The 142779-nt window shown below is 45.0% G+C and overlaps 3 protein-coding genes across 13 annotated transcripts; 2 read left to right on the top strand and 1 right to left on the bottom strand.

The window, feature by feature from the left end:
* The first annotated feature begins 35543 nt into the window (after positions 1 to 35543).
* Positions 35544 to 71290, top strand: SUSD3 (sushi domain containing 3). Its single transcript, XM_055710205.1, has 7 exons — positions 35544 to 35548; positions 37179 to 37445; positions 40328 to 40428; positions 54861 to 55049; positions 56535 to 56682; positions 60109 to 60276; positions 70627 to 71290. The coding sequence occupies exons 1-7, from the start codon at positions 35544 to 35546 to the stop codon at positions 70838 to 70840; spliced, it is 1092 nt and encodes a 363-aa protein (XP_055566180.1). The 3' UTR covers positions 70841 to 71290.
* Positions 71291 to 78884: 7594 nt separating this feature from the next.
* On the top strand, positions 78885 to 104254 carry CARD19 (caspase recruitment domain family member 19). Of its 10 annotated transcripts, XM_055710283.1 has the most exons (7): positions 82984 to 83265; positions 85280 to 85414; positions 89856 to 89998; positions 91912 to 92065; positions 95822 to 95881; positions 97752 to 97823; positions 99503 to 100041. In XM_055710283.1, exons 3-7 carry the CDS (start codon positions 89888 to 89890, stop codon positions 99613 to 99615), a joined length of 510 nt encoding a protein of 169 aa, XP_055566258.1. In that variant the 5' UTR covers positions 82984 to 83265; positions 85280 to 85414; positions 89856 to 89887; the 3' UTR covers positions 99616 to 100041. The 10 variants fall into 10 exon arrangements, 8 of the variants coding, with proteins under 8 accessions (XP_027668420.1, XP_027668426.1, XP_027668421.1 ...); XM_027812619.2 differs by lacking the exons at positions 82984 to 83265; positions 85280 to 85414 and adding an exon at positions 78885 to 79050; XM_027812620.2 differs by lacking the exons at positions 82984 to 83265; positions 85280 to 85414; positions 99503 to 100041 and adding exons at positions 78890 to 79050; positions 104004 to 104254.
* A 7885-nt stretch (positions 104255 to 112139) lies between these two features.
* Positions 112140 to 132835, bottom strand: NINJ1 (ninjurin 1). Of its 2 annotated transcripts, none has more exons than XM_055710285.1 (4): positions 132640 to 132835; positions 123090 to 123324; positions 118140 to 118301; positions 112140 to 115081 (listed from the first exon to the last, which is right to left on the bottom strand). In XM_055710285.1, the coding sequence occupies exons 1-3, from the start codon at positions 132709 to 132711 to the stop codon at positions 118147 to 118149; spliced, it is 462 nt and encodes a 153-aa protein (XP_055566260.1). In that variant the 5' UTR covers positions 132712 to 132835; the 3' UTR covers positions 112140 to 115081; positions 118140 to 118146. The 2 variants fall into 2 exon arrangements, with proteins under 2 accessions (XP_055566260.1, XP_055566259.1); XM_055710284.1 differs by having other exon boundaries at positions 118151 to 118301.
* Between the last annotated feature and the right edge of the window lie 9944 nt (positions 132836 to 142779).

Here is a 142779-nt window from a genome sequence, read left to right as displayed (position 1 = left end):
AATGGAAATCCCAGCAATTTAAAGAGGCTCCGTGTTCCTATGTCTAGACTGTGCTTGCTGCTTTGGAAAGCTTTAATTTGCAAGTCTCAAAATGTGTTTGTCCGGTGGACCTGTTTTCCTTGCAAATGTTGAGTAACTTCCTTATGTTTCAGGCAGACACTCTACAGACATGGGAGTATCTTAGTTGTCTAGTCAGATCAAGATCTCATACGATCTGTAGCTGGTGTATTTAAGTCTGAAAAGGAATAATCAGTTATTCCAGCATCTCCGAATGGGCAAGAATCCGTCAAGGCATTTACACTGTGTTACAAGAATTAGCCGTTTGCTCTATCAGGTATTGGTCTTGTGCCATAGTGCTCTATAACTTTCAAAAAGAGGTTAAATTGGAAAATACAGTGTTGTCCCACTTCTATTGGAGAAGGTGCTCTCAGATTCCAAGCTGAAGATAGCAGTGTTTGGTGTGAAACTGGTGATAGCAAGTACCAACTGACTTCTGAATTGGGTAAGAGTAATTAAACATTGCGTATTGGCCTTGTGCATGCATTGTTAATGTCACTCTCCACATTGGGCAGCACGTTTTTGCTTTGATAAAAGTCCTAGTATTGACTCAGATTATACTGGAGCTGTAAAGGGATCTCAGGAAGTTTTACTTTTCAACACTTTCAAGTTGCCTGTGGTGTTAAGTTATAGTTGTCTGGGTGCTTTGGGCAAGTCTGGAGTCATTGGGATGTTTCCACAGGCATCCGTAGATAGGAAGGTGTCTTAGGAACTCCAGTGCCATTGCATTGTTCACTTAATTTTTTTCCCCAAGGAAAACTGTACATTGAGGTTTTAGAAGTCTCTTTTAATGACAATAAATGCTGTTGAAACCACGTCATGGAAAAAGGGAATAACTCAGCAACAGAATTAAAACAGGAAAACTTTTGTACTGAAAACAACATGAAAGGGAAATAAACTCATTGCATCTGTTGTACAACTCAGAGCTAGGTGGGTAGTGTTTCAGCAGCTGGGGAGATGGAGCAATAAGTACTGGTTTGGATAGTCAAATTGTGTACTGCAGAAGAGAGAAAATCTGAAGCTTGTTCCTTAGGCTGTGCCAGAGATATGCCCATTGCTAAAAAAATTACTGTTCCTGCACACATCCAATTCACCTGGGAGGAGCTAGTCCTGTTTCTAGAATCTGAGTGCCCAGAGCGAGAGTACGGACTACGTGCTCATCAATTCATGTGAGGAAATCCCTTTTGGTAATTAAGCTCCAAATCCCTCTGTTAACCAGTGTCAAGATGCATCAGATTCTTGGAGTTGGGCGATAAAAGCTCTCCTTGAATTCATGTTGAGTGACAGGGTGAGATCGGATTGATTTAATCAGCCGTAAGAGGCATGTCTGCCTAGGTTTGTCGTGGCGTACGGCAGTGCTGTGTCCACGTGTGCTGTTGTGTACCGGTAGGAAGGGGACTTGCCGTATTGCTCTTGTGCGTAAAGGTAAGTGGATGGTGCTCTGCTCGCCTGAGAGCGAGTGAGGCGGTGGGACCTGTGCGTCCGTTTTGTACAGAAGCAACCGGTCTGCGTTGTTGCTGTTAATGGAAGAGTTTCTGGTGCAAGGCAGATAGGACACACCTGTAATCATCTTACGGTCGTACAAAATGAGAAAGTAGGGAGGAACTTCCATCAGTTACATGGATCTCATCCTCCCTGGAGCGGCTTCATCCTGTGCACTGAATATGTATCGCACCACTTGCAGGGAAGGAGATCAAATTAAACATCTACAGACAATGGGTATTCTGAACATGGCCCAATTCTTAAGTCTTTAGTTTTGCAGTGTAATATTTTTTGAGGTAGTTTCAGGAGAGTGGGAGAAGGTTGAATGGTTTTGGCTTGAAAAGGTAATTTCATTTTAAAACTAAAAAAAAAAAAAAAAGTATTGTCTTGCTCCCACTTTGGTTACCCAAAGAGTTTCAGCAGCAAAGAGTTCTGCTGTAAGCTAATAAATGGAGTTGTTATAGGATGTAATCAAATAAATTGCAGGTAGGGATTTGAGAGAGGGGAGTAGGCAAGTGGTTTTGCTGAATTACTGGTTGCGTACTTGTGCGTGACTCCAGAACTGAGGAGGGATCGGGACCTGGTAACACACGGCCCGCGGAGGAATTCCCAAATCCATGCCCATGCAGGACTGTGGCTGCAATTCACAGGGCACAAGCAGGAGCAGGCTCGCTGCGATAACTCTGCACTAGCAGCTGTCCTTCCCCTGTCCTTACTTTTGCCAATTGTCACACTGCGTCTGGAGCTGCTGCAGTAGTCGGTGCCTAAATAAACCAGAAGGAAAGAGTCTTCATGGAGCCGTTGTGCCCACAGTTGGGGCTTCAAGGCAGTCAGAGGAGGGAGGGTGCGCGAGCTGGTGCTAACGCACAGCCCGAGTCCCCAGGCACACGTTTGAGCGTAACGTTAGAGAATATAATGCAGGGTAAGAAACCACACCATGACTGTGTCCTTTCCTGTAGTCTGGTGATCATCTGCCATTACTAGAACCACGCGTGACTTTTAAAGCAGCAAGTCCCGGGGGATGTGAAAGAAGGGTCAATAAATAATACTCACGGAAAGAAAGAGCTACAGAAGAACTGAGTTAAGTTGAACAGGGAAGGAAAAGAAAAAAAAAAAAAAGAGAGTGCTCCTGAGGACAGATGCTTACTGAAAAATACAAAGAGTGTATTTGCCCATGAAGAAGCTTTTCCTCTTTGTTGAAAGGCGTTGGGAAGAGCTGCTTCAGCCCGGTGGTGCCCTGGGGAAAGGGGGGGCAAGTCTGGCCCCGAGCAAATTGTAAATCTCACCGCAATCTCCTAAGGTGTGTTTTACTAGCTGTTTTCATTGGGGGAGTGGGCATTAAGGTGGTAGGCACCAAGTAATGCAGTTGAAGGTTAATTAGACACACAAAACCATTTAGAGGAACATGGCAATTCCTGAAGAATTTCCATTTTCCTGCCACCTTTCCTGTCCCATCCTTTGGATGCACTTAATAGTTTTTGTGTTTTTCCAGCTCATCCTTTCTCCTACATCTTTGGATTGCCTTTCCTCCCTTAAAAATTCTACTTTAAAGGAAATAAGTTGTGTCACCTTATTTGCCTGTTGGGTTGAAGGGAAAAATACCGGCTGGAAGTGGGAGCAAGACATATTTACTCGGAGCTGGGGCTGAATTTAAGCCTTCAGAAGTGTACCCACATTAAAACACTCACTCACAAAGTAGCGTTTGACGTGCAGTGGGTGCACAAAGTCACATCAGAATGTGCCTGGACTCTGTGACTGCAGCGTTGTGCAGGGAGATGCAACCTGTCTTCTGGTGGAGCAGCACAATTTTAATCACCTCCTTAAATACACTGCCATCGGCTCAGGCACGTGTGGCAGCTGGTGCTGGGATCTGTTTGATTTCTGTGCCCAGGGGCTGGGATCTGTTGGATTTCTGTGCCCAGGGGCCAGCTTTCAGGGACTGGTGTTCACTGGGTTCCTCAAAAGCAGCCTCTGATCTTACTCCTCCTTCACCTTTCCCCATCTGCCCTTTCCTGTTTATCCTTTGCTGCCCTTTGCTATTGTTGCCTAAATAGGGGCCACATGTGGTGATGGTGACTGACTTTTAAGAAGATCTTTCTAAATATAAAGTGAAGGCAAACGAGGAAGATGGCGCCTTGCTGAGCTAAGAGCTGGAGCCCTCTCTGAAGGGCAAGATTGTCTGTGCAGAGACTGATAAAACTGGTGCTTCCCTAGGCAAAACTTGGTTCCTTTAAAAATAAGTCAGTCACAGCAATCTGAACAAATATAAAAAAATGTAAACTTGCTGATGAGACAAAAAAGGAAACAAAGATGATGACAAAGAGGTCCCTAAACCATGCCACATTCTTGCTAGGCTGCCAAGTGGAGAAGAAAACAGCATTCTAGCAACAAATCAGTGGAGAAGACGCAATAAACATCTTCAGGATAAGCAGGAGCACACAGAAAGAGAAGAATGCTTCTATCCCCTTCCGGCCACCCGCTTTTCCTCACTTTTATTTTCCATCTGCTTTGTCTCAGTTCTTTCCCCCATTGCTGCTAACTGCTTACCAAGCCTCCTTTCTTTTTGTCTACCCTCTCCCCATCAGCGAGTCGCTCGTTTACCGCTCCTGCACTTGCTGACAAGTGAATGTCCTCAGAGATCTTCCAGAGCTGCCCCCCATGGGGCAGTGACTGCTCCTCGGGGTGATAGATTCAAACGGTAAAGTGCTGCTTTAGCATCTTAAATAAGAAATGAACCCCTGTTCATTAAACGTGCTCTGTCACTGCTAATGAGGTCTCAAATCAACATCCTGGTGACAAATACATGATGCTGCTCCCTGCCTCATGCCAACACAAACGCTTAACCATGTTGTAAAACAGGAACTCTTCCCGTTGAAAAATACCTTTTTTCTCTTTTGACCTGTGTTACTTTGCGCCTGATGCTGCCACCAAGCATTCTTCTATTGACTCCTGCTCTCCCAGCAACGCTGCATAGGAAGGAGGAACATGTGGCTGAGCTCTGCAGGGTGTTAGTGTTTTATGGGCCATAGGCAGCTGAGCTGTTGTGGATCATAGCGCAACATCTGAAAGTTTTACTTGCCAGCAGGGAGCTATTAACCACCTTGCAGCCACAGTGATGCAAAAGCCAGCAGTTAGATAAAACCTGTGCCCATCCCTGGCACAGCTGAGCCAGCACACTTCAGACACAGGCTGAAAGGAGGGCAGAAAGCTTTGGGGTTTTGTACTTTGGGGCTTTTTTCTCTGCTACCTTGAATAGGCTGTGGAGATGGTAACCTTCCGCTGGGGTGGGCAGTGGCCGTAACTTCATCTGCTGCAACCACGTGCATCTTCCTGAGGTCTGTCTCCAGAGCCTTAAATGCCGTGCTGGTTCCCTTCCCACATCTTTTGTGTCTACACCCACAAAATAATCGCTTGCAAATTGATAAGAGATTGTTAATGAACTCGCCCTGGAAGACTGAGCTGCTTGGCAGCACCTGGCTGAAGGAAGAACCTTGACGGTGTACTTGACTTGGGTACCTGTGGCCAAAAGCAAGATGTGCTTGTGAAGCTGGCAGCTTTTAACTGGTGCTAAGTGGTACTCCCCATCTCAGTGCTGTGATATTCACACCCATAATTACAGTAACTCTGAAGAATTCCCACTGGATGCCTGTAAGTCATTTATTATTCAGCAGTGTCATCCTTGAAAATGAGTAGTTGCTGGGTTTGTGTTTTGACAGTGGATTTATTTTTTCGAACTTATGGATTTATCCTACTTTTATCTAGTGAGAACCAACAACACGTTGTTTGGATATTAATCACAACCAACCCACCATACAGACTGTGACAGGCTGTTTAAGCTCAACCTCTTTTATTGTTGTTTCAATCACCAATGCCTATGAAAATACATCATACGCGTGCCATTTCTACATAGTCAAGTTGAAAGCAACTGGCTGCAGTTCAGCCAGTTACTAAACCCTGGTGGGGGCCGAAGGGACAATGAATAAAGAGAAAACGAGAAATCCTGGCTGCAGCTGGGAGCGGTGTGGGAGACAGTGGGATGTGTAGGGGTGAGTGTGTGCATCTCCCTTCTGTCTGCCTGGAGCATTTCCTGGAGCATTTCCTGCAGCTCCTGCAAATTCACACGCCCGATTGGTGACACCGTTTATATAAGCTCACTCACTTGGCTTATGTCCTAAAATTGTATACGATTTGGTCCACTAATTAAACCAGCCTTGGATGCAGGCTATGATGCTCTTGGTGCGTACCGGGAGCGCCGCCGACAGGACTGGACCAAGCTGGGGAGCTGGCACTGCCATCCTTGCCGTGTCCCTCGGCCACCACCTCTGTCACCAGAGGGGCAGCGAGCACTTGGGCACCCTCTGCGCAGCTTGTTGTAGTGCTCATCTTTGGTGTGCTGTACTAGGGAGAGGAGAATCATCACAGAAGTGAATAATAAATGAACAAGTGTAAGATATCCAGCGTATTACTTATTTATGAGTCATAAAGTTGTTTCAGGTGCTGGTATTTTCTTCGTTTTCTACCAGGCTATGTTCTTGAATGTTGCCGTCTTACGAGCTCACCAATAATGATATCTCAGTACAGGAATTGCCAAGAATCTAAACGGTGATTTCTAGTAACTGTCAACAATCTTTAGGTTTAATTGCCAGCATTAGCACTTTCTGTAATGGCAGACTTAGTAGAGAGTTCTGCACAAGCATCAGATATATTTAAAAAAAAAAAAAAAGAAAGAAAGAAAGGAAAGAGCTAGCAATGGAAGGATAATAGCCATAATTGAGAAGCGTGAAGCTCTTCATTACATTCTTTTTCTAGAAGAGTTTGCTGTATACACTGTGCATAATGAAACACTAATTTAGAATGCAATTTAGGTTGAATTTATTTTCAGTAGCCTAGAAGAAATGAGTACCATATTTTCATGAACAGAGCTAGGATTCAGTCTGTAGTTTAGCCTCACCAGTTTTGTAGTGTTTTTGCATTTGTGCAAAGAACATGCTGATCTTGTCCACAGTAAGACCTTGAATTCAGTATTCCATGTCTCTGTTCAAGTTTCCTTTTGTGCATGAAGGTTGTTGCAGGGAGATTTGGGCTTGGGTGGATTAGGTCACAACTACAGTAAAGTTTGAATAAGATCTATACAGGCTGCTTTAATCACAAATAGTTGGTATTCTTCCGGAGAATGCTGCAAATAGTATGTTTAATAACATTTCCAGTAGACCCAATTGCCTATTATTAAGAAATGCATCAATGTAACGCTGCTTTTGGTTAATGCAGAATGCAGGGGGTTGTGCAGGCTGCTCACAGTGATAACAGACCGGCCTGGGAGAGGAAGCAGTCACTATGAACCCTGTGGTTCAGGTTAAAATAATGGCTTTGTTTTCTGAAATAGGGGGAAATAGAGGTATTTCCCTTACTTATGTTTTCACAGTTTGAAACCATACCCTGGCTGCTTAGAAATCTAGTGGTAAAATTCTCATTGACCTCCCTTTGGACCTATTTTTCTTTTGTCAAATACAATTTTTTTCTTCCCTAGTTTTATAGAGTTGGGTTTGGGTTTTTTTTTCTTTTTTTCATCGCGCCTTTTAAATTCTGCAGCCCAGCAAAGTGGATGCCTAACTGTAAGGGTAAATGTTCTCAGGCAGTAGAACTACTAACCTGCACAGGAATAAACATACAATTCAGAGTATCTGTGGAGTAGTCCGTGTGCCAGTTTTGCCCATGAGCAAGCCTTAAGAACAGCCCAAACTTCTCTCTCTACCCTTTTCAATCCCTCATACAACTTTAGAGTGAATCCCATGTTAATTTGTTCCCTTGCAAACCCAGTGAGCTGGCACGGGGAGAGCAGACGTGGGGTGCTGAGTCCCCCTGGCTGCTCCCACCACCTTCCCATCCCCAGGGAGATAGGTGAGAGTCTGCTTGGGGATGGTCAGAGCCAAGCAGGGGGGGTGAAGTGTGGGTTAAATAAATGCAGAAAACCGCATATAGCTTTCCCTCATCAATTCCAGATTTCTGTTCTGATGGGGTAAGCTGGGAACACTTTATTTTTTTTTTCCCCCTTCCCTTTTGCAAAGATAAAAAAACACCTCACTTTCCTCATTGGCAGGTTCTGGTGCTTTTTCCTCATACATAAAAGCATAAAATAAAAACTTGTAGATATTTTCCCAGGTGGTCTTTCAGAGCCAGAATTGAAACATAGAGCTAGCCATGTACTCAGCTGGTTGCCTGCAAATCTGGAAAATTCACAGTTGCAGTAAGAGCAGCCCAAATAATCCTGCATATTCTGTATGTGCCTGTAATAACCTGTGAGATGTATGAAATGCAGCGTGAGGCTGAAGCTGAGATCCTTGGACAATTTGCCTTTCATGTTTCTTTCACATACGAAGCACAAGCCCTGATCTGAGCGTTGTACATCCCACAGATTTACACCACCCTTTGGGACTGAATTTATTACCAGTTCAAACAAAAATATAGAAACAAAACCTCAGAGATACTCTCTCCAGTGGCTATCTAGCAGCCCCTCCAAAAGACCCCCAGCTGTCCCCTTCCCTCTTATCTCCACTAGAAATAAGAGGGTGCGTTCACAGGAGCAAGGCAGTTGGCACCGCGGGGTGGGAACGACACGATGGCAGACCCCGTGGTCACGCAGCAGGGTCGGACACGGTGTGCGTCCTCCCGTGCCTTCACACGGCACGGCTCTGGGCTGTGCGACCCGGCCTTGGGTCAGCAGCCTTCCTCAGCACGCAGCCTTCCAAGTGTGCTTTTGACTTGCCCAGTAAGGAAGAAAGTTCGGTTTTGTCCCATGGGGAACAGGAGTTTGTTCGACTGAACAAGCCCAAGGGGGAAGCATATGATCAAAAGGGGAAAAAAGTGCTGATGGGTAAATTAATAATACAATTCATTGTTTTACAAAGGTGCTTCTGTGCAACTCTGGAGTTAAAACTCTATGAAATGACCAACAGGAACTCATCTCCAGTGTTCTTCTGTAGCTGGGGAGGGGTTATGGATTTTAAGCTTCGTTTCTTCTCTGCAGCACTGAAATGGGCATTTTGTGACGTCCTCACCAGCACTTGCAGTAGACATCTGCTGCCCAGGTTTGTTCGAATGATAACTGGCTGCCCAGGGAGGCGGCGGGGTCACCATCCCTGGGGGTGTTTAAAGCCTGTGTAGATGCGGTGCTGAGGGACGTGGTTCAGTGGTGGCCTTGGCAGTGCTGGGTTAACGGTTGGACTCGATCTTCAAGGTCCTTTCCAACCCAAATGATTCTGATTCAACAATTCTATAATGCCAGTTTTTTTTCAGGAAGAAAACTGGGTCAGCTGGATCTAGAGAAATGCAGGGGAGTAAATCTTGTCAACTCTACCTCTTCGTGTCGTACACGACAGCCTTCTGCCGGCAGCCCCCCTCCCGCAGCGGCCCCCCAGCACCGAGGTGCAGGAAGGACGGTGAATTGCCCTCCAGAGGTTGCCCCTGGCTTGTGCCTTTGGGTTGAACCCGAGCAACCTTATTCTCAGGTACCTCTGGAGGTGTTTTGGAGGTGCCCCAGCCCAGCTCAGGTGGTGGGTTACAGAGCACCACACCATGATCTCTGCCTGAATTCACCCCCACTCTCTTGGGCACAGCCAAGCGATAGGAATGGTGCTTCCGCATCCAGTGTTCGTGGCCCCCCGGGCTTGAAGAACAAGTTGGTGAACGCAGCACTCATCTCAGACCTTCAGCAGCAGAGCAGACGTTGTAGTGGTGGGCACAACGAAACTTGGGTTCTTTTTCCTGTCATTTTTCTTTCCTTGACAGTGCAGCTGTACTCTGAAAAATTAAGGGGGGGGTAGGGGATGTATTGCCTCCTCTTTCTCGGCATGTCTGCTCCCCATGTATGAACCCAAACTTCTGGCTGTAGCAACTCAAGTGCAGTGTTACTGCATCTGCTCCTCATTCCCTCTCCTCAGCAGAGCCGGGGCTGCAGCACTAGCAGGAGGGGGCTGCGGCACAGCAGAGCTCCAGCGGGTCCAGCCCTCCCCACCACTGCATGCCTTTCTCTTTCTTTATAATATTTATCTGAACACCACCGCAAAAAGGAAGATCTTTCTGTGTCCTCTAATCAAGCAAAGAGCGGTTCCTCCTAACAGCATCTGCTACATTTAGACCTGCAGGAAAACCCAGTTCCATCTACCATTTGCACTGCGTGCCAGTGTGGAAGACTGTGAAGAAGTTACAGCGGGATAAATGTGATAGGAACAATATTGCTGAGGTTTTCTTCATATAAACCCAAGTCCTAAACTACAGAACTTTTACATCTGATTTTTATTTGTTTATTTTATGACTTTTATTTCTATAGCTGGCTCTAAGACATCTGCATTTGAAATTACAGGATTAAAGCAATTCTTTTCTTTGGGGTAAACTTGAACTGAAGCAACGCATACATATTTAAAATAAATACTAAATATTCAGGACATTGTGGCAAACTGTTAGACAAGAGATTTGGTTTCCCTTATGTTATTATCTTCACCGTTGTTAATAATGTCTCTTCTTATCTCAAAACCATGCTACTGAAATTGAACTCTATCACCAAATATATCTCATGTCAGTATGACTCCAGCTAAGAAGAACAGGCAGTGCCTTTTTCATTAAGCTTTCCTACAGCCTACTGCACTGTCAGGTATTTTTGTGAGGGTAGTTGTATCTTTTCAGAAAACTACTCCAAAGAAAGAAGATGAGTTTCACCAGTTTTCACAGGAGTTGACCAAGGTAGAGCATCATTTGTGCTGCTTTGCTGATGCAGAAACCCCATTCATTTTATAATTGCAAGCTCGAAGAAACAGCTTTTTTTAATATGTAGATTTTTCAGTTGGAATAAGTATTCAAAGCATTTTGGAAAGGGAAGTACTTGATTATGAGTTAACTTTGGTTTAGGCAACGTCTTTGGAAACAAATCACTCTGGTAACAGCACAAAGCCTTAAGGTGGGTCTAAGCAGGTGTTGCTCAACTGGAGAGTTGGCGTGGTGTAGTGGAGGAGGTTGGAGAAAGAGGCCAGAGAGTGCCAGTTTCTCTGCATGTTTCCAGCCTGCTCGGTGACTTATGACAACTCTTCTAGTCTTTACTTCTCTTTCACCTCTTTGTTTTTGAACACGGACCCTCTGGTTTGCCTCTGTCGCTGGGCTGTCTACCCTTATGTACGTGCCTCAACAGCACCAAGCATGCCTGGTCTAGACTCTTGGGTAGGGTCTTTTGGTGCTAGTGCATATAAATTCAAATCTAGCCGTAAATTCAGGTTAAGTCACTAATGTAGGGGATGTGTAATACACTGTATGTCCTACTAAGAGTGCTGGCAGTCCATTTAAAGGTGGGAGAGGAGCTTTGCTCTGTGTTTACAGAAAGAAGACAGGGAGTCGTCTGTTTATCTCACTGAAGAACTGTGGAAACCATGTCAATTGACTCTGAAAATACCCAAATGACAAACCCTACTTTACAAAAACTTTTAATGGTTTCCTTCAGTTTTCTTTTAGTCTTATAATGAACCACACCAGTCATTTTCTAGTAGGCAAAACTTATTTCCTATGAGGTTTCCTTGCTTAGCGTTGTTGTTCTTGCAACCAAGACACACCAAGAAATGCAGCAGCAGAACTGGATCTCATTTAGTTTCATTACTATAAATCCTTCAGGGAGGTGCATTCTAAACAAATCAAGGAAAATATACTTGATGAAAATGAACACATTAACAAAGAAACATACAAAAATGCAATAGCACAGCATCCTCAAAGAAAGGATGCACTACAAAATAGGTTTGTAGCAGGGTCTATCTCGGTCTGCATCGGTTTCCTGTACCAAAGAGACCAGCGCAAGGGGCCCCAAGCACCGTGCTGCATTCCTCTGAGGACATCGCTGCAGCTCTCTGGAGGCTTGTCAGAAACCTACAGCAGCATCTCATTTTGTCCGGATAAAAGGGTGTCGGGTCAGGACCTTAGTTTCATTCTCTTTCTTCATCTTCTGTCATTTGGAAGGAAGTGGGAGCTTCCAAAGCTGAAGAAATAGGAGTCCCTGGCAGTATTTGTTACAAAAGTTGTAAGCCTAAGACTTCCCTTTGTCCTAAAATCCGTCCTTCTGAGTATAGCTTGCTTCTGTGCAGAGGGGTAGCACAGGGATTAAGCGTCCCATAATGCTAATATGCTTTCGTATTACTGCATAAATAAGATTTAAGCTGCTAATAGCCCCTTTCTAGCTCTCTGCACAGAGCTGAATTTTATGTGCTGGCCATGATAAGACTAGAGAAAAAATACACGGTTGTGGCAGCAGCAGTCAGATTTAAATAGAGGACTGAATTTAAATGAAGTGGAAATTAGAAGTGTGATAGCCATAACTGAGATGTCCTGATACTAAGCGTGTTTCAGAAATAATGCCAAAACTAGGCAATAAGTCAACAACCCCCTCTGCGCATGAGGTACATGGGCTGTTGAGCTGCACCAACAAACTGATTCCACTTTGCTGGTTGCAACCATGAAGTAAAATACATCAGGTCTTGTGATACCAGCTGCCAGACCAAGGCCATCACTTCCTACCTGCCTCGGAGCCATAAAATACCTTTTCTGAGCATGGTGCGTGCAGAATGAAACCAAGCTGCGGCGTGCTGGCCTCTCAAACACTGCAGGATCCCAAAGCACTGCTGCACCTGGGAGCTGAGCCGCCCGCTGCGTGCCCCCGGCAGCAGTGAGGTCAGGCTCTCCTCAGGCCGGCTGCTCGTTCTGAGGTGCACATCATCCCTCCTCTGCACCCAACTGAACTGGTGGCTGTCATTGTGGTTTTTTTTTTTTTTTTTTTTTAATTGAGAATCACAGATTAAGGGGTTGGAACAAAACTGGTTTTGTTTCAGGAGACATTCATTAACAAATCAATTAGATGTACTCAATATCATCCCGGTGCGGTTTTCAGTCTGCATGCTTTTCTAATCATTTTCCTAATCTGCTAAAACGTAGCGTTAGGCCGGCAGAAAGACGACTTGGCAGAGGCAAACCCGTGAGCAAGGGAGCTGCCAGCGCCGGGGCGGAAGGACGCGCGGCACGAGCGCCGTGGCCGCTCTTCCAGTGTTCAGTCCCTTCCCCAGGCGTGGACGGACTTTGGCAGGTGTCTAATTTGCTGGGTGCTGGGAAGCACGGCGATGAGGGTGAGCACCAACATGCACCCGCGGCTGAGAGGTTGCTGGGAGCGAGCCACCTACAACTGGAAGCTCTCTCCTCTACCTGCACTTGGGCTTTGAGCGCTGCGTGAGTGAGAACCCGGCTCTTCATAGCCACGCTGTGACCTTTGCAGCTTGGGCAAGGCCCACCATCAGCGCCGAGACTGCAGAAAAGCACTGAAGAGGTGTTTTTTTTCCAAATCCTTGTTGCTACTTGTAGAGGAACAGAGGCAGTGGGTTGGTTAGCATTGATAACACGCAGCTGTGGCCTTGCTTCAAAGGCAGCGGGTTGATTGACATGGACGATGTGCAGCTGTAGCTCGTTCTGCAAAGTGGTTAAATAGCTCCGAGGGGGGGGAGGAGCAGTGTGGTCTGACCTCTGGAGGAGGGAGAAATGGCATGGATGGACGGTGGAATCTGACTGAAGGTAAAAGCCTTGTTGTGGCCTGCTAGTTTGTTTGTGCTGCAACAGCCACTTAAAGCGATGAATGAGAAATGGTCAGGGTAGGAGTTACGTTTTTGCAAAGTGATGTGTGACCTTTTAATGCCTCTGGCCCTGAATTACCTGAGGGTATCCACGTGATCTGACACTTTGTGTGTGGGGTCCTGTGGGGCTCAGGCAGGTACAAATCTAAATAGAAATAAGGAAATGATAAGATGGATGGTGTTTGTCTGCTGTGCCTGCTGGGGACCACCGGCACCGGCTAATCTGGATACACCTTAGTGTGACTGCCAGCCACCTGATGCTCAAAGACATCTCAAGCTAGAAGTTGTACTTGGCCTTTGATATAGTGCCTTAGAAGATTTTTGTCCTAGAACTTAGCTGATGGGAGGGGGTTCACTGTACAATTTTTTTATTATTATTATTATTTTTTATATCAACAATATCCTGTGTCAAAGAACCCTATAGCTAAACTCCACTTTTTATGGCTGCTGCACTGGCAGCTTCTAGGTCCTGCCTGGGGAGCAGCACAGCACCCACCCTAACTGCCCCCAGACCCTGAGGTCGTACAGAGCTCTCGGATCTTTCCAGGTGTTTCTTTTTGAGGCTGAAGAGTCTTGCACCTAGCTGGGAAGCTTTGATCATATTTGCATCCCTTCTTTGGATCTCCTTTCTTTGAAGCTGCCACAGTTCCATAATGCTCTTTTTGGCACCGTGTGGAGTAGGAGCAGGATCGAGGGCAAGGGCAGCAGCATGGTTTTTTAGGTGGCTCGCCACTGTGGCATAATACCTCGTTCTGGTTTGTTTTCCCCTCCTTTCTTGTACTCTGTTTATATATGTAACCTCCTCAACGTTTCTCAGCGTTTCCAGTCTGACCTCTGTTACACAATTCAGGGCGGGCACCTGTGTTTGTCAGGAGGGTGGAGGGGGAGATGCTCGCACCTCCATGACCGCTGCATGCAGCCTGCTGCCTGAGAGCCCAAGGGGTGCAGCAGTCTGGTTCCCTGCCAGCTGACTGCTGGGTGGCCTGGGTGACTTTTTATTCTTATGTCTCTGTCCCAGACTGCTTGTGTCTGGGGCAAAGAATATTTTCCCTCTTCAGCATCTCATGCTGTTTTGACTGTCTTGATCAATAGTGATGCGTCAGCACTTTGCTGGCTGGCATTATTTCCTTTGTTCTGTCCCTCTGACAAGATAGAAGGTATTAACCAGCATCAGCTTCAGGCCATTCTGAAGTTGATACTAGACTTGTACTTGTGTATCCTTCAAGCGCTGCCCATTGCTAAATGAACAAATTGATAATGTTGCCGAGCATCTGCATTATGTTTGAATACATCACTTAGAGACTGTGACAAATCCATTGCATGAAGTGAAAAGGGCAGAAGGGTAAAATAAAAATGGCTTAATAAAATTATTGCAATAATCAGTTTAAAACTGCGCAAGGGGAAATGCAGCACTGTGAAAAAGACTGAGCATTCACCATGTAAAAAATATTTATTTGTAAAAATGGACAGTGGGCAGCTCCTTGTCTGGTACAAACAGATGGATCGTTACAACTCTGTTAAATTAGCTGTGGATCTGACCATATAACTTTGATCTTTAAGCACGAGATATTTTCTGCCTCCTGCTAAGCCTTAGGCAATCGGGGATTTAAATCGTTCGTGGTCTCCACTGTCCCTCAGCGTACGGGAGACTTCTGCAGTTGTTCAGTTTCATGACACTGTTTCCCCTCATACAGCAAAGCCTATGACACTCCATACTTTCAGATTTCTTCCCTGCAAAAAACAAATGTGAAACTCCACCCCGTTCTAGCTGGGGTGAGCAGCCCCGAGCAGGGACCTCGGCTGGGGCCCATCAGTGCTGGAGTCAATATGGATGCATGGATTGAAGCAGCAGTTTCTCCCACCCTGTAGGAGCTCTGAGGTGGACAGTCGTGTTCTCACCAGTTTCAGTTAAAACACATGCTGCCGTAGTCGTGCTTTGGCTCGGTGGCCCCATGCACTGTGTGCTGAGGCTTCCAGAAGCACGGAGAGCTGGTGAGCTGGCTTGGCGGTGGGCAGGCAGATTGCAGCTGAGATCAGCCCTGGCATGGACTAAGAAGGTTGGGGGGTGGGATGCAATGTCTGGGTTAATCTTCTCAGCCACCACAACAAGCTTGCAGAAAAAACAAAAACGCCAAACCACCACGTCCATGTCGCCAAATGCAGCTACCACTTTTGAAGCCTTTCAAGCTGGGGCTCAAAAATTTGTCCTTGTTTTTTTTTTTGTTCACAAGTAGCTGTGGGGAGATTCTGTGGTGGCAGCAGTGCTGTCTGTGGGGTCCAAGTGAGCTGCGCTCAGGTGGCTGGCACGGTGGGCTGGTGTTCCCACAGCCCCCAATGGCCACAGGAGGATGGAAGGCTGAGCCAGGGTGTGAAAAAACAGAGATGGGAATCTTCTGAAAGAAAAAAAAAACCCAACAACCAACTCTATAATCTCACAGAAATTGCTAGCTGATGTGAGAGACTTTTGCATGTTTTTAATCTACATGGATGTTGGTTTTGTCTTGCTAAAGCTGACATCAGTCTGCCAAACTATCGTAAGGCGAGGGAGGATTGCATCACATAGCCTGGACAGTGAAATCGTGGCTATTGCACTTTGCTTCTCATGTTGAGTGTAATGGTGTGTTAAGTAAAGCTGTGGGGGAAAGGAATAGTACCTGGATACTAATAAAAAAAGTTTGTAAAAATTATTACTTCGTTAAACTTTTTTTTTTTCTCCAAAATGTTAGTGATTGATTTGTGGTATTTGTGGCATTCAGATCAGAAAGATGTAGTTAAAAAAAGAGATGATGTTCTGGTTGTCAGATCATCAGATGCTGGTAAAGGCTTGAGCTAGCTGCCTTGCTGTGGCTAGGGGTGAGCGTGAATTGGACTGTTCACAGCACACACAGTCCAGGAGGGTGGCAAAAAATGTTGCCAAGAAAAGAAGTATTTTAGTTCAAGTTGGCACCTGGGACAGGAAAAGTTGGTATTCAAGGTTAGGTTTGAGGACTCCCAGAATGAGAAACTGAGGCAGCTTCAGGGTCTTTCAGCAGTTCAGATGAAAGATTAGGGACATGGTTACCCCCAGGAGGATGGCACTCAACCAGCTGGCTGAGCCCTTGGAAAGGAAGCTTTTGGGACCAAACTGAGCCAAAGTCAAGCTGAGGTCAAACAGCACTGCAATATGCTTGTAGGGCTTAGCAAATTTTGTCTTAGCAGGGGGGGAAAAAAAAAAAAAATCAGCCAGCACCATGACTGAATTTCTCTTTCTCTTCTCAAAGAGAGCTTTAGTTTTAAGTTGGGAATAATAATCAAAGAAATTATGTACTTGTGGCCCATGGGGGTTTTATAGGGTGGAGGCAGGGGGGTCACTTCAGTTGTACCTTGCTCTCCAAAGGGGAGAAGGCAGGTGGGAGCTGGACATGGAGGTGCCTGCTGGGCAGGAGTAGGCGTCCCCCCGCTCCCCATCCTCCTTGGCATGGGGGGGCTGCTGGCAGCCACAGCTGCCCCTCAGCAAGGAGGATGCCCACTCCCCAAAGGGTCAGTCAGAGACCCAGTTTCATCAGATTTCCACCGGCCCTTGCCCACAAGTATCTCTTTAATTAATTTTCTCCCTCTTCAGTGAATTTTCCCAATTCCCATTAGCACAGAGGCAACCAGATGCTACGGTATTGTTGCAATAGCCACTACTTTTTTGTCTGTGAGATAATTTTTGTATAAGATTTGTGGCATATTAGCACATCTTCCCTGATATCCAAAGTAAGCACTAGGCTTAGGATAATAATGCATTACTGTAAGTCTGTAATGGAGCCAGCACTTAGGAACAGTAAACTAATGCTTTACTACATTTCTTACACATTACTTCCTGTGGCTGCTTTGAAAGGATGAAGCAATCCCAGTGCGCATCTTGCGAAAGTTTCTAAAGCAGTCACTGGTATCACATGGGGTCAAACCTCTTCTGAGCTACGCAGATCAATATCCCCAAGACTTGTTTGACCTAGGGACTTGGAGTTGCACGACTGCGACTTCATTACACAAACGTTACCCTGGTGCCATGGTTTGGCCCAGACTTGGCCAGAGATGAAGCAGGTTCCACTAAGTGAATGGTATTCCTTTGAAATCAGAGTAACTTACTTGCTATTGCAGCAAGTTGCTCATGTGTCACCTTTAGCTCTTCCAGACACCTCCCCAACACAGAGTAAAATTTGTAAAAAAAAAAAAAAAAAGATTCTTATATGAAAGACAGGATGTAAAAAAAAAAAAAAAATTATTTCTGTATCCTAACATTGGAACAATACTTTGGTTAAGACTTTGAGAAAACTAAACCTAGTTTTCACCTTGAGGAGAAACTTCATCTGGACTCTATAGCTGGACAAGTTTTAGGTAGGTAAAACCAGAATCTCATAACGGCAGGTGCTAGGGCCAGTAGCGGGAGCCAGGATGTTGACCCAGGTACTAAATGCTATGGGTCTTCCAAAGTAAGATGCTCTGAAGTTTTTTTTTCCAGAAATCTGAACAAGATATGGTGACCCTTGGAGTCTTTCACTGACCCAGGCCAAGAATGAGCTTAGTGGGAGCCAAGTGGAAATGTCAGCGTGGGGAGGCAATATGGCACTGTCATAAATTTAGCTTTTCTATTCCTTACGGACAATCCATCAAATTACTATTTGTAAACTCTCAGGCTGGATACAAAATTTTAAGTGTATTGGTTCAAGAGACCAGATAGCTAATCTGTTCTAAAAAAAAAAATAAAAATAATTTAAAAAATTGATATTTCTTGTCAGCCAATGTCAGAATGGCTTATAAAGTGATGGACCCACAGCTCTTGAGATGACAAGATGACAGCTTTCCTATATATTACCATTATAAAAGCACTCTTGTGACTGAACTTTGGTGGAAAACTGAGGCTGCTTGAGGTTATCTGCATTTGCTTTAGAAATGTAATACCATTTTAAAGGGTTCCTGCATTAATATGAAGAACTGCATTTATGGTGAAGAATATCATCAGCTTACTCTTAAGGGTTCAAGGTGTCCTCATGCCTTATTCAAGGCAACACAAAAAGCTGTTTTCAGTTTTAGTAGCAAACATGTATGAAAACTAACATTAATGCTTTTAAAGGGGTACTCAAAACCCATAGAAATTAGAGTCTAGGAAAGCAAACAAGGGATAATATGGTTTAGCAAGGTACAAGTGACCTATGCCATGGCACCCAGGACCACAGTAGCAGGCAGCTGTAAGTATCTGGGTCGGGGTTGTGAGCACCCCAGCTCAGTTAGCGCAGGGCAGGATCGATATTCCCAATCAAATGCTGCGCAAGAGAAAGCAGCAATTATTTCAGCTGTAAAACTGTAACATCTGGGTGACCATTTGCATAAGGATTTTCCTGGACTATGTTTAAAACTTGTCTCCAGCTCTTGCAGTGCCAACACCATCATCACAATGTCATTTATACAGAGTGTTTTAAACAAGGGGAAACAGAAGCATGGTCTCACAGTTTGCTAAGGCTGGAAGGGAATAGTACTGATACCTGCTTAGGCAGACACTAACATCGCTAGAGTTCCCTTAGTTACTTTCTTTCAGGAAAATATCCACTCCTGACATAAAGATTGCTGGGGGTTGCAAATTCACAGTCATGTTTGGTAAATCCTCGCTTGGTGGTCCCCACCACCAAGGACATATGTGCAGGTTTCTCACACCCCTCCATGTGAGCTCAGCTTGGGCCACGCTGTGATGTAGTTCATTAGACCAACGAGCCAAATAAATGTTTTGTCCCTGCCCTTAAGGACCGGGAAGTAATCCCCTTACTTTTCCCTCCATCAAATCTGTGAGATATTCCCCGCCCCCCCAGTATTTCTGCCACACTTCGAGTCCCTTCCAAAACAGCAGTCCCTCTCTCATGCTGAGGCCAGAGGTAGGCACCGTACCTCAGAAGCTGAGAAACTGGTACCAGTTACAGAAACGATGGGAATTTCCAGCTGTTTCTCAGTGTTTCTGTCTCTCCAGTCATAGGCAGTGTCCGTCTCCCGGGCCAGCACAGTGCTGGGACTACGAGATCAGGTGTTTCTCCATTTGGATGCCCCAGCTCCCTGAAGCCCCCATCCTGTGACGCTCTTTGGTCGCAGAGCTGATGCTCCATGTTTTGCTGTTTTAAAATGCATGTGTTAGCCTACAGCCAGCTTACCAAACGAGCAGGATTTCTCTCTGCCAATTACCCATTTTCTTCTAGCTTTGTGCCATGAGAAAATTTTAACCATGGTGATTTTATATTTTGTCATCAATAAAAATGATTCCAAGCCTGGCACAGTGGGAATGTACTGGGAATAGTGACGTAACACCGCTGATGCCCCAGTTGCAGTGGCTTTTTGAGGGCTGTCAGTCTGCCAGTTGTTAATCCGTGTTAATCCTCCTGCAAGGAGGATTGCGGTTCAGGAGTACAGCTCACTTTAAGAGAGGGGTCCAATGGGGAATTAAGCGCACTGACCTCATGGGTCTGTTGTTGTTTTCCCAGTGTCCCTACAGAGGTAGACTTCTCCATGAAATACCCTCTTTCTGGGATGGCTGTGAGAGACCAGGTTCAAGAGAGGCTAAACCCAGGGAGGGAATAAATGCAGCCAAACAGAAGGGTGTCTGGATAAATTTTGCTTTTCCCTTTGTTTCTCTTTAACTAGTAGAATGCTGGATTAACTATAAAGGAATCATTTTCCAAAAAAAATAAACATATTAAAAAATTAACTATACTTTCCAGAAGTACAGCTACCCCTGTTTCACAGATGGAGGGGTGTAAAGCTCATTATTCAGTCCCAGGTTTGTGGAGGTGTTTACATAGGTAGCTCCTATGTAATAAGTAGTAGATACTTAAACAGGTACTGGGTGTCCAAACACCTTTTTAGAGCTAAGCCAAGATTCTTGCCCTTGACTAGAGCAGGAAGGCTTTAGAATGATACAAAGTCAAACCTGCCTGTTCCCGTATCCTGAGCTGTTATCCCCATCATTTGACCTGTTCTATGGATGCTTCAGGGTCAGGCTATGAGACACTGAGTGACAACGAGCCCAAAGAACTTAAAACTATGTGTTTGTATCGCCTTCAGTGGTGTTTAGGAGCTTCTCAGCTCTCTGGCCTGGGGTACCAGCTGTAGCACAGCGCACTTCTTCGATTTCTGACGACTTCACTTGACCAGAAATCCAAGTTTTGTTTGAGGTAAAATGTAAAGCTAATATATGGACCATATGCCAATCTTTGAGTGCTTCTGTGGGACCTACCAGATGCATGTCAAATATTGTCCTGAAAGATCTCTGCCTTAGTGAAATTTTTAGGACATGTTATTGATGTTGTCCACTGCCTGCTTGTTTGCCCACATTAACTGAAATAATTGTTTCAGCCCACCCCAAAAGTATTGCTTTCTCACAAGGAAAAAAAAAAAAAGATACACATAAAAACATATATATATGTATGCATGTGGTGCTCTGTTTTAGTGCATATATATATAACATATAATATACATAAAACATATATAAAATGCATATATAATACATGCATATTATGTGTGCATATATTATATAGATAAAATGTAAAATATATATGCACAAACACACAGAGCACCAGATAGAACTGATGCACTAAAGCACTTTTGAAAGATTAGCAAGCTCCTGAGCATGGTGCTCTTAATGTCCAATATAAATCAATTCTGTGCCAAGCAGATGCAGCCATCTAGAAAAAAAAAAAAAAGCGTTAAATTGTTCAGCATCTGTTGGGAGGGAAGAGAACCTGAAAGGTTCTGGTTCTTATTGAACTCCCTTACATTTTCCAAGTGCAGGGAAGATGGGGCTTTGTAAAACAGAAAATGGCTTTAAAGTGCATTACGAGGTAGTTCTGCTCTTTCATGAGCCCTTTTCTGAATTCCTGTGTTAAAACACAAATGCAAAAGTCAACAACCCCCAAGATGACGTGCTGTATAATACAGATATATCAGAAACACCTGCAGGCAGGAGTTAGGCTCCCCTTGTATTACACACTGTGTGGGAATGAAGAGCCTGTGCCTGGCAGGGTTTGCATTCGACATAGAGAAGATAGTAAATCAGAAGCCAAATGGGGACAAAAGGAGGCACATTAGTGTTTGTCTCTGCCATTTCCCTGGAATTATCATGTTATTTGAGGTCTGGGATCCTAAGAAGCAATTGGAGCATCTGTATCTCCATTTGACTGGTACTTTACCAAGTGATCCTGCTTCTTGCAGCTCTGAGGGTCACACGCTTCTCTGTTTAGACAGGGGCTTCTGGCTGAATCAGAGATGTCTCGAGAAGAACATTTTCCTGCTATCTCAGCTAAAAAGCTGGAGTTTGAGGCACATGAAAATGTAAATCGCAACGGTACATTCATACACACTATGGTTACACAAGCACTGAATTTTTTTCTTTTTTAAGAAGTCGTTTTTTAAAATAAATTTTAATTAAAATAAAAAAGTCATTTTTTTCTTTTTTAAAACTCCCGAAATGAAGGTTTGTTTGAGGTGCATACAGGCTGGTCCTTAGCTGAATGACCTCTTTGCTCCGGATTTGCCTTATCACTTGTGTTCCGTGCAGAATGCACCCATGTCTGAAAGCATTGCACATCCTGTGCTCTATCAGAGAAGGCGAGATAAGCCACGCTCAAGCACTTCTTCTATATTAATATTCAGTCCATTAACAGAAGAGTGGACTTTGTCATTCCTGCTATTAAAAGCCACCCATCTGGGGCCCAAGGGAGATGCCCGGCTCCCAAGCCTCCACCGCAGAGACCTGGAGGTGCCTCTGGCAGGGGGAGAGGGACCCGGCGGGGGCACCTGCTGCCTGAGCATCCTGGTGCAGGCCCCCTGCAAGCTGCTGGGTTCTTGCTCTTCCATGAGGGATACAGGAAAGCCAGAGCCATCCCTGAGGAGAACAGAGGGGGTGGATGGGAGGAGATGATGACAGGACACTTTTATTTATAGTTTAACTAAAGCAGTGAGAAGGAGTTGTTTGTTGTGTGAAAGGGGAGAGAAATCACACTCCCCCTCCTCAGTCCCTTTCTGCAGACCCGTTGTAGCTTGGGTTCGGCTCTGCAGCGCTTACCTGTCACCTGAACTGCTCCTGATTGCCTCAGGAGACAGGACCTGCAATTCTTCCAAGGAAAACACCCAGCTGAGCTCCGTGCCTTGCTTTGAAAGTGCAATTTGCTCCCTCAGCCTGCTACTTGTACCATTTATTGGTTTTTATTCTCATCCTCTTCCTGCCTGCCGATTGTGGTTTATTGCAGTGATTTGGAAATGGACTCCTTAATCTTTCACATTGTTAAGAGAATGATGGTAACTTCACTTCCCACTTCATAGAGAGCAAGGAGAAAATGATTACTGCACTATAATGTGATACTTGCTAAATAAGGAGCAGATCAAACCACTGTCAGTTAGCATTTCTGCTTTTTAGATGAGGGGGCTGGGGAGACTGAGGCTTTCTTAGCTGCTTTGTTACTTTCTTATAAGATTGCTAATATCTAAAATGATCACTGGTAAAATGCTTGGAGTAAAAACCATAGATTATGATTGCTATTCGTACAGTGGCCCAGTATTCAGAACAACCAGTGTTTCGCTAAGCAGGGAGAAAACCTGTATCTGCTGGTGGACTATGCAGAGCTCCTGAAGAAATGCGCCATGAGATTTAAATAAATGGATGCACTGTAATTCAGATTTATCAGTTGCTGGAGCGATGGCATATCCAGTTGTAGGGAAAGGTAGTGATTTTGTAAGATACAAGAAAAACACCCCCGTTTACTTCTCTCCACCTCCAACTTAATCTACTGCCAACAGAGATTCCTGACTTGGAACTCTAGATGGGTTCCCAGGTAACTGTCTCTGGTAGTAGGGGAATAGAGATGCATCTCAAGCAACTAGGAAGGGTAAATAACATGTTTAGGAAGAAACTTTTGTCATTAGTGTCTTCATCCCATGTAACTGAGTGCATCTCAATGCTCTTGGGGGTATTATTCTCTTTGGGAGGGAGTCAAATGCCTGCCTTCATCATCAGTAATTTCTTGTATTGATTTCTCAGGGATCTGCTGGAGCACATGAGCACTTCCGTATTGTGTTTTCAGATCCATCAGCAGAATTAAACCAAGACAGCCTTTTAAGGTGGAGATGAGGTGCACGACTGTGTGAGACCAGGAAAAGCATTGGACTTTTTACACCAGTTGTAAGCCCTCTGGCTGTGGCATATATTGGTTAAATGATACGCTTTTTTTATTAGCTGTAGTACACGAGGTTTAAGGTTTGGATTGGTTACACTTTCCCGGCTACTGTATGTCCTTGCACTTAGCTTTCTGTAGCACTTCATCCAGGTTTGGATGAAGGGAGTATAAGGGAGATGCTGATGAACTGTAGCAAGGAGGACAATCAAGATGGTAAGGAAATTAGAAGAGGCAGCCAAGGGGACGGGGCTTGCTTAGAGAGGACCTGATACCCACTTCCTAGCACCCATGAGGAAGAGCCAGGCTCTTTACAGAGGTGCACAGCAGAAGAGTAACAGGTGTAAACTGAAGCAAAGGACCAGAGATAATGAAGAATATTTTTCATTTAGAGGATAATTAATCACAGGAACAGCAGCTCACAGCACACCAAAGATACTGCTGAACTTGGAGGTCTTCAGCTCCAAAGCGCTGAGGGACATGGTTGGAAATCAGTGCTCACCCTGCTCTGAAAGCAGGACAGGCTCCTTGCAAGCTGAAGCTGCTGCTGGTTCTACAATGGCTTATATTTAAGCTTGGCCCTGTTCAGCATCATGCCAGTTTAATTAGATCTGGGGTCAGAGAGCAGAAGGGAAGGCAGAATAGCAAATTCTGCTTCTTGCTGGGTCTCCTAGGGCTCGGACTGTTAGGTATAGGCTGGTTTTTTATGCCAGTATTATGTGTCTGCCAGAATAAGACAACTTAGGCCACTTTGCTTCAGAAACCTTGTGTGGGAGAGTGCCTAGGTGAGGTTCCCACATCAGAATTGATGATTTTGTTTTGCTAATGGGTGACTGAAATGGCAGGATGGAAATGTCATTACTGACTATGCGGGCAAAGTTGTCTTCTTTTTAGAATAAAAATACAAATGAAAAATAATATTTATAAAATTCAGAATGAAGGTAACACACTGTAGGAGGAGCAGGGTCAATCCAGCAAGTTGCCTTGGTAGAATTTATCTGAATCTCTCAATGGGAATAAAGAAGCTGGCAAAGTTTACCTGCAGCAGTTTGGACAGAAGACTTATTCCTGACCTTGCAACCATTTTTCTAGGAGACTTGGGTTATCCCTGCAAAGCCACACTGCCAGCATCAGAAACCACAACGTGCAGAAACCAGCTATAGTCTGGGACTTCATCTCTGATATGCTATAGTGTCAGTGGGTGAGAGTTGCTTTCCCAGGAACTCAGGGGAACAGACATGCAAGAGTCATCTTCAAAGAACAAGGCCACCGGCAAGTAAGTTTCCCTTCTTATTGATTTAGAGAAGAAAATAGAATCAGAAGGTCCTGTATATAACTAGAGCTCAGATCCCTTCTGTCACATGCGGTACTACATACCTCATTAATATTGCATATGTGAAGGTTTGATTGTAAAATATCAGATCTAGAAGAGATTTTTATGACCGTGAAAGGTGGAGGTGACTGTAGTCGACAGAGAAACTTACGTTTATGGTACCAAAATACCACTTGAAAATTCTCACACTTTGGGAAATGGCAGGGAATGTTTCCCGCAGGACTGAATCTGTATCTCTGTAGAATGCACTGCTGCGGTGCATTGCCCCAAGCAAGTTCTCTGCAAAAAAAGCACTTGAGCAATATCAAATGAAGTCCCCTTTAAATCTTATTTCTTTTAATTTTCCAAGTAAATACAGTAAACAAGCACTGCAGAGCTGCGTTGGTGTATGTAGAGGGCCTGCAGTGCTCTTCCCTCCCATGAGCAAGAAAAATGATTTTAAATACTCTGTTTTGTTCTCGCATCTTCCAGATGTGCTATCCTGACATTCCCAGGGCTCTGAAGAAACTCTGCCAGATACAAAAGGCTCCCACAGAACTTGCTTTAACATACCTCTCCTTTGTTTTACTGTAGTGGATTAGTTAAAATCAAGAGAGGTCTTCTGGGGAAAATACTAATTTCATATTCCATTTGGTTTTAAAATAAAATGTGAAAATATCTCCTAGTTCTCTCCAGTTTATTGTTTCTTACAGGTATAGAATAGCATCTTACAGAACGTTCATGCCAGAGTGAGAGGGAATTTGCTTTTATGCGATTTTAAAACCTATCAAGCACAAACTGCACCACACATGCACTTAATCTAGATGTGGGGTTTGTATATGATGGTGCTATGTGAGTATGTATTCGTATCCCTGTGTGTTCATCTATCTTTATAGAAAATTAATACTTATCCCTTTATCATTTTAGTATTTTAATCATATTGGAGTGAAACTGCTATAAAAGCTAAAATTACAAAAAGAAACTGCTTAGATTTAGGATATAGATCGAACCTCCCAGTCTAGAGAGACTTTGCTGATAAGGGCTCTGATTTTGCTGTTACAGAAGCAACATTGGAAGCATCAGCCTCTAACCTGGGGTGATGGTCTGGTACAGCAAGCAGAGTGAGTTTCCGTCTATAAGCAGAACACTAAGGTTTCTAATTTGGACATTTTTGCTGCACTAAATTTTATGCCAAATATTGAATGCAGAGATTAAAACTACTGCAGAGACTCCTAGCAACAGCATTATTGTCAGACTCGAGGAGACAGGCTGGCTGCAGGCTGGAGGCAGCCTGGTTCTCTTGAAATGCTTGTGAAGTCAATCTCTTGCTCGCACTCAGTACTCAAGCATTTGCAGACGGTGGTGAAGCTGTATCATTTTGAAAGTTAAATGCTTCACTAGCCAATAAAACATCAATATTTCCAGAGTCCACTTACAGCCATTGATTGTTTTTATCACCTCTAGACATTAAGATCCTCGGGTGGCAGCAATGGGTGACAAACACACTTGTACAGTGTTAGAAAATGGATATATTCTTGTGTTTTCTTGGCAACACAGCCAGTCCCTTTCATACCTTGTTTTAGCTACGATTAGCTACAAAGGCAGACCTCTCTGACTTCGGTTTTGCACTGGTCAGGACTCTTTTTCTCTCAGCTGTCTGTGGGCATTGTACTCCCAGCTCTGACCCTCCGGCGCTGAGGACTTTGCTGACGGCTCTGCACAAACCATGGCTGTTAAGGGCTGCGTGCATTGAAGTGGCTGAGGTTTCCCTGTTACAGCTGAAAGAGGCACCTGAGAGAAAGCAATGGCAACAAGAAAGATATATTTGCCCAAGGGATAAATGAATAAAGGTTCCTTCCATCATTTTTCAATACAAGGAGGAGAGATGCTCTGGAAATCCTCTGTGGACTTTCTCATTTGGTGAAATGTTCCCTTCCCTGATTTATTATTATTTTTTTTTAATTCATATGTACCTTTTCTACTTTTAGGTTGTTTTACTTTCATTATACTGCAGATTCTCATCTTTTCTTTTCCTAAATTTGAAGGCTAATTTAAAAGAATTTAACTCCATCATTAAACTCCGTTGCATCTGTAATCCTGGGTTTGTAGGAAAATCATGTTTTCCGCTTGAACTTTCTAAGTTCAATGGCAGCAACAAGTCATGTAATTCTCACAACTCTCTTCAGATTATGTTTATTCCCTTTTACGCAGTTATTTTAAAAATAAGCTAATTTAGGAGACAGGGATCTCCTGTCATCATAACCCATCCCAAGATGAAACCACTGTGCCAGTCAGTAGTTCTTTCCCTTCCAGTTTCTGTTAGGAGGAGATATTATATGGTAGCATTATGTATTGTCTATTTTGTTGGCTAAGGACTACACCGGGATTTTTTCCTATGTCCAGCAGCTAGAAGAGAATTTTCCTTCCAGCTATGCTGATCATACAATAGTCCATTGTGGTACTCGTGGTGATGGTGTTATGATGGGATACCACAGTGAAATAACTCCTACACAGATCAATGCACACAGGGGTAATTTTTAGCAGAACACAACCCATGGTACAATGCAACTTAGTAAACAGATGCAGAAATAAGAAAGTGGTCTTTCTCAAAGCTTCTCAAAGTTTTGTTGTCTTGGTGCCAGCAATTTTAGGCTGTAGGTTTTTGATTTGAGTTCTCATTATCTGCTAATTTGCAGTCAGGTTTCTGAATTCCAGCAACCTTGATTTTTCATAATTTTATTTCCAGCTTATTGCTTGCTAGATTCCTGATTTAGGAGAATCATTATTTATGGTTCACCTGTGTTTAGCCAAATGATTATTTTGTAGGAAGGTATGAACACATACGATGTTTCCACATATTCCACTGCCATGATGGCTCAGTCTAGAGACAAGTACCCAGTGACCAGAAGCTCCGGCTACGGTGGGAATTGTGCCGTTGCCTTTACTAAGTGCAGGATCTCAGCACATAAAACTTCAGCTTTGTCATTCATGTGACTGCAGAATGAGAGATGAACGTGCTACTTCAACAGTACATGGATGGTTTTTAAATGGAAAGTTTATCATTTTGACTGGATAGCCTGAAACGCATCCAGTTCATGGTATTTTTAGGACGTATTCACTTACCACTCAGCTGTGAACACAGTCTCCAAAGATGTGACACAGTTGTATTGCTTTTTCACTTAGTGTTGGATATGAAATACTAAAGCAAGGCAGACAACCAAGAAATTATGTATTCTAGTAACCAGATAGCTTACTGTCCTTAGAAAGCTCTCTGGCAATTTTACTATAACATAGAGTAAATGTAATTTGTAATTAATTTTAACTGATGTAAGTAATTTCCATTAACGATCACTAATTGTACATGGGAGCGTTTCTCCCCTCGCCTTTTTCTCCCTCATTTCAATAGTTACTAAAGCTAGCCTCAGTTGCTAATACGATACCTTTTTTGTCAGTTAAACTGCAGTGACTACTAAGGGCATACCCTGGATTACAATTTTCGCTGGAAAAGCTTTTGTACAACTTCAGGAGCACTGCGCATATTTACAGGTACCTTCAAACAGCTCTGCTGTCTGGGGAAACGCGTGCCAGCAGGAGTGGGAGCATTCTGCACGCTTTGGCCAGCTGAGCTCTGCTTTTCATATTCAGGAAAATATTTTCATGTTTGCTTGTGTACTTTGCTATTCAACCAGCTCCGGCTGGCACTGACCTCTATGGCAGAGTGTAGTTGGCCTGAACCCCAGTGTAGGAAATGAAATGGCAAACCATGCATAATTTCACGTCTCTATTTCTCTTTTTCTCTCTCTTTGTGGCCAGGTGACTGGGATCCTCTACTCTGTGTGGCTGCAGCCATTTCATGCATCTGCTCACTGAATATCTGTTGTCCTCAATTACTGTGGAGTGCTGTGCTGAGCAACTTGTGCATTGACACTCATTTTTTTTTCATTACTAGTATTGTTTGAAATGTAACTTTTCCTCTTTCCCTGATTCTGTCGTTTTGACAACAGCAGCGTTAGTTCTTAAACATTTTGGAGCCTTGAGAGATGTCCAGCAGAGTCGTTCCTTCTGGCTAACCATGGAAGGGCCTGGCTGCCTTTTGTGGGAAAAAAAGGTTCATTTCATTATTTTATTTTCTTAACTTAGTTTTTATGTGTCATCTAATTCTGCTCACTCTTTTCTCTCTTGTGCTGCTATCCTTCCAGCGTTTAGGTTGGAAGCATCTGAGAACCTGTGGACATCTGGCAGTCAAGAAGACCACCCTGAATAAAGGTGAGTCTTTTAATGCTGCTTCCCTTGAAACCTGAGAACAGTCTCCTGGATGCTATGGGCAAATATTTCCTGAGATCTTTTTTGCCTTTTTTAGCTTTTAATATTTCATTTGTGCCTGTGATATCACTTGCAGATCCGCTGGTTGTATTGCTCTGGTATTACCATGTTCCATTTGATTATTGGGGTAGCAGAGACTGGTTTCATCAGGGGCCATCAGAGGGCAAAAGAAACTGGCTGACCACACACAAGGGGTCTTGTAGCGCTGCTAGCAAGTGAATTGAGTTTTCTCCTGACAGACAGGTTAGATCTCCTGGAAGTTCCTCCGCACATTTCTTTGAGAATGGAGCTGTGGGAGGGCTGTAGCCAAAGCCCAGCAATTCTCAGTAAGCTCAAGTAAGCCACGTTATCACTTGCAGAATTAAATATTTTCTGTAACTGCACACCTGGCAGACTTGGGTCAGAAATACTGCTACTCTTGTCTTTTTTATTAGACTAAATTGTTTCTTGCTTGAATCAGATGGACTTGAAACCATCTCACTTAATAGCCCTTGTTAATATAATTCAATACACAGGTAATTCTAACAACAATGCACATCAGTAACCGCACAGGTTTTTGCTTCAGGCCAAATATTTAAGCTATAGTTCTTCTGTTTGTGCTATTACAGGGTAGGCTCTAACAAATGGTTATTACAGAAAACTGCCTGCATAAAGCTGCCTGCATAAAGTGTAACTGTATTTTACACAGAGTAATAAACAGCGAGCAAGTAGATCCACTTGACTTACTCTAGCCACCAGCAAATGTATAGCTTGCACTTTCAGAAGTTGCTGACATCTCTCTTCATAACTCCTGTCAGGAATATATTTTCTTCATTGCTGTACTCATTAAAAATAAGCACCTGAGGTTTCATGGAGGCTCAAGGTACAAAGACTGAGTGGATACAATGAAGTAAAAGGTACTAATTACGGGAGGGGAGTCAGCGGGGTTTGGAGTGCTGCCAGATCACACAATGCATTTTGGATGACTGTAGCTCCGGGGGTTAGTTTGTGGTGGGAAAATAAAATTAACATAAATATCCTAATAATGACTTTCCTTGTCTGTGAAATCAGATTGACAAGTCCTGTGGGGGGGAAATAACTCCTTTAACGAGCTTTTGCAAAGGTGATGACTACTGTGCTTGTTCTTGCTGGTGTAAATTTGAACTTTTAGGAGTACATTGCTTGTGCCCTGGCTAGTTTTTGTTTTCAAGAGAAAACCCAGGACATAGAAGTGTGCATTTATTTTCAGTTTAAGAAACAGAAGTACATTCAGGAACACATTTCATGCCTTTGCTCAGAATCCATATTAGTGCAAAATGTCACACGCTGTGAAGATGTACCAGCTCAAAATCAACTGCGGTTGGAACCCAAGCTCTTGCTGGCTTCAGTATTTTTTCACTAACATATAATAGGAATTAACTTTGCCCATCTTCTTGGGGCTAATTTAAAAATTATCTTTTGACCTTTGAGTTTATTTGTGAACCTGTCAATGTTCTCCTCTTCACACGCTTTAAAACAGGCCATCTCACTACTGCTGGTAACGTGGTGAACCGATACAAATCCTGTCTGTGGCATCAGGCTCAGCATCCTGTCAGTCTCGCATTTTGTGTCCCGCAACTTCATCTTAAATCCTCTATGTTTGCTCACGTTATCTCAGCCCTGAGGCTGGATTTGCACCCCTGAGGAAGGGGTGCCCTGGTGATAGGGGCTGCAATGCAGAAACCCAAGCTCAGTTCTGAATATTGAGTACAAGCTGTCGTTGGCCACGGTCTTTGTGATTTCTTCTGCCTCTTTTCTGGTGGTTCCCAAGGAGGGAGGGCATCCTCTTTCTGAGGAACTAAACCCCCCATGGTGAATTATGCTGCTTGATAATGCCTGGAGACATGCTTCTGCAGAAAGCTGCTTCTGTCTCAAATCAGCAGCGCCCTGATTTTCACAGCAGATCTGCTTTCCAAGAGCTCTAGGTCTTAAGTGGAGAGAAAAATCCCCCTGCTTACTCACATTTTTGTTCCACCATACAATCCCTGTACTTAATGCCTCACAGCATCTTTTCTTTGGAAGTGGCTCCTGATTTTTGAAACTGTTTTCACATTCAGATCTTAACTATAAAGACTTTATTAAAAAAAAGACAAAAATCTTATTTGTTAGAGCAAGTCGCAGTCTGAACAGTACCCTAATATCTGAATGCAGCAACTTTCGGGGTGTTCATATCTAGGACACCTAATGCAATTCTAGCTCAGTTCCAAATCCCGGGGGAATGCAGTTTTCTGCTTTGAAATGCCCATCTTTTAGGGGACGGGAGGGGGGGAACCTGAAATTTGATCTTTTCTTCTTCAGGTTGTCCCTGCTGGAACCCCCCAGGCCTTGGTGTCCATGTGAGCTCCTATCTGCTCTCCAGGTATCATGCTCCTCAGCTCTGCAGTGTAGCTTTTCCTTGGGTGCCAGCCATCAGCCCCCAACAGGCAGCACCCATGGGTGGCAAGCCTCCGTAGTTTTCTTACCCCTTGCTGAAACACCATCTCATTCCCTGCAACCCGCTGTCAGACACGTTTTTGTGGACTGTCCTCTGGCTTGTCTGCCCTGCTGGGAGCCTGGAAGCGTCACACACACACAGTTTTTACTTTATTTTTAATAACAAACCAGTTGCTTTCTGCCCCTCCTTCCCCAGTTCCTCCCATTGTTCTTTATTATTTATTTCCTGTTCCTTTATGCGTATTAATTCTGATACTGTGCCTCTTAAAAACGTCTCTACCAGCTCAAAGGCTATTTGAGCTTAAACAGGGATTGCAAAAGCTCAGCAAACCTGAGGCTGCTTTGCAGGACACTCTTGCATGTTTGTAGCAGGGCCCAGGGCTGTCAGACCCCACCCCTACGGTGCGATGCAGCATGCATGTTTGTAGTGTAGGGATTTGCATGTTTTTACCATTTATTTTGTTTTCTTATTCCCGTAATCAGCACAAACAATTTAAATAGGGAACTAGAATGATCATTATTTGCTTTCCATTATAATGCTAAGAAATTAAGCTGGAGAATAAAGTGTGACATATGCCAGATTACCACAGGCACCAAATCCCAAACCAAACATGAATTTGTAAGGCCGTGTCTGCTTAACTCTAACCATGCTGATTAGCTCTGAACAATGCTGGAGGAGATAGTCTGTGTGCGAGTATACACAGCAACACTTTATCTTGTATTGAAGACATAAATGGTTGTTCTCAGAATGTTTGTTTTTCCAAGCTACTGGCAAAATGATATGTATATTGATGCCACTTGGCCTGTCACACTGTATTTATTCATTTCTGTTACGGAGGGAACAAAAATGTTCCCTCTTCAAATGAGCTTAATGTTTTCAGACTCTGATGGGATAAACATAGCTGTGTGCTGCTGTATTTTTTCTATATTGTGGCACTGCACTATTCTAAATCGTAGAACAAGAAAATGGTTCCTGAGCTATGGCTCCATGCTGAATCCACCACCTCCTCTGCCTACGTCTTTTGGGGGAAAAAGTGTAGGGTCACTAGACAAAAGGAAACTACACTGGGTTTTTTGCAGCACGTGAGTGGGTCACTTCTTGTGATCAGCCATGAGCTGTCACTGCTACCACGGCTCCTCTGCACCACTGATAGCCCAAGTGAGCCAGCAGAGGAGCTGAAATGGAGTTTGACGTGGGCATAGGCAGCTTGCCCCTGGCAGAAATGACTCTCCAGGTCCCTGTGTGCAGTATTTCTCACTCCAAAATCAGATTAATTTCCCCTGCCCTGAGGAGTTCTCATCATTGCTCCTCTGTGCTGGGAAAAGCAGCCCTTTATTCCCACCTTTAATCACTTCTTTTGTTGGTGCAGGGTCCTTTCCTGTTGTGCCATAGCTGTTCGAAGCCCTTTCAGAAGAGATATTGCTGAGAGCCCTTTTATGAAAATCCATATAGAAAATATCAGCTAGATTTTCCCTATCTTCTGGCCTGTTGACTCCTTTAAACGTCTCCAGAGGATTTGTGAGATCTAACTTACTTCCGTTCATAAAACCCGTGTTGACTTTTCCCCAGTATATTAAATGTACTAATGTGTTCACTGATCTTATGTGCTGAAACATTTTCTATTATAGTGGCTGGTACAGATTTCAGGCTGACCAACCAGTAGTTTCTGAGGTCCCATCCAAAAGAATTCCTTGTAAAAAACAGGTGTCGCATTTCCTCTATTTCAGACCTTGGGTCACCAAGAAGATTTTAAGTGAGAGGTTATGCATCCTCGTTAAAAATTAATTTGATTCTTTCATCTGGAATTTCTTTTGCACTTCTGCTGAAATGCGTGTTCTTTGCCTACATGTTCCACAGCAACCTCTGCCTACACACAGACCATCTCGTGCATCCCCCTCGTAGAGGGGCTCTGGCTTTCCTCTCTATTTTCCTCCAGGGTAGGCAAAGAATTAATTTAGCCTTTGTGCTATGACCTTGTCTCCTCTGAGCGCTTCTTTCAGATCGTGATCAAGGACCCCACCGGTTCTGTGACAGACTTCCTGCCTGTAAGGCATCCAAAGACAAATGTATGATTTGTTTTGATGTCTTTTGCAAATTGTTCTTCCACTCTTGGTCTCTTTTTTGTGCCTTTCACGTTTAACCTGCCAGATTTTCTACTTTCCTCGCTTGGGCACATATTCAGGTTTTCAAAAGGATACCTCCTTGCTTCTAACACCCTGTTCTCTCTGGTGCTTGGTCCTGCCAGCTTCTACTCTCTGATCCTCCTCAAGCCCTTGCTGACAAGCAGGTGTGTCCTGTGCCTCCAGTCCAGTGGCCACCAACAGTCTCTGGTCTGTGTGGGAGGATTTGACCCTGCTGGCTCTTCCTCAGGGGCTGGTTTCTGATGAGGTCCTCTTACCCTGTTCCCCTTTCCGAGGTCAGTACCATGGGGGTGAACTGTCTGGCTCCTGTTGCTCTTGCAAAGAGGTTGGACATAGAGAATGCTGCTGTCTGTAAGCAGAGGCTCAAAGGTGGCAGTCAGGCAGACAGTGTGCTCTGGGCCATTTCTCCTCTGGAAGGGTCCTTATGCCATTGCTCCATGCAGGACTCTTTGATTGCATCTGAGACTGCAGTCTCCCAGGCAGACCTTGCACCAGGCAGGGCAGCTGAAGCCATCAGTAGCTGTTGTAGCTGAAAGACAAGGCAAGGGCTTCAGGTTCCAGTTTCACAAAGCCTGGGTGTGGATAACAGCCCCCGCGCTGAGGCAAGGGGGAAGAGGCTGCTTTCACCTTCTGGTTTTGCTGGGTTGGCAGGTTTTGCCAGCACACCTGGCTGTCAGAGACAGCAGAAGGGCCAGTGTGAAAGCCTGTAGCTGGGAGGAGGAGAAGCTGCGGAGCATTGTGAATCCGCCTCCCTGGGGCAGCGGCACACTGCTGTTCAGGGGTACCCTGGGGGCAGGGACAGTTCTTCCAACCCAGTGGATTATTTCATTGCCACTTCTCAGGGTCTCGTTCTTCCTTCAGTAACCTAACTGCAGAGCCTGAGGAGGCAATAACACCTATGCACGTGTTACCTGATTAAACAGAAACCTGTGGCTGAGAGCTGCTATCCTTTTCAAGAGTTACTAAGTAAGCAACACAGCCCGCTCAAGGCGTCTGAGCAATGTAGGCAAAACCAAGTTTCATTGCCTGGAGGTTGAGGGGCTGGTGTTCAGCTGCAGCAGGCGGGTCCTGCAGCTCAAAGGGAGGAGAGGGTAAGGAGGAGGTGGCAGCAGGGCTGGCTGCAGGGAGGCAGAGAGCTAGAGAGCGGGTTGCTGCTGCTGGAGGGCTGGGAAGTTGCCAGGGCCAGGCTGGGGAGCGCATCCCTGCCCTGCAGCCAGCTGGGCCAAGCAGGCAGCGCCATAAGGGAGGCTGTCGCTTCAGCAGCCTTGTGCCCTTGGCATGCCTTAAGCAGCCCTAATAACTGGGATTACAAGAAAGTCGGTGCCTTAGGGCAGCTTAGCAAAATCCAACAGCTAAACCAACCCTACACAAGGGCAACAAGTGTCTGGTTGGGGTTGCACAGCTTCCCCTGACACTGACAGTGAGATAAGCGGGCCAGCAGGGAAAAGCTGGGCTGCAGCATGGAAGCTTTCATCATTTCTAAGATGCGCTCTCTGTTCTCTTCCTTCTCTCTCATCTTTTTTTCTTGTGTTTGTTCCCACTATACTCATGAGATATTTCTTTTTTTGCTAAATTCAAAGCATATTTGCGTGGGAGGGGTGGCTTTAAAAGTGAAATCATGTCACCATTGTTGATGATGGCAGATGACAGCACCTAACTTGGGCAAAATTCCCCTTTATTACAGCTGGATTTTAAATAAGGATTGTAGACATCAGGTCAATGGAATTGGCCACCTTCTCCATTAAAATCATCAGCAAGACTTCCACTGCTGGCAAGTGCTAAGGCCCCACAGCTTCCCCACACAAGCGCTCGCCCTGAAGGTAGGGCAGGGGGTTTCCTCCTGGGAGGTTACAGCCAGGGCTGCCTGGCCGTCGGTGCTCCGGGGCATGCTTAAGCAAAACCAGCTCTGGCTGGGCGATGCTTTATGCTTTCTGTTACGAAGCACAACTAAGCGCTGGCATGAGGTGAGTGGGATTCAGATGCTGCTTCTGAACTTACTTCCCTAAGCGCCTGTAAGAAAATATTTGACTTGCAACACAGTTGAGTTCAACTTTAATTGTATAATAGCAGCTGCAAAAATGCCTTAAGGAAAAAACCACCTGGTTTTGGTATTCCTCTGGCTTCACAGACGCGAAGGGCTCGATGGCGGGAGTTATAGTTCCTTGTTGACTTAAATTAGATTTATGAGTATTTGGCATTACTGGAAATACAGCCCTAATTTGTAAGCTGAAGCCTTTTAAAAAATGTTGTTCTTTTGCTATAATGCAACCAAGTATTACTTTAAAAATGTGTTTTAGTTATAAAGATGGAAATAGCAGCCCTTTACGTCTGCAATATTTCTATGGACTCCCTGCCAAATAAGCTTACAGGAAAGAGTGCTATGTCCAGCAGCACAGAGAAGCTGTGTCACCACTCCCCATGGGTACAATTCCGCTCCATTGCATGTTGTCGGAAGAGCCTTAGGAGATTTTCTCTTTCTTTGGTGCATCTTGGAATTTCATCTCTCCAATCTGCTCCTGCAGACTTTTTTTCCTTCTAATTCCGTGTGAAAAAAATAATGAGAGGGTAAAACAAGCAGAGTGAGTGTTAATAGCCACAGTGCTTAGTGTGGGCCCCAGCCCATATGCTCAGCACCAACAAGCAGAGCGCCTTCAGAAGAGCCTGCTGTTCCTCCTCTTGCTTTTCCTGGACACGCGGTGCAAACCACTAAAGTACTTTTCTGAATCTACTGCCAGTGTCAGCAAAGCAATGATCTCACCAAACACTGCTGAGACCCAAGCTCACCCGCTTGAGGTAGTGCTGCTCGGGCGGTCAGTGGCTGTGGGTGCTCGGGCCTGGGTGTGATGGGCACCGAGACACATGAAGGGAGCGCAAGGTGCTTGGGTTTCACTGAGCAGCCGGCGCACGTCGGTGTGTGCTGTCCAGCCTCCAGGTGGGAAGAGGATGGATCTTGGCTCTACCCATTCAGTTCAGTTTTAGATATAAACACAACTTTGAAGATCGTCAGCAGCAAGTGTGTGAGAGATGCGTCTCCTGGCACATAATGGCACAATGAGCAGCAGGCAGCACGTTTGCAGTGAGAAGTCCAGACCCATGAGACCAGTCTGCCCCACCTGAGGCTCTCTGGGCTGTGTGCACTGCCTGGCCACACTGGGGACCGAGGGCAGGCAGCAGGCAGGCAGCAGGCAGGCCAGGCAGGGTGGACAGCGGGAGGGCAGGGTGGACAGCGGGAGGGCAGGGAGGGCAGACAGTGGGGGGCGAAGCAGACAGGGCAGGCAGAGGGGGCAGCAGGCAGGGCAGTGCAGCAGGCAGAGCAGGCAGGGGCAGGCTGGGCAGGCAGAGGGGGGAGCAGGCAGGGCAGGGCAGCAGGCAGAGCAGGCAGCGGGAGGGCGGGCAGCAGGCAGAGCAGGCAGCGGCAGAGCAGGCAGCAGGCAGAGCAGGCAGCGGACAGGGCAGGCAACCCACCCCCGCCCGGTGCCGCGCCCCCGCCAGGCCGCTGCGGGAGGCCGGGCCGAGCGGCGGGTGCCGGCGGGGCAGCCGGCGGGGGGTGACACAGCGCGGCGAGGACCGGTGACCGCGGCCGCTCGCCCCGAGCCGCCGCCGCCCTCCCGGCCCCGCTCCCCGCGGCTGCCGGCGGAGGGGCCGCGGGCGGGCGCCCGGCGGGGGCTGGCGGGACGGCGGCCCCCCCGCCCCGGCCCGGCCCCGGCGGAGGCGGGCGCGGGCTGCACCTGCCGGGCGGCGCGGCCGGGCGCGGCGCGGCGGGGCTCGGCGGAGCCATGCCGGCAGCCACGGCGCCGGGGCTGGACGTGCCGCGGAGCGCCGCGCCCGGTCGGGACGGCGGCGGCCCCCGCGGATACGCAGGTACGAGCGCGGCCCCGGCCCGCGGGGTCCCGCGGCGGCCCCCGCACAAGTTCCCTCCGGCGCCGCGCCGGGGGGCAGGGGGGGGATGCCGGGGGGCAGCGCCGGAGCCCGAGCAGGGCGCGGGAGCCACCCCGCGTAGGGCTGCGGGGTGCCCGGGCAGGGTGCGGGACCCCCGGCAGCGCTGTGTGTCCCCCGGGAAGGGGCGCGGGGCCCCCCGGCCAGGGCTGCGTTACTCCCCCGCGCTTCCCCTTCAGGTCGGGACCGCTTCTCCAGGCAGGGCCCCCCCCCCCCGCTCTGTGCCGGCCCCAGGCCCTGGGGGTAGCCTCGCCACCCCCCACCCCGAAGTTCTCAGGGACCGAACGCCTCGGGCCATCGTCCCAGCGCGGCGCCGGGCGCGGGAGGCGGCTGGGGGGTCCCGGCGGCCCTGAGGGCTGTGCCGGGGCTGCGTGCCGGCTGCCGGGGCGGGGGGCGACAGCTCCCGTGGGAAGGAGCTACGGTGCTGGCCCGGGCTGCGCGGTGGGGCCGTCCCGCGCCCCCCAGGGACGGGTGTCTGATCGCGGCTTGCCCAGCAGCCCCCTCCTCAGGGTCCCCCCGGCGGGTCACCCCCGGGGGTGGCTGCCGGAGCCCCGGTAGCGACGGGAGGGCAGAGCCCTGCGGTGTGGCGGGGGGGGAGGGGGGACGGGACACGACTGCCGGGTCTCCGCTGGGGTGTAATGAGAAGCCCCGGGGCTGGCGTAGGGGAGCCGCGGCCGGGTCCCGGCGGTGCGGAGCGATGCGCGGCCGCGCAGCCCGGAGCGCTGCGGGCGGGGAGGGCGCAGCGGCCGCCCACGGGCAGCCCCCGGGAGCTGCTGGGCTTCGGGGAGCATCCGCCGCCGGGGGGACGGGAGTCGGCTGGATGGAGGCAGCGGTGTGGTAGTGGAACAGGATAATGCACTGGGCTGTGGGGAGAGCAACCGCTCAAAGCGTTTTTGCTTCCTTTTTTCTCTCCCCCCCCCCCCCCCCCCCCCCCCCCCGCCCGCAGTGTTTTTATTCAATTTGATCGCCTAGATCATAACATCCCTTCAAAACCTCTTTGGCTCACGTGGGCCCGATTAACTTGACGGTAATGGCAGCTGATGGAGGGTCTGGCCCCGACACGGGTGGGACGTGCACACTGCGTGGGGGCTGTAGCCCCTGCGAGTTGCCGGGCCCGGGGGGAGGCAGAGCCGCGGCCCCCGGCATGCTGGCTCGGGCGGCGGGACCCCCGGCCACGGCCACGGTGGGCTGCGGGGCCTGGCAGCCAGGGTGGGCGGTGGGAGCTGCTGCCGGCACTGCGCTGCCTGCCCAGGCTTCTCCCAGCCATCGCAGGGCAGGCAGGGTTTTTTCCCCGTCTTCAGTGCAAGCAGGGCTGAGAGCTCCTGACAATTCAGGGACCTCCTTCTCCATCGCAGCCTGTCCCCACATATCACTGTGCTTTAATTTGCATGTGCAGTTCTAACAGTTTTTATCAATGACCTGATTTTGTTGTGCTGATAGAAATGAGCAAATGTGTTTGGGCTAAGAGCGCAGCAACGCTTTAAATTGCATCCCCTGAATGTGCTTAACTGTGCATTTAATTTGAATTTAATAGAGCCGTTCATCTGAAAAATGCAAAACAAGTTCTGGGAAATCTACTTAGAGATGTAACAACTCAAACACAGTGTAGACCCTGTTGCTCTCATTTGATGCTAATGTTACTGATTATTGACTTTTTTCTTTTGCAAAATCGTGTATATTTAGGTGCTTTTATTTGTTGTGTCAAATTGTCTTCTGGGCCTGGGTTTGCCCACAATTAAGGTGAGGTTTGGAAGTGGCACATCCCACATTACGCTCAGCCTTTCTGTTCTTGCCTGGGCTGATCTTGCCTTGTGAAGATCTGTGGCAAAACTCCCAGAAATGCAGGATCCACCAAAAAAAATACATAAAAAGTATTGGCAGTCAGACTAGAAATCCACCGTAAATTAATCCCTCAGGTATCTACAAACCTGGCTTCTCTCAGCCGTGTCTCCCATGAGAACAACAAACACCATTTTTTTTCCAAACCAGCTACACCAGAGCCATGGAGCAGGAATTTCTCAGTAAAGTGCTAAACTGAAATAAAAAGGGAGCACGCGGGGTCAGGGCACGGCTGTGCCTGCATGTAGCTGCTGCATCTGTTGCAGGACCAGCAGAGATGCTTGTGGCACATGGGGCTTTGCCAGACCTTTGCTGAGTGTCATGCTCCCTACTCCCTTCTCCTCTTATTGTCCTGCTACTTCATGGGGGTTTGTCGTGGCCTTCACCATCTGTACAGATTTCACCTTTGTTGAAGATCCATTTGTTACTACAAATGTATGGGGTTAGGCTGACGTGCTGCTGTTATAGCTGAGTGGCTTAGCTAAAATTATGACTACTTGGTTAATTTTAAATTAAAGTCTTGTTCAGGATGCTTAATTTAAATGTGACCATGTTATTTATACAGCAGTATTTGCTGGAGAAGTGACCTCTAGAGAAAGCTGATGACAAGTGTTACACGGTATCTTTCCTTGTATCGTGTTATTATTGGTGACCATTTTTCATGCTGCTTTGGTTGGACCCCTTGTAAAATTTCAGGCCATGAGCAACAGGGTGATAATAAAGATCTGCATGGACAACCTCCCTCACAGGTTCCTTTTGCAGAGGATAAAAAAACAAATGTGGCAAGATTTCCATTTGAATTAATGTGTGAATGAGAGAGAAGTTTAAATGAAGTTCCTTGTCACAGGCTGATGCCTGTAGCACTTAAAGGGCCTTACAGCTTCCTGAAACACAGCTGTGAAATTCAAACACCCTCTGCTTTTCCTGGTCTTGCCTACTTTTTGAGGACCGGTTTCTCCCTCTGACAGTCTCACCTTGAGCGAGGAGGATGATTCCACCCTGTGCTTGAGGAGGCTCAGCAGCGCACTTGCAAAAGGAGCCGTGGGAGCCTGCCGCACGCTTTGGCAAGGTCAGCGCGTTGCTCATATATCCTGCCTATCAGAAGGGCAAATGTGCAGAGTGGGAGCCTGGGGTGGAGGGAGGCAGTAAATGTCTTGAAGCTAAGAAGCCTTCTTCAGTTCAGCCTCTTACATTTTTAAATGAAACAGATGTTTTTATGTGTTCTGTATCGTCCTGTGGTTGTTTTGCTGTCACAGCAGCGTTACAGTATTACTACCTTTCTGCGGTAGTTTACTATGGACAGATACTCATCGACCATCTCTTGCCAGGCTCATTATATTATCTGGAAAAGCTTCTGAAATTCTGAAATGCTCATGTCGGTGGTGACCTGAGCACTTTTCTGCCCTGCAGAAATTGCCATGAAGCACGGGTGCTGTTGTCAGCCCAGCTGCCGAGTTGCTGTTGCCTCTGAGGCTGCTCAGATTATACTGGGGGCTCTTTGGGTGAAACAGGAAAAAGAGGAAGGAGTAACAAAGGTGTGTCGTTATTTTTAGTCTCCGTGTTTCTGAAGCTGGGGGCTCTCGCCCTCTGTTTTTCCAGGGTGGTACCTTGTTTTTTGCTGTGATTCCTCTCTCATTCCTCAATGCAATCCTGTAGCTCTTTCAGACCAGGGCAGCACATGCTTCTGTAAACATATAGATGCATCTATAAACACGTCAGTGCAGCCACAGACAAAGGGAATGTAGGAGGGAAATACAGAACATGAGGAACAATCACTATACCAGGTTATGAATTAGTGGGTGTCTTGCTGCTGGGTTGTTGCCTGTAGCTGCGGTTCCGCCCTGTCCCTCTGCCTTCCCCACCCAGGGGAGAAGAGAGGCTGCCTAGAGGAGGTGGAATGTGCTGCAGGACCCAGTGGATGCTACCTCCAGACCAAGTCATGGAAGAAATTACCTAGCAGACGCTGTTTGAGGGGAGAGATGTGATCTCTGGCTTAGGGCAGACACAAGCTGCAGTTTGCTGGAGAGTGGAAGAGGCATCACCACCTATTTGCTCAGTTATACTCTGGATGACTGTTAGTGGCCATGGTGGGATGTGAGCACCGGGCTCTGGTGTGACTCGAGGTGTCTGTTCTTTTGTTATATGCAGCTTTTGTCTGAAGTGAGTTTCCTTGCCAGTGTAGAAACTGTGAAATCGTGTCACTGAGAACTCAGTTGCTCTTCCAGGAAAGCAAAAGCAAAGTTGTTCTTCAAAGCCAAGAGCGCTGCCGCTCTGCAGAAAGACTGCAAGGAGGTTTTTCACCTTGTTCCTGTGATCCTGACATGCGGCTCAGTTTTTAGGCTGGGGAGGAAAATACTAATCTTGAATTTCCATTTCCACAGGGCAGAACGTGACACAACTTGGAATATATGGGTTTGTAATTTCTTCAGGGTTATTTCTCCTTTTTTACCCAAGAGATCAAAATGAAACCTTCTATTAAATAAGGTAAAAGAGGTGACAGTTGCAGAATTTCAGCTAATTGGTTTTATCTCCTGTACTGCAAGATGCTAATCTTAGTGGTTAAGCATTTGCACCAGGCATTATTACTGCTTTGAGGGCATGATTTTTGTGCTTGTCATGAAACTCTAGAACAGAACAAAATAGGAAAGAAAAAGAGATTAGGTCTTCTGGCACAGTCCTCCATGGTGCAAGATTGTTCCCTATGCTATTCTGCAATACTTTGCCCTAGTTGCTCTTAAATTACCTGGGTTATAGAGATGAATTATATCTAGGCTTCTGAATTTCAGCGAGGGAATGAAATCAGCTCAGTGTTTTGGACCCAAAACATTGATATTTCAAAAATCAGAAGTCAGCCTCAAAACACAGAGGCAAAACTACCCAAATGACAGCAGATAATGTACCGCTTTCTGGGTTAGTTGTGACCAGAAATGCGGTCCATTCTAAAGGGGCAAAATGTTGTCAGTTTGGTTGCTCCCACTGCAGCAGAGCCAGGATGTCTTCGGACCTTTTCCATGAGAAAGTGGAGCCTCCCAACGCATGTCTGCAACTATACAACAAAGACAATTTTCACTGGGCAGAAATTAGCGCTGCATAGCTTCTTCCGTCACGATTGCCACTGACATTTTATGTGCCTGGCACTACAGGGTCTCCCCTTCAATAATTCGATGGGGACAAGCCAACATGTAGGGCAGTTGCTAGTTTTCATTTAAGCGTTTTATTGACACAGTGTCTTTCAGATGCAGTCACAGATAAGCAAGGGTGCTACTCTGGGGAGCAGTTTTGACTGGCTCAGTGGATCAAAAGATTGACAGAGAGATGATTTTGAAGTCTTGGTGGAAGTCTGCCTCTCTGGCATTTTGTTTTGTTTTAAGATGACAGCAAGAAATGCAGAAGTTGCAGAATGAGCAACCGCTCACCAAAATAAATCGATTCCTGTATCTGCTGAGGGTCTCAGGGATGGGGTTGAGCTGGTGCCTGGTTTATGCACAAGCTTTTGCCAGCACAGCAGAGCAGAGCCTGTATAGCAGGTGCAGGGGAGCTGGCCCAACAGCCCCCCTGGCAGCTCGGGGAGGTGTGCTCACAGCTGTGACAGCCTCGGCTGGAGCAGCAGCGGCCGGGAGAGCACCCGTCACGGGGGAGGATGGGATAACCACTTACTTTCCCTCTAACGGAGCTGGAAGCGACTATTAAGTCATCATTTCTGGGATGAAATAAAGCCAAACACAATGCTGCTCACATGGGCAAGCCTCCTAAGCCAGGGGGGTTTGATTGGGAATGATGTTGAGGAAGGGTGATGACGGGGACAGCAGCTGGGTGAGGTGAAGGGACGAGATGGTGTACAGAAACCCAGGTGCGTGGGCTGGGTGATGGTGCTTGGGAAGATCTTTTGGGCTGGGGTAGCTGAAGGTGTAAGGGGCAAGTTTTGTTACTTGGTTACCCCTGTCCAGGAGAGCAGAAAGTTGTGCCTTCAGGTGAAAGAGCAGAATCTTGGGATTACTGTTAATAAATGCAGAAATACAGATTGGGGCAAAATTTTTCACTCATTTTAAATACAAATCGGAGACTCCTTGCTCCAAATTCTGGCCATCCATTAAGCTGCCAGTGATTTAGCTGAATTATGAGATGCAGATCTTGGTTTCTTAGGCATGTGCAGTACAGGAAAGCGAAGGGCAGGGGGCTGCTGTCCTTTGATCTACTTGCTTAAGCTAGTTGTCATTCTGCATATAACTCGCCTGCAATCATTGACTTTTTTAATGGGAAAAAGTAAACACAATGGACTGGTTCCCTGTCCTTATACTGGCATTCCGGTCAATCTTCATGCCATCTTCCTCTTAATTCCTATGGCCAGGGAGGCTGAAAGCAGATGTGCTTATTGACTCATACTGTTAATCATTGCTGTGTTTGAATGATTTCTGGCAGGATGCTGCGTGACTTTCACATGTTGCACTTTTGCAGGCTGCTTTTGTGTCCATGGATCCTGGCTGCATGCCCCTCTGCTGTCGCGGGTGAAGCTCAGGAACAGGAAAGCCGAACCCAGCAGCACAAAAATAACAATAAAAAAAAATAAGCAGAGAAGAAAAATAAAAAGCGATAAAAAAAACTGCAGAGAAGGTTTTTAAATCTGGCTATTAGTTTCTTAGTCCGTGAGTGATTTCTATCCCCATAATAAATTGCATGCTATGTCTAACTTTTTCAGACTGCTGTCTAAAAAAATCAATTATTCACAGAAATTCTTGCTGACAGTTGTGAATGTTGGGTCACAGCTCTGTGGTGTGCATTTAGCAGCTTAACACAGCAAACCAAGTACAGGAACAGCTTCAGTTTGCTACTGGGAAGGAAAAAGGACTTGCAGAAGCCAAAACAGGCCAGACAGCGGGAGCAAATGCAGGCAAAGTCTCCAGCATTCAGGCTGGTTTTGCCTAACAGGATGGTTGGAATTTCCTATAGAAAACCAACAAGCCTGTATTCAATAGTACATTTTAAAACAAGAAGGTAGTTTCAAAGAGGAAAAGTTTCTGTACTCTTTACAAATAAGTGCTTTGTGCAAATGCAATTCAGTTTTGGGGCTTTTTGGCCAAAAATGAGCATGTAACCGTCAAGTAGCAAGCATTTCTGGTCCACCTAAAATTTCATGTTGGGGGTGAATATTCTAATGCCTGAAGCAGTTTTTGGCCAGCTCTTCCCACTGGGACCCCTCCCACTTGAGCATTTCTTGGTCAAGGTAGCATCGGGGCAGTGCTCACCCTGTGTCCCCCCACACTGGCAGGGATTTCTGCCTTCCAGAGGTTGTGCCCAGGCTGGCGGTTGTCATGCAGAAGCAAGAGGCCACCAGCCACGTCATCGTCATCGGGTGACATCTGCTTTTATCAGGGACGTTCATTACCCCAAGTGTGTTTGCACGCTGCTGTACACAAACCAGACCAAACAGTTGCTGCAGGCAGATAACCTGGAGCCGTTGCTGGCTGTCGAGGGGCCACGCACAGAGCCAGGCTGAGCTCCACTGCTCCGTCGTGCCCGGGTTAGTGGTGAGGACTGGGAGTGTGTCAGGCTGTGGGCAGCAGGCGTGCAGGGATGCTGCCCTCCTTCTAGGGGCGTGTTGCAGAAGAGGTCCCCAAAGGGCGGGCAGCAGTGCAGGGGGCTCCTGTGGGGCATGAGCAGCAGCCTCTGCCCTGTCAAGTTGTTTGGAAGAGCATCCTTCTTCCTTCCTCCAGCTCCTAACAGCTATGTGCTTTCCTTTATGAAAATAGGTGTGAGGTTTTCTTTCGGCTTCCCCAGTGGCTGGCTGTTCAATGAAGTGCTGAATTTCTACCCTGTTTATTGCAAATTAAATAGACTATTGAAAACCATGTTAAAAGTAGGCGGTCTGATGTTGCCAGAGCATCGTATTCAGACTCGCTTTTCCACCAGGTGTGTTCAGATAATACTTTTTCTATCCTTTACCCTTGAATTCCTGGATCTGTAGCTAGCTCTGCCCAGCTCTCCTGCTGTCTATACGTTCCCACTGAGGGTCACCAGAAGCACCACTGATTGATATATCAGATCTGTAGATCCAGAACCTAATGGACCACATTGCTGCTGGTTTCTCTCTGTTTTAGTTTATTCACCTGCAAGAAGCAGTAAAATCTGAGTCTTGCATAGTTTATCAAAGATCTACCAAAATATTTAATTTTGGTGTCGAAACTTCAGTAATTATCACAGGAAGCCAGAAAATGTTGGATTTGTTACTAGCTGGCTTTCAGGTTAAATATAAAACTGATCCACCTAGGCGTTAAAAGGAAATTGCTCTACAGAGAAAAAGCTGAAGAGTTAGAGGTGCTAAACAATTTTGTAGGTGAAAAGCTGCAGAGCTGAAGATTTTTGACAGTGATCCCTTTTCTTGGGCCCATTGATGGGATGAGTCCTGATAAAGTATTTGGATTAGAACTGGCCGGACAAGGTGGGTTTGGCATTTTTCTTCTTTTTGCCTTTGTAAACGGAACAAAAGCAAGTGAACAGATTTTGTCAGAGCATCCCCTTTCAGACAAAAGGGTCAGGTTTTCCAATTCAGGCTTCTACAAGTGAGCATCCACAGCCTTCTCCAGACCCCAGGAATGCCCCTCATGATCTCTGCATGAAGGGAGAGTGCTGAAATAGTTTTGCTCTGGTAAGTGGTCATCGGTCACATCAGGCTCCCAAACGTGTGGAGAAGGGCTCTCCAGAGACAGTCTCTAGTGTCCTCCTCTTGATAGCTGATCCACGTTACCTAAGTGCTAAATATTGAATTGGATGCGGAAATCTATATAACCCCAAATCATTGGCCTTTTGTAGCATATTTGTTTAACTTTTATTTTTACTTGCGGTGATTGTTTTCTTGCAGTTATTGTGATGATGAAAATGCTTTGAGCATTGGTCCAAGATAATCTGTCATCTCAACTATGGACAAGGGAAAATTTTAACATTTCTGGTCATCATAGTTTCCATTGGAAAATAAACAGGGTCTGGTTAATGGAGCCCATGTATCGCTTTGCACCGTCTGCAAACATTGCAGTCAACTGCACAGGTTTAACAAAAGAGAGGTTATTCATGAGCATTGGGGAAAAATAGTGATGGAAGCTGAAAATACAAACCTACAGACTTCACCAGTCTGATGTTTCATGAAGGACACTTCTTCCAGCAAGGATGTGCCTCTCAAAACCTGGCTGTGGACAGAGGGACCTGGTGGCAGGGGGAAGGTGTAGGCATGCTCCTAGTTTTTGTTATTCCCTGGAGAGGAAGAAAATTCTATAGAAACAGATTCTTGACCTACAAATATCAAATTCAGAGTTGAGCTGATGAATTAATTTGTCTTGCTGTATGTTTCTTATGTCCCTGATTCTGCTTGGCTTTCTCTAAAGATGGGGTGACGGATCCTGGGGTAACACTTGCATCTTGCTTTGGATTTGAACCTCTCCAGGGGCTGTGGATGTAGAGATGTGTGGGGGAGGCTGAGGACCATCTGTGGAAGACTGCGCTATTGTGTAACCAGTTACTTCTGTTCTCCTTCTTGTAAATACCAATGCTTATTATGCAAGAAGCAGTGCTAACAGATGTTGGAGGCAAGCAGAGGAAGGGCTGGACCCCTTGCTGCCTGGTGGGGACAGTGTACTGGGACTCAGCTCTCTGGAGTGGTGGACTTTGGTTGCATCCCAGTGAGATCACCTGCCCATCAGATCTGTCTGCTTCAGGGCATTGGATACGTTCAGGGTCTTAGCTGAAGTGCAGGTGAAAAGCTAGTTTCAAATGATTCCTCTTAATTTTATTCTTTTTAGTATCTTTGTTTTAGAAACTAGGGCAAAACCCCTGCATTGTGCAAATATGTAATTTATTTGTTATCTGCTTTAGAATGACAAAGGCAGGAGACCATCAGCAATACTAGCTCAATTCACTAAACAATCAATGACAAAAGCAACTGTTGGCATCACTTCCATGGATAATTTTTAATTGGGAACATTTTGAATTAAGACATAATTCTGGTTCACTCCATAGTGGAGGTAAAGAGAGAGAGCGAGAGAGAGAATATTACTTTGTTCTTGTTTATATGGAAATAATGGTGAAGTGATAAATAGAGGAACACTTTGCTTTAGGTTTAATGAATCCTTCCTGTTCTCAGAAGTTGCACTATTACTAACTTTTCAGAAGTGTTATAACTTATTTTTTTTTAATTCTGTTGGTAAACAGGCTAATAAAGCACAGAAAACCCATCTGTTCTTGCTTTACTGGCGACTTAATGAAATACCTCATTTTTCATTTAGTTCTTATTTCTCATTTAATTGTTCCCTTAAGAAGAGAAATACTCAGTATTTCCCTTGTTGCTAGATCCAAGAGTAAAATCTACAGATGAGAATAACCTGACTTTGATGTAAATTGGCAAAAAAAATCAATCATGGAGATGGCAGTACGGAGACTGGAACAAATCCTCTCTTAAGATAAAAGACATGAATAAGAATCATTTTACACCAATCCTACACATTATTTATGTTTGAAATAGGAGTGAATTGCACGTCATCAAACCCTGATCTAGCACTGGGGTGATATGTGGCTTGGATTTTACATGGAGTAAAATTGCTTGCAGCCCTCTACTATTTCAGAGTAGAGTTGGGAAGTGTTTAGTGCTGACTCCTAAGTCTTGCTACATCTTGTTCGCTACACTGAGCAGCTCAAAAGCCAGATGAAAATGCTGGGAGAGAGAAAAGAAAAAGGCTCAGGATCTTAAAGAGAGATGAACTGAATTTGTGTGCTTCAGGTTTGCATGTAAGATTTTGCAGCAGCGTAGCACAAGGGTTTCTTTTGGAGGTGGAAGCCAAGAATTTGCTGCTATTGATAATTCTTGCTACCTTAGCAGGCATGAAAAGATCTTGATTAGGCTTTGCCGTCCTTCCTCCACCAAAGGGCACCCGGAGTTGTCAAGGACTGTGCAGGGGTCAGTACGTGACGGTGTTTTCCCACCTGGGTGTAGGGCTGGCAGCTCTGCACAGCGAGTCTCCAGCAGCCCACATGGAGCGGAGCAGCCGTCCGGCACTGCTGGGCTGCACAGGGCACAGCACCAGGGCCTGCTCCGGTGCAGCCGTGTGGACAAGGTGATTCAATGGTTTGCCCGTGACTTCTTGCCGGCATCATACCAGTGTTGTCCGGCTGAAGAATAAGACTCAGGAGGATCAGATTCCCACTGAAGTGCCCACAGCATCCAGCAGCAGTTGGGTCTGGGCTTTCGCTCACTTCTCCAAAAAGATCGTGTTCGTGGGTGTCCTGCCCCTCTTGTGTTCCAGAGCCGCTTGGCGTTTGACATCGTGCTCTTTCTTTCTCTTTTCTGGATACATGTGCTTATCTGTTCTGTACGTGCATCCTTCCCTGCCCCAGGCCTCAAAGGGTCCTGCTCCCTCTGATAGCAGCTGCTGCCTGAGCTCGGCCATGGCCGAACTGAAGCACTTCGGGCAGCCGGTAGCTGCACATGAAGGAGCATGCAGCAGGCTGAGCTGTGCTTCCTTGTCCTGGGGCTCCCCCCTCACCGGTGACCCTGAGCGTGGTGAGGAGGAAAGCAGTGCTGCCCAAAACATGACTGATGAGACTCAGCCTGGCGTGGGAGTCCCACCACCCTTCACACTGCAGAGCTATGGCATGACCGCATGTAGTTAATTACGCTGCCAAACCAGTTTTATGTACAAAATGGACCACAGGAAAAAAATGAGGGAGGTTGGTAGGAGATAGCCTACGGTATCTGCTGTAATGGAGGTGTGAGCAGAGAGCTCATCTGAGTATGGATGTGTAACCACGGAAAGAAAGTCACTTAAAATGCCTTTTTTCTCTCCATCCCTCCTTCTTTCTTTATTGCATGGAAATTCCTTATCTGTTGGAGAATAAGCTTTTCTGAAAAAAACATTTCCATGAATGTTTAATGGTGGCCCATGAGAATGATCTGACACTGGGTTCCCTCTTTCACAGTTTTAAAACTAAGTTTTCAGTAGAAACCCAGAATGTTTTATAGGGAATGTTTTATAGTATTTTCATTTGGAAATGCTGAAATCTGGCAAATGCAAGACCCACGTGTCGTTAACGAGCTGCATTTCTTTTTTCAGGCTCTGTGCTCTGACAAATGTCTTCTGTAGGTACCTTCCAAGTTTTCAGTGTCTGCGGTTGTCCGGACGGTTCCTCCGTGGGACTGGTGTTGGGGTTCTTGCAGGTCCCCGTTAGCCCCTGGGGTGTGAAGCCCCTCGGGCAGCAGCGCCGAGCCCAGCCCTGCCTGCTGGCGGTGGTCCTTACAGCCATGCATGTGCAGGGGGTTGTGCCACACCTGGACCCCCAAAGCCTCCCCCAGGGGGGTCACTTTACAGGGCCGTGCCCACGTGCTGGAAGGCAGACAGCTCTGCGAGAACTTTCCAGTGTCTCGGCTTGTCGTGAATCTCGGGAACCAGTGAAATAGGTGGGAAAGGTCAAATCACGCCGTGGCTGACGTGTGCGTGTGTTAGGAAAGGTTGAAGCGGGTTGTTACCCGGGGCCACCACGCAGCAGGCAGCCCCCCGAGCCCAGAGCCCGCATCCTGCTGGCTGCAGCACAGCTGGGCACCCTGCTCAGCCTCGGCAGCTTCAGCAGCCTCCCCACCTCTCTTTTACCGCTGGGTTGGTGTCACGTTTAATTTCTTAAAAAGCCCTGCCAGTGTCTGAAGGTTCTAGTGGGAGGATGAGCTCCTCCTGGTCGCCGTTTGCTGTTGCAGCACTTCATGCAATAAGAGCCCAGCCCTGGCAGGATTCGCGGCCAGCTCTGTGAGGGAGCGAAGGCACGGTCGCAAGGGGACCAATGCCAGAGCTGGGTGGTTTCACTCACACAAGATGCTTTACTACATCTGCTTTATTTCATATTTCACTTCTAGCTGCTTTTCTTTTGCTTTTTGACATAGCAAGCTCTTTTGAGAGCTCTTCTGTGAGGCTGCTGTGAATGTTCAACATTATGCCTGTGACTTATAATTTCTAAGGCATGTTTTTGTAGGAAAACAGACTTGCAGAAATAATATCGGCATGTTTATTTTCTGCAGGGTTTATAGAACCTAATGTTCTGTCTCTTTCTGGCATCTGGTTATTCCAGTGTGTTTTAGTTGCATTAAATAGTCAACAATAAGCAATGCAAAGGCTTGAGTTACGTGTGTATGGGAATAATGAGGCGAAGTCGTGGATTGCTCCCTTTCTGCACAAACAGTGAGTGGCAATCTTGATAACATGCTTTCAGGTAATTACTGATGTGTTTTGGATCATTTTGGTATATACTTATGCAATGCATTTGATTTTTAGTCTCTATGTTTTGCTATGGAAGGAACACAGGAAATATTTAATGGGCAAGCAAGCCTAGGTTGCTCTCTCATTTCTGGTTTCTTATCAGCAAGACATAAATCCACAGCTTGCTGACAATGAAACCATATGGTAACTCTTTCTGACAAATTGATTTTGTGATACAGATAATCCTGGCTGTGCATGAGAAGAGATATTTTGGATTATTTTGTCTTACTCTTTATTTTTCAGTGCCTGGAAATTATGTATGTGACTATTTCTGAACCCAGAGATTTGGGTGAATTAGGAATTTATGGAGTATGCTACACTTTAGTGTCTTTACTTTGAGGACAGTTATTTGTCATATGAAATAATCTGTTTATTTGCTGTAGCAAATGCTCTCCTTCTGTGTTGGCAAACAGCAGCAGCAGTTTCAAATACTTTTGGAACTCTTGGTGTGAAGTCAAGCTAAGTAATGCATTTGTATAAATCGGCTCTTGCTGTACAAGAAGCTGCAGAAGCAGCTGCAGGAACTGGAAGGTGTTGGGCCTTTGTGCCCAGACCAAACTGGCCGGCCAGTGGCTGATGGCCCCTCGGTTCCCCAGAGCTGATGCTGCGTGTTGACACAGTACGCCGGGGGGGACAAGGTGGTTTGTTAATCTTTTTCAGTGAGTAAAATGAACAGGCTGGAGTCCTTACAACTTCTGTTGGACTTCAAAGTAAATACATAAAAAAATATTTCCAGCCTTTGCTTCATAGGGACGTATCAGCAAGTGAGTTTTCTTTCTGAGCCTGGAAGTACAGCCAGCATCTGGGGGTGTCAGCAGAGCACAAGCCTGGGAGCAGGGAGCAACAGCGAGGAGCGATGGAGCTAGGTACCGGAGACACCTATCACGTCTGGGGGAGACTTGCCATGGAGCTAATCAAAACTAAGCAACGCATCATGAATTTTCATGTTTATTATAAACCATGTAGAAATGGCTGATAGGCTGTTAATTCCTCAAGCTTTCCTCCTAGCTTTAGGTGCCGGCTGCCAGGCGTGAATCTGGGGGGGTTGAGATGCAGCTATTGCAAAAGCTGCATTGCTGAGCAATAATTAGGGGTTTTATTCAATTTTATATTCCTGGATGCTAACAGTTACTGCAAACCAGGACCTGAATATGATATTTTCTGGTTATTTAGAAAAGAAATATAAATCAAGATGCAAATCTGATCAGCACAATCACTTAAGCAGTATTTGTGTTTTACTTCAGGCAGCAATACAGCCTCAAGCACGAACCTCAGCTGAAAACAAAACAAACAAACAAAAATACTACATCTAAAAAAGACAGTAATAAAATTCTTTGTTGTAGTAGATTTAGTCAGATAAACATGGCTGAAGGGTACTCAGAGGATAAGTCTATATGGAACAGCTGCTTATATAAATGTAAGAATGGAAGCTTACTTAAACAATGATTTTGGGGAGATGGAAGGGTAAAATTAACCTAGCAGAGAAGTGAATGCAACAAGTAACCACAAAAAACTATAGATAGTTGATAGGAAAGGATGCTAGAGCTTATGGGAGAGATTTTAAAACTGAGTTACTAGAAGACCATTGCTGATGGAAAATTAGGGCAAGTTTTATTCTAAGATATTAATCCCAAACTTGGATGAAATCCAAAGCCATATGGCAAAAATCAACCTATGCATTTCAATAAAAGCATTTGTAAAAAGCAAAAAGTAGCGACACAATGTTTTGACTTCAGTGGGAAGAAATTGTTGTTGAAAAGCTCTTGGAAGAAGAAGAAGAAATGGTATTTCTGCTCTGGCCTAATGCAGGTACATAAAATGGGATTCATGAACTTTCAGCTCGGTAGCTGTATAGAGGCTTTCAGGTTAGCTCTCCCTGGCTGTCGCGAACTGGGGTTCCTGCCCCAGTTACCATCAGATGGGAATGATCCTCTGGGGATGGCATCACGCTGCTACAACCCCAGCCAAAGCCAGGAAACATCCATAGTTTCATGGGACATTGGCTGTTAGGAATCTTCGTAGTGCTCAAGTGAAGAAAAACATTTTGCAGTCCACAGCTGAGGACTAATGCTGACAAGGTCAGGAACATTCAGAGGTTTTAATCACTTGGCATACATCGTCATGGGCAAGGACAGTGCAGGGAAGTGTCAAGAGCACCTGAACCAGCTACAGCTGCACCTGTTCCTCAGGATGGTCAATGTTGGATTAAGTGAAATATGCCTCGCAAGAAAGGTTCCAGTGCAAAATGGTCTATTCACTGGAGAGCAGAGACTGAGTAACGAGTCCAGGTAAACTGGCAGGTCTACTGGAAGCGTCTAATGTGGGCTGCTACGCTGGCTAAGCAGATGGACTTTGATTCAAATTTGGCTCTGAATTACTTTCTGCATCTCGTGCAGCTGGAAGTGTCACCGATGTGAACTCTAAGTACGTGATCTGGTACCTAAAAATAGCCTTGAAGTGTAAAATGCAAAAAGGTAGATATTTTGCAGCTTAGGACAATGGGGTTTCATGGTAAGTTTCTGAGTGATTAAAGTAAAAAGAAAAGCCCAAACTTGTAACACTCATCTGGAGTGAGGAGGAAGGCTGTGCAGCGCACACATCCAATGTGTGCCAGTAACAGCATGTTGGAGGGAAGGACAAGAGATGAAGGGGGATAACCCTCTAGAAAATATTTACTCTCATTGAGGCAAATTGCTGCCGTAGTAAGAGTCTGAAAGAAGTGGCAAACCAAACAGAAATAATCTGCATGGAATTAAAGAGGTGCGTTTTTAAAAGCTAGTCCTTTGTGCATATTTACGTGGTGGATTAGACCAGTAATTGTCACTGTGGCTTTTATTTGGTCTTTTGCTGAGATTTCTTTGGGTTTGTTTTCCAAAGAAAGGGGGGGGGGGGGGGGGTTGGGTTTGAGAGCATAGATAGGTGGTAACGCTGTCTGCTGCAGTTAGATCACAGGAACTTTATGTTAGTTAATGACCAGGAGAGAGTTTAAATATTAAAAATAAAATAGATTTGCTATCAACATGTGATTCTGTCAAGATGTTCTCAGGGAGGTTATTAAAACTCTACGTTTCTTTTTGCTTGTAAGTGTGGGAAGCATTATTTTCCCTGTTTTAATTTTTTTGGTGTCATAATAGCACTTGCAACCCTGGTCTTGCAACTGCAACACAGTTGTCTCGTGACTCTGCTGAAGTTGTTTGAAAATCCAGTGAAAGATCTCTGATGCAGAAGCAGTGCTGGTATTTAGTAACAGTTAAAAAAAAATAAATAGTATGTAAAACAGTTTCCACATTCTGTCAGTGCACATGTACAAAACCAGAAAATGTATTTATTGTTGTTATCTTTGAAGTATAATATCTTGGATGTTTTATGTTGTCTTAATGAATGATCATTAAAATTTGTGTTTAAAGTGAGTGTGAAACGAGGATTGTTGTGACAATAAAACTCAATGTATAAATTAGTGGCTGACATTAGGTGGCTGAGAGAACAGCTCTGTGACTCAAAGAACAGCTGTGTGAACAAGACATAGAAAAGCTGAACGAATAAAACTGTACTAAAAATGAATGATATATAGTATGAAGCAGAGATCGTCACCTGAAAATGGAAAGAGAGTTGAACATAGATGTGCTGTAGTGTACGTCTCTCCCTGTCCCCTCCCTGTGGCTTTTGAACCCACTTGCTCATTTCAGCCGAGACCAACATTCTTGAGAGATAGGAAGTTTCTGTAGGATCTGTAGGATCATGGAAGGATGCTACCAAGTAGACTGAAATGCTTAAATATGTGATCAGTTCATTAGATCTTGGAAAGTCTGCATGGGGGAAGATTTGTTATGAATACTCCCAGCATGAAAGATGCCAGCCTGAGTACTTAATTAAACACACAGAGTCTAACAAGACAGGAATCCATAGGAGACCACACCACTCGCAGAATGACTTTTTAAAAAAAGTTTAGTATGTACCAGCCAGAGCAGCTAATGTTGCAACATGCATAAAACCCCCCTTTGTGCCAGGGGTGAGAGCAGTGGAGCTGTTGAATGGCACCAGAGGGGGTTTGCCCTTGGGCTGGTACTTGGCAAAGCAGTCGGCATCACCCACCCCGAGGTCTGTTATTTGTTTTGACCATTGGCTTGGACTGATTTACAATCTGATCGCAATAAAACTTGAGTGAACCTTCGCTTTTGGCTCTGGCGCTGCATTGTCTCGCTTTGCTTTTGTTCTGCAGGGCAGTGCAGCCGCGTCTTCCCTCCCCAGCTCGGCACGCTGCAGATCATTCATGGCAATGGCACGGCCGTGGGGACGGTGATAACATTCCAGTGCTCTGCTGAGCACCAGCTGGATGGACCAGGCATCATCACCTGCATTTGGAAAGGGAATAGTACCCAGTGGACAGCCGGAGTGCCCTCCTGCAAGCGTAAGGTTCTTTCCAAACCGTTCCCAGTCCCTTTGGGCTGCATTGTGTTTATTTTGCTGTGCCTATCTCCTGCAACATTAGGATTAATGCTAGACATCTGTGCAAGGAAAAAGACAAATTCGATTTCTTTCAAAGGTGCCCCCACTGACTGTAATTGCGCTCCATGTGTGTTCTGACATCATCCATTATCATGACACAGAAAAGGCTTGGTCACATTTGTGCCTGATCTCACGTCTCCAGCTCAGTGGTGTTGCACCCAGAGTAACCGTGGCTGTGTAGCTACAAGACTTATCCTTCTTTAGAAAATGTGTAGATATGACCAGCTAATGTGCAAGCATATTTGTAAACCTTCTAATCTCCTGCCATTCTTTTCTGAAGATATTTTTGCTGTAAAAGAAACACAGTGATAGTTTTTGAACAGTTCTAGGTTGCTGCCTGTGGGCAGCCACATGGGAAAGTTTCCGTATTGACAAATTGTGTTTGAGTGGCGCCAACATTAACTACCTTCCATGCTGTGTTCCTTCTTTTTTATTATAAGGTTGTTGGTGATTTGACTAGAAGTAGGCTCAAGCAAAACACGGAGCTTTGAGAATCTCAGTTTGTGTCCTAGACCTTGTACAATTTTAAATCACTGGTAGATGGATCTTTTAGACACATATCGCGCTCTCACAAATTCAGCTATCCTTGTCTCTCATTCGAGAGATTCCATTAAAGAAAAATGAGAGGAATCCTTCCCTCCAGAGGCTGCAGATCGCTTGTGTGGAGCTCGGCTGAACCATTTCTGATGCTGGTCGTTGTGGCGCTGGAAGAACTAGATGAGTTTTGAAGCAACACACGCTTAGTGCTCCAAATGACTTGGCAGAGATATGTGTTGTCTGTGCCACACCACATTCCTACTCCTCCTTTTGTCTGGATAATGCACTTCCAGCATCAGATCACAGTGAACACTCAGCCCTGCAGATGCTGTCCCTTCTTCCATCCTGCATCCTTCCCCAAACAGAGGAAGACCTGTTCGCTGCCTGCCAAACAGGATGTTATTATGTGGAACTGTCCTTGTTCTAAAGGGCCGCTTTAAACCTGTTCACCCCATCAGTGCTTGGTTTTGCAGCTCCAGTCCTTGCTAACAATTGCTTATAAGTCTGCTAGCTCATCTGCATTTGATATGCCAGCAAAGTTGGGCTTTTTAGCTACTGCAGCGCTAAAGGCATTGTGTTTAATTGATTGCAGTGGTGAAATACTTGTGAACAATTCATTAGTAGCTTATAAACAGGAGATTTTAAAATAGCCTAATTTGAGGCTTGCATAGCTCTAAGCTGAAGCCAAGATGCTCTGGTACCTTGGCGTGTACTAGTGCAAAAATCCTCACTGAGCTATTATTAGCAGAAGTGTGAAGCAGGTAGATTTTCAGCATGGTTTAAGGAAAATGTGAAAGATAAATTCATGGGATGGCCTTAGAAACATGCTTCTGTGTTTGCTTTGCTGCAGCCATATCAAAATATGAGACTTTTGGATTTAAGGTCGCAGTGATTGCCTCCATCGTGAGCTGTGCTGTCATTCTGCTGATGTCCATGGCTTTTTTAACTTGTTGTCTCATCAAGTGTGTGAAGAAAAGTGAAAGGAGGAGAACTCAAAGGTATGTCAAGAAAAGATTTTTTTTTAAATGCTGTAAGACTGTACGTTGTATGGACCCCATTGCTGTGATAGCAGAGAGCTTCAAAGGACTCGGTGCTTACAACACTGCAATGCTGTTAATTACTTAAAATCGTTAATTTGTAGGTCAGGCTTTAGGCATAGAAAGGCTTGCAGTTCAAGAGTATTTAGGCACCTAATGTCTGTTAATATCAGATGACCTCAGTGAGCCCGGGCAGATCTGTATTTACCCAGGATTATGCAGAAGCTGAATATACACGTCTTATTTGCTGGCCCAGTCTCTCTCTCCTTGAATTATTTAAGATGGGCTGTGTTTTCCTGTCTTCTCTCTTTCTTTCCTTTTTTCCTTTGCTTTCCTTGAATACTGATGGGAAAATGAATCTACCCACATTGAAACCATCAGAGCCCTCACCATCGGCAAAGCATACTTACAGCTGTCGCAGCGCTGTTCTGGAGCGATGTAGGATTTTACCTTCTGGCTTGAAGTGCAAGTCAGCAGGCAGGATTACAGACAGGCATGGGAAGAAGTAAAATTTACCAATGCAGTCTGTTATAAAAGCTTGGCGAGAAGGGTGGCTGTGTGCCCCTGTCTGGCTGAACACGAAAGCTGAGTCACTGTTGTTCAGGAGAGCATCCATCCCCAGTCCCCTGCTGCTGGAGGCTTTCCGTGGGCTCTCCTTCGCTGGTCAGTGGGGTGGCACAGCCCCCGCCAGGCCAGCAAACTGCACTTCTGGTGGGTTTGAAGACTCTTCTTGCTTCAGAGGAGCGTTTGGCACAAGGCAGGGCAGTGGTGGAATGAAAGGGACTGGGGAGGACATGAATGAAGGTCTCTCTGTGTAGAGGACTTCTAGAGGAATGAAGGCAGGTTAATTAACATTGATATTACACAGCTGTGGGCTGGCTTCAGGGGCGGTGGGCTGGCTGATGTGGATAATGTGCAGCTGTGACTGGTTCCTGCTAAGCAGTTAAATAGCTCTAAGGGGGATGGAAGAAAAGCCCCCGAGGAAGAGAGACCTGGAAGAGGTAGAGGGAGGAGAGAAAGAGTGTATGTGCCCTGGATGTAGGAGAGACAAGGAGGAGGCCCAGATGAGGAGACGCTGGCTGGGAGAGGAGCTGGGGAAGAAAGAATCCGGATGCAGCAGAGTCAAGGAGCAGGGTGGGCTGACCTGAAGAGGGTGGAGAAACAGCATGGCCAGTAGATGTAGATGAACTTTTGAAGCCTTGTGGGGGTTGGTGGCTGTGCAGAGGCAAGGCATGGGGACTGCTTATTGAAGTCCACCTGGGATGGGGTGGTAAAAGCCTTGTTGCAGCCGGCTAGTTTTGCTAGTGCTGTGACATTTCTGCTCCAAGCTGTGTTTTATTTAGAGCTGCATGAGAACCAGCTTAGGAAGGAAATTCTGTCATATCAAAATCTGATTTGTAGCCAAAATACAGATTTTTCTGTTTCCGTTGGAAAGATTTTGTGAGGCAAAAAGTTGTTTGGTGTAATTCATAATACTAGGTTTTCACTGATAGCATGAAATAATTTTTGAAATCAAAGGGTTGATCGGTGTTTTTTGGAGTCGCCCTTTTCTTTTTAAGACTATTCCTATCAAAGTCCTTGTTTTTCATTTACTTTAAATCAAATTATGTCAAAACTAGCTATTCGCATGACTTCTATGACTTGATACATTTTCTCTTACAAAAGAAAAGCCCTTCACAGCGGGCGTTGTGACCTGGTTCTGTCATCGGGACGTAAAGCGGTGCCCTTTGCTGGGAGGTTCTCAGCTCCCCCTGCCCTCCCTTCGCTGCTTCCTGAAGGAGCCGCTCCAGCGCGGCCATAGCTGAGCCCCGCTTCTGGGGGAGGAACCTCAGGGTGCTGTGGGCATCGTGTGGCTTGGCCCTGCTGTCAGAAAGCAACCGAGATGATGTAGAAACTGTCCAATGTTACACAAGAGAGTAGCACGTCCCTGTGTGGAACACGCTCAGCCAGTGCTGCAGAGCGCCAGGCGCGGTGGCCGCATCTCTGCTCTTGGTGTAGGTGGACGATGGGGGATCAACTTCTGGATGCACAAAGCATTAATCTGAAGAGGAGCTGCAGGCCTGATAATACCAAATGAGAATACTTGGTAGGGGATTAGTTAGTTAATAATAAATAATTAAATATTTAACTAAATACCAAGTCAGATAAATAAGTTAGACCATCTCTGAAAGAAAAGGCAGCCTGTACTTGTGGAGTGGGGAGGATGACCCGCTCTTGCCTCTAGCTTTGCAGTCTGCCCATCTGGGGTTTTTTTGGTATTTTGGGGTTTTTTTGGCTCTTACTTGGCCTACTAGAAAGAGGTCACCTCTGCCTACAAAGCTGTCTTACCAGGTGTCTGTTTGATGATCTTTGAAGTGCCATCTTGTATCTTATCCTTACGTTGGGAGAGAAAAAGGCCAAAGGCTGAAAATCCTCGCATAGCGTAGCCTCCCTGCAGACCTCATCCCGCGGCATGCGTGTGGCTGCCGTGTTCTTTGGCAGGAGCAGGGCTCTGCTCTGAGGGGACAGAAGTGACAACAAAATCCGCATTGCCAGCCCTCACAGTTTAATCTTGTCCCATCAGCTAGGGTGAATGTGATTCTGTGCACCTTAGACTTCTTTCAAAAACAAGAAAAGAAATTATGGGGGTTTTTATTTTATTTTTTTTCTTCAGTTGTAGAAAGCAATGAGAAGCGCCTTGAGCATTTCAAGAATAAAATCTTGACAGCGACTGAATATGCCCTGCTCTTAACAAAGGCAACATTACCTGCCTTGTCCTCCATTTTTAAGTCAGTTCATGTTTTCATCCTGCCTGGTGATTTTTGAACCCTTAGGAATGGCAAGTGCTGCAAAAATTCACAGAAAATACTTTATTTCAGAAAAAAAAAAAATGTACCCCATAAAATGGGGATGGCCTGTAGTCTTTTCACATACAACAGAATCTGGTCTGACATGTGTCACTGATGAAAGTCCATGAGATCATTGACACAACATCATGCCGTAAGTGACTTTCCCTATTCCTGTTGTCTCAAAATCCACTGAGCCAAATTGACAAAATTATTGGGGTTTTGTTCCTTTGAACTATCCACAGGTGCCCATAAGAAAATTGCTCGTTTGTTTGTTTTGCTTTTTTTTTTTTGAGGAGTGCTGGGAAATACTTAAAATAACACTGTTTTACAGAATAATATTTATGCTTTTTAAGAACCCTCTGCCTTAAGGTCTTTAGGCAGGTATTTGAGTCTTTGGAAATTTGGCTTACGCTTGAAGTTCAGCATGTGTTTAAGTGCTGTCTTCAGTAAACCTGAATTTAGATTTAAACTCTCGTGAGTCGGGGCTGCGGTCATATAAAAGCTGGGATATTCAGCCATTGATCCCACTCACGTATTTTACCCCTTGCTTTATTCACAGAGATATGCAGCTGTGGTACCAGCTCAGAAGCGAAGAGCTAGAGCACATGCAAGCTGCTTACTTTGGTTTTAAGGGAAGAAACAATAACAACAACAACAAGAAACTCAGGAATAAATCCGTATTTGGTGATATGACTAACATGGCGTACGATAACCAAGGCTTCTATAGGTAAGGCTATTAAAACGCAGTGGGTTTGAATGAGTTCGTCGAACAGATTTTAGAAGGACGAATCCTCAACAAATGCATTTTAAAGGGATGCCCCTGAAGGGGATGTGATGCCAGTGGACTGCCAAGGCTTGTTCTTGAACTTGCCTGTCTTGTGGGGAATTAATGTTTCCAAGAGTTGAGACAGCAGAGGAGCTGAGCGTGACCTCTCTCCTCACAGCTCTTTTCATCTATCCCCACTAGTACTTGATTAAGCCTGGTCTGCAGGGGAGGTTGCACAAGATTAACGGGAGAGAGGTTTTTAATTGGCTTTGTTAAATTGATGCTAAACTGTAGCAGGAAAGTCACTGTTCCATATTGGTTAGCAGTACCAAGGTGCCGGCTTGCCTAAGAGCCTTAGGAGAGGAGGTAGCGCAGGACACCTGGGGCCATGGTGTGGCTCAAGGTGAGCGTCAAGTACTGCCATTTGTCCTTCAGCGACCACGAAAGCTGTCTTGAGAAATACTTTTTGTTATCAGGGCGTGCGGGGCAAGCACAACAGGGTCCTCGTCCACAAGCGCGGGAGCCCTGCCTCTCAGGGAGCCCGAAGAAATGTCCACACTGAAATAAAATGCCTCCTGTCCCATGGATGGTGGGCATAGGTATTTTGTGTGTCGGTTCAAAATTGCCTCTGAACGTGTCCAGGTGTGTTACGCTGGCTGTGTGTTGCTAACAGAAGAAAAACAGAAAAATGAATACACGCTCAATTCTAACTGCTGTTTTGCTATTACCATTCATATAAACACATGTCGTTGTGTCTTTTATATCCTTCGGGTTCTGCTTCGTCGTCATGCACGATCCTTGTTTGCCTTTAATTCACTGCTCACTTGTACAGCTTTTATGTACGGCATATCTGTGATTTCTAGTGGTTACCTGCAGAAAACAATTTAATGCAGATTATAAACCAGCTTCCATGTCACAGTGCAGCTGGAAATTATATTTAAATGGAGCACTTGCGCAAAAGTCTGATGGCTGCTTAATCAATTCCTAGCTTTGGGTGACCTCAGGAAGATGTATAAAGCTAATTAAATGCTGATTATAACCCAAACAGGTTTTTAGAAGACTCAGGATGCAATTTTTAATTTTGGACAGCTTCAATCTGCTGCAATGTTAATGTTTTGTATAAGTGTAATCTGCTTTTAAAATATCATGGATAAACTCATAAAGGGCTGTAAACAGAGGTTAGCGCTCTGCTGGAGCCTCGAGCTCCTTCTGGCTGCTTATCTGCACCGCTCTGTGCAGCAGAAGCTGCCGTATTATGTTTACCAAATTCTCTACACCTTTTCTTAACTACAAGTAGCAGGGAATATACAATTTCTCTGGATAAGCAGCTTCTCTGGGGCCAGAAATCAACGAGTTTATTATTTCTTTAGAAAACTAGAGAATGTATGAACTTCAGTGGGGAACTGCAGAGGGCAGGAGGAGGAAAGCCTGTAAGCTGCTCTTTGCCTACACAGACCAACACGCACGCTGCATTAAATACTGGTGCACGTACCCACCTCCTGATGCGTGAGATCCACTATTAATCAAGGTCTACTGTGTTTCCACCACGCAGGGGTGATGTGATCCTGGCTAATCACTAGCCAGAGCAAAAATCAGCTAGGAGAGCAGGTGTGTTGGTCTGTGCCCCCAGAGCCAAAAGTCTGGCCATTTCACACACGGAAGTGAGTGCTGCTTCTAATCAGAGATGGAAATAGCATTGAAGCTGTGGCAGACTCTGAATAAGACTGTCTTGGAATTGCTGTAGAAACACGTGTGACCTTTCATCAGTTTGTACCTTGTTCCCTTTCTTGACTCAAATAAGATCTATTTAATCAAGGTTAGTAAAAGATGCTAATTTGTACTGTTTAATTCTGTAAAATGGATATATGCACAGGATGAGATGTGGGAATTCTGCTAATGTATTCATGCCAACTCTTGGAGACAACAAATGATCTGTCAGCTTTGTGTTTCACTTGCAAGACGTATTTTTTGTGTGTAGCGAATTAGGCTACGTTTCTGTACTCATCCTGCGCTCATCCAGCTTACCGGGAACAGCAGGACAGTGTAGGCAAATCCCTGGGGAGGTGCAAATGTGAAGCTGGCTAATGCTGAGAAGCATGAAAGGGCATGTTCACTGCCTGGGTTATTTCCATGGTGCCTTTCTCTATGTGAAGTGGACGCACTGTCAGCCTGTGCTTGGAGGAAATTTCTAACTGTGTGGGTGTTGCTGTAGTGATGGAGCTGCTATAGCATTGATTGCCGGAGGAGGTAAATAAAGGCATGCAGCATGGTTGGAAAAAAGCAGGAAAACTGAGGGCAAGCAAGCCCAAAGGAAAGATTCTGTATATTGCCACGTGCACGTGAAGCTCGGTGTGTGCCCGTGGTCATGAACAAGCAAAAAGAAAATTTAAACAAGGTTTCTCAAGGAAGGTTCAGATTTGACACTAGGAAGCATTTCCTTACTGAGAGGGTGGTCAAACCCTGGAACAGGCTTCCTGGGGAAGCGTTCGATGCCCCAAACGTGTCCGTGTTCAAGAGGCATTTGGACAATGCCCTGAATAATTTGCTTTAACTTTTGGTCAGCCCTGAATTGGCCAGGCACTTGGACTAGATGATCGATGTAGGCCCCTTCCAACTGAAATGTCCTATCCCATCCATTTCAGATGTTTGGAGGAATTTGTGCAATGCATCGCTAGACCTCCAAGCAAATCAGAAATCCTACTTTGCTTTTCTAATAAGGCACTGTCCTAGGAAGCAGGCGAGACTGATGGTTCTGTCCCTGCCTCTCTCAGGGCTGCAGTGCATGTGGTGTGCTCTGCTACAGCCGTGGGAAGCGGCTCTGCAACCCACGGAGGAGGGGGAGGCTGAGAGATGAGTGGTGCCTGCGTCTGAGAAAGGAGGGGGCAGAGGCTTGGCAATTCAAGTCATTTTTACGATAGCATTTCCTTTTCTTAAAGAAAGCTTCTGCTGCTTCTTCCTGTAACATATGTAACATTCTTCTTCAAGGAAGAGTGAGAACTCCTCCACCCTTGAAGAGGACCCTCTTGAGCGTATCTTAGTCTATTTTTGACTAGAAATAGATGTAGGTTGTGCTGCTTTTCAGGCTTAATTGAAATAGATTTAGAGATTAACTAGAGATTAATATTCTGATTCACTACTTTGAGGATCAACAATACTGTAAGAACAGATAAAATAAAAAGCCAATTCTTTCATATCTGTATTTCAGATAAAATAAAAAGCCAATATGAAATAAAACAAAAAGGCAATTCTTGCAGCCAGGTAAGATATTTGTTATGGTTTACAGAGTAATGTAGGATTAAAAAACTATCACCTGTTAAAGTGGAGCCTTCGTATGCTGATGAGATAATTTTGGCTGTAACAAGGTGACATAATGTGGATGCAGAATGCTGATGTATAGAAGCTATAAATAATGTAGAAGCCCAGCTGTTGGGCAGAGGTTAGTGCTGTTCCAGACCTGTCTGCCACAAAATGAGATTTTTTCCCCCATGTGTTTGAAATATAGAACAAATGCAATAAATGTGTAGTTTTGCAGGGAAATGTTGAATCTTAGTGGCAACTACTCTAATCATAATGATCCCATTCTGGCTTCTTGAAGAAATTGCTTCAAAGGGCTGAGGAATATGTCTACAAATACCTGGGATCATTAACTACAGAGCGCAGACACTGTTGATGCTTCCCCTTCCATTTGGATGTAAGGATATGTAAGGATGTAATGAGGATAAAAATACCAACTTTTAGCAGAAAGTCTTGTATGCAGGAGCTGTAAGCTGCAAATACAGTGTATTTGCTCTTTTATAATATTTGAACAGCTCACAAATGTTGAGCAGGGGAAGACAAGTTGCAAGGCATGGGGCCACTGGGAGGGACACGTTTTCCCCAGCGTTGCTTCTGAGAAGCGGAGAGCGTAGAGCAGAGATAGCAGGTTGCTGCACGAGGCAGAGGTTTGAGGCAGATTAGCTGAAGAAAAGGGTCTGCTGTCTATGGGAGGGAGATTAGCGGCAGCTCTGGGCCACGTAGTTAGGGGAGAACAATGTGCATGAACCTCCAGAACAGATCCCCAGGAGGATTGCTAGGCAGAGGCAGGGCTTGTCAGCACGGGGATGTATTGGGAATAGCTCTCAGCCCAACTGCAGCGTGTATCGGGAGAAAAGCCTAAAATCAGTAAATTGTATTCTGCTGTCTTTAATATTTTGATTTAAAAGTCTTCATCATTCTGCATGAGAATGAAACCAGGACTGTTGGCATTGTTCGTCCAAAGTGAGAGACCTTCCACACAGCAGCAGGAGCACTGCACCTGCTTGGGGTTAGAAGGCACAGTGGTCTCACTGGGAGAGCCCCCAGCACCAGGGACGTTCGGTATTGCAGAGGAACTGGCGTTTGAAACGCCATGCTGGGTTTAAGAGGTCTTGTGAAATGTGTGTTTTCCTGAGCAACACATTATTTTTGACTCTGCTATTTTCTGATGAAGAATAATACCTGGCCTTGCAGTAATACTTCTCTGGAATAATTGCTTGGGCAACCACCACCTGAGATAACAGTCCTCTTCCACCCCCTGCAAACATCCAAGTGGGGGAGCTTGGACGTGGTCAGCTGCCTGAGCAGGCAGGTTGTCCCCTCCCCTGTGACAGGCACGGGCTAGATTATCAGTAAAGAGAAGCTTAATGACAGCTATCCTTTCTCTGTGCCAGCTACCGGCAGTGTCTGAGAGACGGAGGAGAGTGTGTCGGTAAGAGATGATATTAAAGAAACCAGTGTTGAAGTGTGGGGCCAGCCTAGCGCGGGTGCGGGGGTGCACTCACCAGGTGCCATGGGGCAGCTGTAGCTCTTCCCCAGGTGAATGGTTGGTGCAGGTGGGTTGAGGCAAGTTTGGCCTTGGGGTCCCCTGCCTGGAGTAAGGGGGAGAAACTCTAGTGGCTTGCCAAACAGCTGCTGCCTCTTCCATTCAGTAGTCCTAGCCATCCTTTAAGAGAAACCATGAAAACATGCAGAATCTAGTGTAACCGTTGTGAGAGTGAGCAAATAGCAAACCCTTTCTGGCACGCAAAGATGTTAAAAAAACCTGGGCAATCCACTGTCTGAGTGGTAGCGTGTTTATATATCAGCATGTGCAGAAAGATAGCTGTCCCAGAAGAAATACAGATAGCTAGTAATAACGAAAAGCTGAGAGAGCTTGTTTCAGTTCACATCAGCTTCCTAATTATGGTAAGAAACAGCCACACCTAGGGGAGCATCTGTTTTCTCTGCTTTTTCAGCATAGCAGTCCTGTAACCTGTCCTGGAATAGATACTCCCTGTACTCGGGGATGTGCTGTTGCTTTGCAAGGGAGAACTGGTGGTCCGATATTTTCCACACTCAAGGAGAACTGGAGTTACCTGTAGACTAACTCCTTTTTACCCTCTGTCAGCTAAGACAATGACCAGAAAGAAACTAGTCCAGCTCAAAAATACATCTGAAGAGCAGCAGAGATATTTGGCGATATTTTTTTTTTTTTCCTGGTGTGGAAACATTTGGAAGAAGTTGTGCATTCCAAATTTGGACTGTTTTGAGGTGAATTATTTTACACAGCTCTAGGCTAAGTTATAAAACATTCTCTATGAAGTAGCTGATCTGACTGCAGGATTGAGTCGAATAGAAAAGCCTGTGTCTCAGCAGGTCTAAAGTCCTCCTTTCAGATATCCACTACAGCTGGAGCATATTATCAAGAAGAAAAAAAGACTTTTCTGCAGAGAAACAGGCTAGTATCTTCTCCTGCGGAAGATATTTTTAGTGCCTGAAATTTTTGTACTGGAGCCCTTTCTGACTACAAGATGCATTACCAGTGTACCTGGCAAAAAACAAGTAAGGACAATCCAACAACAAAGATGTCCAAGTGAAAAGTTTTTGCAAAAAATCCAAAGCCAGCATGCTTTTAGGAGAGGTAACTCAACATTTTCAGTCAGTCCAAGAAGGCTGGTGAAATTAGCTCATAGCTTTGGCCTCTACAGTAAATTGGAATGTGTTTTCTTTTTCTCTTTGATTTAGTGGCTATAATGGTTGAAGTTTCCCACTACCTTGTGTAAAGCGTTGCAAGGAAGGTGCAAATCAGAAACTTGTGTTGCTCTAAAAGGTGTTCATGCCTGCCCAGGCTTGCTGAGGAGCATGGCTGTAAGCCAGAGGATGTTCTAGGAGTATGGGCAAGATGGGATGGGACATTCGGCCGCATTCCTGCCTTGCCCTCTGCCCCCATGAGGGCACTTTCCCAACTGCTTTTCCCCTCTGAACACCTAAGTAGAAGAGATGAAAAAGCTGAAGGATTGGTGCCCTTCTGGCAGCAGGATGGTGTGGTGTAGGTTTACCACAGTGAAGGGGGACAACACTTGAGGAAATACCCATGTGGAGAGACTAGCTGCTGCAAAGCTCGATGGAAGACATAAGCAGAACAAGAAAAACCCACCAGGACACCTAGAATGACTGCCAGGAAATGCATCAGTGGGAGAATTAAGAAGGCAAAACATCTTCTACAACAGTGACTTAGTGCCAGGCTGTTGGAGGTCCTAGAGAAACCAATTTGTCTGGGTGCTTTTGAAGGTCAGCAGTCTCACCAGAGAGCTGGACCCTTCACCCTGTCCAAAAGACGCATGCGTTTTCTTTTAGGATCAGCCTCACTGTCAGAAATTGCTCTTGTTTGTCTGAAAGCGTGGGCACGCCGAGCTCAGCCCGGGCCTGCTGGCTCCCACCGCCCGAGGCTGCGCTACGTGCGCGGTACCATTTGCACAGTGGACCTGAATGTCTGCGCGGGCATGGATGTGCCCCCCCAGCTCCCAGGCTTCAACTGCAGCAAGCCAGCAGCGGGCTGCTCCGGGGGCCGCAGGAAGAGATGTAGGACCGATCAGCGCTGTGGTGTTTAATGCTTTGTTACACAAAGCATCCAGTGAAATGGCTGCAGAGAGCAAATGACCTGTTTGAGAATTGTAATTCATTAATGTGTATCCCTACACACGCAATGGCTGACTGAGTGGTGCTTAGGACCGGAGGGGAGGAGACCCAGCACAGGAGAGGGGCAGATTTCCTATTCAAGCTTTTATATAGATTGTCCCACCTCAAGCTTCTCTATTTGTGTGTGTGGGGGGGTCCTTTCTAGTTTGTTATTACCATGCTCTGTGTTCCCCACCACCACCTTTCAGAGACTAAAATCTTCCAGTACCTTTTGACACAAGTTTCAAAGAAAGATCAGGCAGGGGAAGTGAGCTGTGGTTTCGTCTTGGGGCCCTGCCACAAAGGGCAGGATAGCTGGCTGCTGTAGTGTACAGATTTCTGAATTTCAATCTTAATTGTCATCGCAGTGAGCGTGGAGGGTGTGTGCGCAGCAACATGTGCTTTCAATAAAGCTGCTGCTGTTGTTTTCATAATGCTTCCATGATTACCCCAGTGTCTTGTACAAAATCATCAGATATACAGCAACAAAAAAATCCCCTCCCATCCTCCAGTATAAAAACCTCTTTTCAGAGGCAGTGCCAGCGCCAGGCAGCATTGTGGCAGCCCCACTGCCCTGAGTTCTCACACTTCTCAGATGTCCCGTTAACAGCATTTTCCCCTCCAGCTAGGAACAGCTCTCAAGTCACACAAAGCAAAATTCTTGTGAATCCTCTAAAACCCATTGACAAATGCTATGGTGGCTGTTCTTCTCCCCAGATGGAGCTCTGGCCTTATCTGTCAAATAAAGTCTGTCCTTGTCAAATGTATTGTGCATCTAGCCAGGCTGTTCAGCACCTAGCATCCTTGGGTGGGTTTGCATTTCCGGATAACAGCACGGGGAGGTCTTCTAATCCTCTTACCTTGATGTTTTGAAGTGGCCCAGCTGGAAACTGGAGTTAAGGAAAGTTGAAGAGCTTGAAAAAAAGTCAACCTTATTTGGGATAAAGTACTGAACTCCAGGGGATGAAAGTGCAAACTGCAGGCTGCACCTGACTGATAGCCATGCAAGCAGAGGGGAGCCCACTGTGCATATTTATCTATCCCTTGTTGATGCTGCAGCCCTCTCAACAGCTCTTCTCAGCCTCCGCTTAGGTGCAACTTCACTGTCCCTCTTGACATCCACAGGGTTCGAAGTACTGGAGTGAATGCGGGGTGCCTGCTGTCACCTTACCCTAGACTTATTTCAGTCAGTGGAAGCTTAACAGTGCCTGAAATGGGAGGAAGAGGTTGCTTAGTCGGTATACTATATGGTATATACTGTATCTTTACAGTATAGCTGTCCTCCAAGCACAGTTTTAACCAGTTTGGCTTTCTGAGTTGGTAGTGTGCTGTGGGTAATTGCAGAGTTCCACAGTGCAGAGCTTTATAGAAGAAAACATCAGAATGGGATGAATTCTGCCCAGGTAAACTCTACTGCACAACAACCAGAATACCTAGATTTGACCTATAATCCTGGCAGGGCGATTTGCAAAGGCTGTGGCTACCCCATGCAAAACTTTATCCCTGATCTTCTCCTTATCGTGCTCTTTGGATTTGATTTTTATTTTGTAACTATTGACTACCACCTCAAAAAGACAGGACTGAGTTCCTCGTACTATATATGTGTATATATATATATAAATAATTCCCAGCAGCAGGTATCTCGGAAGATTTTCTTTCAGCAGTGTTACTCCATGTAGCTCCTGTTCCCTGATGACAAGCCACAGGGGTACTCAGGTAGGTGTTCCAGCGTCCAGCGCAAAGGTACTTGAGGGCTTGTTGATGCACTGAGATTAAAAGGCACAGTTAAAACAGTACAGGTCAGTGCAAAGTGGGCTAAAGCTACCAGGCTGGGTTTTTTTAAGAAATAGATGCGTTTGTCATTGTCCAAATTACAGTTGGGTAAATCCTTCTCATCTGCGCACCTCCATGATGAATATATTCTGACTACACCGATACAGTGCCTTGTCACATCTAACACAGAGGTGTTTTAAGATCCCTTTACACTATCTGACTGTAGCTCATGCCCCGAATAGTTTTGTAATACAGCTTTCCAGTGAAGAGCAAGATTTATTCTCCTTTACAGGAAAGATATATCTGCAGTATATCTACTCTGTACCAGAACAGCAAGCCCTCGGTTATTTGGTTTTATGTTCTGTTATTCCCCTGAGGTTCCTATACGTATGCACGTTGTGTGTGAGAGCATTTCTGCTGGTTTTCTGCAACTGATACTTGCAGAATGCAGCTTCTATTTCCTGACCGGCTTTTCATGTACGAGTGGGTAAGACTGCGTTACCCTGGATGTGGGTGTGCAGGCTGCTGCATTCAGTGGCCAACGCCGATGGCTTCGGAGAAAGCGAGAGGAGCCACGTGAGCCAGCTCCTCACCTGCAGTGAATGTGGGACAAGCAACCTCAGCATCTGCCCTGCGTGCAAGCAGCTGCCGTGGAATAACTGATGTTTTACAAAAGCCCACACACTCAGGCTACAGTAATTTGGCACAAACCCAAAAGGGCTGCGTCTTACCCGCTCCTGCCTTGCAGAGCTGTGTGCTTAAAGCCCACTGCATCCATCGTGCCTCTTGCAGCAGAGTTCAACAACAAGCTCATCCCATCTCTCCATTTTCCTGAGCGAGTTGCGTATAATTCACTGAGTATCTTTTCAGCAGCTCTGCGATCTCTTGCTGCTGCTGCTCTGCCCACACCAGCCACTGCTGGGTTATTTGCTGTCTGGGTCAGCAGCGGGGCAAACCCTCCTTTCCCAGTGTGGAGAGGTGGGGTGCGGGATGGATCAGTGGCCACCAGTGCTGCATACATGCACAGCTGGTAAATGCAGCGTCCCAGCCTGTGGTCCCCTCTGGGAGGGCCAGGCAGTAGCCAGGTGAGGCAGCCATGGGCTAGCACAGGTCGTGATGCAACTGCACTGCAGCAGCATTGCTGGCAGCTCCACAAATAGCACCTCAAACCCCACCGAGCACAACTGGCTCTTGGGCTCCCAGCAGCGCTCGGAGAGCCAAGCAAGGACTTTCCTTCTGCACCAGTCTCAGCATTCATGTGTTCTTGGTAATATTCTCCAGATAGTGTAGCAGTCAATTGAAGCCGGGGACTCTTTTGGTGGAAAACAAACACGTAACATCTGCCCCAACCCCAAATAAAACCAACCTCACAAGTCTTTTTCAGGGTCTGCATCAGCTTTTACGGAAATACAATTATTTGCCCAACTGTGGCCAACTGGTTTTGATGCTAGGAGAAGTGAGTCCTTATGTTACAGCACAAATTGTTTGCAAAATGTCTGATGTGCAAATAAAATGGATTAGAGAGTTCTGTGTTCTCACCAGAGCAAATGAAACAGAAATAATTTTTTTCCTTCATGCTTACAGGTTCCAGGAGGAGTGGACTCGGGACACTGTAGCTCCTGGGTGTTGCAAAGACAACAGTCGTCTGCCTAAGTTCACCAAGAGCGGTAGTGCGCCTGTGAAACAAGCTGTACCAGGACACAACACTGCAGTACAGGCAGTGAATTCAATACATGTCGTTGAAGTCTATGGGCATAAGGATAGTTATAACAAACCAAGCTGTCAGTTACCTGGATAGCTGGTGTCTGAGATACAATCGCTCCTCTGGACCAAAAAGAAATTTGCAGAGAAATACGTGCCTTAAAGACAACATAGAAAGTTAATTATTCATATGAGTTTGAAAGTTTTCTATATTCTAAGATGGTTATTTAACAGAAATGCTTCAAAGTCTGATACAAATGAAAAAGAAAGGAATGTTGAGGCTGGCAGGCCGTAGCTATTCTCTATGGTGTGCTATGTGTTATGACCACGGCAGAAGCTTAATGTCATTGTTCTGTACCTCTAGAGAGAAATGGTAGCCAGTTTGTCTATTTGCCTCATACAAAGTCACTGATGATAATTACACATGCGTAAGATTCCAACCTTCTTTTAACCAGTGTTTTTTGTAAGCATTTCAGAATGAAAAATCCCCCATATTTTTACACAGTAGTATGATAGAACCGCAATAAAATTCTGTTTTTAATTAAAAGCCCCCGTTGTTTTCTATCAGGAAGGCCTTTTTGTTTAATTCATCTGTTCCGCATGTAGAGACCACGTGAGACCGGGTGCAGCAGAGGCACATCTTCAGGTCCACCAGCCTGTCGGAGAGGGGAGAGCGTACGGAAGGATGTGCAGCCTTGCTGTGGCATGCTTTGCCCTGCGAGGGAGCATACATACCATGGACACCTATACCTGGTGTACGTGCCAAGCTGGTGTGGGGGCTTGTGGCTGGGGAAGGCAGTGCAGCCTTCCTGGAGCAGCGTGGCTCAGACGGTGGCTGCAGCATCCCTGGGAGAGCACTCTAAATAAAGGGGTGATGTAGTTTTTTGGAAACCTGCATTCCTTTCCTATTATTCATGTGTTCACTGTGTGAGGAAACAAGTTTTTTTTTTCCTCGTTTTGTCCATTTTGTATAGTCAAATTACTGATATGGCTCTTACTCTGCTGTTTGTGTGCACACACGTGTATCTTATAGTTACAGTATAGTTACTCTTCCTCAAGTTGAAGCCTTATTTATTCTTCTGTCATCAGCTGTCTAATGGGTATCATCACATTCCTGTCATGATGGAAATACGATCTTATTGCAAGTTCCAGTAATTGTTGTATTGTATATACCACTTGTTATGAATCGATTATCCTCTTAAGACCTTTAGTTCTGAAGTTTAGGTTTGGAAATTCAAATTCTTGTAGCTTGCTGTCAGGCCCAGAAATGCCCTGTTCCATCCTGGCCATACTTGGCAGAGATGAAAAACACATGCTTGAGCTTCAGCTATGTGGAAATTGCTGCAAAGGAGCTTTTTGTTGTTGTTCTTTTATACATATATAACAGGCTGCACTTCTGCAATGCACTTCTTAATGCATGCTGTGAAAAGGAGAATGGATATACTTCTCAAGGCTCGTTCCAATTAAGTTCTCAATTCATTAAATCAATACTAGTCAATGTTTATTAGGACGTATTTGTGCCATGAACCGTTTTTCCTGCAGTTTTTTGGTATCCTGCCAGACCCAGCCAGCTTCTGTACCTGGATGTGTTTCTTGCATCCCACATGCAGCGTTTGCTTCTGACTGCGTGCGGGGCTGGCAGCAGCTCCATTGCCTGTCCCATCACCTGCAGGCACTGCCCGTCCAGCCTGGCGTGGCTGCTGGCAATGTTTGGGGGCATGCCAAGGGGTCAGAAAGTTTTTGAGAAGATGCGTTATCAAGTCTTGGTGCAAGGCAGCCCCTGAGAGGGACTCCTCCCAGCTGGAGACCCTAGCGGTGTGCCCTCAAGCGGAAAATGGGGTGCAAGGAGGTGACATCTCTGCACAAAGCTGTGCATTCCAGCTGTCACAGCAGCAGCTTCTCCTCACTGCTGGTGTGGGGCTTTCTGACAGCACAGCTGGCTGGGCTCCAGCCGCCAGAGGAAAGCACTCCTGGGTCCTCTTTGAGAGCAAAGACTTGAATAGCATCAGTGGTCAAAGTCCACAGGTGGACAAAAATAAAACCAAAATGTGCAAAAGGAGCACAGAGAGGAACAAAGGCTGGGAGAACCAGCCGACCATCTGAGATGCTTCTATACATATGGCTGGTATGTTAGAATTAAATGCAAAGAAGTTAAAGACTTCCCACGCAAAAGGTACAACTCGTGCTCAAGGGACAAATGACGGGACTAGAATCTTGGCACGGTAAGTCACAGATTGTTCCAGGTCGGATCCATGAGAAGAAAGGTCTGTGCATTCTCTGAAGTTCAGCATGAGGTGAAATGCTGGTTAATTAGTGTCTGTGGTTGAAGAACAAAGGGTGAAGGAGCGTGGAGCGTGGGCTGCTGGGCATTCAGCACCTGCATCTGGGAGGAGGAGCTGGCAGAAGTTTATGTGGGGAAATAATAGGACCACCTTTAATATTGGGTAATTTTGCCTAATTCTTCGCTGGAAAAGTGTACAGCTATCAGGAGTTCAAACATATGTCTTGGTGACTGCTTTATTTCCAAAGGTGTGGGAAGTGGGGTGGCAGTTGCCTCTGACTGTAGCAGGAAAAAGCTTTAAAAATCAAAGTCATATTTGGGTGAATGTGAAAATAGCTGACATCACATTTTTAAGAAAAGGAGGAAGAGCAGAAGAATAAGGAGAATGGACCTCAAACAGGCACATTTTGACATGCCAAAATAACAGACGATCTATGCAGAAATAATCTGATAGATGGAGCGCAGGAGAGCTGGCAGTCACTGGCAGAGACTGTTTAAAGGCTGCCAGACAAACCCAATGCAGAGGACAGCAAAAATCTGATACAGCTGCCTCAGGAACTCTGAGGACGTGAAAATCAGAGCAGAAAAACTCAAAAAATGGAAATGGGGCAGATGACTGAGGAGCAGGACAAAAAGGAGTGGAGCTGTTCGGAAAGATAAGAGGTAATGTACGTTACTGCAAGCATGGGAAATGAAAGAAGAGAATAACACAGTGGAAGAAACAGTAAAACTGCAAGTAAGGTATTTCTTTGGAAAAGAAAAAATGGACACAGAGATGACAACCACTTAATGTCTACTTTGGATCAGGCATCACTGAAGAGTTCACTGGTTAATGCAATGAATTTTAACATCGGACTGGGATTGCAGCCTAGAATAAAGCAAGCAAAAGATCACAAATATTAAGATAAATGTGATTCCATGATGAAATTCAGCCTAAAGCACTAAAGCATTGGCTAAGCAACACTTGAACCATCACTGCTTTAGGAAACTGATGGGACGAGGGAGGTCTTAGAAGATGGGAAAGGGCTAACCTAACTTTCTTAAGGGGAGAGTAGAAAACTGCAAGAAGTACCAGGATGAAGGGCCTTCTCTGATACCCGGAAAGGGTGTAGGACAGATGATTATAAACATCGAATTTGCAAAGGCGGCACATCTCAACCTAGGATTAAACAGAGCTGTAGGCCCAGGAGGGAACAGTTCTGTTCTACAGTGATGTCCTGCCTGCCCTGTTAAAAGCAGGTAAGGCGCACGTGTGAAGGGTGGCCCAGTTAGGCTTGAACCTGTCCTCTGCAGCCCTTTAGAATTTCCTTCTTCTTCCACATCTCTGCAACTATGTTAATTGGATTTCATGATTTAGCTCCCTGGCATTTTAATTTTATCATGTGACTTTAAATGTAATCATATGATTGCAAGTCACTGAGTGAAACAAATGCACTTGTTGGGATGTCTGGGTCAACACACTGTGTGAGAAGGGAGCCCAGTTGCCCTGTTCTGCAGATGAGTCTAAACTGTGAGATGTTTGATGGGTGAAAGTAAAACCTTGAGATGACAAGGACATTGATGGCCATGGGAAGCAACAGAGAAGGTAGGTAAATTTATTGTCTCTGTGCCAGAGCATTGGATTACTATCATTTATTTAGGCATCTAACACAAGAGGCAGCAAAATTACACAAGAAAAGGAAAAAACACCCATACTGTTTTTACAAGATTTGTGGCTTGGTTCCCTCTGGGACGGTGCTTAGTTTATGATGGCTGCACCCCCTGGAGTTAGCTTTATTGCTCATGTAAACATTATTTATTGTCAGAAGGAAAATAAGTGCTGTGCAGGAAGGAGATGAAAGCAGCTGAGAATCTAAAATAGACATTTAAAAACTCGTATTTATTAAGTTAACCCTTAAATGTTTGCCAGCCAGTGGTTTCAAATGGATTTAGGCTCCCATTTCTGCTACAGATGACTTGCACTTCCTTGTGTATTTGATGAAACCGATGGCTTGCACTTAAAGAACAAGTTAAAATGCCACAAACTACATAAACAAGCACAAGACGGTCTTCTCCCTGCATGGATGCTTATAATTTAATCAATGCATGTTACAGTATGACAGGATAATTCTTCACAGATTTAAAAACTGGCAACAGTGTTTATCAGAACAACTGCTTATATGCATTCCCTCATCCTGTAGTTTAAAACTTTTCCTAAACCAGGCAACTCTGCCGAGGCTGTTGCACTAGTCTGTTGTTACGCTTTGCCTGCTTGCAGAAAGCCACAAGACAGTTCTTAAGATCTTATGCTAAATACTAAACAGAATAGTTTTGAAGCCAGCTGACGTACTATTTGCTGTAGGAGGGTATCTGATCCGTATTTCCTTTTAAATGAAAAATCATTCTTTGAAGCAAAGGAAAGAATGCGTTTGCATGCTGGAAACCTGGAGCGCTGGATGCTGGAGCCCACAGCACCCCGAACAGGCAGCAGTAAGTCCTTACAGAAATATCTCCTGTGGGGACACCTACTTGTCTTTGTGGGATATCACAGAATGTAGTGTTGCCAGATCCTGTGATTTTTGTCGCAAGTCTCATGACATTTCTTATTTTCTTAAGCCACAAATGGTAGAGTTGGATGAATGTGTAAAAATCGCAGTTTCTATTTAAAAATAAGTAAGTGTCTTTCACTTGTATTTGGAGGGAGAAGTTTCAGTCCTAAAGTGTCAAACAACAGAAAAAACACACGAGTCTCTTAAGTTTCTTTGGTGGTAATGACATGATTTGCAGGGGCCTGACTTATGATTCACAAGTACATGAAGCTGTCAAATGTATGACCTTGACACATCTTCTACGGTTGAAAGAAAAGGAAAGACTTCCTTTTGATCTGGACGGAGCAATGAAGCTTGGGATGGATACCAGAGTAGCCACCATAGAGTTAACATTGCTTTCATGGAGCCTTCCACATGAATTTTTGGCCGTGCAGGCTTTCTCCTGGACACCTGCCCCTTGGGTATTATCCTGGCAGCCCCTAAAGATGCTGCGTTCCTCAGCGTGCTCTGCTGCTGTCAATCTCTTGGCTACAGGCTGCCATTGTTCAAAGTTTCTGTGGGAAGCTCCGGACCCAGAAAAGGGGCAGGACCATGAAAATGATGGAACGTGAACAACCTACAGGAGGTGGCGGATACCACTGGTCTGAAGCGGCACGGCACGGGAAAGCAGGAGCCCTCTGGTTACACCAGACATCGGCTGTGAGAACAGGATATAAATGACTGTTGGTTTGGGGTGGAGAGGAGGCAGACATCTCTAACAGTTTTCCTTCCGAAACATCCCAGTCATCAGCCATGTCTTAGAAGTAAAATAACTAAATGAATCTGCTACAATTCATTGTCAGATGTAAATGGCTTTTGCAACTATTTTTAAAATTTTTTTAGCAACGTCACGCAGCACAACTTTTTAATAACTTTAATTAAATGGTAGTTATAATTGAATCTTCTGCTTGGAAAGACCAAGAAGCAGACTTGGCAACATGCCAGCTGGTAGCTTTTGAGGTGATTTACGGTTGCATCCTTTCATAACTGATAGTTCAGCAAGAAGCTGTTAAACTGTTATACATATTTTATTTTGTTTAGGGATTTAAGTGTTCTGTGGAAGTTTCAGGAAAGATCCACATAAATGCTACCTGATAACATCGAATACAGTTTACAAGTTATCTGCAGAATTTATACTATATTTAAATAGTGCAGTAGCTCCTGTGCCCATAACAAACATGTGAGGAAAGAGGAGAAAGGAACATCAGAACAAGCACCTTGCAGGTGGAAGACCTCCAGCCAGAGTTGAGCATGCATGCTCCTCTGGCTTGCTTCAGAAAGGTGGCTGCATCTATAGGACTTTCCATCTTCAGCACATTTAATAACTGTTGAGAATTTTAAGAATGTTTTTTGGTTCGGGAGTAGGGTAGGGTAACTCATGGATGAGAAAAAGTCCAGAAAAGCTATCGATTTATGTTCTAAATATCCCTGGGACTTGTTTCACCTCCTCTTGGGCTCATTCCCCTACAAGAAAGAGCTTGACAAGTCAGACCACAGGCGAGAGCTGGGTACCAACCTCCAGCAGGGGTAAAGTGCGGTTCTTCTGTGACATTTCCACAACCTCTTGCTGTGGGGTGGAGCAGTACCTTTCAGATTTAAGGCAGCATTTTGAGTTCAACCTCGAAATACATGACTATGTAAAATCTGATTAAATCCCATCTCTTCAATCACACGAGCAGGTGATCTTTTCCAATTATTTTTTAAGAACTAGTATGAAGAAAGGAATGATTGACAGAGCTAGTCTGGAAAGGTTATTGTAGAATTACTCCACAAGCAATACCCACTTCTATTGTCACTGTACCCAGACCGTGTCAGCTGTGAGAACACTGTCTGGTCCCCAGCACCCTGCACATCAAGATGTTTCAAAAGCCAGTCTCCATTCCTGGTAGCTAACGCTAATGCAATGAAATGATGGGAACATGAAACTCCCCTGGCACAGCAGCAAGTGAGGCAGTGAAAGTTCATCTGGTGTAAGGCAGAGCAGAAGCAGCCTGTTCCCCGGATCCCTGATGCTATACTTAAGCATGGCATGTGTGTGTTCAGAGTGCTCATGTGTTTCTAGGTCAAGGTCATATGGAAGTGCTCACAGTAGTGTTTCCCACAGAAGGTATGTTGCATCTATGACCTGGAGTCTGCAGTGGCTTCTAATCCTTGCCCAGACACTGGCCCTTAATTCCTACAGCCTGTGGGCTGCATGCTGGCAGCACACCTTCCTTTTTGTCCTTCCCGGCCTGTGGCAGTCAGGTGAGGCACTGAGCTGGCAGGGTGATGGCTTCCATGTGAGGGCACCGTAGAACAAGTGGCTTTGTTTTCTCCCTGGAGTTCTGCGGAATGTCAGTTTGCCAAACTTGTCAGCGGTTTATTTACACACCTGCTTTAAGGGGAGGATGCTCAAGTTGCTTTATTTGCTTCCTGCCTTCAAAGTATGTCAATGTTTTGAGGTTTCTAGGAAAAAAAAATTAGGTTTGTATTTTTTCTCCTGTTTATAATGCGATTTGTACTTTAAAAGGGATCAGGTATTGAGCTAAGTGTGGTTTTGAACATGTATGTGAAGCTGGCTGTTCATTATCCCATGTACAACACAACAGCCAACATCTAATGTAACTTCCATAATGTTTAACAAGCTGATTTATGATCAGTATACAAGGCCTTATTCTATATGTTGACTTTCCCATTGTGCCAGGAACAAGACATACTCAATTTTTCCATTATCAGCATCATTTTTTTTTTTTTTCACTAATGCCATCAAAATTTCCAAGGATTGGGTGTCATACAGCATAATTGGTGTGCATGTAATTCACTCATGTAACGAACACAAGAGGTTAAAACTGACCAGAGATTTCCAGACCTGTGGATGCTCTGGGCTATGATCTCACCCAAGTCAGTTCTGTTCACATCTAATAGTTTGGCTTAGCTGGTCAGGACTAAAGAGCTGAGTACTTGGGGCACAGCTTCTGCCTTTGTGTTTGGAATCAGTGAATGGTTTTTGTTTACCTCCTAATGAATGAAGAAATAAAAGGTGGTTATACCAATTATAATATGACTAGACAAATAAGACTGGAAAGTTACCCATTCTATATGCAAAGCAAGCCTAGAAATTACTAGCACAAAAAAAAAATAAAAATAAAAAATTATCCCATAACTCCGAGTAAACAAACGTCTTGGGTTTCAGAGCTGATTACACATTCCTTAAAACCAACAGCAAAGTGTGGCTGGCTGCCAGGGGTGGAGGAGCAGTCCGCGTTGGCACTGCTGGGGGCTGTGCTTGCAGCCGTGACCTGGCACACACGGGAGGCCATCGCTGGCGGCATGCAGCCGGACATGCTCCCTCCCAGTTTACTTTCACTTTTCCAGTGACCTCTGCTCATCCAGGCAAGGAGGACAGCACTCCGGCTGCCCTGCCGCTGTACGTGTACAGCACAAACCTGTGAAACCTATGGATGATGCTCTACAAGACATGTAAGTGCCTATTTTTAATGAGGGACTTGGGCGAAATGACCGGTCTGAAAAGTCCGAATCTGCTGGAACAAAAGTGCAGAGCCAGGAGGGGCAGTGGCTCGGACGGGAGTGGCCAGCCGGTTGCTGCCTTGCCATTTTTTTTTCCTTCTTAGAGTCTGTTTTTATAAATGATTAGCTAAAACTTGCTGAAGGGAACTAAATGCGTAATCTGAGCTTTTAAGAACTATTTCATTGCATTTTCTTAAACACAAAGAAGGACTTTGTTAAAGAAACTGCCTGCGCTATCTGGGTTTAATTTGTTCCTAAAGAGATCCAGTCCTCTTCAGCTGTGGGAAAATAAGAAACCATATTGTGATTTAACAATTAACTGATAAAACAAGAAAACGCTACATGCCGATGCTGCCAGGACAAGGGTAATACTTAGTAAATCAAATAATTCACTCAAATAAACAAATCAGTCGGTTCTCGGGGGAAACAGCAATGGCTTTTGCAATTAGCTAACCAGAAAATACATCTGCTGTCCTTTAGACACTGGGAAATAAAACACTGCTGGGCAGGCCACTTAGCTTAGCAACTAAATCAGGAGATAGAAATCTGAAATGAAAAAGTTTCGGAAGCAAGCTGGGCTGTGCTCCCATGGCATACCTGCCGTCAGCAGGGAGCGAGGGCTTCGCGCAGTGCCGCCCGGCCCGTCAGCAGGGTGAAAATCAGCATTGCTCGCCTCAAAGACCATAAGGGTCTCGCAGTGCCATTTGCATACGGCACATCGCTGTGGCCAGTACCGAGCGTATGTCCACCCGATCCGGCTGTGCTCTTTGAATGTCATGGATCGTACCGTGGGAGGGGATTTGGTGGCCCAGCTCTGGCCAAGTGTGTGCCTCCCCGGCGATGTGCCCCCTGCGTGCGGATGGCCGTCCCTTTCCGCTGCCTCTGCCGTGGCCGGACAACTCCCTGAGGACCTGTCTTTCCAAGGCAAACCTAACAGTGATATGGCTGCAGAAGTCTTGCCTGTCATGGGCATGAGGAGGTGATATATTTAACCCTTGATTCTTGTATCATTATCTGAGCCTATAGGGTAAAAATATCTCCAGGCAATGTGGCACTTTATGCTGCAGCACTCCTGAATGATTGCTACTTACTTCCATTTCACTCACAGTGCTTGGAAACACTGTCTGCTAAAAAACATTTAAGATTTATATTAGAGATTTCAGTCTATGTCACATTAAGATTACTAGGTTTTCAGTTTTGAGGTTTAGATTCTGGTAGCAATTCCACAGAAACTTTTTAGCAGAGCACAAAATGCAGTGAATTCACAATGGTATAAAATGGTCATAAAAAGAAATCCTCAGCATGCCATACTACCACTGCTTATTAGTACTAGGCAACTCCTTCTGCTGTGATATTTTAATATATATATATGAAATAGTCTTAGAAAACTGTGATGGAAGGAGTTATAAAATTACAGTCTCCTTTCCATAAGGTGCCTGTTTCTGTTACTACAATACATTGCCAGAAAGCACTCTGATACAGGCATGATCAAGGTCTCCATGTGCAATAATAACAATTTTAAAAATCTCTTTTCATGCTGTTCAGAAGATCTGGATTCCTAAGGGTAAATGGAATAAACTCAGGATGTTTATACTCTATTCATCTGTCTTCCCAAGGACACGCACCATAAATGTCACAGCACTTGACAATACTAAAAATATTCCAGTGAGGGTTTTTTTCCCATGTTCTTACCCTTTCTAGAGATAAATAAGCTGCTTTCATTTGTAGTACAGGGTTATAGACCAACATTTTAAAGAGTAAAAGTGGGGATGCAGGTATCTCATTTGTTAATGGTGATGGCTATAATTGCGTGAGTTACAGCAGTTCTGGCTGTGCTCACCAGGAACTTCTCCGTGATGAGCTCCTCGGAGTCATGGCAAGGACAGTGCTGGGGTGGGATGCTGCTGTCTTTGGAGAGCTCTGCCAGGCTAGAAACTCCCCCCTGGCAGGGAAGGCCAGACACTGAAAACAAAGGCGAGAGTATCAGAGAAAGAAATTAACTGGAAGAAAGCTTGAGGTCTGTGTGGCTAACCCTGCTAGCTGCAATGCTGCCCCAGGACGTGCTAGCAACGCGCCCGGTAAGCCCCGAGCACCACCCGGGGCTGTGCTGGGTGTGACACTTCCTCCGTGAGACCACGAAGTGGCAGCACTCGCAAACTTCCAGCAAATTCTCTTTTTTTCATTTTTTCTAAGACCCCGGCTAGCTGGAGCTGTCTCTCACGAGAAGGCGTACAACATGTACCCAAGCGCAAAGTCAAGTCTTAAACTAAATCCTTTCTTACCTCCCATTTGGCAACTCATGCCTACCCTGTGGGCTTCAGAAGTCCCAGCCCGTCAGCCGGGCCATGGTGGCTTCAGCGCTGCAAGTTTCCCAGACACCAGACCACCACCCAAAGCGAGGGGCTGTACGTTTTACTCTCTGTTTATCCAGTCCCAGTACACTGGTATAGATTTTCCACATGCTTGGTTTAAGACGGCACGGAGGCAAACTTGAGCAAACCTTTCAGGATCTCGTGGACTAGCGGTCATCCCCACAATGGTTGTTTCCTGGGTAAGGGCACCTCTTGGTGCTTGGGGGCTTGCTGCTTAACAGAAGCAAACTGCTACTAAGAGGTGTCTGTGCAAGGGCAGTTGTGTGGTTGAAGCATTTTATGTACCAATCTGGATTCAGCTTTGCCTACTGTAATTTTAATCCCTCCAGAAGATCTCTGTCCCTCTTCAACATAAGCACTTTCATCATGGTTTCAACACAAGTCGCAATTACTAATCGCCCTCTGTCTTCGCTATACTAGAAATCTGCCTTTTCCAACATATTAACAAGATAGCAGATTTTGCAGTGAAAAAAAATATCTGTAGTATTAAATAATATATCCCATCCTTTACCACTATTTGTAAAGCTAAGGTTCAGCTTCACTCCTCTGCAGCATTCATTCCTAGGAATGCATGTTGTCCTCCTTACTTTGCTGGGTAATTAAATGCTGATTAATTTTTGTGCAAATGGGAGTTTTTTAGATGTACAGATTTCCTTGCACTTCTTGCCTCTTGAAGTTAATATATCCCAGTTAGAGGCTTCAACGCAAGTTTTTCTCTGATTAAGAGACACTGTCACTGCTCCAACTACCTGCTAAATTTGCGTTACACTTTGTCACTGCATTGAAACAAATGGGTACAGTGCTGCGGCACAAGAAAAACACAGATGTGATGAAAATGCAGACATACTCTGAGCAGTTGTGTGTGATGTCATGGGGTGTTTATGACGTCACAGGAGTGCATGACATCACGTGCAGTGTGACGTCATATGGACATGTATGACATCACAGTGGGATGTGTATGGCATCATGGGTGTGTATATATGATGTCATGGGGGTGTGACGTCACAGGGGATGTATATGACGCCATGTGGTGCCACAGGGGCATGTATGACATCATGGGGGGTGTATGACGCCACAGGATGTGTATATGACGTCACAGGGGTTGTATGACGTCATGGGGTGTATAGCATCACATGTGTGTATGAGGTCATGTGTATTTGTATGACGTCACGTGTACTTGCATGATGCCACATATGTGTGACATATGTGTATGACGTAACACATGTGTATGAGGTCATGTGTGTATGATGTCACTCTGAGTACGTGTGTAAAAGCGAACTGTGGCATCGGTCATTTCAAACCTGGCAGGATGCGGGTCTCGGCCCGCACCCCCGCGCTGCCCCACGCCCCACCGCATGCGCTCAGGGCACACGGGCCCGCTGAGGCCTCGGGGCGGTCAGGGCGACGGGCCCGTCACGAAGCGCTGCGGCGGAAGCCCCGGGCGCGCCGCTGCCCCACGCCGCCCCCGCACCGCCTGCCCCGGGCCGGGGAGGGGCCGCCCCGACAGCCTGCACCGTGCCGCAGCGCCCGGCAGCGCCCGGCAGGCCGCACCGCACCGCAGGGCCCCAGCAGCGCCCGGCAGGTCGCGCCGCCCCGCCCCGGCAGGGCCCGGCAGGCCGCCCCGCACCGCCCCGGCAGGGCCCGGCAGGCCGCCCCGCACCGCCCCGGCAGGCCGCACCGCCCCAGCTCCGCCGCCCCGCCCCGGCAGGCCGCGCCCGCCCGGCCCGGCGCCATCCCCAGCAGGAAGACCAGCAGCCCGCCGGCGGGCCGGGCAGGGCCGGGGCCGCTATGGCCGGTGAGTGCGGGGCGGCGGGAGCCCGGGGGCGGCAGGGAGGGCCGGGCACTTCGCCGGCGGGGCCGAGAGGCGGTCGCTTTCCGAAGGCGGCGCCGCCTCGCTGCGGGGCCGGGGCGGGGGCCGCTGCGGCGTCGCGGCCGCTCCCCGGGCAGCGCAGAGCGAAGGCCGAGCTGCGTGAGGCGGGGCCCGGCCGGGGGTCCCCGGGGCGGCGGCGCGGTCGTGCCAGGTCCCGCGGGCCGCGCTCCGGGGTGCGGCGGCTGGTGTCACGGGGGCGGGTGGGAGCCGGCGCCGCGGTGGCGGCCGGGGAGCGGGCGGGGTGTGTCCGCAGCGCGGCCGCCGGCGGTACCGTGGCCTGGGGCGCGGGGGCCGGGCCGCCCTGTGCCCCTCGGGGGGTCCCCGCTCCTGCCCGGGGGGCTCCGCCGCCGCGCCTGCGGTGCACAGGAGCTTTCCCGGCTGCTGAAGGGCCCCGTTGTTGTAGCCGCCTTCGTAGGAAGCTGGGAGGGCTGGGAACGTGTGTAACATCGTGTCGCACTCGAGTACCAGGAGCATTTTAGTATTTTGCTCACTGCTTTATTATTTTTTTCTCTTCTATTTTTTGAAAGATATTGCAGATAAAGATGAGGTACTGAACTCGACCACTGCCTGACAGGAGGTTGCAGCAGGGTGGGAGTCGGTCTCTTCTCCCAGATAACGAGCGATACGACAAGAAATGGCCTCAAGTTGCACCAGGGGAGGCTCAGATTGGATATTAGGAAAAACTTGCTTCATTGAAAGGGTAGGCAGGTGCTAGAACAGGGTGCCCAGGACGTGGTTTATTTAAAAGTAAGGTATTTAAAAGTCGTGTAAATACAGCATTTAGGGATACGGTTTACTGGTGGACTTGGCACCCTTAGGTTAATGGTTGAGCTTGATCTTGAACGATTCTCTGGTTCTTTGACAGCAGCTCATGGACTCTTGACTTCTGCTTACTACCGTGCCAGTAGCGCGGTCCGGGGGCAGTGGGTGAGTGTGGCTGGGGACGGTGGCAAGTGGTCCTTCACCTCTGTATCACCACTTCCAGCCCAGAGGAGAAGAGCAGTTGTTTGTCACTGGAGGTGCATTTGGTAACCAGTGCAATCTGATCCCCCCAGACCATTCTCTGCAGTCAGATTCCTTCTTAAATCCTCATCATCCCTTTCTTGGGCTCTTGAAAGGGAAAACCCCCAAATTAAATAAGCATTAAGCTTGCATTTTGTTGAGAGAGGCTTTTTCATCTCTTTCCTGGGATGCTTCAGCAAGGAGTTCATAGGGATGCATACAAATGGCAGGTCACATGTTTTCAAGGTTTTGGTTGTCACATTGCCTTTATAAAGTTTATGAAAATCATCCAGGAGTTTTACAGGAAGTTGCAGCTTGTGTTTGCACAGCACATACTGTCGAGGTTTCTGTGTGTTGTTGTGGAGAATGCCAGAGGGTTTGTGTCTTGAAATTTCTACGCTCGTGATGATCCGTCTGTTTGCTTGGTAAATTGAAGGAGGCTTTTAAGGGGAGAACAAACAAAACATGAAACTCTTAATAAAGATACAGTGGTGCCAGAGACAGTAGCAAGGGTCCCTATGTAAATACTGGGGGAGTTATTAATTGGAAAAGTCTGCCTGTCTGACTTAGGTGGTTGGCCAGCCCAGGTGTGGATGAGAGTGGTTCCATGTCGCAATTTAGGGAGGAGGGGCTGATCCAGCCTATGAATCTGGAATGCAGCTGGATTTATTCATGTAAAAAAATTCATATAAACATGAGGTGGCAATGCAGACCCCAGCCTAAGGTGGCAGGTCCCTAGGTTTTATCCAGAAAGGAAGCAAAAGTAGATCGTAGACAAACACGTGCAGGGGACTGCAAGAGACAAAATCCCATTTGATGTCCCTTGTACAGAAAATAACGTGGAGTCTTTTATGTTTATAATAATTAAGCAGAATCAAAATTACAAAGGGTTTTTCGACAGCCACTATAACCTGAAAGTTATGTTTTGTGTTATCAGTGCGTTGTGCCGGTGGCTAGTGACACCTTTCAGGGGCCAGACTGCTCACCACAGGCACATGGAACGAGAGTGCCAACACCACAGCGCTTGTCTGACATACTGGCTGCTGCCAGGATCTGGCATGCTGGTGCCTAGGTAAGGAGTTGTCTCTGAAAAACTCTCTGTGAACACACTGCTATTAAATTAGAAGGAGTTTGGGGAAGAGTGGCTGTGTCGTCTTTGCCATTTTTCCTGCAGGTGCTGTTGAAGACAGTGTGGCACCTTATGGTCACATACGATCAGATTTTTTTTATGAGCCTTGTTACTCCAAGAGCAGAATATATTTCAGCAGCCTTAAAATGCCAGCACTTAGTATAGTGGCTGGGTCGTTTGGCAGCTGTTGTCAGAAACCCAATTGTCCATTTGGAAGGAAGAATAGAGTTGTGTCATTTTACAAAGAGTTGCCACAGGGGTGATAATTTTTTACCTGCAGGTGAAAAATGATGACTGACTTGCTTTGTTTCTGTCATTTGCTGCTTGTGCATTTATCATCACCGACTGTATGTATTTTATTCTCTGTCTGAGGAGCTGCTGGCTACAAATAACCAGTAATCTCTTGCTTTTTCTCTAATATTTTTTAATTATACGTCTACTTCCTTTCCTTCCGTGTGTGCGGTCAGGTGCAGGCTGTGTATGTTAGTGTGGTGTACATATGCTGTATGCAAGAGGCTTTTTGTACTTTGGGTAAGAGAGAAAAGTAGGCGTGTGTGATGTGTCGTGGGCTTACAGTAATTATAAGGCAGTAACATGAAGTTATTAGTCATGTTTTCTTCTCAACTGTCAAAGACCATTCCTGAGCTTCCTGTCTGTGTCTGACAAGTTTTTCTTACCTGGAGGAAATGTAAATATCGACTTTTTTCTAAGCAACCTTTAGGTCAGCTTCGTTGCTGTGGTATTCAATCTCAGCTGTATTCGCTCCCTCTCTTCAGTGAGGCTGAGCTCCGTCCACTGCTCCTCCAGCTGTGTTGAAGCCTGCACACTCCTCCACTGCAGCTGCGTGCTTGAGCAAACCTGTGCCTGGGTCCAAAACCTGCAAACAGGGTTAAGCCCAGTCAGATTAATGTTCTAGCGGAGGAGAAGGTGTAACATCAAATCACAAATTCAGAGTTAGATACAATCCTCCTGCAGTCTGAGGGCATTAGAACGCCTGGCAATGCCGCGTCTGTGCCGTAAGCTGTGGTTAATTGACTTGGTCTCCCTGTTTTGCTGCTCTGAACTTTCTAGGCAGGTACTGGCTAACAGCATGACTGTCCTTTTAATGCTGGGGTTACTCCCGCTTAAAGTCTTTTTAGCATAAAGATTTAAATTTTTCCTGGCAGTAACTGTTGTCTCTTTGAGGCAGTGAGATAAAAGGTGGATATGCAAAATATCCCAGACAACCACTCCTTAAATCCTTAAAACCTGACAGCACATCAGTAGCCTTACTGCAGTCGTGAAGTTACCTGCTTTGGGGTTTCTGTTGCTTTAAAATCTAAATAATGGGCATGTTCAATATTAAAAAGCTGCTGCTTGTGTACGGTGATAATAAAACCTCGTAGTGCCACCATCTATACCTGGTGCATGGGAGTGAGTCTCTGCCATAACAGAGCTGCCGGAGTTCCTGCGGCAAGCTGGGTCCAAGAGCATCATGTGGTGGCTTCAAATGCACACGTGTGCTTTCCAGATACCCTTATCACTCCAAAGCAGAGTGCCATGCTCCAGCTTCTGGCATTGGTGGGGCTTTTTTTGTTTGCTTTCTTTAAATTTAGTAGCTGGGGCACAATTCTGCACTGGTGGGCGATGTCAGTGGGAAGTTCCACTTCTGTGGTCTACCAGAAGCCTGAAGCTGGTTCCTTGTGTGGTTTGGGCAAAGATTCCTCAGAGTTAGAGGAGACATGAAAGATCTCTGAAGAGAGAGGTTAGATACTGGAAAGGTGAGATACTTTTGCGCTGATTGATAACTGCTCTACAGAAATTTTAAACCTTGCACACACCATCCTAATGTACTGAAGTAATTTGGAGGAGGTGAAGGTGCAGACAGGTGAAATGTCTCTGTGAGAGTGGGGAGAAGGCAGACTGCTTTATGGGTGGCTCTTAAAAATGGAGCATCTCAGAGGATGGGAGAAGCATCTTGCAGATGTCAGAGCCAGGCATAAGACCTGTGCTTGGCAGGCACAATCTAGCAGTAGCCAGAGAGGCCAAGAGCGTGGTCATGTTCGCTTCTACCTTTTGGCTTAGATGGGAAGAAAGCATTGCCACCCCTGAAATCTCAGAGAGGCTTACGCCCTGCAAGATGGTGCACCAGCGCGCAGGGTTCCGGTGACAGGTACGACTGGTGATGATTGAATGAGTGTGTGTAAATGAAAAGTGCCGCAAGGACATGGAGTGCTCCTGACTGCTCAGAAAATGATGTTGGCTTAAATGCAGTCTTCAGTTGGTCACAGTTAACTTCACTGTTGTAATTGCTGCTAATAGACTTCTGCGTGCTGCCTGTGCAGGCATTGGTAATGACAAGGCAGCAACAGAGCAGGAGGCAGCGAGGGAGATGACACTTTGAAACTGCTTTTCTTTTACTTTGTATACTAATTCTACTGGATCCTTGTCATGCTTTTACTGCTTGCTGTGGTTGTTTGAATGTCGTAGTGTTATTTGAAGTTTAATTGCTCTCCTAGCTGGAAGAGCCTGGTTTAAAGAATGGGGTTTTAAGTTTGCAGAAGGTACAGAGTTGTTGGTGACACTGAGAATCACTACAAATCATGTAGCTGAGGCAGAAGGAGGAAGCTGCAGGGAGCATGGCACTTAAGTCCCCAAAAAGTATTTGCATGAACAGGCACAACTTCAGCTTCCTGGTCCTTGCCTCAGCCTTTAGCACGTGCCAGTGAGTTGAAGAGGGGAAGCTTAATCACACTGAATGAGATAACGCGGAACTTCTTGCAACAAAAGGAAGTTGCACAGCAAGGGTGTCTGGGCGATATGTTTCTGGCAGTACACTAAAAAGCTGCTTTGACAGTGAGCCGTGGAAACACGAGGCATTAGAAACGCATGGAAATAATACAGTGTTTGTATAAAAAGTAAGAATGTAACTGAAATCTTGTTGTGCCGGTAGAATCACAGCTCTCTATGCAGCATCAATAGCTGTGTGTTCTTGTTTGAATAGGAGGCACACTGGCACTGGACGAGTTATTAGTGCGTGATGGTCAAACTGGGAGTTTTTCCTGAGCTCTTTCCTGTCAGTACTGTTAGTGCTACACAGATACAGGGAAAGGACAGTGTAACACAAACACCACCACCACCCTGCCCCCCATCTCGATATAGAAAGGGCTGTGCATAGGTGCAGTGCATCGTGCCAGAGTTTTCTGGCTCTTTTCCTTCATTCTTTTATTTATCTTCTCTAAATCGCAGGGCACAAAGGGCTGACGGTTATGTGTTTTCTGATAGCCAAAATGCTGTAAGACCTATGCATTTGCTTTAAACAGGGAATGTGGTGGGGGTGGGGGTGTTTTGGTTTTGTTTTCTATGCTGCTTGGTTATACAGTGCTGTGCTGACATTTTAACACTTACTTCAGATGCAGTCATAGACATTCTCTTTCTAAATCTGATAAGGGCACAGTAACCCGTGGAAACAGTCTGTGCCTGTATCTTAATCTAGGGACTGTAGTCAAGCAGCTATAGGGAAGGCTGTGCTCCTGCAAAATCCATTGCTGCCAAATTGGAAATGGTGCCTAAAACAGTAGCAAGTCTGGATTTGTGTATTGGCAGAGGTTTGGGTTAGTAGAAAAAGGCGTTTTACTTGTATGTGTATTTGAGTGTACTTCCATGGTGAAAATGTATTGCTTTTTGAATGCTCTTTCTCCCCACTCCTGTGCGAAGGCAGAAGTTCTACCCTAAAAAACATCCTGGCTCTTTGGCAGAGATGCCGTTCCTGATGGTCTGGTTCTGTTTCAGTCTGGGTGGTTTCCGCTGGGCGAGTTGCTGAAGTCTTCCGACAGACCAAAGGCAGCAACGAACTCTTGGAAGGTTGGGTGATGTTAGGGCCAGATCACTGCAGCTCGGTCAGTCCTCAGCCTTGCCTGGCTGTGTGAGCTTCTCTGCGTCCCACCCCACCCCACATCTACACCAGAGAGAACCTCTCTCTATGAAATAGGTATTTACATAAAAAAAATTATAAAACGCATTAGTTTTAAACTCCATAATCTGACTTCATAAATGATAGAAAAATTATCTTCAGTGATTTAACGACTTTAGGACTGTATTTGATGAAATATCTGTCAGTGCTTGACATCTAAGTAACTTAGAACCTTCTCCCTTTGGAAAGAGAGAGCGGGCATGAGTGACCAGCCAGGAGTTCAGATGTGTGGGATTTTAAGTGGCTGGGTCTTTAAAAGCACGTGGCTATCTTGTGTTTCCCTAACAGATAGTTCAGCTTTCTGAAGTTTTATGATGGTGGTAATTCTATTTCAGCTGTTTAACCACTGTTAGGAAAATGAAATTTACAGATTTTAAAAATGGCTTGCTAAGTAACTGCTGTGGTTTGTTCTTTGTATTATTTTCTCTCTAGATCAGTCATATTGTCAGCGGCTGCAACACGACATGTATTTTCTTACAAGCAATAGCCGACTGAATGAGCAAGTGGTTGATAAAATTATTCTTCAGCTTAACAGAGTCTACCCCCAAATTCTTACCAATGCAGAAGCAGAAAAGGTAATCTGATGAATTTTACTACATTTCTGAATGTTGCATTGTTTTTGCGGGTCAGTAGCTCAGCTGCCTTCTTCCTCACTTGACTCTTGTTGCCACATGCAGCCGGTCTTCCTCACCTCTTACTTGCTGACTGGTTGTATCTGGGATCTCGTATCAGAGGAGAAGTCACAGGGCTGGCACATTCCCTGTGCCAAGCGGTTTTGAGAGAGGGCACTCTTTTTCAGCAGCAGCTTAATGCCACGGTCCTTGCCATGACTCTTACAATCACTCTGTGGGCAGGATTGCACCCATCGTGTGACCAAGTGCCCTGCATGCCTGCTTCCTCACATGAGGCAGTGTGGAGTGTCATGTCAGATGATCTGTGCCGTATCCAGCTGTGTCCACAAAATCATCTATATTAGCTTGTTCAGTTTTAGTTGCTGATTAATGGGATCAATAACTCTTTGAGTATTGGTACAGAAGGGGAGCATGAGTCCCACCTGTAAGCTGTGGGAAGTGAATGGAGTTAGTAACATCTTCCAGTGGTGCTGCTGTGTACGGAGGAAGGCTACCCTCCCTGGAACGAAGCTTTCAAAAATGGGTGGCTGTTTTTAGGGAGAAAGATCTTTGAAACTTATGTGGAGTGAAAGTTAAAGTCAGTTAAAAGCTTCCCAAGCCCTACTAATAACTGTTCGTACTTGCCCTCTGACTTTTTTGACTGCCTGAGGCTCAGGGTTTTGACATACCAGTATTTTAACATTAGGAAAGATAGATCTAATTCTGTCATAAATGAACTCCGTGGAGTTCAGAATAGTGTTTTGGTGGTGTAGAGCAGCGCTAAATTATCAGCTGAGCCAGTCTAGTTGCTCAGTTACGATAAACAGTGTGACATGCACAATTAAAGATCACCTCATTCCCTCAAGAGGATCAGAATAAATGCATAAAGAATCAGTGAAACATAGTTTGTGACTTCTGCACATATCAGACTGGAAGAAACTGCTTTCATGTAGGTCCAGGCAAGTTTCTGTCAACTCTGTCGAGTGTTGAGGAAGCTTACGGTCTCAGCTATATCCGGCAGACCTTGTGGGAATTTTGTCAGAATAAGGAGTGTTGTATAATGTATATCGCATTCCTGTCCCCCTAGAGCAGGAATTGATCCCAACAAAGTATACCACAAAGGTTATCTGTTTTACTGGTCTGAAATATGATGCTTTCTGAGAATGGCTTTGGACATTTTCCAGGTAAGCTGAAATCATTTGATGTGCGTAAGGCTAGGTACGCGTTTTCATTCTCTTTGTAAAGATTCATCATGGTTTGGGCTATAGAATGAAAGTACTTTCTTCTGCAGCCTCTTGCTGTGTTGCCTGAGTAATGAGAGTTTGTACATGTTGCACTGGGTATGCAGCAGCTAATTGTGCTGGAAACAATGAAACATGTAATCTTGGGATGATGAACACTCCAATATTGGGACTAACATAAGCAGCATAAAGTACTTTTTTGAGTGATCGTTACTAGGCAACTAAGGGGAAACTTGAAGACATAAAAACTTATTATAAGATTTGTTGATATTTTCTATCAACAGCTGTCAGAATCAAATGGTAGAATAGCAAGTACCATGTTAGTTTGAATGCAGAGAAAACATTAAACATGGAGTAGCTGTCACTTCATGAGGACAGAAAAAAGAATGAGGGAAGGCAGAGGCAATATGCTCTCCATCGAGCAGTGCTGATGAGATTGAGCTTGGTGTCTTGATGATGGCTGTGCAATGCGCATACGGCCTTTTTAGGTTCCCCTCATTTTTTTGGCCCATTCTTTTTAGCAAGTGAAAAACAAGCTCCGTATCTTCACTCCAGGCATACTGTAAAGTGATGTAAAATTGATCTCCAAGTGATGTAAAATTGATCTCACTTCTCATGAGTGCTTTTCTCTTTCAGTTCAGGAATCCAAAGGCATCACTCCATACCAGACTTTCAGATCTGATAAAGCACCTTCAAAAGAAAGGAGACAGACACTGTCAAGAGTTTTACAGGGCTCTACAGATCAATGCTGAACAGCTGTATAATGACCTGCCAAGCAGGAAAATCTTGAGTAAGTTGATTTGTAAGTTGTGAGTTGTGGATTTCCTCATGTGTATATTACAAAACCATGTTTCAGTTGAGGTTTGGGTTATTTAAATAACCCGTTTAGGTTATTTGAATATTTTTTGGTTATTTTTTATTTGATTAATACTTAATTTAAATAATTAGGTTATTTAAATAATTCTGAATTCTGTTTGATTTGAATTTTCCAAAAGCCGTAAGGGGATTTGACTGAATAGTTCTTGTTACTTGTTGAGTAATGTGGGCAGTCCAAAACTCTTTGATTGTTTAAGTGCAACACGTAAAACAGCAATATAACTCTCATGAAGTGCAATTTGTCTTTTCATAACCATTGCTTCTTAATGGCTTGTTTATATCCTCTGTGTTGATTCTGATCCGTAGCACATAAGAACATTACAAGCCACTGATTTGTTAAGCTTAAAACTCTGGTGGCCCAGAAGCTTGGCTTTCCCTCAATCCATAAATCTCCTAGTTGTGTCTAGTTTAATGTGAAACAAACATCCACAGGCCCTGTCAAAGAAGAGCTGTGATACTGATCATGTAAGGCTTGTTTGTGCAGCTGACAGGACTGACCTGGTATCTGTAAAGCTGCCTCCCAGATACAGACGTATGTACTTTAGAAGGACTGAGCCTCAAACAGATTTGGTTCTGTGCTGCAGAGGAGCTCATTTCTTTAAGGAAAAGTATCCAGCCTGAGTTGCCAACCTGTGATAATGCTTGCTGTGTCTTGGTGTTCCTTCTTCCTCCCCCAATGGACTGGAGAAAACTGTGTTCCAAAAGGATGAGAAACAAGTTCGGGTATCCTGTATACTGAAATTACTTGAGGAGCTTGAGGGAAAACTCCCACATTTAAGTTAATGAAGCTCTGGAGGGACTGCAGTTTAAGAAATCCTTATAAAGTATCTTAACAGCACTAATGCTTCACCGGTCAGTTGATTTCTAGTTGTCAGAAACCCCACAGGTAGGTTCCAGGGGAAATTTTAGACATGCGGGTCAAACTCCAGTAAGATGCAAACTGTTACACCAAAACCCCGTAGGTTAGGCCTCTTTTATTTCTGGAGTGAATATGGCGTATAAAATTGTAATTACCTGCGAAGATACTGCATTGTCTAGCTTTGTTTCACCTTTCATTTTGAAGGAAAAGGTTTGTATCTCCCCACCACAAATAAATACCAGTGGAAGCTACACCATTTACCTGCTGCATTCGCAGGGCGGCTGCAGAGTTACCGCAGGTCTCCACATCCATACCCGAACCCTCTTGAACTGGGGGAGTCTGAGCCCATCCATGCTGCAGAATCTCAGGTGAACACAAATCCCAGCTGATTCAGCCTTGCAGCAGCTTTAGGGCAGTGCTTTTGATCCGATGTTCCCCCTGCAGAGTCGTGCCCTTTGAGGGAGCAGGCTCTTCAATCAAAGAGTCTTGGATCTGTTGTTTTTACTCTGGTAGAGCTCAAGAGCAGCAGGTTTTTCTGCCACCCTGCCTAGAAGGCAGCAGACAGCCTTTATTAATTCAGATCAACTTAAGAAGTCTTAGTGTAGTTACTAAGAATAAAATTTCAAACCTGTGTTGATGGTTTAGGAGTTTAAGCTCTGTTAATGTTCAGTAACACCCAAAGCCATTTCTGAGAATGGATCTTAACGTACGTGTACACAGTAGCCGAGGCCTGACCGCGTCCATATAGATGCGGCTGAGTTAGATCATATAGATGGGTCTGGATTCAGCCGGCTGCTAGAAATAGCACAGCTGTGACCAATACCCATGCAGCTCACACTGGAAGTTGTGCAGGCGCTGTGCAGGTGAGCTCTCATGCTGCCTCGCGCTGTTCTCATGCCCGGCCAAGCCAGCTGAAAGGGAACCTGCGCTGGGTGTCTGCGCGGTGTTTTCATTTGAGCTGGAGCATAAACATCTCGTCCTTGCACCTGCTACACGTGGTTACTTCTGAGAGCTTTTACTTGGGGAGCCAGTCAGGGTTGGGGCTTCTCATGTGCAGACTGTGCGTAACCAGTGCACGTGCTAGAAGCGCTTTGCAGAAAAAATAGCGTGTGTGGTGCCCCCAAACTGTTGTGCTGCTTTGGCATTATGCAAGGGGACTCCAGTAACCATCGTAAGTCATTAACTTCTCTGTACCTGGGTACACTCTCTTACGTTACCATCCTCAAAATGATGAGAATAAATAGCCGAGTTAAAATCCTACTGCACGCTGAGGTCCTGCAGCTTCCTTACATCGACCTGAGGAGGAGACGGTGAGATGATGTGTGGGTGTTTGTTGCTTCTTATGAGTTAAGTGACTGAGACAGATGTCTGCATTCTGGATGGAATAGTTGATGAGCATCTGTGTGGCACTTTGAAACTGCAAACGATTTGATTCTTCAGGAAAAGCCCTCCCTCTTGGGTAGGAGGTGTTATTTCTCATTTAAGTGAAATGGGACGTTTTGAATGTTGAAGGCATTATCCTTCAGACCTCTAAAAAGTACAATGTTTGGGTTACTCAAACGTTGCTCTTAGCAGCAGTTACTCCATTTGCCAGATGTAGCACAGAGCATTTAGAGAAATTATACCCTCATTGTAATTGTGAAGGGAGGAGGGACCCCCGGGCCGGGGCGCTGTGCTGAGCGCTGCTGGGACGGGGACAGGCGGTACCGGGAGCAGCTCCCGGCGGGCCGGGGGGGGGGCTGTGCCCGGGGCGGCCCCACGCCTGGGCAGGGGGAACCCCCGTTCCGCGGCGGCCCGTGCTGGGGGCGGGGGCTGGCGGGGCGCTGGGCCGGGGCACCGCTGGTGCCGCCGGGGGGCGCGCGCGGCACGTGGCGGGAGCGCGGGCGGCCCCGCCCCGCCCCCTGCTGGCCGCCGGCCGGTGGGGCCGCACAGGGCCGCGCCCCCCCCCGCAGCCTGGGGCCCGCAGCCCGCACAGGGTCGTGTCCGCCCCCCAGCCCCGGGGCCCGCCGGCCCGCACAGGGTCCCCCGTCCCGTCCGCCCCGCCCGCTGCCCCGGGGCCCGCGGCCCGCCCCGCGCCCCCCGCAGCCCGCCCCGCAGCAGGCAGGCTGCCGGAGCCCGATCCGCGGGGGGTGCGGGGCGCGGCGCGCCCACCTTTGTTCCGCCGCTGTTTGGAGCCGGCGCGGTGCGGAGCGGTGCGGAGCGGTGCGGAGCGGGGGGCCGAGCGGGGCTGCCGCGGGCGGTGCGGGGCGCTGGGGGCAGCACCCCCAGGCTCCCGCGGAGCCGTGCGTGCCCGCACCCCGTCCCGGCCGGCTGCGGAGCGAGCTGCGGGCGCCGGGTGCGCCTGCCGATGCCCAGCGCTACTGCCGGGCGGGGAGAGCGGCCAGGCGTCAGGCCGGGGGTGTTTGTGGCCACACTGGGTTAGCAACGGTGTTTATCTGTGTTAATTAAATAATTAATTAGTTAATGAACTCTGTGTGTGTGTGACCCTACAGGTGTCCGGCGTGCAGCAGGCGCCGATCTTGGGGGAGCGGGTGTGATGTTACTCATGTGCTTAGTGCTCAACCGCAGCGGAGGTGCCGCCGCAGCTATTTAGAGTTGCGTTAAAATGACTATGCACCTATATTCCTTCAATCAGCATAAACCCAGATTCAACTATAGAAATTATTTACCTTTAGAGGGGGTTAATATTTTATGTCAAAATCGGATATTTTTCTGAAATGCGTTGTTTTGCACAATTTTGCATGTGCTGATTATGTTTGTTGGTTTGCCTGAGCTGAGTACTAACTTCTCATGTGTTGCTTTTATTTCTAGAAACCACAGATTCCACAGAGATAGACACTGACAAGGAGAAATATATGCTAAATGACAGGGGTAAATAAATGCATACAGTGTCACCGGATGGAATGGCTTTTCAGATTATGATGCAATTTATTTTATCATGTAATTTGCTTTTCATGTAACAAATAGTTTGTTTTACGATGTCTTTACTGTCACAAGTTAAGTGGAATTAATGGAGGAAAATATACTGAGCTGCTGTTGAGGAAACCAGTGCCAGGAAAATCAAGACACTGTAGAGTTTAATCAATATTTACAGTGGTATCTTTACTCAGTTACAGCTAAACTCTTTGTTTCCTAAGATTTCTCCAATGATGGAATAGTAAGGTCTGTTCAGCTGCTGGTAGCGTCATTGCGCATATAATTTTCCACTTTTTAAAGTTTTTTAAGCTTTCCATTTAAGTATAAAACATTTGAAAACAAAGACAGGAAGGAAGATAAGCAAGGGTGAATTTAAATGCATTTCAGATTAATGTATTTAAAAATATATTTTCCTTAGGAAAATGTGTTAAATTTTGCCCCTTCTTCTGTTCAGTGCCCAGATTACAGAGGCAAATATTTTGTTCACTGAAAGATATTTTGAAAAGGAATTGAAGATCTGAAAGAAAGCTGAAGAATTTTCCAAATTGATAGCGAGCTATCTTATCATTTAAGTTTCACCAATGTTTTATTTAGTACTTTAGGTACGGTTATGAGAGAATAAAAGCACCTGCTATGAGCTGTGCCTTTTGGCCAGTTTTCCCTGAGAGGCGACTGAAGCAAGGGGCAGAAACACAGTTTCACTCCATGTATATTTTTGCCTGCGTTGTTGTTACTTTGAATATTGAACCAAAGTGCTATTCCGATTTTTCACGTCTCTATTGCTGACATCAGCATAACAGTACAGGAAGAACAGAGGAGGTGCCTGGAGATAAGAAAATTAAATCATTTCTGTTCTTTCTCGTGCTGATGAAAGAGCTGGCCTCAGACGGGAGATTGCCCGGCTGCTCGTCACCCCCATTGGGGTTGGGAGACCTGCACCCAAAGGGGCAACCGGGTCCTCGCTCCTTCGCTGTTCCCCCCTTCTCTGCATGGGCAGCCCCCCAGTCTGTTAATCTGCAGTACGTTTGTCCTTAAAGTGACAGGTGCAGTTTAGTTGTAGCTGTATTCCTAGTGAAGTAGTAAATATAAATAGAATATTAAATAATAAAGAAGCCAATATAAATTTTTATGAGGTTTTGCCTGTGGCTAAGTGTGAATTAGATAGGTTTTATTGAACATCAGTACTGAACGTCAGCGATAAACTGCATGTAATTCCTAGGCAGGCACATGAAGGAAATCTTTCCAGTGGGGGATTTGTCTGAGGTGTGCCTGTGGCTCTGCTTTTCAGCTTCCAGCAGAACTGTAAAGAAGAATATTTGCTCTTGTCATGAAAGTGGAATTTGTGGGACATCTGTGGGGAAAAAACAAACCCCTAAAAACCTGTTTCTAAGGGACTGCAGTCTCATACGAAGCAGTCTCTTACCCACAGGCAATGCGTTGGCCCAGTGGGGGCTGCTTACAGAGTAAAATGCTACGCTGGGTGGTGAGGTCCCAGTAGTCTGGTTAGTATCTTGTTATAGCGTTTAAAGGGATTTTTGCACAAAGTTTTAGAGTGACAAAACATCCGAGGAAGCTTTCACTTAAATTTCATAGGATATATAGCTAGATGAACAGTGAATGGTATCAAAGCAACTGTAGTAAAAATTAATTACAGTATAGTAAACGTGCTTCATAGTACATTAGCTAAACATACATAATTGTGAATGTTAGCTTCATTTGAATACACTTAATTATGCATATTAATAGCAACCGATGATTTATGAACTGAGCTAAACTTCCACTGCTGTGTTCTGTCTTAATGGCTTTCTTTTTATGTTTTCTTTAGGTCCAGTCTTTTTCCTCGCTTGTTTTAGTGTTGCTGCAGGATTTGCGTTGTTTTGGTATTGCTGTAACTCAGGTAATCTACTCCGGTGTTTTCTGTCTTGGTTGCCTTACTTTAGCACGGGGCGGGAGAGCAGCATGCCTCTTGATCTAACATGGCTTACTTAATAGAGCAGGTCAAGGTGTCATTATTCATTAATGAGGTTAGGATACAAATTGTGCTTCAGACATGCTGAGATATAAATAATGGATAGTTTGCCTACAGAGGATGCCTCAAATAGGGGCTCTTTTTAAAGGCAGTAGTCATGTGAGCTCCTGTTGCTATAGAAATGGGTCGTGATTCCAAGCAGTCACAAGACGTGCCCAAACCTCCTGGCTTCCCCATCCCTTGGGAGCTGGCTGAAGCAAGACCAGTGCCAGGGCCAGAGGACGCTGGCTTGATTTGCTGTTGCTGAGCCCGAGCAGCTGCAGCCATTGCCCCTGTTGCTGGCTCTGGGTGTTAGCTCTCCCTGTTGGCTGGAAGCTGCCTGCTTCACACAGCCAGCAGAGCAGAGCTCCTGCTCCTCTTCACTATCCCACCTTCCGCTCACCCAGTGTGGCTGTGAGAGCGACAGCTCTTAGCAGAAAATGCGTTGATGTGTCCACATGGATCAACTTCAGCAAAGCAGTGAGTCAGCACTCGTGGGAGAGATCCAAGGGGGAGAGAGTGGCTGATTCAGAGGTGTCACTTTCTCTGGTCTTCTCATGGGGGTTGTGGGAAGTGCCAGTCTTCACGTGGGGAACAGAATCCAATTTCCATTTTGGTTTAGTGCCTTCTGCTCCTCATAACCAGTCACAGCAGTTACAGTTGGACGTCATTCTTTCCTGGTTTTTTTTCCCCAGAGCTGTAGGCTACAGTAGCACCAGTTCATGGACGTCTCAGGTGATGTGAGTCTGGGCTGTGTTACCCTTCATAGTCTCTCAACTGGACTGTCCATGGAGTCAGGGTTTAAGGCTAAAGGGGACCGTTAGACCTTTGAGGCTAACCCATGTGTTTCCTTCATGAAATTCACTCACCAGCATTTAATAGAAGCATTTTCAGAAAAGTATTCAGGGACTGTTAGCAAAAAAACCAGAAAATCCATCACTTCCCTTGATCCCAGTTAATTGTCCATAGTGTTGCAGGTGCGTCGTCATCTCAGTTTGAACTCCTTTCAGCCTCAGCCTATCGTTTTTGTTAAGCATTTCTCTACCAGATTGCAGAGCCCCTTAGCCCCTTGTTTCTGTACCAGCTGACATTCTACATTTTCTCCCTGTGGAGGTCCCTGTGCCTCAAGTCAGCGATTCATCTTTATTTTTGCTAAAATTACCAACTAATCTCTTCAAGTCTTTTGTTCCAAGGCTCTTTTTTCCACTTTTTGAGGCTGTTCCCTGTAGCAGCGCAGTATCTCAATGCCCCATGTGTAACAGGGCCGCCAGACCTGGATGTGGTGTGCCAGGCTTGCACCCTCCGGTGCTGTGCTCAGGTGTGTGGCTGCCCCCTGACCTAACTCGGTAATCTTCCCTTCATGTCTCTGAACTTGCAGCCATGAATCCAAACAGCTTCGTCATTCTCCTGTCTTGGCAGTTGATGTATACAATATTGAAGGAAATGGGCTTTCCTCTGGAGTAATTTTTTAAATTGAGTTTTATTTTTTGTAGCTGCTGCTTACTAGCTAGAATGAAACTTAACTGTGTTCACTTTCTCTTTTTCCTCCCGTCTTCATTCTGTTTTAGATACGAAAGTCGTAGGAAGAGCCAGGAGAATCTTGGGCTTTTCTCCCATTATCATAGGAAGACACGTTAGAAATATTTGTATGTTGTATTTGGAAGACATAGCAAGAAACTAAGGAAAAGCTGCCTCTTCGCTTGTCTGTACAGTATACCTGCCAGGGGAAGACAACGGTGCATGAAAATTACTGTACTCTACTCTCATACCAAAGATTTTATTAACTAGATTCATCAATAATTGTGTTGCTTCAACATGTATTCAGAATTTCAGCTATATATGTCCTTCCTTATGGAACGGACCATTTATTTTTGTAAATGCTTATTTTAAAATATTTATCATTTGGATAAAAAATATTTTTAATACAAACCTTAAAATTATATCTTAAGTGATCATGGGTCTTAAGCCATGTTTGCATATGTGTTTTATACTGGAATGAAGGATCACAACTGTTTAAAGAATGCTAGCCTGTCTTTTGTGAGAATTAATTTAAGAAAAGCACTTAAAAACCCCACATGCTCTCAAAGCCTTACGAAGAAATGGATTTCCATCTCAGGGTTGTCTGTTTTGTCTAGATCCTTTCTACCTGCTGCCTGAGCTCAGGTGGGCGCTGGCACCTGGGAAGTTTATCAGTGCCAGTTACCTTTGTGTGTCCCTAGTACTTGCTGCGTTTTCTAATTCTGCTGCTCGTGCCTCACGCCAGCCTGCCTTGTTCACGTCCACACGCAGCTGTTGGCCATGGTTTGAAGGTGCGGGAGCTGGTGCAGACTGGTTCCCAGCCTGCGGAGGGTCCCAGGGGCTGGGATGTCCGATCTGCACTTCAGACTACCCAGAACATTTTTCAGATTTATTTAGCTTTTACTTTTTCAGTGAAATGTTTTGCATTCTATATATCTAAGAAACTGAAGTAATCCGAGATACTTTACAGGGACTTAAGTTTTGTGACATGGGGCTTCTGTATGGCCAGAAATAAGTATGCTTACCTGAAGAGCCTGAGGTTGTTCATAATGTCATCTGATGATGATACATTGAAAATATGATATATTTGTGAGATATGATACGTCTGTGAGTTGAAACCTGAAAAATTTGCAGAAACCATCGTAGGACTAAAATTTGTGAAGGAGATGCAGGGAGACAAGGCTGCGGGTGAAGCAGCCTGGGGTTGCTTATCTTGCTCCTGCCTAGCTCAGTACAAATGGCTTTCCTCCTGCAGAAGGGAGAAGCCAGTAGTTCTGAACTGGCTGTGAGAAATTGCATTTTTAGTGGATAGTTCTTCAATTACGTGCTCAAGAGCATAAGGAGCTGGAGGAGGAGACCGTGTCCTTGTACTCGGTGAGAAAGACGCTTTGTGGCTCTTCATTCACTCACTGACTGAAGAGATTTCCAGATCAAATCAAATGTCATCTGAATAAAAGTTGCAGCTGCATCACAAATTACCACGCACTGGATGATCCCATGTGAAATTTTCAGTCATTTGGAGTGGTTTTTCTCAAAACAGACTGAAAATTGTCTGCCAGCTTTAAACTTTATTCATGCTACAAAAATGTCATCATCTTCTCCGGGGCAAATAATCTTGTAATAATTGTATTTCTTTCTGGGACAACACTCACACGATAGTCCAGAGGAGGAGCTGGGTACAGGGCCAAATTTTCAGATGAAAGACCCAAAGAGTATGTGCAGGAAATGTCTTAGAGAGGTGAAAAAGGGCTCAGAGGACCCTGATTTTTCTCTTCTGATAAAACGTTTTTGCCTATGGCATTGAAGTGCAGCTGGGACACGCGCCAAGCCCACGCGGAGGTAGCCACAGTCTTCGTGACGTTAAATCTCCAGGACAGACGGTGCGTCTTTGTGGCGGATGCTGGTGTGAGTGCAGCTCGTCTGGAAAACCCAAGTGAAATCGGATGGGCTACAGGGATAACACTACAGCCGAGACTGTAAGTCAGGACAAGCTGTTTGGTTAAGTATTTATTCTGACTGGGAAGCTGAGCTCCCCGTTGCTGGGTTTGCACTGCGCACGGTGTCTCCGCCAGCCACGTTCACGCTGGCTTGGCTGTTTTCCCACAGCTGCAGCCGCTGGTGTGACTGCAGAGCTGGCGGTCCCGACAGCTCCGCCGGTTAACTGCAGCGCCTGACGGAAGAGTTTTCTGCGCGGACAGGCAGACATTCCTCAAAATCAGCTGTGGGCCGAGGGAGGTGATAAGCACTTACTAGCCTGATTGCTGCCCTGTGAAACGCTAAGAGAGATGCCGTGCCAACAAAATAATACCCAGCTGAGCGGTTTATTCAGACTTTGCCTCTGCCTCCACCCCACCGGCTCTTGCATCTCTTTGATCTGATCTCCGCAGGGACTCTTAATTAGGGAGAAAATGGTGATGAAGCTGAGCACATTTCCCACAGAACTGCCTAACCTCCAGGCTCTGCTGCCCTTGTTACACAAGGGTCTGCTGTTGTGCTGCCCTCCATCTTGGGAAGTGCTTTAATATTCTCTTGTTTTCTCTCTGCCTTGCCTTGTGTTTAAGGTGACAACAGGTTGAGTTTTTTTCTCCAGCAAACCAGCTCTAATTTGTAACATTTGAAATATTCCGTTCTGCACTGCTGCTTACCTCTTAGAGCAGCCCCCTTTTAAGGGACTAGGAAAAATAGCTCTGAAATCTGAAGGAGTTTTAAATCTTTGCCTCAAAGCCAGCCTTGAAACTTCATTAGAGGAACCATATTCCATTTTACACAAAAAAACCATTATTCATAGTAATCGTAGCAGTCGCATCTCATTTTAAAGCAGATGCAGAGACCTTATTGGTGCTAGGCACGTTCTTTCTGTTGAGATTTTTTGCCATGTTACCCTTTCAGTAACAAGTTGCAAATTGTTGTGAGCTGTTACTGAAACCTACAGAAGTTACGGGTGCCTTATTTCATCTGAAGGTGAGAATCTGCTGCGCTTACTGGCTCAAGGATGCCGTGCAGTGCCAGGAGCCCTCTCGGGTCAATAAAACTGCTCCAGGAGCACGCTGGCGGTGCGGTAGCGTGTGGTCCTCCCAGTTCCTTAAACCAAGTGGCTTGCTTGAGCTTTGAAAAGTGTATGGAATAGGAGAGTTTACTGAAGGCTATAGTTATATTTCTTCCCTTCATGAGGTTGCTTGAGATGAGGATGCCTCTTGGTGGGGGTGGGGGTGGGAAAATTAATCCAGGATGAGCTCTCCCCAGGGTTAAGGCTGGGAGGAGAGAGGAAAAATGCATCTTGGTTCATCCCAGTGTTGCCAGGTAAAGGACCTGACAACAAAGAGTAGAAAATAATCTATTCCCTTATTAGTGCTAGTTACCAATTAAAAAAAGTGAAAGTGAGGCTAGCTATAAAACTGGCGTGTGCGTAGGTTGAGGGGCATTCTTTTTCTTGGAAGATTTTTCTTTCAGGAGCATGGAATAAACTTCTCTGTAATCACATCTATGCAGCGCACGCCGAGAGCAGTTGAAGGGATAATTCCATCTTGGTTTCCTGGAGGAAGCCCGTACGTACCTGCGTGGGAGTCGGGTCCTTGTCGGGAAGCAGTGTTACTGGAAATAAGTAGGGGGTCGGACGAGCCTGTCTAGCTGCAGAATTCCAGCTTCCCTGTCAAGTCGGGAATACCTTGGCGTTTGCTGCTGAAACCGTGGTGGTGTTCAGGGAGGTGCTTTGCTTCGTGTGCGGGGAGGTTGTCCTGGTGGTACGAAATTCAGCAGGTGGCACGTGCAGCGCGGAGGCCGTGCTGCGTTACGGGCCAAGGAGCTGAACGGCTGCTGCATCAGCTGGGGAGCTGAACGCGGCGCTCGGGAGGGAGGTGAGCAGGGAGAGGCTGTGGTCTGCGGAGGTGGGAGCGTGCAGGTTCTAAAGCAGTTGGCTCCTCTGCCAGCCTGGGCTGTGCTCTGCAGCCGGTGCCTCACGCCAGGGACCGTGGTCCCGCTTTGCTGCCGGAACGACTCGTGTGGGCATTCCTCTGGGTGGGGGCTGGGTGAGCTCCCTGTGCTCCAGGCTGGAGGCCTCCGAGACCCAGCCAAAAATCATCTCCCTTCCCTGTCGTGGTACGTGGGAGTGGCCTTTTTGATTTAAAGTCAAGCTGAGCTGCCTCTGCTGTGGTGGTGGCACCAGGGCGATGGCGACCCGAGGGCAAGGCTAGCTGGCGCTGTGCCCCCAGGCGGAGCGTGCAGGTGGCCCCACCACGTAAACAGTAAAGGCAGAGTGATGGGGCCATCTGCGTGGGAGAGCTGGGAAGCGAAGTGACAGATCATGCAATGAATTAGCAGAATTCCATTTAAAGACAGACTGCTATTTAAAGTACTTCAGTGAAGTACGATGTGCCTGCAAGCCAGAGCTGGAATGAAGTGATGATTCATTCTGGGACATACTGGGCTACTTTATAGCTGCCGGCTGGCGCTTTCAAAGCTGCTGAGGCAAAGTTACTCTTTTTGTTTCTTGTGATTTTTATTTTTTTTCTGATACTGTAATAAATTGAAAACTTATTTGGTCAAAATTTGCAGTTGTGGATGCTTTTCACTGCTGTTCTGTACGCCCAAGTGTTACTCCAGAGAGATGCCATGGCTTCACTGTGGAATCGGCGTTGATGTTACACTAGGAAATGATAACACTTTGCTGTACTTCACCGGTCCTGTGTTTTGTAATTCCTCCTAATGTACATCTTCTTGAATTCTGTAGAAATTAATCGATTTTTTTTTTAATGGGATGAAGCTGGCAATTAAATTGAAATAAAATCTTTACTGAGAAAAAAAAATGGTGCTGTTTATCTTGCAGTTAATGCTTTGCTCGCCCTTCCAGAAGCACCCCTGAACGTGTTGCCCCCCTGTGGCTGCTCTCTGTCCACTGGCTTCCTCCTGGTCTCTGTTCTGCAATGGTTAAATTTTTGTTTTGGGTATTTAATGTTTTCATCTACTTTCAAAATTCTTTGTGGTTTTTCTGCTTAATTTATTTAGTGATCTGAAGTTAAACAGGACGCATCAGTGCAAAGACTGTGTGTCTTTTGGTTCAGGTTTGACTTTGTGTCATTTTGGTAGTGCAGTGAGTCATTGCCTATCCAGACCCGCGTGGAGGCCTACCTCTTCTGGACACGAGGTGACTTTGACACAAGGTTGATGTTAAGGATTACTTTGACCACCCAAAAAGGGATCTCAGGTAAGGAAAATGTGCAGACAGATGTGTTACTGGCCTCTTCTTGGGGGTAAACTTTGAAGGGGGATCTGCCGGCCCCGGTGCGGCTATGGGCAGCGGTGAGGGTCCTACCAAAGCAACACGTTGCTGAGGCAGAAGCTCCAGGGAGAGCTGCTGACCTGCAGCCGGGTGCGTGTCCCCTGCTGCAGCACTTCGGGGGCCAAGAGGAACCCCAGAGCCTTGGCACCTTCCCACAGCGCATCAGACACTGTTAGACAGGAGCTGGGTCATCCGTGTCAGTGCGGGATAGTCTCGTCTTGTGACAACTGTTGGTCAGCCAGAGAGATCCTCTTCGTCCTCCCGTGGAGTGCCTCTGCCTGATGGGTTAGAGCGAGAGTCTCTCCCCCCTTTCCTACTGGTGGGTGTCTGGGGGAGGAGGGAGAGGAGCAGCGTTACTGCTGGGGGGGGACCATGAGGAGCAGCGTTACTGCTGGGGGGGGGACCATGAGGAGCAGCGTTACTGCTGGGGGGCCGTGCCTGCATCTGTGCTGGGCAGGTGTGTGGTGCCCTGACCCTCTGCCACCGCAGCAGAGCTCTTGCACCTGGTGCCAAGCGGAAGGGCTGGTGCGGAGCTTTTCTTCATAGATGTCACCAAGGTTCTGATGTGTGTGAAAAAACAGCTCAATTAAGCTACAAAACTGTAGGATTTGGGGGGGGAGGATAATTTTCATTATAGCTTCAACACATCCACTTCCTAGGGCCGTTATTAATGCCAAATGCAAAAGAAACCAGATGCTGGAGATGGGACAGGTGCGCAGCAGCATTGCTCTGTTTAATTCAGCGAGGCTGCTTTGGCGTAAAAGAGCATCTCGGGTGAATCCTGACTTGCCCTTTCTATTTCGGAGCACAGGCCGCTATACACTGCGGTCGCAAGGAAAAGCTTTCTGCCATGTTGCTGTTGATAAATCTTTAATAATATTATGCCTAGTAAAGCTAAAACCTTTCAGACTTGATCTGTGCTTCATGAACTGTTAACAGGGGAAGTCAGATGCCAGCAGCTGGCGTGCCACGGCACCTGAAGCCTGAAAGGCAGGATATGTCCTCACGGCATGGCTTGGACTAAGTCCTCTCTTTTCAGTAGCAAAACAATTTCATCTCACTCAGGTGGGGTTTTTTTTCCTTTTCTTTTAATCCCAAGTTTTAGCTACCCCAGGGATTTCACAGTGCCCAAGCCCTGCAGCCCCCGTCCCGAGGATGCTCTGTGCTCTCCAGCATCTGTTCCACAGCCACCAGCACCCCGCAGCCCCGGCTCCAGACACCGCAGGGACAGCAGCGCTGCCTGGTCCTGTGGCTGGCTCCCTGCTGAGTGCCACAACCCTGCACCAACGGAAAGGGAGAGTTCTAAGATTATTTTTCCTCTGTCTGCTCTGAGCTAATTAATTTTAAAATCTCCTAGCAGAGGCTGAAAATAGGATGCCTGTGCCTCTTAAATATTCCTGCTCCGTAATGGTTGCAGACAGCTGGGTTACTCTTCTCATCTCTCCGTGGAGGAGAAAAACCCACCCACCGAGACTGAGGTTTCCAAATCTACGCAGAGCTGAGAAGCACGCTGGAAATCTTTGGAAGAGGTATGTTACTCCGCTCTCATGGCTGCCCAGGGAGAGTTCATCCCTCTCTCCCTCTCCCACCCCGCCACGTCCTGGGGTGACCTTTCCGCTTACCTGGGTCTTTCACTTTTGCTAGATCAGTTAAGGCGGCTGCCAAGCACAAACTGGATGCTGCGTATTCTCAGGGATGGAGAAGAGGTTAAAAAATCTGCACTCTCCATCCTACCATTTCTCTCTTGGGGCTTCTCTTTGCATGGAAGGACAACACATTTTTAAGACTCACAGTTGTCAAAACCGAAGGGCTGCTCCCGAGCGGAGCTGGTGCCTCCCATCCCTTTCAGCTGGCAGGAGGGCACAGAGCTGCCGGCCCCACTGCGGTGGGCTGCGGTACCCCACGCCTCGGGCTGGCGCTCGGGACGCTGGCACAGGGGGAACAGTGGGTGGCACACGGGTGACTGGCGCTGTGCTGCAGTAACTGGCAATAGCTTTACTCGTGTGCTTTTTCCTGCACACCAGGAGAGGAAAATCCAAAAAAACCCAGAATTCAGCACTATTTTCAAAGGCAAAATGGAACCCCTTACACGCAGATGAACACTGACCCATCAGAGGCTGCGCTGGATGTTTCTAGATGTTTCTAGACATCTAGATAGACTCCAAACGGGCACCTTCCTATGCTCTTGGTGGCTTTCGCTCTCTGCCTCACACCTGACATGAGCTGGCTGTGTCCTGGTGGATTGAAGGTCCTGCAGAGGGGACGTTCTTGTCCCATCTCTGTGAGCGTGGGGCTGGGCCTGCTTCCGAATCTCTCACCTAGAGGGCTGGTAAGGCAAGTACAGGAGCTTTTTCTCCCACCCTTACATCATACACCACTCCATGCCTGCTTTGCTTTAGTTTTATGCCATTTTATGGTTATGCGAGGTGCAGTTAGAGCATCCAGAGGCAAGAAGAGGGTCACCCTTCACTCTGGGCACTCAAATGGGCTTCTTGGAGCTGACTCAGTCACCCTGGTTTATCACTGCTGCTTTTCGCTGCTCTGGAAGAACTCCATCCTGCCAAGAGGTAGGAAGGTAGTTTACAGCAAGTAGGAAACAAATTCAAAGTCCAGGTATAACAGGTAAAATGATAGCAGAAAATAATAATAATTAATAATAATCATTTAGATAGCTATTTTCTATTAAAGAGTTGCAAAGGTGTCTTTCAGGGTATTCCCAGGCAGGGAGCACTGTGGGGTACAGGCGAAACTTGTCTTGACTGGCATGGAATCGTTAAGAGAACTAGTAGGAAGGAAATTCCTCATTCTGAGCTGGATGAAATTCAGCCCTGGATGAGTCTAGGCTGCCCCTGACTCTGGAAACACAGACAAGACAACTTGTTATCCCATCACCCTTTCTCTGCAAGTGAAGGGGACGCAAACTGAACAAAATAGTAGCAGTGACATCGGGTTTCAAGATGTCGCAGTCTCTGATAAACGTGGTCCCTTCAAGATATCGTGATGAGGTCTACCAGCGTGGCGTGGGAGGTAGGGCTTTCAAACCTCGTTCTTTATCAGTATGGAGAAAAAGGAGCTTTTACAGAGTGTGAAGCAGAGTACCGACATACACGGGCCCGGCGTGGCTTGCGCTGATGCTGCTCCATACAGCGCACTGCATACAGTGTGGGTTTGTTAAGTCACGTTCCCAGAATCTGAATCTCCATGCACGATGGAAAAGCCTGGCGGGAAAGATAATAATTTCTTTCCTGAATGTTACTCTCCCTGGCATGCCTGATAATTTCTATTTTCTGACACAGAAAAAAATAATCCTATTTCAGGGTAAAGACACGTAGCTGTCTCCCTCCGTAGCTTCCACAAGTTCAACACAAACGTGGAATGTACGGCCTTCCCAACAGTTTGTATTGGTTTTGTCCGTGATGCCATAAAACCGGCATAATGTTGGGTGGTGATGAAATCAATTCATTCTCAAATATTTTTGGCACCCATGAAAACAGCAATATTTCAGGAGTCTCGGCATGGTGCTTTGTACCCCTCCCAACTAATTAAAGCCTGTGCTGTAAAAAGGGGGTTTGGGGCTGCCTCTGAGCTGGAAGATCACAAAACAGAGGAGGAGGAGTGGAAAGCTTTGTGAAGGAAGCTGGAAGAAAAAGTAACCAGAGTTTTTTCCATCTCCATTTCTAAGTCAAACTTGCCTGATGAGCAGGTACTGGGAACTCTGTTCCCGGCTGGGAGGCTGTGGCACTCTCCGTGGGAAGGCAGCCAGGTTATTGAATAGTTCTTGCTATGAAATAATCCAGAGGGGGGAAAACTAACCATGAAAACGGATCTTCAATGAACTGAAGGGAAGGAGGAAAGGGAGTTCAAAATAATCCATTGCATCCAATAGCAGGGAAAGTATTTTTTTTTTTTGTCACCACCCTGTTAGGAGGTTGGATAATAATTGGTTAGATATTATTCTCAAAACAAGTGTATTCTGTGTCTTCCACTATATATCACAATGTACCCTGCAAGGACATGAGGGCAACGCTCCCAATGTCCCAGCCAAGGCCCACTAGAACAGCGGAGCCGAGGTTGAGTGTGGGCATTTGATAGAGAGTAAAGAGTCCAACCAGTGTGAACACGTGAAATTCCTCCTTGCAGAAGAAGCCTTTAAACACCCCATTGTTTCATGTCAGTCTTTTTGCTGTGTGTGTCTCTCCCATGGCCGGCATTTGCTCCCGGGCGCAGCGAAGGGCCATCTGCGCGGGGTGTTTCCATGAGCTCTGCCCCTGCTCCTGCCCCTCTGCCCTCCCGCTGCTGCTGCCGGTGCTCAGACGTCAGGGTGTGAATAAATGACGGTGGGGTTAAGGGTAACACCCTGGGTACGGCTTAACGCATCGCCCTGCAGCACTCGGGTCAGCCCAGCCCCCCATGAAAACTCTGCCCTAAGAGCCTGCTGTGGCCATGCGATTATTTCTCTCTTCCTCAAGTGTTTTGTCTCATATATTTTAATTTGTTTCCTGCTCTAGTAACGTCTCGTCTTAGCTTTTGGCCCTCGCCCAGCCTCGCTGATCACCTGTGAACATTAAGGGGCTGCGGCAAGACCCCTGGGTGACAACAGGGTGAATGGGTCCTTCCCTTCAGGAGCCGAGACTGGCCTCTCCTGCTCCTTAGGTGTTTGTACAAGTACATAAAGCAGCAACTTCTCCTTTTTCCAGGGGAGAAAGACAGCCTGCTCTTCACACGGGGCTTTCCGAGATAAAGGTGGTGGCAATCTGCGACGGAGCAAGCTTGCTTCTCTTGTGTGCTGCCAAGTGAGCAGCCAGCTGGAGCTTATTAGGAGTTTGCTTCCTTCTCAGGGCTTCAGACCATGGGGCCTCGTGCTGGAGTATACGAAAGCTTCTAAAATCGGAACGCAGTGCTGAAGTGTTATTTCACAAAGGACGTCATCATCTCATTTCCCATCGCTGTGGGAAGTTCCTTCCAAGATGCATACTGTGCGCTGGGGTAGTGCTCTGGGGCAAAATCTGCCCCTGGAGAGCCTGGTGGTGTGGGCTTCACAACGTGTGAGTGTCACTTCAAGGTCATGTTGTGGTTTAACCCTGGCTGGTAGTTAAGGAACACCCAGAGGGATGGGGAGGAGAACTGGAATGTAGAACTTGAGCGCTGAGGTAAGAACAGTTTAGTAATTGAAACAGAGTAAAAATGAAAGAACAATAATAACAGCGACGACAATAACAGTTAGAATGAAAAGGGGGAGGGAAAGAATAAAATCGAGAGGGAGAGGAGGAAGGAAACACGTGGTGCACAGCTGCTCACCGCCACCACCGATGCCCAGCCGGTCCGAGCAGCGACCCCTGCCCCGGCCACCCCCAGGTACCTGTGCCAGGCTGCTGTCCCATGGTAGGGAATGGTATGGAATGCTGCTTGTGCTGGTTGGGGTCAGCTGGCCTGGCCGTGTCCCCTCCCAGTTCCTAGTGCCCCTCCAGCCTTTTCGCTAGCAAGGCCTGAGGAGCTGAGAAGTCTCATCAAAGCCAAAACACAGCACCGCACTAGCTCCTCAGAAGATAATAACTCCATCCCAGCTGCAACCAGGACAGGCCATTAGATTTGTGTACATTTAAGTGATACTAGCCATGTTTATTTCTACTAGAAAAAAATTTTACAAATAGCTACCATCTGGTGATATCTGGGGCACCAGTCGTTTCTGGACTTCCTCCAAAGGACATGTGGTGCCTACGCTGCTCTTCTGCAATAGCCTTTCCTGGATGTTGGCGGAACGGTGCTAACACGGAACGGGCTGTCTTCAGAAGGCAACGGGACTGCTGCTGCTCTGCTAGAGCAGTTCCCTAGAGACAGAGTAGCAAAAGTGCTGAGAGTATTCAGAAACTCTTGGTTTATCATTTTTTAATTTCTTAATGGAAGTATAGGGTTTGTGGGACGGGCCATGCAAAGACGGGAGGCTCCACCTCTCGTATTTGGATATTTTATTTACGTATGTATACTGTAAATCATTTATTTGAAAGCAAAACACTGTCAATATGAAGCAACATGGCTTCTTGTATGCAAACAGCTAAGGAGAAGGAGTCTGCTTCTTTTCAGTCTCGGTGCTTCTGTATGTCCTACACTGCCTCTAACTTTTTTTTTTGGGGGGGTGATTTTTCAAGGAGTGGTATGTTTAAATGTGCAGGTTATCAAAGATATGAGTTGTACATATGAAAATACATCATCACTGTTCTTCTAAGTGTTTCCACTGCCCTGCAGTAAGTAAATACACTTTCAGTAGAGCCTGTTCTCCTGTGGTTTCATAAAATTATGTTGTAGAAACAAGAACCAGCTTTTGACATTGTTTTTTGTTTGGTTGTTTTTTTTAAACTAAAATGGTGCATAAATTTGTACCACGTCGCATTTCCTCAATCAGATAGAACCTGTAATGGCAACACCTTTGGTAAGCTAGAAAACAAGCAGAGCTTAGTGTTTGGGTTCTGTCACTCATTGCTTTTGTAAATACTTGAAGGATCAAGATTACCATGTTTCTTCTTCTAACTACAAAAGAGCATCCAAGCTTTTAGGGTAACGCTGTAGTGACAAGCCCATGCCCTGGACCAGGGGGGAGAGTGCAGCACACCAGCACCTCTGGTACAGGGCGGTGCACCCCAGTCAGCTAGTACCTACACCTGCAGGGCTGGCAGGGCTCAGTGCCACTTGCAGGAAGATATGGCAGAAAACAGGATAAAGCATTTGTTAGAATAAATTAAAATGAGTGACCAAAACCTTCCGAATGATAGTTGAGGAGAAAGCAGTAATCAGGATGGTGCTTTCTACTTTGGCCCATTTTATGTCATCATCAGCTGCAGAATAAGCTTCAAGCAGTGACCTGGTTTAGAAGACAAATACTTAAAAAGTCAGTTCCAGTAAATATAGTTGTTGTCATCGGCTTCAGTAAGTACAACTACTCTGAAAATTTCAACCCAGGCAGCCCTAGATGCTGAAGGGACTAATGAGAACGACCGGAGCGGCATGTGGAGCTCTTCCTCTGCTCAGCAGCTTATGAAACAGGAGTAAACGGATGACCTGGCATGAACTGTTTCCCAGGAAAGCCTGTAAAAATTCCTCTCACTTACATTATTGATGACCCCTTTTTAAGTGAAATGTTTGCCTACAACCAAGAACTCTGGAGAAGCACAGCAAACCAACAAACTATTTAAACTGACGCATTCATTTGCCGCCCCTAGGACATACTCACTAGGGTTTTAAATTAGCACCTGACTTGAACGAATAATAATCATGTGATTAAATTATTTATACTTGAAGCCAACTTACAGAGGCTTTTGTCTGCTAAAAAATACATGATTTCTGAAGGCTTCAAATGCTTAAAATACAGATTGCATGTCTGAGGATGTTTTGCAAATCTTACTTAATTACAATAAAGATTATAAACCAGTATCCTTTTTATTTAAAAAAAAGACATCCAGTTGCAAGTCAAATACTGCTGATGCCCAGTACAGTCTTGTAGTCAGTTCCAGATCAGGTTTTCTTGTGTTCAGAACCGAAAGAAGAGACCAGGCTCTCTGAAGTTGCAGGTACCCCTGTGACGATGCTTCAGCCACACTTCCAGGAGCTCAGGACCCGGCAGGATTCATGGTGGTTTTTTGTTGTTGTTCGGAGCCAGGCTCTGGCAGACTTCACGTGAACAGACGCCTACCCCCTTAACACAGGTCTCCACATTCAGCTCTTGCACCCAGCAATGTGGTCAGGCTTGAAGTATTTTTTCTCTCCCTCCTGTATGTCCCAAAACCCGCGTTTTGCAAAGTCTGTTGGAATCCACAGTTGACAAGTGGTTGCCTGGTGAGCGCTGCCTACCCTGCTGCTCTGGATCCAGTTAGTTCCACAAGCCGCTGGGAGATGGGATACACAAGCCGTGGTAGTTTCCATTGGACAACAGCTTAGCAGTAAAGATGCTATAGGAACAGCTATTACATTTTTCAGGAGAAACCCACTGTAACAGCTTCTTTGCTCAAGTGACCTGAAAAATTATGGCCCAATAGAGAGGAATAAAATGGGAAAAGACATGGTATGTCTGTACTGCACCCCCCTCTGACTCCTTTCAAGTGTTTCAGTGCAAGACAAGCATGACCATGCTCATCAGAGAGATGGTAAGTAGCACAGGAATGGAAAGCTACATTCAAAATTGGGCCAAATCACCACCAAGTATAAAGATGGTAAACATCAGCAGAACCTGGGTGTTTGTTTGCATCTGCCTTTAGGGTGGTAAGGATAAGTCAAAAAGTGAGAGGATTAGCTAAGTGCCAGAAACATTTCTTCCTTTTTTTGTGTCTTGCTTAAAAAACTAGAAAGGTGCAAATCTGGCAATGAAAAATATCTAATATTAATACCCAAGTTAAAAGTAACTATCTTTCGGACAGATCATGTATTTAGGACAACACAAAGCAACTCTTTTAACACATCTAGCTTAGGTACAAATTTTCCTGTACAGAGGAGAGGCAGCCGCCTCCAGAGAGCCTCTCCACACCAAATCAGATGCGCAGACAGGCAAATATTCCAGTGAGTAAAAAGGTTACAAAGGTGGTACAGTCAAGAATCTTCTCAAAATTACTGCCCAATGTTGAGCCACAGATAAATTTCATGCTTGGAAGGCCTCTGCCTATAGTCACCTATTTTCTCCAAAAGAAAGGTTTTTCAAGGTTTTCAGTACTTGCTATCTGGCCAGTCAATTCACTACACTACAGCATCAAAACTGTGATAGCACAAGTATGATAGTCCTTCAACAATTTGCTGGTTTGTAGAAAATAAATAAGGAACGTTGTCCTGAGTATTTCATTTGGAACTTGTTCTGAGCTACGTTTAAATTAGTAAAACACGCACAATTAAAACCATCGCTTGCTAGATACTGGTTACATGTATGTTAAGTTGGAAATGAAGCAAAAAAAGACAAAAAATAAAAAAGAATGTCTATGCTCTTACTAATGACAGGAGCTTCTGATTCGTTTTCTGTTAGTTCTTACAGAACATGTAAATGAAGATAAGGTAAATCAATGGGCCTTGAGACATAACTAAAGAGATATGTGATCAATAAAAACTGTAAATGAGATGAGACACATGGAAGTCAAACTTCTATTAATATGTGCAAGGCAGCATTTACTGATTAAGAGTAAGGAAATTATCAGTTACAAATCTGCATCCACAAGTAAACACAATCTAGAAAACTAGGATTTTTCCGATTGCACGTGTGATACTTTGGAAATAAAATGACTGCAATGATTTTGTTGTCAAAATTTTTATAACCTACACCATTACTAGCAATAGTGTATTTAGAAAAAGTGTCAGTCCCTGAGCCAGCAGGTAAGAACCTAGAAGATATTTATATCTCTATCTATATATTTAAAAATAAAAATTAAAAATTAGTTATGCTTTTAGCCATAAACTCCTAAGAATAACACAATTGCAGCAATCAATCTTTGGAAGAGGGAAAAGTTATAGAGGATAAATTTCCTTCCATTTGCTACTTGAATTGCTGACAGCCGCTCTGTTCCAGTTTAGCAGCTAAAGCTCACCCTTTATCCTCTGGTTTCCCAGTTGGGCCTGGAAAAGGTAGCGCGTCTAGCAGGGTTTCCAGAAATATATCTAATGCCCAGAATACAGAGTATAGCAGTTAATAGTAAGAAACTACCAGCAGTTAGGTTCTTTGTGTATCTGCACAAAGAAGAGGTAATTTTAAGTGTGGTACAGGGCTGAAGACACAGGACAAATGAGTTACCTGTGAGCAAACCTGAGAAAAATGATCGCCCACTGCTCCTGTTGGTCTCATCTTTGCTTTAGCTAGAGTGGGAAAAAAAGAAAACGAGGCATAGCTATCTTTGCACACTGCAAAAGAAGACGGCTGCTGTGCTATGGGGTACTTTGGTTTAGTGCTAAGGGAGTGAAATAAAGGACAACGTGACTATGCCTGAACCAAAGGCCTGTCATTTTGGACCACGGCAGAAATGACAAATGGGCACAAAAACAAAAGGCACGGAAAATAGGAAGTCCTGTGAAGTGCCACCAGTTCATACTACCTTGCTTGACGGGCTTATGCCACTTCTCTGAAAAACAGTTTCTACAGAAATTGAAATGCCAATATTCCAGAAAAACAATGTCCTTGAGTTAAAAATCAAGCTTTCCTTAGATGCCAAACAGTTTCAATGTTAACACAGGGGAAAATTGTAGGTACATAAATGTGTTGGTTATTGGAAACTTGAGAAAGCTGCTCGGTACATCCAGCTTCTTCAGATTTCCGTCCACCCACTTTCCTGCCCCGTGTCCAGGTGTAACTGGCTCAAGTGCAAATGGCATCTAGAATGAATGCTTCAGGTCTCTGAAACACAAACCAAAGATATTGAGAGGTTAGTGATACAGGAATTATAGTAAATGACATTTGCCTTAAAGGGGGAATTAAGTTTTCTTTGGAAAAGTACACATAATAGTAAAGGTGAAACCAGAAAATGGTGGCTACTCCTCTCAGGGCTTTGAGGAGATTGTGGCAAGGGACTGAAAAAGACTTATTTTTCACATTACATTCAGATGACCAGGTGTTTCTAGCAAGGGCAATGCATAGAAATGAGCAAACAACCAATTTAATGTTCCAAAGCAATGAAGAACTTCCAGTCTGAGGCAAGAAGACACAGGTCTCAGACACCACATTTGGCCAGTTTATTAGTAAACTGCATGTGTGAGAGCATGAAGGCAAGATCACCCAGCCGCTGTGTCTGTACAGATGTAAACTTGCTTTAAACACTCTTTGGTCTTGATTCTACCTTAGGCTACAAAAACCAGCTACTCTTTCTCCTTTATTGAGGCACTGCAAGTTTATTAAAACTATTTCAGCAGTAGATACCAGTCATATTTATGTATGTGAACAAGTACCCTGGCTGTGTGCACAGCTATATGCAATATATGATCTACAGCTGTATGAGCTATCGACACCCACTAGGCAGAACCGTTTCAGGCTCTCATGACAGTCTCAGAGAAGTGACATGTGAACTGGTTTCTCATTTAAGATCTAGCTTTCTAAATAGGGATTCCCTGATCCTAGCCATAATTAAGCCACAAACCCCTTTGGGTTGACAATTTATGGAGAACAGAAGGAACAGTAGAGGAGAAACACCAACACCAATGCTGGGAAGAGCCCCTTCTTGCCAGACGGTGCCAGCTAAGCTGTAAGACATTGCGCAAAACCACTGAGGTTTCCATACAACTTCGCCACATATTGTGTGTGGAGGAAGCAGAAAGTAGACAAAGGCCATGAACAGGTGGGAGAAATTTGGGGGGGGGATGCACTGCACGTGTTTAAAGAGCTAATGCCCCGTTGTGTTCAGGAACCAGCCTCGCATGTCAGTGCTGTCCGGAGCGGAATTGGGATTGTAACACACAAAACAGCTGTCCTGCAAAATCCGCTAACAGCTGCAGGGCTCTTCAAAGCACTTCACTATCGTGTTCTGCTGTAGAGAAACACAGCAGTCGTGTTTGGGAAACACTGCATAAGCGGCATCTCCTAAAAGCCAGCAAGAGATCAAAAAGGGAGCAGAGCTGGCACTGGTACTGAGGAGAATCAGTAAGGCACCTCATTAGAGAACGCGGTACTAGTAGAGAAGTAACATGAAATGTGGGTGAGCTCAAACCATCCTGATAAGGCAGGGTGTGTCACACCTTCTGGATATTGGCTGATTTCTCAATATACCATTACATTAAGGCACTAACTGGCTTGGGATCAGATTGTCACCTTATCTTCCTCTCCTCTACTGAGCATACATCGGTGTGATAACCAAAAACTGCTTATCCTCTTCAGTTTTTCTTTCACTGTATCAAAAAGATGCACGACTCAGTCTGGTATACCACCTTGTCCATTATTTTAATTTCTTGATGCCTATTTCAAATTCTTGTCTCTGCCCCTGCTCCTGGCTATAGTACATGTTTTTTACTCTGAAGACAGCTAAAATTCCAGTAAACCAACATTCAGTTCTCTTAGCTTTGCCAGCACAATTCTGCGGTTATTGTTTCAGTATTGTTTGAATATCTGTTGCTGAGATGGACATTCTACCTATAATTTTGATAATATCTCAGATAATTATGTGCTCTTTACTGCTAAAATTAAATAGTTATTAATTTATTTGTAAAGATGATGGCTAGAAAATACAATAAAACTATCTTGTTTCACTGGCAGAATTTCACAGGTTTTAGTTAAAGCTGACAATTCCACCCAAACCCCCAAATAAATTAATTTAATTCTTCATCTTCCTAGTAATTTGTTGCACTGATTTCCCTGCAAGCTGTTCAGAGTCTTGATACATTTTGGTCTGGTTTCCATTCTCATTACAGATTTCTGTTGTGCCATTCATCTTCAGATTAGGAGTTTAAAGGCCTTGTTATCTTCTTTTTTATGGAGAAACTTCACCTAGAAGTTAACTTAAACCAATAACGTGACACTGGCTGCCCGTGTGGTAGCCAGTGTACCATGGTTTCCCAGGAAAGTCAAGTAATACCTTCTTCAGCAGATCTTCTGAACATGATTTGAGATTTGAAAGATAAATAGCCAGAGCAATGTTGGCACACACAGACTTAGCAGTGCTATTTTAAAGGCAGATGGTGGACTATAGCGCTTCTTGGGCTACAAGCCTACAATTTAGGTTTATCTCCTCCCAAATTGTTCATCATAACTATGACGCTATGCAGATACACATTTTCATTCCCACAATTCCTATATTTATCCTTCTGTATAAGTAAATAAAAAACTGGAAAATGCAGGTAGAACAAACAATATTGTTCTAAATGACCGCATGTATCAAGTAGAGTGATGGTGCTCATCTTTGCGGGCTAAGTCTCCCACAAAGCAAGAGCCCTGCAGTTTGGGAGGCCAGAAAAGCCCCACAATCCGCATAGGAACTGAAGGGCTCCAGTGATGTGTGGGATTACATAATGGACTTAATAGCCCTAGTTACTGGGACAAGGATTAAGCCTCCAGTGTTCATAACGGACTAGATGAAGTATACCGCAAAACTTTCTTAAAAAAAGGAGAGGCATTCAGAGGAAGCAAAACAGTATTATTTCCCTTCTTGGCTTAGTCAGCAATGAGGAAAAGGAGTGGCTGAGCCAGAAGGACCTTGTTTACCCTCCCCATGTGTGATACACACAAGGAGCCCCTGACAAAGTAAGATGCTGACATCAACTTTTGAACTCTATGTTTACAAATACACTGTTGTAACTCAGCAGTTCCTAGTAGCTTCTGCTTTTGCAGTAGTCTGAAGTAAAATCCTCTCTCTGCAAAGGCTAGAACTGTTTATATAAGCTCATGGCTGTTTGAAAGCTATGCCCTGCTATGCACCACATTCTCGTATGCTGTGCCCTACTACCTTACGGTGCAGCGAGACCACACTCACCTGGTACTTACTGTCTTGATGCTGGCTCAGCAACTGGCTTCTGCACTCCAAAGGCAGTGATAAAAATATTCACAACTACTATAATGAATACTAGTCCAGTTGCAAGGTTGTTGAGGAAATCCAGCTTTCCATGTTTTGCCGGGTTGTTAAGGTCATATTTTACTTCAAAGATAAATGGAAAAAAAATTTAAATTACATGTATATTTCAAAATCCAGAATAAAACTTCACTACTCATATAGTTCAAGAATTTCTCTTACATGGAGCTATTTGCATCAGTCATACTTAAAAGGGAAGTAAGATTCTGCAGCGTCAGTAAAAGCGCTAAGGAGATCTTAAACCACAAAGAGCCTATTAGCTTCCAGTAATTAGCATCTAATCTCTGTGGGTGCAGATGATAAGTAATGGATACACAAACGTTACCAGAAACCTTCTGAGTTCTTGATCTTTTGAAAACAGTTTTGTTGCAGACTTTAAGCATTTAAAAAAATATTTCAGTCTTGAACACACGAAGCTTGAAGCCCTGACAGGATGGAATGCAGTTAAATTTCTACAGTTAAAAGGCTACAGGTTCTTTGCAGACAGCCACATTGCTTCACCAGCGCTGGATATTTTTTGTACTGGTGCCTTTCCTTTCCCAGCTGTACTCCCTGTTTTTGCAGGGATTCTGGTTTTAGAAAGCAAGGGCATTATATCTGCTAAACAGAGGAAGACTTCAAAGCAGTGTAGCTGCAGCCCTTCTTACAGAGAGCATCAGCTATGTAAACATTTTCTTTCGTTTCTTGCAGTTGTTCCTTGGTTGAACTACTAATGGGAGTGAGGGAGGAACACACAAGGGAGATAGTAGTAATTTAGTTTAAGCTTTGATTCCAGGCCTTGTGAAAACATATACATCAGTTACAATGGACTGATAATAGACTTGATGATAGACTGAAGCATGTGCTTACATAGGACAGTAAGAAGTCTGCGGCACTTGTCTGGCATCATGCAGAAACCCAAGATTTTCCTTTGTTTGTTCTCCTGCAACAAGAGCTCTGCAACTCTGTCTGAGTGCTAAATTTCTTTGATGCTGGTGGGATGAGTGCTTATGACTTCTGGAGCGTGTTTTGAGAATGGTTTTTGTCTGTTAAGACTCCTAGTTCTTAAATGCATAGATCACTGGAGCTTGTGTCTGCATGTACAGGACATGTGGGAGAAAGTTTTTACCTGACAAGTTTATATAGCAACATAAACAAACAACTTGGAGGTTCTTCTGATAGGCACATACATCGATGTGTAGTTTAAGACTCTACTACATGAGACAAACTTTGTTGTTTGCTTTTAACATAATGACCCTGTCAACACTGCAGAACTTGACCACAGAACCAAGACTCGCTCGCTTGCTGAAGCAGTTAAGCAGAAGTGGTGGCAAACACTCTTGTGATGCTGAAGTATTAAAAGCCAGGTTCACTTGGTGTCCCTAATCAGGAAGACTAACGCTGTTTTGATTTCAAGGAATTCTGGGCCCCTGCTCGAGTTCTGCTTGCTAAAGCAGTGCAGTGAAACATCACAGGCCAGTCAAAGCACTGAAGAACAGTGTGGGGGAACTATCTGAGAAGCATAAGCTACTGCACACCTGTGTAGCCGTGACATAATTTAAGCTCAGCAGTACTTAACCCTGAAAATGAGTATATACATGTCTGTAAAGCATCTGGAGCTACACAGCTGTTTGCATACCAGCAGTACCTGGAAGGACTCTAGTACTGTCATGTGAATGAAGAAAAATAAACAAAATGGAATAATTAATCCTTAAGTATGGAAGAAAAGCATTTCAGACACTTGGTTTAAAACAGAAAAGGCAATAATGGCCTAATGTGTCTTGTGAGTTAAAAAAACATATGCTTAGAGGACGACTGACACTTTCAGAGTTGTCCCTTTGTCCAAATAAGGTCAGAGAAGCCAAGTATTGCTTGTCAGTTCAGGCGGTGCTCTAAATTTTGAAGTAGAATTGCAGTAATCCTATCTTTGTGATTATAGTACTTAAGATGAGGGTGTTTGTGAAAATGCTCTTAAGAACAGTTACTCTTTAAGTATTTTATTATAGTGGGATTAGATTACTATGATTTCATGCCACTTAAACTATTTCAAGACATTCTTTGCTTTTTTTCCAAAAAGTTAAGATGATCAAATCACTTTCAAGGACAAGTTTGCTGAACATTTTTCCAAATGCTTTTGTGAAAGGCTCTTTTGAAGGAGAAAGAGCTTTTAATCCATAGTAGAGAACTGGGAGAACTGGTAGCTCCTGGGCATAAAACTCTTATCTCAGGGAAAGAAACTGGATGGTTGCATTTCTGTTTGGACTTGTGAAAGCTTGAAAGAAGCAGAATTTTGTGGGTGCACAGAAAGGCAAACTGTTCCTGCAGGCCAAAACTAGCAAACACACATCATAAAAACCAACTTCTCGCTGTGATGACAGCGTCTTTGTACGTTCATACCCCATTTCCTGTCTTCAAAACTCTTGACCTCAGCACGACAGGACAGCATTGCCTCCCTATAAGCCGAGGCTTTGTCACCCTCGGCACGCCAAACCTACAGCCACTGCTGACTGCACAGCACAGGCCGAACCGCTGATGAATCTCACTGTTCGCTAAGCGGTCTGTGACCTCTGCCTCAGCCAGCTTTGGGCTTCTGGGTACTCTCTTTACTCTCAATGGGACAAAGATAAAAATTAGAGATGGAAACCACTTTGGCAACACCGGGCAGAACCAAGCATTAAAAAGCAATGTCTCAGCATATCTGAGAAATTATTGCCCAACAGAAATCAGGAAACTTATTTACAGCCTCACAGCCTGTTTAACTAAAACAACCACCAGGGAGATGCCTTCAAGCAACATATCAGCGTTTTGCTGATTTTCTCATAACTCTTTTTCTCACTTTCCCTAGTATTATCAGGTTGATTTTTTCCATTTCCTTTCTGGAATCTCCTCCAAGCCAGGACCTGGATTTTGCTCTTGTACCAACTCTACCAAATGCAGAGACAGCTGTATTCTTTTGTAAGGAAGAAAAAAGCTACATCAGCTGCTTAGTAATATTACAAGCCTTATGTATCCTGGATTCCTAGGGACTTCCTCCTTGAAGAGAAAGTTGTTTTTTTGATTGTGCTACAAAATAGAACACTGAAAGACTAACAGAGATTACAAAGGTAGTACCTATAATTTAGTAAATGCCGTGTGCAAATTCTGGCTACCACCCTCAAGGCTTTACATTTACGGTAGACTTAAGATCTGTCATATAGTAACATTAAAGGGAAAGATCTGAAAAATGTTACAAGAATAAATGATCCGATATCACTAGCAAAAGAAGCGATCCATAGCTGGTTCCTACCAGTGAAGGTGTTTACTGCAGTGAGTAACGGGGTTCAACTGGTGTTGAAACCTAAACATTTCATTGATTTCCACAGGTATCTTTGACAGACTCTCCAAAGTTACAGTCTAGGGTTTTGGGTGCTGCTAATGAATGTCACATGCTTTCAGCAACATTGTGAAGTGCCCCTGGATTCTTTTTGCATTTTGCCTTGCAAAAGCATGGGGGAAAATATCACAGTAGGTTAAGATAGCAAAGAGAAGTATTGAAGACTTCTTTAAGGTCAAAATAGAAAACTCAGATTTCCAGAAGTGTGTTGTGGAGTTTTAGTTGGGCTTTTCTGGGTAATTCATGCTCACTTAGTGATGACATAGTTTTAGAAATGAGCCTGGTTCTACAGCTACTTAGATTAATATTCTGCTTTACAGAATAAGGCAGGGTGTATAGGACATACATATGCTACTAATTGAGCATTACTAACTTAAAATACCTAATTTTTAGTGATAAGTACTGATTCTTGTGCCTCACAGCATCATACCTTCTAATACTGAACAGTGGAACCTCTATTTTTGAGAACAACAAAGATGCTGCATTGAATTTCTAGGAATCTGAAGGTCAAACAAATAAGACGGAAAGGGGAGAGCAGGGAAGGCACAGAGCAGGGAACTACTCCTACAGCTGTCTCATTACCTGTGTCCAAAGCAGGTACTAACACAACTCCTATCTGAATTCATTCTCTTGAAATGATTTCTAGCATATGTTAAAGGCATTGCATCACATTTCTTCCGTAGAAGGTAGAAAATGTTTCCCTAGTGATAAGCAGAATTCAAAATAGTCTGTCTGAAGTCCCAGGATGCTACTCAGACTGTGTTTTCATATTATATGCAATTTCAAATTTTTTGACTGAAGTCATATTATGTGGATAATAGATATCGTGAAATCTTGCTCCAAGTAGCTTATTTTTCTTTTTAACTTTAATTTCAGCTCAACACAGGTTTAAAAATTAACAATAACAAGACCATTTCTACCATTCCCCATTTAGAGATTTAGGATGCTTTGAATAATTTTTCTACATTTAAAACTAAGGTGGTTTTTTTTTCTTCATTATTCAAACCTTTGATTGCAGAAACACCAACAAACTGAAGACAATACACTACACCAACATGAAGATGAACATTTCAACTTCCACTTCTGGGTTTTTTTTATGGTCACAGTATTTTCTTATAAATATAATACATTTTGGTCATAAGATTAAGTAACAGGTCTTGCCAGAAACAGTATTATGAAACTGGGCAGGCTGCATGATCCTAGCTAGTCTATTAATGTTTCTTTTACAGTATTTCATAATGTTCCTTCCTCCTCAGACCTTCTGAAAAGAAAAATATTCATACTCTGGGCAAATGCATACGAGGAAGTGGATCAAAATTGAAGATGCCACATAAAGCCGCCCTTGCTCCTTTTGTTACAATATTTCTCTGGTCTTAGGAGAAAACTTCAAGACTTACAAACATAATAGCTTTTTAAAAATAAATGGGGACCCTATATACCATCTTAGAGGTTGCACCCTGTAAGAAAAATACGTGTCAATGGTTCTCACTGTTGCTACATACCAAGGAATATCAGGAGCACTCCCACCATAACTTGCAGTGTGAGCGACAGGCTGATAAGAACAATAAGTGGGATGTAGAAGGAAAAAGAAGGTCCTTGCTCCATCACGGCCTTCAGCTGGGATGCATTGGCCATCAGCAGGGCAATGTCCAACATGCTTTCTGCAGCGCTCTTCTTATTTGCATAGTGGTTTATATTCATGGGTCCATTCCTCTGAAACCACTGTGATGTTCTTTGCTAAAATTGGGAAAGAGAAAGAAGATTATTCACATCTCTTTTAATTGGTGTAGTGAGCAAGAGATCTCTTGGCCCATCAACTGATTTCTGTGATCATAATGAGTAATAGCAGTACTGAGACTATCCGTGCATCTTTTTCACAGTTACCACTGTCCTCCATCTGACAAGAGAGCAGCAAATACTGTCTGCACTGCATTTTGGCAGATACACTTTTTCCAACTTGTAGGATCAGTCTACACAGTCAGTATGCTTCTACCCTGGGAAAAGGAAAAATTGAAAAAGCTGAAAAGTTGCACTGAGAAAAGTTGGAGGGAAAAAACACTGTAAAACAATCAAGCAAACAACAGACTGTTGTAACTAATATACTCTTAAAGCTATACTTAAAAATACAAATATTTATTAAATACACCCTCTACCATGTCACATCTATGTAGTTGCTTAATTACTCATGAGCCTTATTTTGAGGATTTATGTGGAAGGTGGCAAGTGTATGAGCTTTGCTTGACTTCTTTTCCTGCTGTTTCTTACTCTGCCATGCCACTGTCCGGGTCCATCCATCCAGAGTGAACTGTTTTTCCACTTAAGTATCATATGATCTGAGGTTGTCAAGTACTGCTCAATTAAAAGGGAAACTTTTTTTCCCATTTTCACATCAGGAGGTGTTGGTCGTTTTTTTTTAACTCCCCTGCAAACAAACAGAAAAATTAAAAACATCTGCAGGGCAAACTAAAGCTAGTTAACCTGGTGGGATGAATAAAATGGGAATTTCCTGAAGATAACTCATGTGACCCGACTTGAAATTTGACAGCTTGTCTCTCAGAGGTGCCTATTTCTCTACTGATTACATGCAGTTTAGGGTATCTAGGTTAGACTGACACCTAACTCCACGAAGAAAGAGTAGATATCCCTTTTTTTGGCAGTCTCTGAACAGTTAGGAACTTCATTCTCACTGCTCTTACTTCTAGACTTTATTTTCAAAAATAATAGACAAATATATTAAGAGAAGCTTATTCTGACATCTTTAAACTTGCTTCTTAGAGACTTCTTTACCACACAAATGTGTTTCTGCTTGCCAGAAAATACTGTGAAAAACAGTCTTGCCTTGAAGGTTAGGTCAAATGCAGAAAACGCCCTCTCATTTCTCTCTTCAGCAGCACTAATAACTATCAGATTTCCAACTCCAAAGCAGGTTTGCCCTATCCAGACCTAAGAGTGCCCTTTTAAATAGGACAGATATTGATGCATACAGCAAACACATTGCCAGTTTTTCCAGGGCATTCAAACACCAAACTTGACCTATTTTCACCAGACATGTTGTAATCAACCACGGCCTAAATATTTTACTGAGTGAAAAATGTCATGGGGCAGCAGCAGACTTTTTTTTCTGTGAAGAGAAGGAAGCCATGTAATTGTAGCTTCACACAGACAGCTTCTTTACTGACACCAAGCTCCTGAGAAGAAAATGGCTCTGAGGTAGATACTGACTTCAGTCAGGAAGAAATGGACACTCATTTGGTTTTGTCTGTATCCTACTATCTAAAAATGCAATTTGACTGGGGAACCTGTCCCACATTTGTCACCTCATCTCTCCCCGAGGAGAGCCTCCCCTTCCCACTCCCCTGCCCCATTAAACCACTACAGCATTTGGATGCTTCAGAAAAAATACCGTAATTCTAGTTTACCATCCACCAGAAACACTGAACCAGGTGTGGATGTTCATTTCCTTATGGAAAGCAGCATGGAATATGTGCTGGCAGTACTAAGCAGAAAAATCCAGACTAATGTTTTTCACCATTTATTGTACAGTAAAAAGCCAAACACACACATTTAGCTCTTGGCTACCTAATTCTAGCAGTGTAAGAGGGGATGGGGAACTATGTGTGTAATAGAAGGATTCAATTTCTGGGCATGAATTTAAAAGCAACTCCTCGCAGTAGACTGTAGAAATAATACAGTCTACTTTGTCACAAGCTCATAACAAAGGAAGTTTTTTCCTACTAGGAAACTCCTCCCTGTGAAAACCACAAAAAATTCTTTGAAATATCTACTGGGTCTATGAAGCTGCAAGTATGTAACACAGGCAAAAACTACATGGGGAGCTGTGACTCCGTTCTTAATCCTTACAGAAGGGGACTGCAGTGAAAACATGATGCCTGGTGACTGGTTTCTTTGTTTTCACTTGATGTAGGAATGTGATCATGTTTGACATGGGTTTACTTTTTTTTTTTTTTTTAACTATACAAAAAGAGTAAATAACCTGGGCTACATCTTCCTTTCAGTTACATCTGTGACTACGTGATATAAGACAGTTTCTACATAAACAACAGAACACAATGTTTTCTTTTTCCTGGGGAAACATACTTTCAGGAGCTTGCTGTTTGCTAATCTTCTGTATAGGCAAGTTGCAGGTGGAAATAGCAGGCGATGGCAATTGAACTGCAGTGGAAGCAAAGGTTTTGAGTCACTTAACTCCAACAAATGGAGAAGTATTCTCAAAGTAGGGTGCTGCTAAGGCAAAACTTTTTATTCTTGGAATGAAAACTCAGCTGTTTACTATGTTTAGATTCTAAAAAATGGCATTTTACTCTGTTAAGAGGCTTTCAGCCGCCGCTTCTGAAAGCGGACCAGCTCAGAACTGGAACTTGGCATACGGAGAACTGAGATGTCTGTTCTACTGTACAGAGCTTCTTCTCAGCCTGTGATCTTGCCTTCTGCTAAGAAAAAGGATCTGTAATCATGAAAGCCCCAGAAACAATAATTTCCCATCTCCTGATTAAGAAATGGAACCTCCTGACTCATGCTGGAAAACCATTAAAAAAAAAGCCAATTAGCCTTGCCTTCTGGAAGAAAGTTGAAGGCAACTGCCAAAAGTATTTGAAACAAACAGTCAGTACCATGGCGGCAATTTTTCAGATCAGACTACAAGTTACACAGCAGTATGTAGACAGGCAATGAAAGAAAAGCTGTTGCCTTAACCTCAGGATGAGTCATGTACAACAGAAATTATATGGGAACTTTTTTATGTGGCTTTATGGTTTGAGGGAGATTGCAAGCATGTAGCAACACATGCAGCCTGCAGCACCAAGCACTTACTGTGCTGTTACCCACCCGCAGGGCTGCAGAGAGGGAAAATTCGGAGATTTTCTAGGATGCCTGTAAAGTAAGGCTTTTCCTGCAGGTGTCACTTGGCAAGAGAAGGGTATGTATTCCACATGACCTGCTTCAGTCTCAATGTAATCAAAACACCTCATTACACACTTTCAATATTCTAATTACCTGGTATAGACAAGCTGATCCCTTCAGTTGGTGTCACCAAATGAGTCTGAGGAAAAACAGCATCTGCGTTCACACGTGTGTGCTTAAGAGCCAGGTGTAGCTAGAACTTCTGTCTTCCTTCCCCTGTCATTGAACAGCCTGCCCTCAGGTCTCCTATTGCCTGCAAAGCATCAACGTCTGAGCAGAACAACCCACCGTGCTAGTCTACACACGGTTATAAAAAAAGAGAGGAGTGAAAAGCCTCCCCATCTTGCTCCATCTGTGACTGGAAGAATCCCTCGTGGAAGAGCTTATTTTCACATTCACACAACGCTGTCCCCACAGACAGTACCACTCCACGTCTCTACACAGCAGCAGGGTCTGTCTGCTTGCCCAGAGCACTGCAGCTTGCCAAGATAAAGCTAAGATGCTGCATGAGAAGCTGGCACTTTTTTGCTTTTCCAAGACCAAACCTTCCCACCAGGACTGAATGGTATTGGATACAGTGTCTTACTGTGTTGGTACAGACTTTGCTGCTGCTTCGCTTCACTCATTTCAACAGTACACTCAGAGGAACTGAGTCCCTTCAAAATACAGAAAAGATTTATTCATTACATCATAAAAAAAACAAATAAAAGTGGCACTGAGGCAAATGTCCTTATATGCTGAGTTCCATGGATCACCTTGTGATTCAACAGGAAGGAAACAGCACTGAAAATGGAAACATTTGAAAACAAATAATAAAGTATCTTTGCTAAATACAATAACTTGTTATACTAAGGATTTCTGCCTCTATTACAGCATTAAATCGCTACTTGCAAAAAATCTTATGATTTGTTTGTTTAATAGAGTATTTATCACAGTAGTGACTGCTGAAGTAGTCAAATTAATGTGCTGGAGGTCTGACAAAAAAAAAAAAAAAAAATAAGGAAAGCCCAAAAGTAAATCTTTTTTTTCTCTTGTCCAAGTTGACCCGAATTTCCCAAAACGTACTGGTTACTCTGTGTGGAGAAGACTGATGGAGTTTTTGACATGCCAGCCATATGTAATCCACAAAGAAAAAAAAAAAGTGAAACCACCTATTTTGCATTTGTATTTAGAACTTAGTTATGTTTGTTTCTGTCACTCTGCCCTATGAATGCAGGAGGAAAGAAATCATATGGATTTTGAGTGCAAGTTCTCAGGATTCATTCTTTCTTTTGGTATGTTCCTAGGTACTTTAGTCAATTTCTTAAACATCTCCCCCCATATATATGTTCCCCTGAAGAGACTGTTTTAATAAAACCTAAAAAAAAAAAAAAAAACCCTTAAAAAAACCCTGCCAAAACAAAAGCCCCACAAAAAATGTAAAAGGCAAATATTGCCTGAACCACTAGGACCTTGAAATTTCCACGTTAAAGAGTCAGATCTGTTATGAACACTGAATTCACTGTTCTCGTAATGAGGTTAACAGATACTTGCAGTAGTACAAGACTGGTTACTGTTTTCTTCCTAAAACCCACTAGACAACCAGTATTTTGCAGCCAGCAAGGTGAACTTCTAATGTCTAAAATGAGTATTTAGAACCAGTAACTGCAAAATATAAGCCAGAAGTACAGCCTGGGTCACTTTAGTTTTAATTTGCAATTTGTAATTGCAGCTACTTAATATCAGCTGGGACCCAGAGCTTGATGTGTTTTTGCACATCAGGCCCAGAGTCTCATATCTGGGTTCTGGGAACTTACAAATACATATTTTACTATTGGCACAGTATTACCACAAAGTACTTTCATGGTATTCTAATTTTAAATCATCATGCAGTACAATGTCTTTATTAAATACAGGAGACCCACAATTTTGTATGGGATAATTGGGAAAATAATGCTGATTAATATTTCCATATTCCAAACTGTGCTTCTGATTAATAACAGAAGGTTCTTCACCTTCAATTACATTTACTCTGAAATACACTCACTCATCATAGTCTTTGGCTTGCTCTAATCTACATACAGTTTTCTTTCTATTTTAGGTTAGTGATTACTGCAATTTTATGGCAGCTTTTAGACACTTAACAGCAAAACAACTCTGATTCAAAACAAGATCCAAAGACCTTGTTGGCTGATATGAGCTCTGAGTTTGTAATGTTATGGAGCAAGCTTCCTTAAATTCTGTTGCTTAGGGGCAGCCCTAATTTTAAAATAATGGAAGCTTGCTATGTAATAATGAGGCTGTGTAAACAGAAGGTTTAGTCATACTGATCTTACAGTGGACTGTTCTTTACTGTGGTTTGCAATAGTCTTTCTAATCAAAACTGTTAAAAAAGATGCTAAAAAGCCCTTTTGTTTAAAAAAAATATTTTTTTTAATTTTTTGAAGTATTCACCTTTAAGAAAAATACTGGATGCCAAACTTTTCCAGGTCTTTTATTGGTAATTTTATATTAAGGGAAAATTTCAGTTATTTCAGAAAAAAGAGAAGGATCAGATATAAAAGGAATAATACAGGACTAAAACGGAACATAATTTCAGAACTTATTTTTTTCTAAGATCATCCCTACAGTTACAGAATTGAACTACTAACTTTAAACAATTATTTAATTATCCTTGCAGATGTGGAATTTCTGTCCATGTGTCCATCACCTACATACTGAAAATGGGCCATATGTGGCCACTCTGAAATTGGACTTCCCCTTTGTCACAGAAATCTTGCAGATCTAAAAATATAGGGAAAATATTCTAAAAAGAAAAGAAATATTCTTCCAACAAAAATATTTTAAGCTATATCAGTTATGTAATAGATGATTAGATCCTTTTTCCACCTCCTCAGAAGGCGTTATTTCTTCTCCCCCAATAAAACATCAGATCACTTGTTCAGCTTAGCACTGACTCAGAAAAATCCCTACATCTAGACTGAATCATCAGTTATATTTCCTGTAGGAATTTCAGGGGGTGGTGAGGGGTTGGAGGGGGGGATTCTGTCTACCCAAGTACCAATCTAGGTTAACACTAACTAGCTTTTGAAACTTCCGCAATCACATCTTGAGACAGTATGGTTACAGGCAATTAAAAAAAAAAAAAAAAGATAAAAGCTCAGCCTGTGTTCTTATTTCATAGACAGCATCAATTTTCAAGCATCTTTAAAAGCTTATACTTAAGAAGAGTAATTTCCTATACAGATAGACAGAAAATACAAGTATAATGACATTAGGGGAAAAAAAAAAATAACCACGCTGATTCCCGAGTGCTAAAAAGTTCGTATGAAAAAAAGGAACAAGTACAGTCACGTTAGCGCAGAACAGAGCACTGTTCTCCTAAAGTTATACTGGTTCCAAGACGAAGTTAAAATATTTTTACTCATTAAATGACTTAAAAATAATCAGCACACCTGGCAAGTAACTTTGTGAAACTAAGTAATAACTTAAAACTTGTTTGTACAGCTATTTAGATAGAAGCTTTCTCCTGTATGTTTTTGGTGGTGGGTTGGTTGTTTTTTTTCTGTCTTGCATTACTACTGCTGATTCCAGTGATTTGGTTTTATAATATTTTTCACAACTGGACTGTGGGCTGCCTATTTTGTGTTGTTAAAGGACTGTTCGTTTATTCTAGCTACTTAAAAAACAAGCGAACAAAAACTTACCACCAATAATTTCAATATTTGAAGTATATAAAATACTCCAAATTCAATATAAGTAATGCTTATATATAATATACATTATATAAAGTAAAATAATTTCAAGTTCCTACAGGTTTGAAGTTTGTTATTTGCAGTATGGCGCCAAGAAACCGCCATGTCCCAAAATTACATATGAATTAATATACAATATTGAATACATTTTTAGTAATAACATGACTATAATAGAGGCCAACTGTTCCAGAGCTGTTCTTTTCTACTATTCAATCCTTTTTCACCTTTTTTATAGTTCTTAACTCTTCCAACTAGTATTTCCTGTTACCTTGAAACATTAAACTAGATTTTACAACACAGTGAATCTAGACTGTTCCCATATGGATCATCAACAAGGAAAGCAAAAAGAAGAAGATGGAAAAACAGTTACTATCTGTATTTGTATGAACAGATCCCTTGCAGACATGGCCAGACACTTTTGCCAAGTGCAATTATTCACATTAGTTACTGACATGTGACATGCCAACCCAGTATTAGAGGCAAGGAATTTCTTGCTTCTAAAAGCTTGACAGCTGCTAAAAAAACTATCCAAATTAATGATGGACTTAAAATAAACCACATTAAAACACTGTGTGACCACTCACTCAGAATTACAGCGGGCTCAACTAGCCTTTTTTTAATTCATGTGCTTTGAATGCTTCGAAGGGAAGACTACTATACCTGCATTTCATGTCAGCTCTTCTGTACGAGAGGGCAGCAGTTTATAGCTGAAGATGTGCAAGAGAATCTATTTTGAGGAGAGGGTAGATGCTAGGATAAGGTGGTAAGCAAAGGAGGGTGGTCCAAGTTGCAATGCCTGTGAGCGTTCCTAAAAGCCACTTACGCCCTTTTGATTCCAACAGCAAAGACTTAAGCACCTGCAGATTTGTGGCCTCTCCATGTCTAGCTGGCTGCTGAGTTGGGCCATTCCTTTGTTTGTGTGAATTGGGAACTTGGTCAGATTTTTTTTAAGGAATCGCCTATTCAGATTGTTTTTTAGGAAATCTGTCCCCATCTGTTTCACCTTGCATATACTTTTTGTGTGTGTGAGAATTTTTTTTAAGGTGTCTGTAAAGGTCTCTGAAGTGCTACTATATACATAAAATGCAATATAATATTTTATCTTGCTGCTTATTTTTTAAATGGCACTCACATAGAACTTGCAGTTTCTATGGAGAAGATTAACGAAATGATGACTGCTTGCAACTTTAGATGAAGTAAAACAGGAAAGTTGCAGAAAAATTCCTGGACCAGACAAAATTAAAAAAGATAAATTCCCATGACTAGTACTTCTGATGCAATCACAAGTGTATTAATAAAAAAAGAAAATTGCCAAGAAGTCAGTGGCTTAAAAGAAACCCCTTCAGGCCACCAGTTTGACCTAACTCTCCCAGCCTTCGTTCTCTTTAGGTACTTTCCACAATTTCCTAACACCAGATATATTTTTTTCTTGGTATGATATTCATGACTACAAGGGTTTGACAAGGAGGAAGGACTGATCTCCTACGCAACCAGTCCAGTCTCCCTGTAACCAGAAAGTTTTCCCAGTGATGTAGAAGGTGGTTTTGTATGACTGTTTCTATGTGGCAAAAGTTTTAGACTGGCATAAGAGCTGCTTTTTAGAGTTCAGATCTTTACAAAAGAACATCAAAGAAGCTTTTCAGATAAGTGGCATGCCTGGAAACCATCTTTTATGTGTAAGCAGAATCTGGGATGGTATGCTTCTAAGTGAAGACCTGTGGTCATGTTTTGACTACGTGGAGCGGTAAAAAGCTGGATATTTCTCTTCTTGGCTTTATTTGGATTACTGTATGGAAAAAAAAAAAAAAGCCACCAAAATATCATACAGGCCCAACCCTTTACATAAATCCTCCTAGGTTTGTACTCACTTATCCCCGTGCAGGTATCCCTGAGTCACTTTTCCATCCCCTCCCAAGCCACCTGGGTGGAAAAGCCCTGTCGGGCTGGCGCTGCCCCGGGCGGGGGTTCGGGGGACCCTCCAGCTGCGCGGGGAAGCGAAGGGCTCACCGTGCCCCGGCCAGCCAAGGGCTCCCCTCGGGCCCCGCGGGCACTCGCCCATCTCTGGAGCGGGACCGGGCGGGATGCCGCGGCCGCGCCCTGCCAAGTGCTGGATTCATGGCGGGCGCGTAGGGAACAAGCAATCCCGGAGAAGGTGCGGGCGGCGGAGCGGCGCGACCCGCACACCGCGCCTCTCCGCGGCAGCCCCGCCCGGCGCCGCGGAGCGCTCCACGGGGACCCTGGGCCGCCCCCGAGCCCTCGACGCGGCTGCGGTACCCGCCGCTTCCCCGGCCCTCGTCCCGCCGGGCCCGCCACCGCCCCCGGAGCCCCGGCGGACGGGCCCGCTCCCACCCCCCGCCGGCGGGAACCGGCCCCGGCCTGGCCCCGCCCCGGCCCCTACCCGCTCGGCAACCGCCGGCTCCGCGCCCTCCGCCTGCCCGTTGAGCTCGTAGGTCTCGCTGCCGGAGTCCATCGCGCCGCAGCAGAGGCCACCGCCGGCTCGCAGCAGCCCGGCTGTCCGCGGGGAGCCCCTTTCTGCCGGCCCGGCGGGGCGGCCCCGGACCGCGGCCGCCGTCCCCTCAGCCACGGGCCCGTCCCCTCAGCCACGGGCCCGCCCCTCTCCCAAGGGCCCGCCCCTCTCCCAAAGGCCCGCCCCCTCCCCAAGGGCCCGCCCCCTCCCCAAGGGCCCGCCCCCCCCCGGCCCGGGCCGCCGCTCCGGCCTCTCCGCTGCGCGTTGTCGCCCGCGTGTCGCTGTGCTCGGGGGTGCGGAACTGCTCATCCATCAGCTTTCGCCTCATAAAAACCCCTTGACACAGTGCACGCTGCAAGCTACTGTCTTCACAAATGGCACAGATAAATAAACATTTATTTAATTAGACCTCATAGGAAATCCTCATCTGCCTTGATTCCTAGTGGCCTCTCTGTAGTAGAGGACTAGAAAACACTGAATCAGACTGAGAAATTAATTTTCTTAATACAGTCCATACAAAATGAAAGAAACGTGTTACAAGAGCAAAGATGTGTTTGTGTCTTTTGTCCTTATGCCGAGGAGAGGATGCAGTTGGAGGGGAATGATGTTTTGTACAACTGTTTCTATGCGGCAAGAGTTTTCAACTGGAATAAGAGCTGCTCTTTAGAGTTTAGATCTTTACAAAACAACATGAAAGAAGCTCTTTTACCCATCTGGCTTTTCAAATAAGTGGCATGCCTGGAAACCATCCTTCGTGTGCAAGCGGAACCTGGGATGAAATGCTTCCCAGTGAAGACCTGTGGTCATGTTTTGACTACATGGAGTAGTAAAAAGCTGGATATTTCTCTTCTTGGTTTTATTTGGATTACTGTATGGAAAAAAAAGAACCAACCCAACAAAATACATACAGGTCCAACCCTTTAAATAAATCCTCCTAGGTTTTGTACTCACTTCTCCGCGTGCAGGTATCCCTGAATTAAAGGTTTGTTGGGCTGCTCAGGAGCAGTGCCACCCGAGCCCGAGCCCACCGTGGCTGCGCAGGTGGCAATGCCACAGCACCAGCTCGGGCGGTGGCACGGCTTGATGGGGGGGGGGGGGGGGGGGCACAACTGCTGTGTGAGAGGGCAGGCACAATGAAGTGACATCCTGAAGCAGGGCTATAAACCACTCTATGTTCTCAGTTCTTAAGTCCAAGCTTGAAAAAACACAATGCTTTCCTCGGGTTTTGGATTTGTAGTAGCTGAACTTCAGTAATGCACTCAACTAGTCTGGCTTTTATTGGACACGTTACCGGTTAAATTAACAGTCATTAAATATACTTGGACCATAATTGCTGTGGTGGTTGGACCCCAAGAAAAGCTGGTCAGAATGACAGGATCATTGAATGCTTTGGGTTGGAAGGGACCCTAAAGCCCACCCAGTTCCCCCCCTCCCTGCCATGGACAGGGACACCCCCCCCCAGCCCAGGCTGCTCCCAGCCCCGTCCAGCCTGGCCTTGGGCACTGCCAGGGATGGGGCACCCACAGCTGCCCTGGGCAGCCTGGGCCAGCGCCTCGCCGCCCTCAGGGAAGAATTTCTTCCCAATACCTAATCTAAATCTACCTTTTTCCAGTTAACGCCATTCCCCCTTGTAATGCTGCCTGCCCTTGTAAAAAGTCCCTCCCCAGCTTCTTGTCACCCCTTTTAGGCTGCTATAATGTCTCCACGGAACCTTCTACTCTCCAGGCTGAACAACCCCAACCCTCAGCCTGTCTTCATGGGGGAGTATACCTAGAATCATCTCTGGTTGCAAGTGTCCAGTGACATTTTCAGAGATACTGCTATATTTTCAATTGCTCCAGTTTAATCTTCTGTAGCTCTTTGCAAATGCATTTTAACAAACTTGTTTGGCATTTGTAAAGGTTTGCGTCACTGTAGCGGAAATATTCTGCCCTTAGTTCTAAAAATGGGAGAATATCTGCTCTCTGCAGGCGATGCTCAGGAATGATAGTGCTGAGTTATTCCTTCCCTGTGCTAACTTTACATTTGTGCTGCGTAGTCACGTGCCAAAGAGATCGGCGAGAATCGGACTTGTTGTTGATCTTATGGGAAATGGGTGCAATTTCAGTGGAACTGAGAAACAGATTAGTCTGAACTTGTGAAATGGCCTGTTAGCTGTTATTCACATCTGGTTTGAAACAGTCAATTCTCTGTTGTGTCTTTATATTGTCGCACTTGTCAGCCCAACATCAATTTTTTAATGGTAAATTGTCCTGTTATCCAGCCTTTGTTAGTTCTGCTGGGTGAATCTGAAAAAAACCCCACAAATATATATCTATATATATTGCTGCTTATGAAAAAGACCCTGCAGTCCCTATAGAAAAATAGTTGCAGACTCAAGCTGGTGTTGAGTTAATAAGCTGGTTATGTCATTGGCTTGCAGCCATGTAATGAAGCAACAAGACGATACTGTGTGGTAGGTCATTGCTGATTGTGTGTGAATTTGAGCACAGTCATTATAAAAGGAGAACACTGCAAGTGTTATCACGTGGGTCTGGGTCAGGATTTTTGGTGAGTGCTATGCCGAGCAGATATTGAGGGTGCAGAGGGGGTCCTTGGGATCACTGTCGGAACAGCCATTGAAACCTGGATGGAAATATACAAGACAAAAAGGCCCCATTGCATTGCATCTTTGCATCCTAGCCATGAAATGAATTTTCAGTCTGTATTAGACTCGAGACATTATTAACTATTTTTTCTCCTCGAAATCGCGATCATGACTATGTGACAGACACAGAATGACCCTGGAACACTAATGAATCACCTCACTAGAAAGGACAACATTTTGCATTTTCGCTAAAATTTCAAGGTTTTTATGGTTTGGTTTGGTCTTGGGGAGGGCTTGGTTTGTGTTGCAGACTCAAGCTGGTGTTGAGAGTTAATAGACTGGTGTTGGCCTTGGTCTGCAGCCAGGTAATGACACAACAATACAATACTGTGTATTCATGAAATTAATTTCTAGACTGTATTAGACTCTAAAACCATTATTAACTTTTTCCCCCCTCAAAATCGCTGTCATGACTATGTGACAGTCACAGAATGACCACAATGACCCTAGAACACTAATGAAACACCTCACTAGAAAGAACAACATTTTGCATTTTCACTAAAATTTCAAGAGGTTTTTGGTTTGGTTTGGTTTGATTTTAGGGAGGGATTGGTTTATGTTTTTTTTTTAAATCTAGGGATTAATTTTTTCTAAGTGAATACTGTTTATGTGGCCAAAGACACAATCTGAAGAAGCCCAAAATAAAAAGTACTTGGTACTACCTGGCATTTGTGGTCACTACAAAAATGAGTCATTGTGCGAACCGGTACTTCCTAACTAAAGCACAAGTTTAAGTACACAAAATGGCATTTGGTGGAATCCCTCTATGGGAAAAACAGATCAGTCATTCAAAAATGTAGAATGAGGGATGGATTTAAGGAGGCGGGTACTAGTGGTGATGAAATGAGAGAGACTGCTTGAGCATATATAGAGGTTCCAGAACTGGCACTTTGTATCAGTTACAACTGCTTCACCTTTTGTAATGTCCTCCTACCTCACTCGGAGCATCCTACTTGCTTTTTTGCTGGCATCAAGATTTACATACATGAAATTTTAGTTCTTGCCCTGGCAGCTATCCTCAACAAAAAAAACCCCAGCCCTTTCTATCTACTGTAAGATATGTGTAGTTTGATTGTTCATGTGTTTTGGGAAGAGGTGAATGTGTCGTTTCATTGAAACTACTTGGAGCAAAAGCACATTATTTTGTGCTGTTTCTATTCCTTTTTTTGGTTTCCTGTTAACCCTTCAAGCCTTGCATTATATATACCCTGCAGAAAATCATGGTGTTTTAGAAATAATTTTAAAGGTAACTACTTAATTTACGCAGTTCTTGCTCCAAATGCCTGACTGATTTTAATGAAAATAGCATTTAAAAAAATAGTTAGCTGTTACTATCTGATATCTTCTTAGTTCATGACTTCTGATAGGTGTGAACTCTAAGAAAGTAACCGACTGCCTGTCTTTATATTTTCACCTGAATTATGCATTTAGTTGTTTTCTTGTGGTCTCTTGTCATAAGTTTCTGCCTTGTGTTTATGTGCTTGCTTACTCTTTGTGTTTATGTGAACTCTTTGGGAGTTGGGAGAAGAAAGACAAAGAGGACTTTCCGTGATGCTCTCTGTGAATGACAGGACAGGATGCAGTAGAGAGACATTTTCCACGCAAGGGCAAGAGACCTGTCCCACTTTCCCTTCCCAGAGAAAAACGGGGTGGGTAAAAAATTCAAAGCATTAATTTGGAGAAAAAACAAAGGAGATTTGAAGGGTCTGACAAACATCTAGTCTAGCAGCAGAATCACAAAATTCCCTGCATCTTCCATTCGTCTCTCTAAAGTCAGTCTTTGCCAAACATGTACTTCTGTCTGCTAGTTCCCAGCGAGGCAACCTGTTTAAAATATCTTCATAATGTGTATGAAAATGGTACTTTTTTTCTGTTATAAGTGGTGCCTGTATGGAATTACTTCTCTGCAGTTGGACATATCCAGTGATGTAATTGACACTGCAAGCTAATCTCCTGTAGTTCGTTTTGTGTCCAGGGGTCATGATACATAATTTAGGACTTCCCTGTTGCATACTCTGGCTCTTTAGTAGATCTATATTTAAATGACACAATTAATTCCATAGAGCCATAAGGTATTTTTTCAATATTTATGTCGCAAAATTACTGACTTCCCACAAACTGCGAGTCTGGAGCAATATAGGGCAGGTAAGGCTGGAAGGTCTGGTGCAATCATGGCTATCGAGCACGTGCACACTGCAAAAAAGTTTAAATTGACTGTGTGGACAAGGCTATGCATTGGAAAGAAAGAGGAAGAAACAGACTTAAAACTGTTTTGGGTTATGGCTACAGCCGTCTCTAATATTAGAGTCGGTTGGGCACGCTCACCGACAGATCCTTAGATAAGCTGAAACTTGTCAAAGTAAAGTTTTAATTTAAGAATTAGTTGTAGCAGTACATCTCCTAAGGCCACACAATCAGAGAAGCAGGCCATTGGAATATATTTAGGGGCTGTAACAAGTGTTGGTGGAAGAGGGGTTTACATTTGGGGTGCATCATATTGGTATGATCGAGCAGCTTTCTGTTTTGTAGGCAGATAACTAATTCTCTACTACTTCAGAATTTTTTTTCATTTTATGAATCATTACCATTGCTTAACACAGGAGTAAGGGGGTTTATTGACTCTACTGCATAACAGCCTATTTGCATTGCAAGTGGCTGGAATCGTTCCGGAATAACTTATATTGTAGGTCTGCCCGGCAGCCCCTAGGATACAGGGATGGTTATGACAATATCAAGGTTCTGAAAGTGACCTGAATATTTTGATTTACTATGAGCTTTCATGAAAAGCCAATGATCAAGGCAAGGGATGGTGCCTTTCACTTCTAGTCAGTAGGTTCTGGAAAGACATTTTGCCTATTCGCACAGAACTGGTTGTGGGCTTAATGCATGAAGCACGTAGGGAAATCTCTGGCCTCTGTTACTCAGGTCAGATTCAGTGATCACAATTGTCCATTTTGGATTTTATATCTGTGAAGGTAGTGATTAAAAATATTCTTTCGCTTAAGATGTGCTGGCTTGCTTGGCACACACGTACTTGGAACAGACTTTTGGGGGAAGAGAAGGTTTCACACAGCGTTGGACTCGTGCCAGGAGGAAATGAGTAAGCTTCTACATAAGAAATATGCAGAAACAGCTACGCAAATGGTTTAGCATTAAAATAGGGAGGTCTGGATTTTGTGAAAATTATCTCACCCAGGATATGCAATTGAAAAATACTATGTTGGATACATTTTTGATGCATTTAGAAGGGTAAGGCAGTTAATTTTCTCAGTAAAGAGCAAGTACTACCCATTACGAAAATGTCTTCCTTGCACTGTAGTGCTTGCTTCCCCTGGGCTTGCTGTCCTTCACGCAGTAACGCATTTCTCTATAGTGCATTGTATTCACAGTACTCGTCAAATTAGCTGTACACTCAAATAAACCTCTTAACTGCTCTATTCTGCATTGTGCAAACAGATGTTCACATAGTATGAAGTGCTTTGTATTGTTTTTTAAGCAGCTAGCGTGACTATATTACAGCTGTTAGGTAGGCTGTGCCTGGCAGGAGTGTCTTTCGGGAGAAGAGGGCCCGGGTGGCCTTGGCCTCCCATGGAAGGGAGGTGGCTGGGGTGCTGCACTGCATTGCTGAAGCATCCAGAAGCGGCCGCATCTTCTCTGAATGCAAAGTCCAAAGCAGCGGCACAGCCACACATCATCTGGAAACCAGAGAAACCTGCACAGGGTAGACATTGCATGTCAGCGTGCTGTCTAATTATAAACCACGTGTAACTAGGAAACTATGCAGTCCCCTAGCCTGGCCCATGAAGCAAAAAAAATGTGCTTTAAAAATTATTGGCATTCTTCTCTGGAGAGTTTGCTGATCCATTTTAATTTGTTTTGGATGATGCCAGCCAGCCAGGTAGGCGGTTGTACTATTCTCTAATTCCAGAACATACTTCCTGAGGAGGTCTGGCACAGTTGCCTTAAGCTCCCTATTAACTCCATCCTGGAAAAACTGCTTCAGCGTGTGCTTACACTGCTGAATCTGCCTTTCCTGTAAGGGAACAGTATTCACTCTTCAAGAAATGTTACTACACAATGCTATCTGAGAAACTAGTTTCAGCTTTTTACTTAAAACAGGAAATAAATGTCAAGACTATGGATAGAAGAGACTTAATAAGATGAAATAAAGCTTCTATTTTTATCCTCAGTCTTAGGGACTTCATAACTTTTACAGCTTTTACAGACTGCAATAGCTTAGCTTAGTTTATTTCTATATATGAATTTCTCTTTTTTATAGTCCCAGTAAAATCACTGCAACTTTTTTTTAATCACAGCATATATGTGCATACATGTGTATTTAAACACTTCTGCAATTAGAGAACACATGATTTTTATGCAAAAATTGTGGAAAAACTGTATAGCTGAAATGAGATGGGATATAAAGTTGTAAGTTTGGTATCACGAGGCTGGTCTAGAAGTTCTAGTGAGGTTGCATGTTGTCATTATTAAGACTGTTTCTGAAATGTACTGTGATGTGCATTAATGATTTATCTTAACTGGTAAAGTACCTAGCTAAGAAAAGCATGCTTGCATGCATCTGAAGCTGTGCAACTTATTGCACGTTGCAAACTATACAAATAACTCACAGGCTGAAGAGGCAGTGTTGTGTTTTTAGAGGGTATACTGGTAATTCACTTTAGAGTTCCTGACTCTATGTCTAGGTAACGAATGTGAGATCAGGAATCAGTTGCATTTAAATTTCCAAACTTTTGTTGTCATTGTTTTATTCTAGCCAACAGAATCTTCTTGTTATCATTAAATTTTTTTATATAGATAATATTACATAAAAGAGATGGAAAATTATTTTAAAACTTATGTTTGAAAGGTTAATTTTAACTTTTTTCATCAAATGTATACTCGGTGATAGGTCAGAGATGACACATTATCAGTAATACATTCCAGAGCAATGACTTTAAAGAAAAAGCAAGCCTAATGTGTTTTCCGCTTGTTGTCAGCAGAGGTGGTGCAGTGCTCTAGAAGAGAGGCAGGAGGTTATCTGTAAATGTGAGCAAAGAATGCATCTCCATAAAATGCCAGGTCTTTGTACAAGTGTGAATCTGAATTGTATGTCCTTACATAGCTTGTCAACAATGAGGTAAATAAGAGAAGTATCAGCCCCTAGAGCTATTATTGGCAAAGTGTGATTCAGTGAAAGGAATAATCCAGTTAAATGAAAAGGCCTCTGTATACGGAATTACTCCAAAATGTAATGAACAATGTGTGCTATTGAAATGTAGTTTAAAAAAAAAAAGGAAAAAAATGAGCTGTTCAAAAGGTTCTTTTGTGTCACAGACTCATGCTTTTAGGAGTGGTTCCCTGCTCACAAGGTGTGCGGGGAGAGGAGGGAGGGAGGAAGGAAGGAGGAAAGAAAAATTTCCCACAAGGTAGGGCATCAGCTCTGCAGCTGCTAAAGCAGTGGTGAGTTTCCCAAAACCATGAAGCATCTACCCTGCAATGGGCCAGGGGAAAGAAATGAAGAACGGAAAAGCAGACTCCATTGCCAAGGTTCAGCCCATCCCCATTTGTTATGCACTTTATTACTTTAACCATCTTTAAAAAACCAACCAACCAAACAAACAAAAAAACCAACCAAAAAAGTGATCCTTGCTAGATATAGTCTTGCAGCAATCCGTCAAAGTTTTTAGAGCTCTTATGTGCAGGAAATTTCTGGAAGTTGTATATTCCTAGATTCTTAGGATAATTCAGGTTGAAAGAGACATCAGGAGGTCAGCTAATTAACCTTTTGCTCAAAATAGGATTAGCTGTGAGGTTAAACCAGATGACTTGGCACTTTACCCCAACTTAGTTTTGAAAACCTCCAAAGCTGGAGACTCTCTGGGCAACCTGTTCTGCTGCTTGTCCTTATGGTGAAAAAGTTGTTTCTACTGTCTAGTCTGAATCTTTCTTGTTTCAGCTAACATCTGTTATCTCTCATCCTCCCATGAGGCACCACTGAGAAGAACCTGGCTCTGTCTCCTTGATGGCTTCTTTGTAGGCTTTGGGAGGCTTCTACGAGGTCCTCTCAAATCTTCATGTTGAACAAGACCAGTTCCCTTGGCCTCTCCCTCCCAGGACACGTGCTCCAGTCCATTAACCGTCTTGGTGGCACTGTGCTGAACTCGCTGCAGGTTATTGATGTCTAGTTTGTACTGGGAGCCCTGAACTGGATGCAGTTTTCTGCAGGTGGTCTCATGAGTGCTGAATAATACAGGGACATAACTGCTCCCCCCAGGCTGCTGGCAGTGCTGCTGCTAACACAGCCCAGTGCTGTTGGTGGCCTTTGCTGCCAGAGCCACTGCTGGCTCATGCTCAACAGCCTTGAAGCATTTCATTGATGGTTTCTTTGTCATGATAATGTTCCAATACATAAACTTACAAACATCAATTTACATGCCTTTCACATTGTCTTTTTGGCGTTCATAGGTTTTTTGGAAAGCCAGGGGTTCAACAGTATATTTCTTTGTTTGTTTGCTTGCTTGCTTGAGGAAACCATGTGGAATCTTTAGGTCTGAATCATTTAAAATGATATCTGCACAATTTGATTGCTGTTCATTACTGAAACATGGTTTAAAGTAGCAAAAGGAAATTCCATCTCAAACGTACGTTTCAAGGCCAGAAATCACTATCGTGACCATTTTGCTGGAATTTCACTCAACACCACTTACACTTTGCCCAGTAGCTTGTGGTTGAACCAGAGCATATATTTTAGAAAGGCAGTTGGTTTTGTTTAAGTCCTTGTCATTGCTTCTAAAACTGACATTGAAGGCACTCGACAGCTTTGGGATGTGGCAAACTATCAGCCTATAGACTAGACTGAACTGAAACTATCAAATATGATACATAAGGAACTTATAAAATCAACTTAGACCTGAAAGTGCAGTGTGCCTTCAGCAGAACTTGTAGATCCTTTCATTCCACCTATGATCTTCATTTCCCTCTGCAGTTACACTGAGTGTTATTGGCTGGCTGTGGAAACACAGATTTACATGGTGTTTTACTGGCAGACTACCGGAAAAATGTTTTTTCTTTTGGTTTGTGTCTCCAAGAATACATGTATATGTAAGCGATTTGTTCTTTAGAGACCTGTTGCCTAAAGAAAGCAGCGCCATCTGGCTTTTTGTTTCTTCTATCGACTGATTATTTGATGCAGTATACAAAAAAAAATTGCCAATATGACCAGTTTACTAGCACTATGTTACCATGTTTTCACTTCATTAGGTGTTTATGCTTGCAATTATTTTCTGTTATTGGCTTTTCTTATTTTATTTGCCGACTGACTTTTGTATCCTTATTAAATCTTGATGGTTGCAGTACTTGGGAGTAATCTTCTCTGATTTAGAATATAATAATCAGGGAATTAAACCATAAGTCTTTAATAGATC

The sequence above is a fragment of the Falco cherrug genome, chromosome 4 (genome assembly GCF_023634085.1).
Source record: "Falco cherrug isolate bFalChe1 chromosome 4, bFalChe1.pri, whole genome shotgun sequence".
Taxonomy (NCBI): Eukaryota; Metazoa; Chordata; class Aves; order Falconiformes; family Falconidae; genus Falco; species Falco cherrug.
Note: the sequence above shows the minus strand (reverse complement) of the source record. Positions and strands in the feature narration are given on the sequence as shown.

Excerpts from the sequence above, each read along its gene's own strand:
- SUSD3 (XM_055710205.1), top strand. Across the intron at positions 55,050-56,534 it reads CGGAGTGCCCTCCTGCAAGC|CCATATCAAAATATGAGACT; the intron begins GTAAGGTTCTTT and ends GCTTTGCTGCAG. Across the intron at positions 56,683-60,108 it reads GAAAGGAGGAGAACTCAAAG|AGATATGCAGCTGTGGTACC; the intron begins GTATGTCAAGAA and ends CTTTATTCACAG.
- CARD19 (XM_055710280.1), top strand. The coding sequence starts at position 82,780 with ATGCGGGTCTCGGCCCGCACCCCCGCGCTGCCCCACGCCCCACCGCAT. Across the intron at positions 83,266-85,279 it reads GGCCGGGGCCGCTATGGCCG|TGCGTTGTGCCGGTGGCTAG; the intron begins GTGAGTGCGGGG and ends TTGTGTTATCAG.
- NINJ1 (XM_055710284.1), bottom strand. The coding sequence starts at position 132,711 with ATGGACTCCGGCAGCGAGACCTACGAGCTCAACGGGCAGGCGGAGGGC. Across the intron at positions 123,325-132,639 it reads AGCCGGCGGTTGCCGAGCGG|CAAAGAACATCACAGTGGTT; the intron begins GTAGGGGCCGGG and ends TCCCAATTTTAG. Across the intron at positions 115,082-118,150 it reads GCTGAGCCAGCATCAAGACA|AGACCTGAAGCATTCATTCT; the intron begins GTAAGTACCAGG and ends TTTGTGTTTCAG.